At 41.2% G+C, this 144,179-nt stretch overlaps 1 protein-coding gene across 1 annotated transcript; it reads left to right on the top strand.

Annotated features, from left to right (window-relative positions):
* Nucleotides 1–50,974: 50,974 nt before the first annotated feature.
* On the top strand, nt 50,975–140,540 carry grin3a (glutamate receptor, ionotropic, N-methyl-D-aspartate 3A). Its single transcript, XM_061733188.1, has 12 exons — nt 50,975–51,004; nt 51,086–51,709; nt 59,053–59,242; nt 59,354–59,765; nt 100,320–100,986; nt 101,615–101,998; nt 103,325–103,470; nt 115,282–115,397; nt 118,403–118,554; nt 126,394–126,555; nt 126,848–126,918; nt 139,034–140,540. Exons 1-12 carry the CDS (start codon nt 50,975–50,977, stop codon nt 139,608–139,610), a joined length of 3,531 nt encoding a protein of 1,176 aa, XP_061589172.1. The 3' UTR covers nt 139,611–140,540.
* Nucleotides 140,541–144,179: the final 3,639 nt, after the last annotated feature.

Here is a 144,179-nt window from a genome sequence, read left to right as displayed (position 1 = left end):
AACGTGCACCCAGGTGTGTTATACATCAAAATGTGCGTCTCCACCCAGCGACTACACGCATTACTTTTCTCTTTCAAAAGTGTTACCGTGGCGACGCTAGACGCCAAAAAGCGCGCCCCCCTTCATCTGATTGGTCCATATTTGATGGTTCCCCAAAAGTCATCAAATTTTGCATGCAAGCCAGGCCTGGCAATAAATTGGATATTTCATGGTTTGCATTAATGGGCGTGGCAAAATGGCTCAACAGCGCCACCTGGAAAACTTTTCTCTGCCATAACTTTTGAATGGTATGACATAAAGAGTCGTGGGTGGTGTCATGGGACTCGGTATTGAGTCCTTGACCATAATTAGTGAAAATTAGCCCCACCCCTTCTTTTGATTGGTTGTCCCTATTTCCTGCTATAACTTTTGAATGGTTTGACATAGAGAGTCGTGGGTGGTGTCATCAAACTCTGTATGGAGTCCTTGACCTTCATTGGCTTGAATTAGCCCCGCCCCTTCTTCTGATTGGTTGTCCCTTTTTTCTGCTATAACTTTTGAATGGTTTGACATAGGAAGTCGTGGGTGGTGTCATGTCTGATATGCTTATGGGGGGCGGTGGCTGTGAGTGCGAGGGCCCGGTCATCGCTGCTTGCAGCTTTAATTATTATTATTATTTTTCTTCTGACAAAGTGATGGCCTTTTTGCCCCCCTTAACATGCCCAAAAAGTCACCAAATTTTGCACCCAAGTCAGGCCTGGCGAAAAATTTGATATTTAATGGTTTGCATTAATGGGCGTGGCAAAATGGCTCAACAGCGCCCCCTTGAAAACTTTGTGCCTCAAGCCCCACGATACGGTTTGACGTACATGCACGAAGATCGGTACACACCTGTATCATGGCGCAACTGAAAGAAAAGTCTCTTGGCGTCATGCCCGAAACCGAACAGGAAGTCGGCCATTTTGAATTAGTCGTGTCATTTTGGCGAAATTTATGCCATTCCTTCCAAAGTTAATTCAGCCCGAACCGTAACGTGCACCCAGGTGTGTTATACATCAAAATGTGCGTCTCCATCCTCCGACACCACGCATTACTTTTCTCTTTCAAAAGCGTTACCGTGGCGACGCTAGACGCCAAAAAGCGTGCCCACCCTTCATCTGATTGGTTCAGACAGAAAAAACTTTGCGCCTCAAGCCCCATAATACGCTTTGACGTACATGAACGAAAATCGGTACACACCTGTATCATGTCGCAACTTAAAGAAAAGTCTCTTGGCGCCATGGCCGAAACCGAACAGGAAGTCGGCCATTTTGAACATTCTGAATTAATCGCGTAATTTTGGAGCAATATGAGCCATTCCTTCGAGAGTTAATTCAGCCCGAACCGTATCGTGAACCCAGATGTGTTATACATCAAAATATGTGTCTCCATCCTGCGACTACACGCATTAGTTTTCTCTTTCGAAAGTGTTACCGTGGCGACGCTAGACGCCAACAAGCGCACCCCCCCATCATCTGATTGGTCCATATTTGATAGTTCCCCAAAAGGCACCAAATTTGGCATGCAAGTCAGGCCTGGCGATAAATTTGATATTTCATGGTTTGCATTAATGGGCGTGGCAAAATGGCTCAACAGCGCCCCCCTGAAAACTTTGTGCCTCAAGCCCCACAATACGGTTTGACGTACATGCACGAAAATCGCTACACACCTGTATCATGGCACAACTTAAAGAAAAGTCTCTTGGAGCCATGGCCGAAACCGAACAGGATGTCGGCCATTTCGAATAAATTGTGTCATTTTGGCGAAATTTATGCCATTCCTTCGGCAGTTAATTCAGCCCGAACCGTAACGTGCACCCAGGTGTGTTATACATCAAAATGTGCGTCTACATCCTGCGACACCGCGCATTACTTTTCTCTTTCAAAAGTGTTACCGTGGCGACGCTAGACGCCAAAAGGCGCGCCCCCCCTTCATGTGATTGGTCCATATTTGATAGTTCTCCAAAAGTCACCAAATTTTGCATGCAAGTCAGACTTGGCGATACATTTGATATTTTATGGTTTGCATTAATGGGCGTGGCCTAACGGCTCAACAGCGCCCCCTAGAATACTTTTATCTGCCATAACTTTTGAATGGTTTGACATAGGAAGTTGTGGGTGGTGTCATGGGACTCAGTAATGAGTCCTTAAGCTTCGTTGGCCTTAATTAGCCCCGCCCCTTCTTCTGATTGGTTGTCCCTTTTTTCTGCTATAACTTTTTAATGGTTTGACTCCCGCTTCCTGATTCAAACGTCTGCCGGCCCCGCCCCCCGACCAATCAGTGGCGAGTAGGGTGATGACGGCCCCGCCCCCCGACCAATCAGTGGCGAGTAGGGTGATGACGGCCCCGCCCCCCGACCAATCAGCTGTTGTAATGTGGTGACGTTAGAAATAGTCCCGTGCTCAGCCCGGTTAGAACCGCGGTGGAATGGTTACAGAAAAAGTAATAATAAAATAGTAGTGTTTTACTAATATTTATACCTTACAAATATTTAAAAAATTAGGAAAAAAAAGTTCCTGACATTATATCACTATCTTGGTCTCTCCTAACCCAGTAAGTCAAGGTGAGTTATCAGCTGAGAGATAGCTCAACCAGATCATTGCGATCTTTGGTGCCGGTGGTTGGGAGTTCGATCCTGTCAGGATGCTGAAATTTTTGTAAGCAAATTTTGTGTTTTTTTTACATCAGGATGTGCATCTCTTTCCTGCGACGACGCACATTACTTTTCTCTTTCAAAAGTGTTACCGTGGCGACGCTAGACGTGAAAAAGCGCTCGTCCCCTTCATCTGATTGGTCCATATTTGATAGTTCTCCAAAAGTCACCAAATTTTGCATGCAAGCCAGGCCTGGTGATACATTTGATATTTAATGGTTTGCATTAATGGGCGTGGCCTAACGGCTCAACAGCGCCCCCTAGAATACTTTTCTCTGCCATAACTTTTGAATGGTTTGACATAGGAAGTCGTGGGTGGTGTCATGGGACTCTGTAATGAGTCCTTGACCTTCATTGGCCTGAATTAGCCCCGCCCCTTCCTCTGATTGGTTGTTCCTTTTTTCTGCTATAACTTTTGAATGGGTTGACATAGAGAGTCGTGGGTGGTGTAATTTCTGATATGCTTATGGGGGGCGGTGGACGTGAGTGCGAGGGCCCGTTCATCGCTGCTTGCAGCTTTAATTTATTTTTGTTATTGCACTATTCTGCACTTTTTGTTTTAGTTTACAATTTCGTTTTTATACATTTTGTGGCACCAGTGCTGAAAAGCTTCGTTTGTAAAAAGAAATATATGTCCATGTTGGAGAGAATAGACAATAAAAGAACAATTGGGACAATTTTGTTTTAGTCCTCTTTTTTTTTTTTTTTTTTTTTTACTTGATTCATTACCAAAATGTATCTGATCAGGAAAAAGTATCGGAATTGTATCGGGAGCCAAAAAAAGTGATCGGATCGGGAAAAATCGGGATCGGCAGATACTCAACATCAAGTGATCGGGATTGGATCGGGAGCTAAAAAATCCTGATCGGGACAACCCTAATATATATATATACGTATATGTAACATGACAATCAGGTCATTCTAATTGTAAATTGTAAATTTAGAAACTATTACCACTTACAACTTTTGTAAAATGCGGATACCCATTATTCCTGGACATATGTAGCTCAGACATGTTGTCACTCAGAAAGTACAGAAAACATTTTGCTGTCCACTGAATGACTGGTGTTTGGTATTTAAGATGAAGGGTATTCTGGTTGCTTCTTTGTTGTTAATATAGTTAATTACACAGAATAATTTTCTTTTGTCTGGCTATAGTGATTCGTTTAGGCCACTTTCTCCATTTTATTATTCATCCTAGTAACTTTTCTTTTTGGTATTATTTCTGTGAACCTTTCTTTATCAGCTTATCTTCTGTATCTCTTTTCATTTCAACTGTCTACTTTTATCGCTCCATCTCTCTAGTCCTTCTCGTCATGAAAGAAGCAATATAAGGATATGTTTTAAATGCCAGTCCCTGTATCCATCCACTTTCTACTTCCCCCCCTCAATCTGTCCACCTGGGCTTTGATCTTCCTTTGCCATGTTGGAATGATGTAAGTATCTCTGGCTTCTTTCTATGGTCAGTTTTATTATAGTCAAATGGAATGCATTTTCAATCTAAAATAAGCTACATTACACCTAAAAGAAAGGAGAAGTGCTATTATATAAAAAAAAGTCAACACCTCAGATGATGTTCTTGACTAATCAAGCTCTATCAAAATGAAATAAATGCGCCAGAAGCATTAAACAGTGACAAAAGACCATGAACAGATCCTAGATCTATATCCACTGCACCCAGTCACAGAGCAAATGTCACTGTTGTGCTTCTGTTAGTTGTTTGCTCATGTGAGTTAATAAAAATCCATCCATCCATTTTCTATACCGGCTTTATTCTTTGCAGGGTCACAGTGGTCTGCTGGAGCCTATCCCAGCTCATCACAGGCGAGAGGCAAGGGTACACCCTGGACAGGTTACCAATCTATCGCAGGGCAACACAATCAAACCAGACATACTCACACTCACACCTACGGGCAATATAGAATCACCAATTAACCTACTATGCATGTTTTTGGACTGTGAGTGGAAGCTGTAGTACCCAGAGGGAACCCACGCAAGCATTGGGAGAACATGCAAACTCCACACAGAAAGATCCCCGCCGGGCCAGGGAGTCGAACCGGGAACCTTCTCGTGAGGCAAGGGTGCTAACCACCAAGCCACCGTGCTGCCGAGTTAATAAAAAGTTAAGGGAAAAACAAAGAGGTAATTTGATTTGGTTTAGTGACGTGTCAGGCATGCTTTAATTTGCAATACATACAATTGTGAGGACAACTGTGAGGACCATCAAGGTGTGGCCAGCGGGGACAGACTCAACACTCCAGGAAACGTTTCTACACACGGACTGGTGTATGTTTGCCTCTCAAGCCACCTGTGGCTCACAAATTGACATTGATTGCTAAGCTTCCTCTGTCTTAAACTACATTACCACCACCATTGACAGCGTCACTAAAGAGAAGCAGATAACCACATACCCCAACCAGAAGCCTTGGATGAACAAGGATGTGAGGCTCCTGCTGAAGGCCCGTAACATTGCCTTCAGATTGGGGGATGCACAGGCCTACAGCACATCCAGAGTAAACCTGAGAATGGGCATCGAAAAGGCCAAGCACTGTTACAAGCTGAAGATAGAGGGTCACTTTTCCAATACTGACCCCAGGCGCATCCCAAAATTTGATATTTCATGGTTTGCATTAAAGGCCGTGGCCACAATACGTTTTGACGTACATGCATGAAAATCGGTACACACCTGTATCATGTCGCAACTTAAAGAAAAGTCTCTTGCCGCCATGGCCGAAACCGAACAGGAAGTCGCCCATTTTGAATTAATCTTGTAATTTTGGCGCAATTTATGCCATTTCTTCAGCCGCTTCTTCGCCCGAAAATTTGGAGGCATGTGTGAAAAAATGTTTTAACCAAGAACAAAAAAAAATAGAATTAGAATAGAATTATTAGAATTAGCCCTGCTGTTCATCTGCCTGTTGGCAGGTTGCCTCAAAAATCAGCCAGTGGATTTCAAATTTTATTTGAGCTTTCCACCGAGTTGATAGGGCCTTGAGGTCTAGGAGAAGGCCTTCAAGGAAGAGTCTGTCCTGGTCGGGGCTGCTGATTGGCTCACTACCCTTTCTACAGCACCCATTAGCTGCCTCTCAAATAGAAAGAAGGTGCCATGATGGGCCCTTTTTGGTCCCCTAGACCTGTCCCTGGAGGTAGATTGTGTAGGTGAGGGGGTTTCATGCTGTGGCGGTACAACCTCCAGGAAGAGGGAGAATGTCTCCTCACTCTCCACCTCTGGTTCTGGCTCTGGCTCTGTGACCTGTCTGGTGGTGTCAGCATCCTCTCCTACAGCATCTCCTTGCCCCTTATAACTCCTCTCGCTTGGCACATCTCCATGGCCGGTGGACTGAAGCCTCCAATCAACTCCTACACCTCTGCTTTTCTTTTATCCTTTCCCTTCTGTAGGTGTCCCTCAGGCTTTTCCTACATTTATCAACTATACACAACAAACAGAAAAATCAATACCTTCCATCTGCATATATATAAGATTATGTGTCAAGCATAATTACAAGGTGGTTTATTCGATGTGTACATTGTTTAATAAGCTACCAGAATCTACACTTATTTTTTTTTTACATCAGCCTGGGACTTACCAGATATGCCAATCATCTCAGACACTTTCTCCCATGCTTCCAACTTCTTTTTGATGTCTTTATATATACATATAGAGACATCATCTAATTCTGAGAAACCAGACACCGCAATTATGAGTTTTTCCTCCATTTTTGTATTGTCTTTCTCCCGCTTTGGGCAAGGCTTCTTGCTTTGGGAATCCCGGTCAGTGATTGGACGCTGCTTTGACGTCGCCGCTGCTTATTTGCATAAAGTTGAGATTCTCTCAACTTAGAATTGACGCCTCCACCGCGGCACTCCCGACGCCTCCAACACCTCAGCCTCTCGCAGCGAGCTTTCATAGACAATGAATGGCAGCCAGACGCCTATGACACCCAAGGCGCTTTCGGTGTGAATGCATGGTTAGTGTCATTATCCATATGCCCTGTGAAGAGTTGTCATATCATTTTGTAGCATTTGTCTGAACGCAAGCCCTACACCCCTGACTTATTTTTGCTACTTCTGTCAGCTGTCACAGACTGAGGGACTCAGCAATTTAAACTATCCATAAAAACACACACACACACACACACACACACACACACACACACACACACACACACACACACACACACACACACACACACACACACACACACACACACACACACAATTCATACAATTCTTGTATTGATTAATTACTCTTAAAATGCATTCTTGACATGAACTATAAAAAACACTTTTCATAGTTTCACAGTTCACTTAAATGAAGTTCACTGCCCTCAGTACCAGCTGGCAGGCAAACTCTGCAATACATGTCAATAATAAAATGTACAAATTCATCTGTGCTTGTGCAATTCTATCCCAAACCACAGAATTTCCCCTTTAGAAATAACACACACTTTACATATATGTAATGAAGCCATTACATTGGTCTTCTATGTCTTATGATGTTTCATACATTTATGTTGTTTTTTCAGCATAATGAAAACTTTGTCTATGTCCAAAATACTTTTGGACTAACAATACGGCATTACATTTGCAATTTACACCAGTATTTTGTGAATTATGCATCTGAGCACAGATCTGTGTTAAAACGCTTACATTTTACAAAATGGAAAGATGTCAGTTACTTACCTAACGATTCAAAAATAAAGATGTTGTTGTGCCCAAGTTAATAAATGCGGCACAGATATTGGTTTTTCAGCCAAGAGAATTGCAAATAGCAATCAAGTACATAATTATGTTGCACGGTTTCATCTAAGTAACGTCCAGAATGCATGAGCAGCTGTTAGTTCTTATCCCCCTTGTCCCTCACACTATATAGAACACGCTAAAAAGTGGGCAAATGTTTAGTGAATTGATCAATGTCATCCTATTTTTTTTTTCTCTTGTGGACTGAAAACTAACAGCATGTAAGATTTATTATTTGGATTTGTATAGCTGCAAAAATGTCCCATCAGTATGATGTCTAAGATCTGGATCAGCTCCAACTTTGATCTGTACAGCATAGCTCCTGAGTAGTAGCAATATACTCCAAGTTAATGGACCCAGAAGACACAATTAAAAGTTCAACGCAGTTTTGAGTTTTCACAATGTCCTTCATACCCTGAAATCAAATTATGGCCCCATAATTGTGATAAAAGAATATCCTGTTGCAAAGTTCACTGCACACTGCCCTGCTTTCCACCGGCACAGGGGAATATATGTTAACTATCAGCATCACAGAGACCACAGAGCAGCTGCAGTGATTTAAGATATGTTTCTGAGCAGGTTGTGCTCGAGTACCAGATATCAAGATTACAAATAAACAAATGAGGAATATTTTCATTTTCCTACATGTGAGAATATTGATGGTGTTGTTTCTGCAGCATCAATGTCATAACGCATATTTTGGGTTTATTTCTGTGTTACTTTAAATGCTGAAAAAATAGATAACATAATTTGTATTGATAACTTTCTAAGGCAGGTAATTGGAAAAAAAGTTAATGTGAACTTAACATTTCACATCCCATTGTTAGTTGTGTACTGAGCACCATATTAACTCTATAAATATTCTTCTTCTTTAAGCTTTTACCTTCAGTGGATTATTTGTTTCCATTTTAGCCTGTCTTCTGCATCTTCCTCTGACACACCAACCAAGTCCTTTTTTCACCACATCTAGAAATCTCTTCTTTGGTGTGTCCGTTTGTCTCCTGTCCAGCAGCACCCTTCTTTCAGTCCATTCACTATCTCTCCTCTTTATGTGTCCAAACCGTCTCAGTCCAGAATCTCTTCTTTTATATCCAATATGTGTAATCCTAGTTATTCCTCTGATGTACTTGCTTTTAATCCTTAACATCGTCATCTTTGTTACCTCCAGCTCTTCTTCCTGTCTCTTGGTTAGTGCAGCTGTCCTCTTAGATATAGAGAAGGGCAGATCTCTCTAATGGTAAACCTTTCCCAAAGCTGTTTTCACCTCAACATTAGTGATTCCAAGAAGTTGCTCTACAGGCGCTGCACCTTCCAGCTCTCTCTTTCTCTCTCTGTCATTTTCTTCATTCATCAGCTTTCCAACCTGCTCTTGCCCTCATTATCCTCTTTTGAAAGCACTTCCAACTCTATCCCTAATCTTCCTAAGCTGATGTACATCCTTCCCATCTCAATAGTCATGTGTCAATTTCCACTAGATTTGTGTAAAACCTAAATATTGCAAAGACAAACCTGTAACGGTAATTCCAATAATTCAAAAAAGAAAAGCCAATTATCCCCAAAACCTTTGTTCGCTTACACAAGGTGGTTTTTCAGATGTGTATCCAATTTATCACAAACTGGATTTTTGTTTATTTTCACATTTCCAGCATCACTGTATGTGACGTAGCCTGTCAATCTAAAGTCCTCAAAATCTAATTTCCAGCTGTTTTTGGCCTCATTATTATGATGTAGTTGTGTTATAACACTGCTTAATCATTATGCATTGCTGGATTTCATAAGGGCTTTGCCTTTGAATAATTGATTGATCATCTGCTCCCTTCATCCTCTGTTGACTATTTTTGCAAAAGTGGTAGCAGCGGTTGTGATCATTTGTCAAAGACTATATATGTTCTTGTCCATTTTCTTCAAAGCTGAGATCTTTCAGTCTATCAGAACAAGATACACGGAGTTACTTTCATGCAGATGAAGACACTGTTCAATGTAGACACCGCCCCCCGTGGCGGTACTTTTGTTGCAAATTCAGTCTCGCTTTTGTTTTGCGAAAAAGTGTCATGAAAATCCACCTAATATCTCTGTCTTACCTGGCATTACCAATCCTTCTGTCCTTCCTCAGTGTTCAGTGTCTCATACAGCACATCACAAACTTCCTGTTTAGCCTTTTTCACCTCACTATTTGCTGTGTGTCACATTCACTCTTCTGAACTTCCTCGTTCCACCACTATGTCTCCTTCTGTCCAAATGGCACACCACGCCCCTCATCTGTCTCTTTTATAGGATTTGGTGTAGTTGGTTAGTCATCTGCCAGTTCTTTGCTACTACCCAGAGCCCTTCTCAAGTCTTCAAAGAAGTTCACGCAGCAGCTTTCTTTTTTCAACGTTTCAACATTTCATCTTCTGCTCTCCCTTTGCTCTTTTCATCCTGCTCTTTCTGCCATCTAACTATGTTGGCAAAACTCTTTTACCTGTCACCAGCTTGCAGTCTCTTTCTTTCAGATTGCATCCTCCATTTCCATCTCCTCTATTCCATTCATCACAACTCCCAACCAGATTATGAATAGGTAGATTATTGTCTCACTCCAAATCCAAAATTGAAATTTCTTGATAATACACTTTCTACTGAAATCGATTCCCACTTAATAAACACATAGCGTGACTGAGAACCATTTTTATGGGTTATTGCACTTTTATCTGAAAGTTGAATTGGACGTGTAGAATAAGTTGCAACCCACTGAAAGTGCAAAGTCATTAAAAGCATGCAATATTCCTGATGTAACAAAGTTCTCATTCCAAATGTCAAAGTATCTGTTGAAATGTAAAAAGGAGCTTAACCACGGATGTCTCTCCTCAGAAAACTAAGCAGCTGAGTATAATGAGATGACATTCACCTGGCTGACTGTCTCCCACGCAAACTTGCAGATGCATGTCTGTGCTCCTTATTAGGACTTAGCCTGATTAATTTCACTGTGCCTTTAGACCTCATGCTGCTAACATTAACCTTATATGATGGCCCTAAAAGCACTTTTTTCCCCCTCCCACATCAGTCTTCTGAACTTTTATAGAAACTTCAGCACCCCTCAAGACACGGTTGACAGAACTGTCTACTGCACTTGCAAGCTCCACTGTTAGCAATGACATCCCTCGTAACAAGTCAGCATCAGATCATCAAAGAGACACAAGCTGAAATGGACAGATTTTGTGCCCAGAGAGTCTGTGTGTATGTTTTTGTAAACTAACTTTTGCATGTCCTGCCTTAGGGGGCCTTGTGTAACTGATGCGTAGTTTAATCAATGCTTCCCCATTTTAACACTACAGAAATATAGAGGCTTTCTGATATCCTACTTCAGAGCAGTCTTGTATGTATGTGAAATAAGCAATCATGTTGTATTTAGTGTTTTGTTGGGTGAGTTCATTGTTTTTATTAATTAATGCCTTTTTTCTCCATCTTAAAAGACTTTCATAAAATGTGTTTTAGAGTATGTTTCACACTTGTTGACGATGCAACTTGTTTACCACAAAAGTATTTCAATGCAAAGAATGTGACATTTGTTTTCGGATATGTGATTTATTACTAATATAACCACATCCACTGTATATCAGTAACTATTTTGATGTGAATGTTAGTAGTCAAATAATCGCATCACTGCACTGTCTGGTTTAAAATTTGATCTCTCATTAGGTCATTAGGTGCAGAAAAATAGATCCAGATAAGTCATGGTTTGAACTTGTGTGATATTCTCTGCAGCTTTATAAATCTTTGAAAGACGGTGGGGCTCCCTTCTTCACCTGATGGCAGCACGATAACACAGATGCAAGGTGAATGGGTGAGCGAAGGGGAGACATTGACACACAAAAACAGAAATGGATGATGCACGGATAGTAACAGTAAAAAAATAACAAGAAACAAACAAAAAAAGTCAGACATGCAGCACGCATATCATGGAAAGGAAAGGCAAGAAAAAAGAGCGAGTGAACAGAAGAGGAGTGTTATCAGGCCGCTCCAGCCCCGGCAAAAATAATGTAGCAGTACAGCAGTAGGCAGAATGCTTGAAACGCCATTTGCACTGAATGAGAGGCCATAGCCAAAAACTGCTGGCTGGACAAGCATCCTGATGAGGAGCAATAAGCTCCACCTCTGTAGGTCGTTTTTTTTCTTTAACTCTCTCTCTCCCTAAAGGAATTAATTCCCAATAATATGCAGTCACAATTCTTGTTTCCTTTGTTTTTTTTTTACATGCCATTGTTTATCCATCATCTTTTCTCTTTCTCTTTGAATCCAAATAAAAGACAGTAAATAACAGAGACATGTTTACACAAAGTTTAAGACGTAATATACTATGAAGAGATTTATGTGAGAGTCCTGTTCAGTGCAGAAGAGAGGCACTAGATGGAAAAGTCCTAATATAATTTGTAATGAGATGACCCAAATGATACAAAAGTTTAAAGACTCACAGATCAAAGCTTTAATTACTTGAATTACTAAGATAATCAAAGAAAAAGACATCTGACTTCTGATGTATCTTCACAAACAGATTCAAGGGAATGTGTACATCCACAACAAAGAAGAGTTGGAGCTTAGAGAATTAGAGGCAATCAAAAAACTTCAATCTAGTGAATAGTGAAGATGGCTCAGCTAGTGCTCTCAAGCAAAAGGTAAATACTTTTGAAAAAAGCTGTTTTCTCTCAAATTGTACAATGGTGATGCAGCAAAATAAGTACTGTAGATAGATTAGTGACTTACTTGACTTACTTTAATTTAAGCCCTTTGCTCCTCTAGGATGCATAGGCCGTTGACAAACGTCCTCCATTTCACTCAGCTTTTAGCTGTTCTTTCGAGATCTCCCCAGTTTAGCGCACTCCCATTTATGCCTTGGAGCTTCTTCTCCAGCTGTTCCTGGGGCGACCTCATTTCCTCTTTCCTTGGGGGTTCCACTTCAAGGTTTGTCTGGTGATGTTTGTTGCCGGTTTTCTGAGGGTGTGGCCAATCCAACTGCACTTTCTCTTTTGGATTTGTAAGTCAATGGGATCTTGGCTTGTTCTTTTCCACACGTCCACATTGCTTACTTTGTCCCTCCACCAGATGTGGAGGATTCTCCTGAGGCGCGCTTCGCCGCGTACCCTACGGCGTATGCTCTGCGTCGATTTAACGCAGAGCCATAAATCAGGCTTTACAGCCAATCAACGTTGGCTCACAGCCCTGATGCGTTCAGGACAGTTGTAAAGTAAGAATTAGCCTACACTGGCCGCACAATGCACATTTTATCGTTATTAAAGCCTACAATTTACGATTATATATGAACGTATCACACAAAATGGGGCCCTATCATTGGGCCCTATGAGCTTGCGGGCCCCGTGGCGACCACTCCCTTGCCCCCCCTTCTGGCTCCGCTACAAGCTGTAATATATGTAATCTCCAAAATGTAGGCCTACCCACATATATATATATATATATATATTTACTGTATATACATATATATATGTATATATATATATATGTATATATATATGTATATATATATATATATGTATATATATACATATATATATATATATATATATATATATATATATATATATATATATATATATATATATATATATATATATATATATATATATATATATATATATATATATATATATACATATATATATATATGTATATATATATGTATATATATATATATGTATATATATATATATATATATATATATATATATATATATATATATATATATATATATATATATATATGTATATATATATATATATATGTATACATATATATATACATATATATATATGTATATATATATATATATATATATATATATATATATATATATATATATATATATATATATATGTATATATATATATATATATATATATATATATGTATATATATATATATATATATATATATATATATATATATATATATATATATATATATATATATATATATATATATATATATATATATATGGGCCGACAAACGGTGTGTGAATGTGTGTGGGTGAATGTCTACAGTTTAAGCTATTTTACCATATATATATATATATATATATATATATATATATATATATATATATATAAGAGGAAAGAGAAACATTCTGCGACTTGCATCTGTGCCTTATTTACCACCTTGAACTTCAAAACACTCTAAAACCAAATAAAACTGTGTGATCTGGGTGTTGGTATCTGTCATGCAGTGGAGCATCGCAGAGAGGATGATGAGTGGATCCAAACAGGTAGTAGTGGAGTGCCATGATTACTCAGAGAATCACCACACACTCCTTAACTGCACTAAACCTTCTCTCCTAATCTTTCACATTGAAGCATAATATAGGAGATAGACTATTTTTCAGCTAAAAACACATCACTCCCCCTGTCTGACAGAGAAGTACACTGTGTGAAGCAGTAACTCCTGACAGATAACGCTTTTCACATTGAAGAAACACTCTGACATAACTGATGTTATGTAGTATATACGATCTGAGAACCACCATTATTAATTTCTGTCATACAAAAAGTTGCCTTTAAGTCAGTCAATGTGATGATTTCCACACAAAGTAGACTATTTACTATTTTACTCGTGTATGTACATAACACAATAAATAATAACTGTATTAATAGCCTCACATATGGACTAACCATTTATTAGATGCACAATTCTTCATATTAATTAAACATGCCTGTCGATGTAATCTAAGCAGTTTACAAACACAGCAGTTTATTTTGCAGCATTTCAAACTTGATGATTTCTTTTGTTTGCAGCGGAGTAATGTTTACACAATGTACCGTACCTCTGAAGTGGAACGCTGAAACTCTCAACCTCTGAGTCAAAATTATTTTTGACTCGTAGGTTGAGACAAACAAAAGAGCTGTTGTGTTTACCTTCAAAGCTAGCTTTTTGGAAAACCACCCCTGAGTTGCATACTGCTAAATGTGACATTTCCTTTGATTTTCTTTCTTTCACCTTGGTCAGATATCGGAAACAGAGCTCCCAGTAACCAGTGACTGCATTATTATCGCAGTGGTGTTTTGAGGAAGTGGGACAGAGTGTGGCCATTCATAAAAACAAAGAAGCATATCTCAGAGATTACATTTCTTTTCACAGTGGTTGTTGTCCAAATCAAGCCCAGTGGGAGGTTGTTCAGCTGATAAATTTTGTGTTAGTATCCACTTTGTGCAGATGGAAAGAATTGGTGCATGTGAGGGCAGATGAATTAATCGCTAGGCTTTGATTATGCTCATGCCCGCATGTTGCCATTATCTGAACTCTACACAACCTCTGGACAGAAGGCCCACCCCAAAGCCTCTAAAGTAACTCCAAAAGAAGTCACAATGACACATCTTTGGAATTTAAATGCAATTGCAATAGTTTCTGAAAAATCATAAAAACAACTTGCTCTGGGTATGATGATGTTATTTTATTGCTATAATGGAATATGATTACACATGATTGTAAATAGGCGTGTTTCCACCATTGGAAATTTTGGGGAGAATTTTTGGGGCCTGGCTGTTTGCACATGTCTCCATACCAGGAATGACCCTCAAAAAGTGGCAATCAGGGACTTTTACGGGGCCAAAGATCTCCCTGTAGCAGGAGAGGTACTCAGGTCGGCTAACAGGGTCATCCTGGCAGAGGGTGCCTGCTGATCGGTAGGGATGGTTAATTGTTAACAATTTACCAATTCCGGTTCCGGTTTCATTATCCTATCGATTATCATCCAGTTATATGCAGTACAAATATAGTAGAAATTACTTTTGTTGTATTAACACTTTAATTTCAAGTATGCAACAATATGTTGCACTCAGCTTCAACTAAATCAACATAGATACGATCACAATCATCAACTTTTGGACTTTAACAGTTTTTATGCAGAAAATGTTTCAGATTGTTGGAGGTATTTCCCCCTTTGATGTGATCAAAGCTCTGAACCTGTTGCAATCAAGCACCAACCATCTCACTTCGCATCACTTGATACTCATGCAGGACTGCGGTTCTCTGCAGTTCCTCAACTGACCAATAGAGGGCGGCTGCAAAAGCCAGTCAATCTCCATTGACTCCCATGTTAAAATGCCCCACTTTGAAGCAGAAATAATCATATTTACAGTCTGGTTCACAAGCTAATGGGATTGTTATGTACCACGCCAGGAGTTTATATCATGCATTCAATTTATTTCTTACATGATTGTTTGGCAGCCAGCTCAGCCAATCGCTGGCCGTTCACCGATCACTTCCTTATCTGTAATCATCAAGCTACCACCCTTCGCAAAGAAATTATCCGTTTGTACAAACTCAGTGTCGGGTAAACAGGATGGTCATTTTTGATTTCACCGTCAAGTCAATGTATCAAACAGTGTATCCTGCTGTAAAAAGTCTGAGGGCAGATCTGCAGCTATTTCGTCGGGGTTTGGCTGGTCTTCACAAACCAATGGGTCACGTGATCGAATGCTTCGTCCATTGTTGTATACAGTCTATGGTTGCACCTGTCCCTAGTATTGTCCTTTATCGTGAAATATAACCAAACTTTGGTGTGTTTCTACCTCCACACCATGTTGGAAACATTCAGAGTAAAATTAGAAGCGTGTAGATGATAAAATTACGAAAATGTGCCAGACGTTGGCAAAACCGCTAATGGAATTGTTAGGCAGACGGGTTAACGATTCCATTTACCTTTCAGAGTTTTTTCCACACAGCTGCAAGGTTGCAATCACCTCATTGTTGGCAGTGTTCTCACTCCCGAATAGCTCCGGGAGAAGATATCCCACACCAGCATGAACATTTATGCTGTCAGTCATACTCGACCTTACATGTGGTTGGACTATACTTCACAAGAGACATGATAGGTTAGAAAGAGGAGCTGTCCCTCTACTGGAGCTGTTCGGGTTGTTTTTTTTTTCAGAGTGTGAGTTTCAGAGTTTCAAATCGAAAAGCAGCAAGAGAATGCGGTTTCTCCTCAGTTAAGTGTACACTGTAAAAACAAATTTCTAAGAAAATATAAAGATTCTTGTTTCAAGAAAATTAGGAAACTATTTGAGGCTAGTTCACTATGAATCCTTGTCAAGAAACATTTTCTTACCCCAGTGGAAAATATACATTTGCTTAATATAAGACAGCGTTGAATAGGTTTAGTAAATTAGGCTTATTTTTAGATATGCTGTTTTGCAGTGTAGTTTTTAAGGACTTCAATGTCTGTTACATTTCTTTGTACTGAAATTATTACCACTAACATGGAATTATTTGGGCCACTAAACGTGCCCCAAAAGTCACCAAATTTTGCACGCAAGCCAGGCCTGGCGAAAAATTTGATATTTAATGGTTTTGAATTAACCGTGTAATTTTGGCTCAATTTATGCCATTCCTTCGGCAGTTAATACGGCCCGTGCACTCAGGTGTGTTATACATCAACATGTGCGTCTCCATCCTGCGACAATGCGCATTACTTTTCTCAGTCAAAAGCGTTACAGTGGCGACGCTAGACGCCAAAAAGCGCGCCCACCCCTTCATCTGATTGGTCCAGACAGAAAAAACTTTGTGCCTCAAGCCCCACAATACAGTTTGACGTACATGCACGAAAATCGCTACACACCTGTATTATGTCGCACCTTAAAGAAAAGTCTCTTGGCGCAATGGCCGAAACCAAACAGGAAGTTGGCCATTTTGAACATTTTTAATTAATCGTGTCATTTTGGCGAAATTTATGCCATTTCTTCAGCCGCTTCAGAGCCTGAACCGTAACGTGCACCCAGGTGTGTTATACATCAAAATGTTCATCTCCATCCTGCAACGACGAGCATTACTTTTTTCTTTCAAATGCAAATTAGCCCCGCCTTCTTCTGATTGGTCGATATTTGATAGTTCCTATTTTCTGCCATAACCTTTGAGTGATTTGACATAAAGAGTCATGAATTTTGATAATAGAGGAGTCAATGCAAAGGGTCTGTGAATTTAGAAATCTAAACCAAAAACCAATTGACAGTACATTACAAATTAACACATTTCATTCAGCTCAGAGCTGAGAACAGAAGACAACTTCACAATTTGAAAAAAGGCCGGGCACAAATCAACATTTTTTCATTACTGCCTGAGCTTGCTGAGTGTTGTCTTTTATGTTGTGGATCAACAGGCTTTTAAAGCAAATGAGTAGCAGAGGGTATGTCACAGAGAAACTGGAGGAGGGACGATAGAGAGAAAAAGAAAGATGGAGATAAACTGGATGGATGGATGGAAGCTTATAGTGTGAAATCTTAGTGAGGGAGACCCCCCTGCTGAACCAGTAATCCCCTTGGCTCTGCAAAGTAGAAAATAGAGGAACGCTTAAGAAATGAACTAAATGCTGAGTCCAGTGTCCCTCTAAAATGTTATTGGATTATCAGGCTGATTTCACACGGGAGACAGAAAAGTTATTTATTTGCTATTTTTAGCCAACATGTAGTAAAATTGTATCCAGAAATAAAGTTTCATGTATTGTGCTAACGTACAGTTCAAATGCAGATCACATGCATACTTCATGACACTAAAAAACAAAAGGCATGTTGTCTCTTTCTCTCAGTAGGTTTCTTTTTGACAAAGTAGAGGATGATAATATTTACAGAGAAACCATAATACATATAAAACATAGGAAAATAAGAGAAAAAGAAAGAAAGATTCAGGATCAGACCCCACTCTGAACTAGGAAGTCAGAACAGAGATCTCGGTGTTTGAGCTACTGCAGTGTGTTTGCAGACATTACCTAATTGGGTAAGAGATTGCTAACACACAATTAAACATATTGACAGTCACAACAGAGAGGGCCAGCCAGTGTTGACAGAAGTGGGGAGCACTGCACCAGCTATGGGCAGTTTAAGAAAAATGACCTATACCTCAAACATTGCAGAATGAAAACCTTTTCCACTGAACAATCAAAATAACAATGATTGGCAAATGAGCAAAAGGAGAAGCACGAGAAAGGCGAGGAGGGGAGGCCCCATCAGCCACTGCTCATCAGGAGGAAGGAAGTGGAGAAGATGAGCAACTTTAAATATCAGGGAGGACCTCACTTGGACACTGAACACCACACAGCTGGTGAAGAAGGCTCAGCAGCCTGTACTTGTTGAGGAGGCTGAGGAAGATTGACATGTCGCCAAAGATCCTCAGCAACTACAGCTGCATTGTTGAATCCATCCTTACCTGCGGCGTCACTGTGTGGCACCAGGTGAGGATGGAACACAAATGCGTGCAGAGAGTGGGTAAGTCTGCATCTAAGATCACCAGGACTCCCCCACCCTCTCTGCAGAATCTACCAGTGAGTAAGAGTCCACAGGAGAGCTGCCTCCACCATCAAGGACTCCAACCACCCCCAAGACAGATTGTGCAGAAGTGCAGGACCACCAGACTTGGGAACTCCTTCTTTCCTTTTGCCATCAGCTGACTGGAGTTGGCAACAATAGACTGTACTACTGCTCCACCACACACCGACTTATTGTTAGTTGAACATTCAATAATTGCACATGTGTCATAAGTTTCTCCCCCTGATAGTACACTGCACAGTTATGTATGTAGCTGTACGTATATCTTACCTATTCATATTCTATATCATACATTTAATTTTATTCCCCCTTTTTAATTGGCATGCTGCACATATGGCAGTAAAAGCTTTGAATATGAATTTGAATATGATAACATTTAACTTTATTTTAACCTTTAATTAAAGATCATTGCTCTGCCATGACCAGTTGATAAGTGTTTGTAAATATTCTCCATTTTGTTCGGTATACCTAATAAAGTGGCCTGTGAGTGTACTTCTGCATCACTGCACTCAGTTAAAAACCTTCCTGGACAAAACAAGAAAAAAAAAAAAAAAACATTTTAATTCGATTGTGCACAAAAGAAAAACATAGAAATAGTTTTGTGAAAGGTTATGGATCTATATTTCGTGACCTTCTATCCACAGTTTGTTTCATAAATCGTTAAATCTTAGAGCTCAACAATAAACACTTTTGTGTCTCGAGAGACAAGCTTTTTTCATTATTTAGAAAATCTTACAGTAAATGTGACTAAAGTGTTCATTGTTTACCTGCATGTGTCAAAGTGAAAACTTGAGCTTCAATTGAACAGTATATAAACACTTTTTTTCAGTTTTTAGAGTATTTTCTTAATTCTTATATTTGACAAGTCGCTGAGAGCTTTAGATTAATAAATAATGTGGCATGACGTGCTAGATAGCTTCAAAAGAAGGAATAGGACATTAAATACATGTCGAGTACAATTCAAAAACATCAATAGTCATAATCTCTTCACCCCGTAAAACAAAGTGTTGTATTAAAAATCACTGGGAAACCATTCACTGTAGGATACTTTTATCTTTTTTTGTTTTTTATTCCTAAAATCATTTGGAAAAAACACTGAGTTGTGAATGCTAAAGCGATGAAAACGATTTGAAATAGAGCAAGAGACATGTCTCATAGAAGGAAAGGATAACAATAGGTAAATAAATATGTGCTTTATGATAAAGACCTCAGAAAAAAAAGTGTTTATGGCATGTAAGAGATTGCTGGTCCCGAGCCTTTGAAGTCAAAGTGCTGTTGAAGGCAAAGAGCTTCTTCCTGTAATCTGGTTGCTTGAATGAAGGGTTTAAAGTCTGGATTTTATGTGTACTCTGCCACTGCTATAAGAAAACTCTTCTAGGTGACTCTTTATGTGTGCTAAAAATATTGAAAAACATGACCTATATTTGATGACTGAGGCAATACTTAATACTTAATGTATATTTGAATGTTGATGTATGCAATCAAGTTGAATGCTTTTCTGTCTCCCCACTTCAGAGATATTTGACCATCTGTCAATATCACCGCTTTTTCTGCTCAAGTTAAACAGTTCACTCTTTTAATTTGAGTGCTCTTATCAAACTCGAAAAGACCATTACCTGTGCAGCTGTTCCTGATTTAATAAGAGCATAGAGAATTAATGATGCTTCAGCTGCTCGTAAATCTACTCTCATGTTTTAGGTACCTCGTGGTGAAAATTACGCTAATCTTCCCAGAAACTGTGATAATTTTTTTAACTGAATCCTGGCTCGTTGCCTAGCTGCTAATTTATTTTTTGATGTTTTGACCAAGGTGGTACATCTATTGGTCCAAAAAAAAAGTTAATCTCCATTGACACCCTTGTTAAACTGTCCAGTTTTACAGTAGAAATACGTATATTTACAGGTTTGGTCTCAAAAGATAGGTTGGGTGGGTGGAATCAGCTTCATAAAGCAGAGGCAGGTTTGTTCATAGGGGGAATTGGGCAACACATTAATGCATTAATTCATTCTCATAACCTGTTACAATGGGCATGGCTGATTTGACAGTTTAAGGTACCCCTGTGTGTGCTGCCCATATGCAAATATGAACTGATACAGTGTTAACTGAACTACTACTACTGGAGCAGACAGCCCTGGTTTTGTTGACCTTGAATTCATGGTTTAACCCAGTGCTTGTTAAACTTCCCCTGGAAACTCCCATGCAGCATTTTCAGATGCAAATACACATTTATAATCTTTTTTGTCACTGATGTAGCTTTTTTTAATCATTTTGGTCAGTGCCTGCGATAAATTGCATCATCTACGGCCACAATGAATAAATGACCATGCCCATAATTGTGCTAAAATGTGTTGCTTTATATAATTTTATCTGATGTGGTACCACCCATTTGTCATGGATGTGAAATCCTGGCTATAAACATGTTCAATTCTGCTATAAAGTTGGATGTTATAACATGAGGTCAGTGACAATTGATTTGCTTTTGGAGCCAGCCCCTGAAAGTCAGTGGATGAAATGTGAACTAAATTCACTTCCTGGTTTCATCAAATTTGCTGGCCGATGTAGTCCCTTGCTTCAAACCAGATCAGGGCGGATAGAGCCAGGGCAGCTGACAGTCCTGCCGGGGCCCGGCACAAAATAATCTAAGATGGGCCCCCCTGCGCACGGATCTCTCCTTCTCCCTCTTCCTCTCCTCTCCCTCTGCTCTTCAGGTTTTTATACAAGCTAATGGACGTTAACATTAGAGATAGCCAGTTAGGTTAAGTTACAAGGTTGGTAAACGTTGGCTGCACTGTTTCTTACTTTGCTCCACGCTGAATTTATTAATTCCAGCTTGACCGTCACCCCCTTTTTAAAATATTTGTGTAGAGAATCTATGAGGCCTCTATTTTCTTCTTCTCTTCTTCTCTTTTCTCTTCTTTTCTGAGCACCGGACTTGTGCTGACCGGACATTTTGACCATTCTAATGGTTGAATTAAATGATAACGTCAAATTTTGATCAGCGGCCAAACCATTTTTGTGTTGTGGGTTCTTGACCACAAGGACAATTAGGAAGAAAACAAATAACAAGCTTTTATGTAACTCAAATACTACATATTTTTTCACAAATAGGCATATTTTGAAACATTTTGAAAAATGATTCCATAATTTAATGAGAATAAAAAAAATAAATAAAAAAAAATCTTTTTTTTCTTTTTTTTTTCTTCAGTTCTGGGCCCCCCCCTACCCTGGGCCCGGGACAACTGACCCGTTTGTCCCCCCCTATCGGCGGCCGTGGATGTAGCTGTAAAGGGGGAAATAAAAGGATTTTGTGAAATATAAACAAAACAGTACCAAGTAATTTTAGCAGGTTATTTCGTTTGAAAAGATGTAAGACTGTGAGATTTGTTTACCATATGGGCCTTACAGACTGCACATTCTACTTCATTACGATAACTTTATAACATATTTAGAGGCCTCCCAAGGAGGTTTCACAGCTTAGATGTGGTTCATCATCCAAAACATCGTCAAAAAAATCAGTATCATGTTAAACTTCAAGTTACTTGCTCTTTAGATGGATAATGAGTAAACACAATGGAACACTGAGAATGCTAAAGGATAAGGCAGTCAGGCCAGTAAAGTCAAGTGATTGAGGAAAGTGTCTAACAACATGGAACATACTCCGTCAGTGCTGTTGCATATCTTTGTTTGTCTGATGCTTGCTCATGTTTACATTTATTTTGGTGAAAATGTTTTTGTTTTGCTTATGTTTATTGAAAGGCAGATGTGGCGTTTCTCTGCAATGATGAATAATGTGTACTGCTGGATACAGGAGAGATAAAGGAGGATAACATTTTGGAGCTGAATAAATACTACTTTCTGAAACCAATAAGGAGTGGTGTTTTGCAGATTCCCGATACAAGTATTTCTGTCTGTGACATTTGGTTTAATACTTATTGATCCTAACATGATAACCAAACCCTACAGCTATCATTTTTACAACAAACCATATGTCTCAAGCCATTTGCTGCAGTGATGTGGCCCTTACCGGTAGTGATGTGGTTGTACTCAGTATGAGTTTGCTCAGAGTAGCGCCGTGGAGAATTGATTATTAAAGTAAATATTAACAAACAGAGGGAGAGCTACGGAATCTGTTGCTCAGCTGGTGCCTATTTTTTAATGAGCATAAGGTTTTTCAGGGTGCTTCACTCCCTCACAGTCCAAATACAGTTTAAATTGTTTGTAACTGTCAGTGTGAGTAAGAGGATGTATGCTTATCTGTCTGTATACTTGTCACCATGATGGACTGGTAACTTGCCTCTGATATGCCCAGTTACAGCTGGTGCACCCTCAAGGGGGCATGAGGAGTGTGAATCCCCTGTAATTGGAGCTCTCCCTCTTTTTACGAAAGGGAAACCACAACCCCTGTCTGCCAGTCCAGAGAGACTTCCCCTGAAGAATACCTTAAACTCTTCTTTGTACCTGGAGCCAGGTGTGACCCATTTTTCTTGAAGGCTGTATGGGAGTTTTTCAACTATGGGTTTCACACCTCTAGCCGTGTCGAGATATGCAAGCCCCGGTGTTAACTTTGCAGACTCTAGCTCTTGCAGCAGATCTCCCAGCTCTCTCAATTGGCGAGGGTCTTTGTTTGAGATGCGCGGGAAATCTTCAAGCCGTTTCAGTAGGGCATGTTCGATCACCTCTGGGCAGCCGTAGCAGTCCTCTAGACTGCTAGACTGCTCTAGACTCATATGATCTGCACTGCTTTATCTGGACTTCTGACATGGACTGACCTGACTCGCTTGGTCTGGGTAGGTGACTCTGGACCAAGCCATCTGATGAGTAGGTCAAGTTCTTCTCTGTGTGTTGAGGTCCTGTGTGATGTTTTGGAAAGATGTTTTCCATGCACAATAGTTCTCCGGGTGATCGCCGAATTGCGTCAATCCTGAGCTCACCATCTCTTTCCTTATCAAGGACGTGGCGAAGTCTGGCATCGGAGGTGGCACACCAGTGTAGTGGTCCAACATAAGACCACAGCATGTATCCATAGTCATTTTCACTGGCCTGGCCTACGTAAAGAAGTAGCAGAATTTTGTAGGAGTTGCCCCTAGTGCCAACAAACATCGGCTAAGTTCCCCACCAGAGCTCCCCTCCAGCCCCTCCCAATAATTGGCACCCCATTTGAGCGCCTTGGAATGGACATTGTGGGCCCTGTGGAGAGGAGCAAATCAGGAAACAGATTTATGTTGGTCATAACCGATTATGCCACAAAATACCCTGAAGTATTTCCACTAAAGTCAATCAAATCTAAGCCTGTTGCATCGTGTCTTGTATAGTTATTTTCAAGGGTTGGGTTTCCCCAGGAGATACTGACCGACCAGGACACTAACTTCATGTCCAAATTGCTTAAGGATGTATACCAGCTGTTGGGAATCAGGGGTTTGAGGACAACACCCTATCACCTACAGACGGATGGACTCACAGAGAGGTTTAATCAGACTCTCAAGCAAATGCTTCGTAAGTTTGTTAATGACACAGGCTCTGACTGGGACCAGTGGCTTCCTTACCTCCTGTTTGCTTATAGAGAAGTTCCACAGGCCTCCACTGGCTTCTCACCCTTTGAACTGCTGTTTGGTCATGAGGTCAGGGGGCCTTTAACTCTTCTGAAGGAAATCTGGGAGAGAGACCAGGGGTGTAAGGAACCTGTTGATGTTGTCACCTATGTTCTTCAGATGAGAGAGAAGCTGGATAAAATGACGACACTTGCCCAGGAGAACATGGCAGCAGCACCGCATCAACAGAGGACTTGGTATGATCGAACCACTCGAGAGAGGGGCTTTAACCCTGGCCAGAAAGTGCTGGTGATGCTGCCTACAAAGGAGAGCAAGCTGTTGGCAAAATGGCAAGGGCCGTTTGAGGTAATTAAAAAACTAGGCTGTACAACCTATAAAATCTCTACTCCAGGTCAGAGTCGTGCCACTCGGACTCTCCATGTCAACCTGTTAAAGGAGTGGGTCCCTAGGTCTGGAGAGACAGCTAGTGTCCTGCTCATTAGAAATATGAAGGATGAGGAGGTGGAGGAGCAGTATCTGCCAGTGCCAATTCCTGCAGTCTCTGACCATGACCATTTAACTGAACCCCAGCAGTCACAGGTGAGAGCCCTTTGTAACCCTGATGTTTTTCAAGCCAACCCAATTGAGGTCTCAATTGAGAGGAAATGGTGTAACCCTATTGTGCTGGTACCTAAAAAGGATGGCACCATCAGGTTCTGCATGGATTTCAGATATCTGAATGCAATTTCTAAGTTTGACTCTTATCCAACACCCCGTATTGATGACCTCATAGACCGACTAGGCAAGGCCAAGTATCTCTCCACCATTGACCTCTCTAAAGGCTATTGTCAGGTTCCGCTGACACAGCAGTCTCGTGAGCTGACCGCCTTTCGGACTCCATGGGGACTCTTTCAGTTTACAGTCATGCCTTTTGGGTTGCATGGATCTCCAGCTACCTTCCAGAGGCTCATGGACAAAGTACTGTATGGCCTATCAGATTTTGCCTCTGCTTATTTGGATGATGTGGTGATTTACAGTAATTCCTGGGAGGAGCACTTGGAACATCTGAGCATTGTGTTTGAGTGTCTTTGCAAAGCAGGTCTCACCATCAACCCTGCCAAGTGTACACTGGCCAGAGCAGAGACTGAATACCTAGGCTATGTTATTGGAAATGGTGTCATCAAGTCCCAAGTTCAGAAGGTCCAGGCTATACAAACCTGCCCTGTGCCGCAGACACGGTCTCAGCTGAGGTCATTTATTGGCATGTCAGGTTGGTACCACAGGTTTGTACCTAACTATTCTGCTCGAGCTGCTTTGCTTACAGATATGATCAGCCCCAAGCACCCTAACCAACTGCTTTGGTCTAAGGAAGCAAAGAACGCCTTCATGGACATTCAGCAAGCACTAAGCAGCGACACAGTGCTGCACTGCCCTGACTTCGAAAAGCAGTTCATTTTACAAACAGACGCTTCGGACCGAGGGCTGGGTGCAGTACTCCTCCAGGGCCCGCCAGAGGACCGCCATCCAGTGGCTTTCATAAGTAGGAAGCTGTACCCAAGAGAAGGGCGGTACTCTACCGTAGAGAAGGAATGCCTGGCAGTTAAGTGGGCTCTGGATTCCCTCAAGTACTACCTCCTCGGGAGGGAGTTTGTCCTGGAGACGGACCATAAGGCACTGAAGTGGCTGCAGAGAATGAAGGATACCAACAGCAGAATAACCCGCTGGTACCTGGCCATGCAGCCCTATAAGTTTGAGGTCCATCACATCCCAGGCAAGATGAATGTTACTACTGATTACCTTTCCCGCTGTCCCAGTGAGAATCCAGAGGAGGGGGAGTTTGTGGAGGCCGCACCACAGACAAAATGGTGAGTCCTCCCCTGGCAAAAGGGGGCGACGCTGCTTGAGTTGGCCTTTTATCCTGGAGCAGGCAGGAAGTGGAAGAGGCCAACTGAGTGTGCCAGAGGGTGGAGTCTGCCGGCAATGATCCAGTTTAATTAATTATATTTGACTTTTTGTTTTGTTTTGGTTTTGTTAAATAACAATACGTTTAGTTGTAAATCATTTAGTTATTTCAATCTTTATTGTTATTGGTGTTAATTTAGGATATGGAGTTAATTGGTTATTCCTGCCCCCCTTTTGTGTCTTTGTAGGCTAGCCTGTCTGTATATAAACCTCCCTCTTGTGTCTAATGGCAGGTCAGTTATGTTGAGTTCATGCTAAGTTACTCTTTGTTTCAGTTGACCTCATTTTGATTTAAAGGATCCTATTTTTCATAAGTTGTTTTCCTATGTTTGTACTTTGGAGGTTTATTTTGTTGAGTTAAAGATATTTTGTAAAATAAACTCCAAGCCTTTTTACTTTACACACCTGGTGTTCTGACGTCTTGCTGCTTGGTCCCTGACATGCGCGCAAATTTTTCCTCCACAATGCACAGAGGTCATGAATGTTGTCATTCAGATTGTAAATAAAATAATGGCAAAAAGTTTAAATCACTGCCAGTTCCGTTCGTTACTGGATAAGATGGACAGCACATACTCTGATCTCCTGCTGCACAACAGAGTCCGGTGGCTGTCCAGAGGAAAGGTGCTGAAACGTTTTGCTGCATGTCTGGAAGAGGTGAAAACTTTCATGAGCAGTAAAGGGCTCACTTTTCCTGAGCTGGAACAGCCAGAGTGGCTGGAAAAGCTGCACTTCATGGTGGACATGACAGCGAACCTGAACACGCTGAACACAACTCTTCAGGGGAGAGGAAGCACAGCGTTACACATGCTGGAGGAGGTGTTAGCGTTTGATCGCAAACTGACTGTTTTAGCCAGAGATTTACAGAGAGGCACACTGTCTCACTTCCCCTCTTTAAGTGAGTTCAAACAAGCTCACAAGGTGATCAATTCAGAGTATTTGCAGTCTGCAATCACCACATTGCAAGCATTGTTTGGGAAATGATTCCGTGAGTTCAGAGAGGAAAAAACCACATTGTCCTTCCCCGTCACTCCCCTGAACATCGATCCATCCCTGCTAAATGTTACTGCATTTGCAGGTGTAAGTCAACCTGATCTGAAGCTGGAGCTGGCTACCATAGCTGACAAAGACATGTGGGTGTCCAAATTCAAACGCTTGACAGAGGGCCATGAAGATGACGTCAGAAGGCCACTTTTTGATCAGAATCACAAATGGAGTGATATTGAGAACCTTCCAAGACCGGACAAACTCGTGTTTGAAACATGGAATGCCATCCCCGACACCTACATGAACATGAAGACATATGCCTAGGCCCTTTGGAGTCCTGTCGATCTTCGGATCCACATATGTATGTGAGCAGCTATTCTCCACCATGAACTACATTAAAAACAAACACCGCTCACGCCTCACAGATGACAGCTTACAGTCCTGCGTAAAGATGAGTGTGACTTCGTACAGCCCCGATTTGCAGACGCTGTGTGCAGAGGTTCAGGAGCAGAAGTCCCATTAACCAGGTAAAATAAATATTTATGCAGATATGTATTATATTTATATTGCGTGTGAACAATATCCGTAATGAAGAACAATATGCGGGTTATATCATACAATGTGCGTGGTTTACGTGTGGGACATACTGCTGCAGATATATCAAGACGTTATGTTATTGATACATTGCTGAATGAGTGTGATATTCCGTGTCTCCAAGAGACCTGGCTTGCTAAACAGGATTTAGACAAGTTAAATACCTTACACAAGGATTTTCATGGTGCCGGAGAATCTACTACTGACCTCAATACGAAATTAGTTAAAGGTAGAATAGCTGGTGAAGTGGCCATTATTTGAAACCGTAAATATGACCCAATGGTGAAAGTGGTAAGATGAAATGTTGACTGGGCCATTGGGTTAGACATATATCTTAATGGTAAAAGGATTAGCATTTTAACTATACAGATGGTGAAAGTTCCATGCGACGCCACTCACGCATGATTCTCACGTGATCTCACTTGTGAATCACGTCTCTTGTTCAAGGGGGGAGGAGGGGGGGTCATCAGAGGCTGCAGTGTAGCCAAACAACCACCAAGGGGCATCTGTGAGCAGGAGCACACCGCTCAGTCCACAGCAGCAGGGATCCAAAACACTAGATTTAGATATTTAGTTGTTGCTGTTACTGTTATCAAGGGCGAAACTTTAGTTTCAGAGGTGGGGGGACACAAGTAGGAACAGCATATTTGTGCGTGTAGCTGTAGCGTGGATGTGCAGTGTGGCTTTGTAAGACTATGTGTGTGTGAATGCGAACAATCAAACAATTTTAATATGCATATACTTTTTTAGACAATTTTTTTTTTTTTTTTTTGGGGAAAATGCTGGGTCTGCATTCTTGGCCAGGCTTGATTTTTCATTTTCAAAACCTTGAAAAGAACAAACATAGGATTCCATTGACTCCTTGTTTATAATGGAGCCAAGGAAATTCACAGTAGGCTACCACTTCTCTTAAAATCTTAAGGTTTTGTTGCTGAGATGCTGTTCTACAATCACTTTTGGGCTAACATGGTTGGGTTCCTGCCTGCACTTCTTCACTTACACCTGTCTCCACATATTTCTCCTATGAAATATGAAAATAGATCATGTTCATTCCTTCCTTTCCTTATAAACAAACCAAAATCACCTAACCATACAACATATTAACCTACCTGCACTACAGTGCTGCTGCTTTCCCCTGCCTCTCTCTGAGTTTGAGCCTGTGGTGTAAGTCCAACATTACAGTTAGTGAACTAACAGCAGAGGGAAAATGTGCTTTCCATACTCTATACAACACACATAACCAGAGGTGGATAGTACTCAGTTACATTTGCTAGAGTAAGGTTTTGGATAAATTGGGCTTTTAAGAGTATTTTTAATGCAAAGTTCATTTTACTCTTACTTGAGTAATATTGTTCTAAAGTAACAATACCCTTAGCAAAAATGTATTTTAAACTGAGCTGCCGGCTCCTCTTCATTTCTGCGCCGCGTCCTGGCTGTCTGTCTGTGAAGGCTGATTTATGGTTCTGCGTTAATCGACGCAGAACCTACGTCGTAGGGTTACGGCGTACGCCGCGACGCGCACTGTACGGTGCGCATCGCCGCGTACCCTACGCCGTAGGCTCTGCGTCGATATAACGCAGAACCATAAATCAGCCTTGAGCCGCACTGAGGGGAGGAGGGAGGCGTAGCGGGGCTGCCGGGCCGTCAGTACCTTCGCACAGGGTGTCTTGATGATTCGCAATTACAGGCTGAGCCTACCGTTAGTTTTTAAACTGTAAAAAGTGTGGGGGACAAAAACATGATTTTGAAAAGTGGGGGGGACATGTCCCCCCTGTCCCCAGTGGAAATTGTGCCCATGACTGTTATATATGTTTTGTTTAATGTAGGACACATGTAAACAATATTGAAAAAAATAACCATTAATATGTGTGCAGACAAAAAACAAAAAAACAAAAAACAAAAAAAAGAACTGAATTCTTGCGAGCGAGACAAAACGAAGGCACTTAAGGTGCAGTACCAGAATACACCAGTAGGTGTCCTCCTTGGACAAGCTTAAACAATAAAGGGAACAAACAACGTAAATTAAAGGGGACCTATTATGGCATGTAATATCTATTTTAAACAGGCCTTGAATGTCTTAAAAACAAGCTTTTGATTGTTTTGTCTACATAAATCAGAAATTCAGCCTCTGGGCCATGTCTTTATCTTTACCGTTTCTAACCTCCTTCTCTATGAGGGATTCTGAGGGGCGGGGAGGCTATGATAATGATGCTCTGTGCTGATTGGCTGCCTGAATGACGTGTAGCAGGGGAGGGCACAAAGCCTCGCTCTGGGCAGAAGAGCAGCCGGCTGCGTACACTATTAAAGCGTTTCCCATGCGATGCAAGCGGGCGTCAGCGACAAAATCAATTCCATTGCTTTATTTTCTATTGGACTGTCCTAACTGGCCACGAGTTTAATTGTCAGTGTGGACAGAGAGCGTCCGATGTCGAGCGTGACGCGATAGTTGGACGCTCACATGCAGTTATGACACGGTGTAAACGACTCCCTGGGATGTTTAGTTCCCTGAAGAGGGGACCGGGTCACCTCGTCTTCACACTAATTCAGGAAGCTTTAATTGAATTCTAAACAGGTACACCAGTTTTTTACTCCGATTCCTCATCATTTCATTTCTTAGGTTACAAGACAAATGAATCATGTTAACTGTAAAGAAATCACAACACTGAATGTTCACAAATTGCAACTTTATTGTTAAAAGAAATAACATAACATTTGTACACATTATATACACCATATACACTACTTATATACACCATACACTGTTTATATACACCAAGTTGTATATAAATAACATTTATGCAATATTGCTGGCTCAAGGAAGGACCGTGCATGTCTCGTATGCAGTTGCCAGGTCCGTACTGTTGGTACTGATCCTTTTATGAGGGTAAGTGTCGATGCAAAACCTAATTTTTACTGTCCCTCGTTGTTAAAACAACCCGAGATAAAGTGGTTAGCACACACGATACATCGCTACGAAAAAATGGCGGAGTTCTTGTTCCGGCAGAGTTAGTTGTGGGCGTGGTTTCACGCATCGGAGGCCAACCTATGTAAATCGCTCCTGTCATGACGTCACGACAGGACCAGAATCTTATTGGCTCGTAGAAGTCACATGACACTGGTAGGCTCATCCGGGCGGCTGTACAGACACTGCAGAATTTGGTTCCTTTCCTCCTTCTCTGTGTTGGCAGGCTGAGGGGAGACCACTTTATATATGTTAAAGCAAGAGAAAACGTGTTTTTCATAATAGGTCCCCTTTAAGTCAGAACAATATTTAGGCTGTTTTTATATATATATACATATATATATATATATATACATATATATATATATATATATATATATATATATATATATATATATATATATATATATATATATACATATATATATATATATATATATATATATATATATATATGTAGCTTATATAACGTATGTAATGTATATATATTATATAAGTTCACTTTTAATTTAAACAGCATGCTGGGAGAATTTACTGTACTGAATAACTTTTTTCCTCACTTCAGTGCTCAGTTAAAAATGATGGATTGCTTGTTATGACAGATACTAAAATCCCTGGGTTCACTAGAGCAGACAGGCATTATTGTATCTTTCCTCACTAAATAGTTTTGTTTATACCAGTATTTTTTTTGTTTAAATAGTATATTAAATAATATATTTAAAGGGACATCTGATGGCCATTTTCAGCCAAGGTTACTTGTTTCTGGTATTTATACATTATACCACCACACAAATAGGCTTTGCTCATGTTCTATTTCTACGTATGTTTTTTAATTATTATTATTATAATTATTTATTCATTTTTAGCTTAGCATGAAGTCTAAAGTAACAATGAATTATTATAGCATTTACATGTAGATGCATTGCATGTCTGCATAAAACTCTCCTGCTTCTTCGGTATGTAATACTTTGGTGACGATTCTGTACATTTTTGAATATCCAATAAGAAACTGTCAAAATGCCCAGGACTGTCACTTAGGTAGGAGCACTGGGTGATATAATGGGAAAAAATCCGGGATAAAAAATATATATATATATATTAAAAAAAAAAGAAACTGTCAAAATGCATTGTTTTGAAAGTGTGATCAACACATTGATTGCTCCTAGGATGCTTTAACATCACATTGTATAACTTTAGAAAAATATGTCTGTGTCCTCATCTTAACAAATCGTAACTTGGCAAATGTCATCAAAATATTATCAAATTTGATTAAATAATCTGTTCAAATGATGCGCTGTATAATCTTTACTTCTCTTGAACCCACTTGTGTGATATTGCGACTCTTATAGCACATTTGCAAGCTTGACCTTTCCTTAAAATTATGTCATTAATCTTTGTCAACCTCATTGAACAGGAACATTTTTTTTGAAAATATGAAATAGGTTTGACTTAATTTTATCCAGTCGTGGCCTAAATCACCCAGAATACATTGCTATTATGGTCATCCCAATAACATCAGTTTCAATATGGGGTCGGTGGTAGTCGAGTGGCTACAGAGGTGGGCTTGGGTCTGGAGGACCCCGGAATGGCAACCAAGATGGACTACTTTGGGCCCCTGAGCTTAACCCTAATTGCTCCATGGTGTGTGTCTCAGATGTAAGTCGATTTGGATAAAAGCGTCTGCTAAATGACAGTAGCAGTAGTAGTAGTAGTAGTAGTAGTAGTAGTAGTAGTAGTAGTAGTAGTAGTAGTATAAAGTTACTACAACAAGGTTTTATTTACATGAAGAGCGTTGCCTTATTTGTATTGTATTGTCAGCTTATAGTGACATGTTTGTGATTAGCATGACGCTATGGCATGAAATTAGCACCACTGGGATGATGACCTTTGCTCTTTGTATATCGGCATTCTCTTGTCTCTGCAAGTGTCTTCTGCTCATGTGAAAATGCACATGAGCTGATGTAATCAGCATCATACTAAGATGAGTGAAAGATATTGATTAAGCATTGCAGATGTTTGCTGAGGCAATTACCTGACACAGTATGGATCTCACAACAAAGGCATTTTGAACAAGACGTGTTGAAGCTAAAGCTGAACACACACATGCATACACAAACATATGCACACACTGATGGGCAAAATTTCACTAAACCTAACAGATAAGTTAATTGACATGAGTTGCTTGAAATTTGAACTTGTACAGAAAAGATTGGCAAAAGGGCCTTGAAAAGACAAACTGACGGAGCAAAATTATTTTATTATCTTTTCATCAATGCCGTCCGGAGATGGTGCACACCAACAATTGATGCAATAAGAAGAAGTGACCAGGTGGAGTTTTTTTCCCCAACGTTTTTAATTAGTTAGAGGTAGTAAGAATCGTTTTTACTATAGCTATAACAGTAAGATATGAGCAAAAAACTATATAGTCCATGTACTGCACGCCCAGTAGGCCAACTAATCTCAAAATGTAGTACATTCTTGCAACATGCCATAATAAATGAGCTCATACAGCTTCAGGCACATCGGTTATTCACATTTGTAAATGTTGACTCTGATATTTAACTGGCGGTTTCAAGCTTTTTAAAGGTGTTTCAAGGCCTTTTCAAAAGTTAACCAGCATGTACCTAATCATTACAAAAACTGAACTCTTTTAAACATAAATGTAATATTTGTTTTTATCTCAGTTGGTTCATAATGTTAACTGTGCCACATGATGTTGTAGCATCCCTGATAAGTAACATCCTTTTTGACAAATTTGTTGTGTATCTTACTAATTTCCATTACCAAGTTTTGTTAGTTTAGATATTTACAGTACATTGTAAGATACAGAGTAAAATGAGTAACGTTGGAACACACCCACAAAATATACTGGATCAGAGCTTTGGATCAGATTGTCTGATAAAAATTATTTTAACATCTTGCTATTATGATGGATCAAATTGCATGAAAATCAAGTGGATAGCCACAGACTTGTTAATCTTTTTTCATGTTTAGTTTTTTTGGAATTGTGACAACAATTGTCAGGGTTGAAATTGGAAGGAAAGACCGTGTTTGACTCACGTTTCAAATCATCTTATGAAAAGAATATTTTCTTCTGGCTTATATGGTACCCAAGATAAGAGGCATGAAGTTAACCCTCATATTACAGACCAGTTGATTGTAAACTTGGTACATTCTTTCTCTACAGTATGTCAATATAAATGAGCCTGGTCCATGTAATTTGCAAAACTCCAGAGCAGAAGGCCAGGAAATGGGTAACAGTGCAATGACGTCCCTGGGTTTGTTTCTACTTTAAGAGATAATCTTTGACTCCATTCAGGCACCTCAACATCCCTATGTGCAGGAGATGGGAGAAGGGGAATCAATTGCTTGGCTCATTTTTTACTCACTCTAATCCACTATTTTGCCCCAGGAGCACTTTGGAGAATATTTTATCATCATTAAATCAGAGCCTTAAACACTTTAAAACAATCTTTTGACCTTAAACGTTTTTCTAGAGATGCCAACGTGATCAAAAGGGGAGACTGATTTAAAGAAAAAAGCTGGAATTCTGCTGTTTAAAATCATGTAAACACTTTCTATCTATCTATCTATCTATCTATCTATCTATCTATCTATCTATCTATCTATCTATCTATCACAAACCGGGCCAGTTAGTGAAAGAGGGAGTCCACACATGGAGTATCAAATTCCAAAATATAATTTTATTCGTAAATTATATCAATAAATCATTAAAGTAAAAATTAAATCAAAGTAAAAAAAAAGTATATGTAGGTTTAATTGTAGAGTGTCAGTCATGTATGCTGTGGGTGGGTAAGTGAAGTATGCTGGGTGCAAGCGTATGCAGGAGGAAAGAATATTTAGATCCCCATGGCAGGTGGAAACCCAGAACCAAGCCCAAGTCTGGGAGCAGCCAGAGAGAGCAAGCAGGGCTAGAGAGCCCCTAAATACACTGGCTCACACATACACACAGGTGAGGCCAATTGGGCTGACGACCTGCTCACAACTTCCATCCAGGAAAGCAGAATGGCCAATCAGTAGGGAGAGGGGCAGGCCATCTGTCTGTCTGTCTGTCTAACAACAACCATACTTACTACACTGTCCTCTGGGTGCCCAAAAGAAAACAGCTATATTGTTGGCTGCTGAGCAAGGACTTTTAAATCTGGTCTAAAGGTGGAGACTTTATTTCGATTAAATAAAACAGAAAACTGGAGTAGACAAGACAAAATAGGTTATTATCGACTTAAAAAAAATCTTCCATCTTAACTCCCCTTGATCCACTTCCAGCTGATGTCCAAACATTTTTTTTTTTTTTTTACAAATTATCCTGTCCAGTCTTATGCCGCGTTCCATTTGTCCTCGGAAGGGGGGATTTCCCAGTTCCCAGTTGGATTTTTCAACTGGAACGCCACTTGAAGTGGGATTTCCCACTGGGAAAGTGGGAGAGTCTTCACCACCCCCGAGTTCACATTCCAAGATGGCTGCCCCGGTTGTAAACAGTAGAAGAGAGCTCTGTAAAAATTCGTAGCACTTCATTCTAGTTTTGGTCACACTAAATCAGTCGTATACAAGTATTGTTCGGCATATATATGCTGCTATAGTGTAATTTACATTTTTCATGTGGTATATGCGAACTACAAACTCGTTTACCTACTTTGTAACTGGAACGCTGATAACTCGGCTGTGACGTCATTCCCAGTTCCGAGTTCCCACTTCCGAGGTAAATGGAACGCAGCATTAGCCCAGCAGGATAAAACTTATGCAACAGTTTATCCAAAATGTTGAAGTCATAGTAAAAATTCTGTTATTTTAGCCTCTTTAGTACAATTTTGTATAATAAGCACAATTAGGGCCCGAGCATTAACAGTGCGAACGCCCTATTGTATCTGTAGGAATTTTTCTCATCCTCGTTTTTCTTCCGCCCCCCTAAACGTGCCCCAAAAGTCACCAGATTTTGCATGCAAGCCAGGCCTGGCGAAAAATGTGATATTTAATGGTTTGCATTAATGGGCGTGGCCTAATGGCTCAACAGCCTCCCCTAGAAAACTTGCCTCAAGCCCCACAATACGGTTTGACGTACATGCACGAAAATCGGTACACACCTAAAGAAAAGGCAAGGCAAGTTTATCTATATAGCACAATTCAACACAAGGTAATTCAAAGTGCTTTACATTGACATTAATAGCGGCAAGACATAAATAGAAAAGTCTCTTGGCGCCATGGCGGAAACCGAACAGGAAGTCGGCCATTTTGAATTAATCATGTAATTTTGGCGCAATTTATGCCATTTCTTCGGCTGTTTCTTCGCCCGAACCGTAACGTGCAGCCAGGTGTGTTATACATCAAAATGTGCATCTCAATCCTGCGACGATGGGCATTACTTTTGTCAGTCAGAAGCGTTACCGTGGCGACGATAGACGCCAAAAAGCTGATTGGTGCATATTTGATAGTTCCTACTTTCCCGGCCATAACTTTTGAATGGTTTGACATAAAGACTCATGGGTGGTGTCATCGGACTCAGTTTTGAGTCCTTGACCATAATTAGTGCAAATTAGCCCCGCCCCCTCTTCTGATTGGTCGATATTTGATAGTTCCTATTTTCTGCCTTAACTTTTGAATGGTTTGACATAAAGAGTCATGGGTGGTGTCATCGGACTCGGTTTTGAGTCCTTGACCTTTATTGGTGAAAATTGCACGTGCAAGGGCCCATTCATCGCTGCTTGCACTTTGAATTATTCTTATCATGCTTGCAAAGCCAGTCTAAAAGTGGGTACAAAAAGTTTATAAGTATAAAACATACTGGTTTGAAAAAAAACGAACAAATATTTTTGTGTCCTACTTATTTTATCATGCATCGTTTTTAAATGTGTTGCAGGCCTGAATTCCAAAGATCAATGCATATTAAAAAAGTAAATGATGTTTAGGGGACAAAATATTAAATGTTAATTAAGTTCATACTTGAGGCAATGACTTATGGTCCAAATTTTATATTAATAAAATTGAATATTTTCTCTTAGATTATCTTTTTTTTTTTAAGATTTTGTGGCTCTAGTGACCTTTATTCAAAGTTTAGACAGGGAGGGGGTGGATAGAGAGAGGGAATTGGCTTGACATGCAGCAAGGGGCTGCAGGCCGGGACTCGAGCCAGCGATCGCTGCGGGAGAACTGTAGCCTCGATATATTGGCCGCCTGCTTTAACCACTGTGCCACCCAGCGGCCCCTCTTAGATTATCTTGTTTATTTATTAGTAAATCTTGCAAGCACACTCTGGTGAATGGATACAGGGAAAATCTGGTTCATTGAAAGTGCCATTTGCCTAATCTAAGCTGCTTAAAAATGCAAAATGAAAACACTTGAGTGAATTTTTGTTGCTTTTGTAAGAGAAGCCATATCTCTGTCACCAGAGATAAACCCTATGTCCAATTTTTAGAAACCACAGAATGTCATTGTTTCCTCTAAATACACATGCCTGAGTCCAATAAACAAGCCAGTTGAGGTTCACTTGATTCTGCCGTTTCTACATGGCAGTCGTGTTTAGACATCCTTTGTGGTTATGTGTAATGTGGAGGTGTTTGTGTTACTTCTATGTAATATTACTCTTACTTTAGGTTTTAGCCCTCTTACTTTGTATCCGTCTCATTCCAATGTAGCATGTTATCTTAATTCACATTTTTTGTTTTTTGACCCCAAGTAGGGCTATAGGATGGAGTTCTGTATTCCTCCTTCATGACTGCAAATAAAATCATGAAAATATACCTTTTCACCTATCAAAAGATGATTTCATTATTCTGATCACAGAAAATAGAAATGTTTTGCAATCTCCCATAAAATACAGAATAAGAGCTTTAAAAAAGTGTCATATATAAAAAAGCAAAATGCTATAAAAATGATGGAAGGGAAGGAAAAGTGGAGTCTACCCACACAATACCACCTCATCTGTCAAATATGGTCCTGCTATTTGGCAGGTACGTTTGCCAATGGAACTGGCACACTGTCATTTATTGATCATCTCAGTGCTTATAGAAGCAACAGGATGAATGCGGCAGTGTACACAAGTATTTAACCCAGTGCATCAAAACCCATTGCATAACATTTCATTGTTGAAATTTAAATTAAGCTGAAAGTTAAACCGCCTCCACTCTCGGTGCTGTGTGTGAAGATAACACAGTCACGGGGGCCACCTGGTACTGGAGCACTTTAAGTAGGTAGTACACATGTACTTGTCTTGTCTGTTGTATCAATGTTGTTGGTTTCATCTGAAACCATTTGATTTAGTAAAATAAGTGAAAATGTTATGTTTCCAGGAGTTTCTCAAGTTTCAGTTGAGCATAGGTAACAGATTTTCAAAACTGTTAACCATAAAGCCAAAAGCTGTTTATTTTTCCAAACAGTTTTCAGTTGTTATTAACTTTTATATGTTTGAGTATAAAAATGAAGTCAAGAAGTCAATGGGCATTGACATAATTTTGCATTGCAGTAAAGAGTGACAGGCTGGGACTTGAACCTGCGCTGGACTATACCCTCTACAAATGGTGTCCGCTCAACACACTGAGCTATCCAGGGCCTATTATATTTGGTATCTGAATCCGTAATCCTTGACTGTGTCTGCTGATATCTGTGTAGGATGAAATAGACTACATATCAGTTAAGCCATACAGAACAGTGTTTATACTTGCCAACCAAAAAGGGAATTTGATTAAAAAGAAAAGCAGACTAATGAAGGCATTGAATTATTTAAATAAAGCATTTTCTTTGAAATGAAGCTACCACACAAACCCAGGTAAAACAGTTATAAAGGAATCAGATACCAAGGGCAGACTGTTGTTTTATACCACAAAAAGATCTGTTGGAAAAACCTTAGTGTAGCAAGGCTAGTGCTACGGGGGTCACCCGACCGGACAGAGGACACAGGGTTTAGTGCAGAAACGCTTTGTTATTCCACCCAGACACACGTGCACCAGCAGAACCTTCAGCAGAGCCCTCTCCCAGCAGACCTCTTGCTGGTGTGCAGCTGCTGGTGTGGCTGATTGGCTGCTCCTCCACAGTCACACACCCCCCATCGCCCAACTCACCCGGCCTAGCCAACCCCCCCCCCCCCCCCCCCCCCCCCCCCGACCACCGAGAGGGCCGCTCTCGGGACTGGGCCCAGGGTGGCCTCGGGCCAGACGGCGTCCGCGGCCCTGGCCGGTGTGCGCCCAGGACCAACCCCTCCCCAACGCAGCCCTGCTCCAGCAGCTGGTCCGCCTCAGCGACCAAGGTCTCTGCCGCCGCCTCGGCGACCGACGCCTCCGCCTCGGCGACCGACGTCTCCGCCTCTGCCTCGGCGACCGACGTCTCCGCCTTGGCGACCGACGTCGGTCGCGGACATCTCCGCCTCCGTGACCGACGTCCCCGCCTCCGCCTCGTGGCCGACGTCCCCGCCTCCGCCTCGTGGCCGACGTCCCCGCCTCCGCCTCCGTGGCCGACGTCTCCACCTCCGCCTCGGCGACCTCCACCTCCGCCTCGGCGACCGACGTCTCCGCCTCTGCCTCGGCGACCGACGTCGGTCGCGGATGTCTCCGCCTCCGCGACCGACGTCGCCGCGACCTCGGCCTCCGCGACCTCCGCCGCCTCCGCGACCTCCGCGACAGACGCCTCCAGGACTGCCGTGACAAACCTGCGGCGTGGTGCCGGGGTGGGTCGCTGCGGGTCCCGCCGCCGCTGGGGCCGCCACAGGAGCCGTCGCTTGGCGGCCTGCAGCCTCTGCCTCGCGGCCTGCCGGCTGCTGCGCCACTAGCACCTCCAGTGCTGCGATCTGCTGCTCCCCCTGGCCCTGCAACAGGGCTGCCAGGTCCGCCAGCACCCGTGCCAGCGCCTCCAGGGTCCGCTCCCCGCATTCCTCCTCCATCCTGTCGGGCCCCACGTTGGGTGCCAGTGTAGCAAGGCTAGTGCTACAGGGGTCACCCGACAGGACAGAGGACACAGGGTTTAGTGCAGGAACTCTTTAATCTTCCACCCAGACACACGTGCACCAGCAGAACCTTCAGCAGAGCCCTCTCCCAGCAGACTTCTTGCTGGTGTGCAGCTGCTCTTTATGAAGACAGGCAGGCTGATTGGGCACAGGTGTGCCCAATCAGCTGAGTGGCTGCTCCTCCACCCTGCCACACTTACCTTCATGAACCAATCATTATCAATTGCACTTTACTACAGGTAATTTAACAAAAGATTGAAAGTGTTGGATCTACTTTTATACAAATATACGTTATTGCCTCAGCCTACTTTGACATACAAGTTAGCATTTCAGACTATGTGGATGATTCTGTGATGGTGTTATTGGTGAGTTATTGAGTATAAAAAACCCTGAAGAGTAATATTTTATGTTACACAGCAAGATTAAAGCCCTTATTTGCCAATGAAAATATTGCTGTTGGCCCTAATTTTACAAAAGATCACATAGGCAAACCTGAAGGCTGGTGGAAAAATGTATTCACAAATGAGTTGACTACAAAACTTTTCTGTTTGAATAAAAAGTGTCATGCTTGCAAGAAATAAAAACCCTCATTCCCGTATGAATACCGTAACTCATGGGGAAAATATGGTGGCAGCATTATCTTGCCATTTAATTAGTTGTGTGAGGGAAAATAATTTTATTTGTCAGGCTGTCCATGCAATGCAAGTTTATTTAGAAATATTTTATAACTGCAAACATCTTAAAATATAAAAATAATTATGCATGGACAAGCATGGGCTTTTGAGATTATACCCGTTTTCCACAACATGAAAATAAACCATTTCAATTTGATTTTTTTTCTTGAATAAAAACAATACCCAATGCACAAAAGGTGCAGTTTCTAGTAAGGGTTTGTTATTGTTCTTTAACCATCTGCCACTATAGTGTCCTGCTTATGATATGGTCACGTTCTTTTTCAAGAATATGATAATGTTTACAATTTTTGGCAACAGTTGTGACCTTTGAGCAGTAACTATGTTTCCTGAAGTTGAAAAATACTGTATGTTCCCTTGGAAGGTAGCAGGGGCAGAAAGGTTGTCTTTTACAAGGGGAGACAGCAAAGGATACAGAGAACAGTTTCCCCGCCACAAATTCAGAGGACATATGGGATAATGGTCTCTTTTTTGTTGCGTTTCTGTCTTGATCTGGACTGATGTTGTTAACTAGAAAATGACTTGCCAAGCAGGTCCTCAAGTGCTCTCTTCTTTTGGTCAGGTTCTTCCACTTCCAGCTCCACTCCTTGAACCCCCTCTGCTCTCCTTCATTGGTGGGATTGTCAGTTCCACCTGCTGTCTCTTTTCCCCTTTCCTCACTCTCCCCATGTATGGCCTTTAAATAGCAGCTGGTGTTAACCTTTAAAAGGATCATGAAACCAATCTACCTGTCAACACACATACACTTACACTGAAGTTTCTAAAACTCTTCATAAATATGTTCACATATCTTAGTTAACAGTTTAAAATGATATATTCCTGATTTTGTGACAATTCCTTAACTTCCTTCTGTATCCTCAGGAAGACCGCCTCATACTGACTATGTTCTAGCTCTGGTAGTGTCCGAAACCTTGGATAAATCGCAGTGCACTCCGGCAGATAGTTATAAAGATTCCTGTTGTATCTGCCTGATATATTTCTTAAGATTTTGGTTTTTGCATGTGCCACAATGGTGCAATCAAAATCCTTCAGGGTCATGCTTCTTTAAATCATGTTCTTCAGAGCGACAATGAGAGACACTGTGGGGCCCTTTCCTCCACACAAGACCCTGGTATTTGTTTTCAAACAATTCAGCAGCTTCACAAGGTCTTCAGCATCTCTGATATCACTGCTGTCAAGTGTCTGGGCTGGTGAGAGCTGCTGCTATGAGGGCTTGCTGCTCCAGGTAAAGAGCCAGCTTATCCAATAACCTGTACCATTGAGACCTGATGGCCATTATTAACTTACATTATGGTGGCTGCAGCTGCTTCTGCTTGGTCATAAACACCAGTGTTGCTGTGGAACTCTAAAGGAGAAAAAGTTACCATATCTCACCCTGCTGGGCAAACAGGTGACTTGGCCACACTGAGGCCAACTTGGGTTTCAAGGTTTATGGTCTGTGTGAAGCGTGTAATGTGTTGCTCCAGTACTGCCTCACGCATGGTCACCTTTATATTTCACACATTATCAGTCACAGCAGTCATGCCTTTTAAGCTCCCAATCAGTGACATGTGTCCATATAACCTCGGCGATGTTTGCCCCTGTGTAAGACTGGGAAAGAGGCCAAGTCTGAAGTACAATATTCTTCCTTTCCTAGCCACTGTTGACTATGTGTGCTGTAAATGTGATATAACTTATCATACCTCTTGAGGTCCAGCTGTCGGTTGTTATAGTGATGCAGCCTCCCTCTTCTAGAATCTCTACAACCTTTGCCTTAGTTTCTATATAATGGTTTGGGATCACTAACTGGGCAAAATGCACACACAAGGGGAATGTGTACTTGTGTTCAAGTGTTATTCAAGTGTATTAAGGAGTCACCAAAATCCATAATCCTCTAATATGGAAAATGGCCTTATAACTACTGCAATGAAAACACTGATATCTTTTGTCATTGCCATGGCATTTGACTGTAGGAAGCGGAGAGACATTGGCCAGTGTTGTTTAACTATCAACTGCTCAACAAAAGCATTTAGTTTAGGCAAAGAGCTGTGATTGTTCTATAAATGCCTTTACATACAGCTTGTCTTGGCCGCAGTGTAAGTCAATATTGTCTTGTAGTGCTTGCAAATTGTCCATATCTTGTCTGTAATTCTGTCATTTTTTTTTTAATTCCACTGGATACTCAAAATGCTGCTACATGTAGTATTTAAATGTGGTGGGGGCATTTCTTTGTCAAACAGACTCCAGTCATGTTGGCTGTTGTTGTAAAGGTTGCCATTCTTCTTCTTGTGGGATTCTGGCAGACTACATGTAGTAAGGGTGTATTGCACCTCCTAAAGACTGGTTTGAGATACAGTTTTTCACACGATGAGAACGATTGTTTCTTTTCAACAACGTGAGATCTTGTGGTACAAGGTCTTGTCATAGCCCTACTTGCCATCATTGAGGGAACAATTTCAAGTAAAAGCAGCACATTCTAAAATAAAACAGAATGACAAGAACAATGGTCTTAAACTCAAGGCTAAAGATGAATAAATACTACATTTAGTAAAATTACACTTAAACTCCTGTTCTTTACCCAGCAGAAAGGGAAGGACATGCAGTGAGCCGTTCATATGAGGAAATTCACAAAGTGGGCTAAATTTACTTGTGAGCTAAACAGTAGTTCGTACCTGGTACTAACATCCATCCTGAGTGACCAAATCACAAAGGGACACTTCTAAGTGGGTCTTTACATTTGGCATTAATATGTGTATAAGTCGTCACTTGGATATCAAGTGACGACTTGTGATCAGATTTTGCTGCCCCACCCTTCTAAATTAGCCAAACAACTTATTTCGGCTTTTCCCTTTGTAGGCGTCGCCACAGCAGATCATTCTTTACTGCATACTAATTTGGAATTGGTTTTGAATTAATCATGTAATTTTGGCACAATTTATGCCATTGTCATGTGTCATACTTTAACGAACTCCTCCTAGCAGGATCATCCGTTCGACATAAAACTCGCTCAGGAGACACAAAAGAAGTTAACGATGAAGTTATCAAAATCGTGAGTTTTCGTGAAATGGCGTGGCCGTGGCGCCGTGTCGAAACTTCAACGTTAAACAGGAAGTGATAGTAGTAGCTGATTGGTCGATATTTGATAGATCCTATTTTCTGCCATAACTTTTGAATGGTTTGACATAGAGAGTCGTGGGTGGTGTCATCAGACTCGGTTTTGAGTCCTTGACCATAATAGTTGCAAATTAGCCCCGCCCCTTCTTCTGATTGGTCAATATTTTATAGTCCCTAGTCTCTGCCATAACTTTTGAACGGGTTGTGATAAAGACCTGTGGGTGGTGTCATCGGTCTCGGTATTGAGTACTTGACCTTCATTGGCCTGTATTATCCCCGCCCCTTCTTCTGATTGGTCAATATTTTATAGTCCCTATTTTCTACTATAACTTTTGAATGGTTTGACATAGAGAGTCGTGGGTGGTGTCATCGGACTTGGTTTTGAGTACTTGACCTTTATTGGCATGAATTAGCCCCGCCCCTTCTTCTGATTCGTCAATATTTGATAGTCCCTATTTTCTGGCATAACTTTTGAATGGTATGACATACAGAGTCGTTGGTGGTGTCATCGGACTCGGTTTTGACTCGTTCACATTAATTTGTGCAAATTAACCCCACCCTTTCTTCTGATTGGTTGATACGTTATAGTTCCTATTTTCTGCAATAACTTTTGAATCTTTTGACATAAAGACTCGTGGGTGGGGTCATCAGACATGGTTTTGAGCCCTTGACCATAATTGGTGTGAATTAGCCCCGCCCCTTATTCTGATTGGTCGATATTTGATAGTCACTATTTTCTGCCATAACTTTTTAATGGTTTGACATAAAAAGTCGTGGGTGGTGTGATCGGACTTGGTTTTGAGTCCTTGACCATAATTGGTGCAAATTAACCCCGCCCCTTCTTGTGATTGGTCGATATTTGATAGTTCCTATTTTCTGCCATAATGTTTGATTGGTTTAACATAAAGAGTCGTGGGTCGTGTCATCGGCTGTTGCTTATTGTTTTACTTATTAATCTGCCAACACTGCTGTGCAAATGAGAACATAATTTTATGACATACATAAGGCCTCAGTTATGTAGGCAGCCCTTCAATGTGGCTCAGGGCATTTTGAAATGCTTATTGCATTACACTGTTAAAATAATGTGGTCACCCTTGAATGTGATTTGAGTGATCAGATCTCAATGTATTGTCAAATACATAGGTGCTTTTATACCTTTCCATCCCTCAAGATGGATTTTATTAACAGTTGTAAACAGGACCTTCATAGCAGTCGCTGCTGTTCATGAATACAGACATGTATTTACAAATCACAGGAATGTAATACAGGAATATAATATTTAGATTTAATGACAGAGTATAGCACATTTTTCTCAGTTCTTTAACTTCATCCCAATCAAGATTTATGTGAAAACGTGATATTCATTGAGGTCATATTATTCTGTATTGTGTATTTAGGTTGGTATGATCAGGTGTGCGTGCGTGCGTGCATGCGTGTGTGCGTGCATGCGTGCGTGCGTGCGTGTGTGTGTGTGTACATGCTTTATATTTTCATCAGTTCTGCTTCTAAAGGTAGAGCTGAACCATGCAGGAATTTACTCAGCAGGTGTCAGGGCTAGGGACTTCTGCACCTCCATCATACAGAAAGCAGATTTTGTAGGACAGTGACATGCAGGAAGTCAGTTGTGCAATACTGCCGACAGGCGATGAAGACAGACAGGTGGCAAGTCAGCAGGAAAGCATCCAACAGGAGCAGACACAAAAATATGGATGAATATTCAGCCTGACACGGGGTCAGTCAAATAAAATATATTGCGGTGCACTAACAAGGTCTGCGGAGAAACATGTGAAATCAGAGTGTCAGCTGAAAGGCATATAAGACAGGTACAAACAAAGACAGACACACAGGACGTTAGATAAATAAATGGAACGTACACTCACAGACTTATAGCCATGAGGAAAAAGTTTAAACAAAATGGAAAAAAGTTTGGAACTCAGGACTTACAGTACAACCAACTTTGTTTTTGGTCAGGGGACATAAAATATATACAAATATATAAAATATGAAATTGCATATAAAATAAATATCTCATGATTTCATACTTAGAGAATGGGATATCTGTTAAAGAGGTGTTGTCACTTGAATACAACCATAATTCTGCCAAAGGAAGCTGTCAGAATCGGCTCTGGATCAAACAACACTCAGGAGGATTTTTGAACATTCCTCTTGACAGAACTGCTGAAGCTCAGACACGTTTGTAAGATGTCTGGTGTGAATTTGACTCTTGGGGTCATTTCACAGAATCTCTATGGGGATTAAACTCTGGGCTTTGATTGGGCTACTCCAAAAGGGGGATTTTCTTTTTCTAAAGACATTCTGTGGTGGAATTATTTTGATGTTTAGGTCATTGTCCTGCTGTATCATCCAACTTCTACTAAGCTTCAGACAGGGGGCAGCCACCTTGACATTATCCTGCTGGATATTTTGGTAAATACAGGAATTTATTTCCTCCTCAAATATAACAAATTGTCCTATCCCTGAGGCAGTAAAGCAAGCCCAAATTACGTTGACTCTTCTAATGTTATATTGATGCTGGTAAAATGTGCCCTTTTTGTGTTATTACATCCAAAAATGCATGCTCTTTATCTTAACAAAAAAATATCTAAAAAAAAAACAAAAGTACAAAAATGTCCAAAAGAGAAGTCATTGGGGAACTAGGGTATAGTGTAAGTGGGAGTACCCACAGTGAATTCAAATGGCACAGGCAATCTTTAACATTTGTGTGATTGAAGTGCCTTCTTCAAGAGCCTGAATTAGAGCTAAAGCTTGGGCTATGAAGCCTTTTGACAGCCTTGCAGGACTATAGAATTGCTTTGCAATGATGACTTACACACATCGCAACTTCAATATTTATCTCTCAGTTCAAGCCATTTTTGATTTACTTTTCACTTTTTTCTACAAGTGAGAAGTTTCCAATTAAGCATATTTCGCCTGTATTTGTAATGCTCATGATTTTGTAAAGAGGCTGCAGCATTTTGAGCCGTTTCTATTTCGGTTGTCATCTGCTTGTTTCTTTTCCCTCATGTCTCAGGAAATTGTTTGGAAATTGTTGGGCTTTCTTCTATAATAGTGGGTCTTGACCTGACTGTACAATGTAAAATCCTCTGACATGACATCTGTTGTTTTCCAGAGAAAAATAAATACAATTAAAGCTGCAAGCAGCGATGAACGGGCCCTCTCATTCATGGCCACCGCCCCCCATAAGCATATAAGAAATGACACCACCCACGACTTCCTATAACAAACAATTCAAAAGTTATAGCAGAATATAGGGACAACCAATCAGAATAAGGGGCGGGCCTAATTCAGGCCAATGAAGGTCAAGGACTCAATACAGAGTCCGGTGAAACCACCCACGACTCTCTATGTCAAGCCATTCAAAAGTTATAGCAGAAAATAGGGACAACCAATCAGAAGAAGAGGCGGGGCTAATTTTCACCAATTATGGTCAAGGACTCAATACCGAGTCCAATGACACCACCCACGACTCTCTATGTCAAACCATTCAAAAGTTATGGCAGAGAAACGTTTTCTAGGGGACGCTGTTGAGCCATCTTGCCACGCCCATTAAGGCAAATCATGAAATATCAAATTTATCGCCAGGCCTGGCTTGCGTGCAAAATTTGGTGACTTTTGGGGAACTATCAAATATGGACCAATCAGATGAAGGGTGGGCACGCTTTTTGGCGTCTAGCGTCGCCACGGTAATGCTTTTGAAAGAGAAAAGTAATGCGTGTTGTCGCAGGATTCAAAATGGCCGACTTCCTGTTCGGTTTCGGCCATGGCGCCAAGAGACTTTTCTTTAAGTTGCGCCATGATACAGGGGTGTACCGATTTTTGTGCATGTACGTCAAACCGTATTGTGGGGCTTGAGCAGCCCCCGGGTCTCGCACTCAGAAGGCACGCCGATTTTTTCCAGTGGCCAGCCGCGGTACTGCAACAAAAAATCCCATGGGGCCCAGAAAGCTTTTTTCCCATAGACCGCAATAGTAAAAGAGAAGCCTCTAAAACTGTTCACAGGACACCTCCAGCTGTAATCACCGGCAATTACTAATCTTTGTATTCTATATTTTTAAGTCATGGACTTTATATCCGTCAAAAATGTTTTATAACGGCCAGAAAAGTCAAAGAAAAGTCTCTTTCTGGGCGTGACGTCAGCGCTGACGTCACAGCTGTGTCTGTGCATTCCATGGATGTATTATATTAATATATATTATGTAATTATATTATATTAATACATTAATGATATATGTAATACTATACATGTAATAATATACATGAATTAATATATTATATTAATACATATTATATTAATATTCGTGTCATTGCCCCGGGGCATGATGGGAGGCCCAGAGCATCATGGGAGGTGACTCAACTGCGCATGCTCTATGGGCCCGATAACGCTGAAGTAAACCCGGAAGTCATACTTTTTCAGCGTATGTGCTGAGTGAGCAAATTGCATTGAAATGAATGGGCGGCCATTTTCGATGTCCCATCCAGTTTTTATTAATAGAACCATGGGCTTGAGGCACAAAGTCTTCTAGGGGGCGCTGTTGAGCCATTTTGCCATGCCCATTAATGCAAACCATTAAATATCACATTTTCCGCCAGGCCTGGCTTGCGTGCAAAATTCGGTGACTTTTTGGGCACGTTTAGGGGGGCAAAAAGGCCCTCCTTTCGTCAGAAGAAAGAATAAAGAAAAAATTCCTACAGATACAATAGGGCCTTCGCACTGTAAGTGCTCGGGCCCTAATTAAAATTAACTAAACTGAATTCCCTTCTCTTGTCCTTCCCCATTCTGCTTACCTGAATTTTCTTTTTTTTATTTTTCCTTCAGGGATCCAACTGTTCTTCTCTTTCTTCCTGTTGACCATGATCACCACCTCCTGCTCATTCCCTGTCAAACCCCTCCCTTCCTGTTTTCTCTACTCCTTCCTTTCCCCATCCTTGAGGTTGGCCTATGTGGGATCAATAAAAGCCATTGATCTCCAAAAGCCTCTAATTCCAAACTGGACCATTAGCCAATCATTAATCAAGATCAGACCATTAACCAATCATTAATATGGGTCGCTGTCTAAACTAGTTAGTGCTGATCTGGTCAGTGGTGACCTCTGGCCTCAGCAAGACAAGCATGTAACTGTTCAACCCATCAACAGCTGTAAATGGTATCTGGGGACATCATAAAATGAAATTGTTTAAATATGGCCTTTTAGCTCTTCTCAGACTGATGGGCAGCAAAAATTGCTTCGGGAAGATCTTTTTCTTTCAGCTTTTTCCTTTGACCCACTACAGCAGATTATTTGGTTCCAAGTCACCCTGTCTACCACACCCATCTTCTCTTCAGTCTTTTTTTCTGTTTCTCCTGCCTGGCAGCTACATCCCCTGCATTCCTCTACCGGTGTATTTCTTCCTGTTTATGTGTCTAAACTATCTAATCTGGTCTAGCCTAGTTTATTTTGTCTCCAAGATGTCCAACCCTGGCTCTTCCTCTGATGCCTATCCATACTGATCTCTCCCAAAGAAACTCTGACTGCCTTCATCTTAGCCATTATCAGTACAGATATAGTTCATCTTCAGCATTATTTTAGTATGTACCTTAATGTTCTAAATGAACTAATTGAAGGATTTCAGATATTACAGAGGTGGACACGCTGGCTGATGAGCAATTTATCAAATGCACTTGATTAGCAGCACTTACACTGTCTCATGAGAACTCAGGTGGGGATCTAAATGCAGCTCACATAAAGTAAGCAGTGTAAACAAAAGTTAGTTTACATCAAACGCAGCGATAAATTAAGGTCAGGGGATTTAAAAACAGGTGGCCAACAGGAGTCCAAAAATCAGCAGTCCACTAAGGCAAAAATACAGGTGAACAAACTGAGGCTTAAGGACAAATTAAGACTAAGCAGATAGACTAACAAAGCACAGAGGGAGAGCAAAACCATATACACACAAATATGTAATTGAATAACAAGTAAGGAGTGAACAAAAAAGATTAGATAGAAAGGAAAACAAAACAAATGTAGAACCTGGACAAACTCCCAAAAGATGAAGTACAAATAATGACAAAGTAAACAACCCAAACCACACTAAAGCATTTTTTGTTTTAATTCCAAAGAAAGCTGTAAGAGGTAAACAGTTTTTCACAAACTCCTTCATATTTTTACTTTTCAACAAATGATATTCTGTAATATGGTGTATACTACTGTTCATCTAAGGTTGTATTTACCTTATTTTAACGTCATTTGAAAATCAAATACTTGTTATTATGTGCCTATATGTAAAACCTTGGAAATGAATGAAGCTTTTAATTTCGTTTTCATATAACTTTGGCTTTGTTGTTTTGTTTAAAGTGAATCCACTCATATATGCACGTTCAATAACTGCTTTTACATAACCCAAATATTTTAATACATTTGACATTTTAATTGTTAAGGATTAAAACAGGTTTAACATATTCTTACAACACATTTAATCTATAAAATAAATCTCTTTATGAAACCTCCTTTCGTATTTTTTTTTCTCATAAAAGGACAACCTGGACCTAATTGTTAATTTAAACTATTTAACAATGTAAAAATGAATTGTAAAGAAAAGGCAATGCATATTTTCTGGCATGCTATTTAGAGCCTGGTGCATTCTTGTTGATGCATTATAAAAATGGTTTCAACCAGTGTTTAAATGTTTTGTAATGCATTTGTCTACTTTCTTTCATAACGTATTATTGCACAACTCCCTCAGACTATAAATGGTAGTAAAGTGATGACGGGGTTAAATCTGCTTGGAGAGTGCGCCCAAGAGCCGCACTAATGCTGGAGGTCTCTCCAGAGTCAGTGTCAGTAGCCTACCGAGGTTGCCTCGAACCAGGCAGGCGTGCGTCCTCCAAAATCACTACTTGGTGTTATGAGAGGAGGAAAACTTTTCCTTTCTGTTTGTATTTTTATTTCCATGACTGTAAAGAACTATATGGTCTCTTGGCTCCTACATTGCGGATGATTGTAGGATGTTTTTCTTTCATTTCGACGTCACGTGTTTGCAGTGGTGGATTCCACCTGTTTTGCGATGTTTTGGATTAGAATTAACCTCTTTTCGGTATCTTCTCTGAGCTTTCTTACACACCGCACCTCATTTATCTATTCATTTTTTCTCCCACTAGGAATATGTGGAAATTCCACAGTTTGATTGCCCGAATTATTTTGTAATCAACTGGCTTGAAAATGGAAATCTTTTGAGATGAAAAACAGCACTTTTGGGGATCATCTTTTGCTTGTGCGCAGTCCGTGCCCGTTCTCACACAGAAACAGCCTGTTGTCTGTGTCCGAGGAGAAACGCACAACTTTCCCCCGAGCTGGAGCCGGAGAGGGAGCGGGGGCTGCAGCTGGTCTGAGTGGCACACTCGGGCCAAAGGCGGCGGGCCAGCAGGGGCACCATCGGAACGGCCCAGTCGCTCGGCTGCTGTATTGCTGGACAGGATAATTTCCGCGCTGTTGTGGAGCGGAGATGGTGAGGTCGTTGGTGGTGGTGATGATGGTGACGAATGGCCTGGCACCACTCTGTTTACTACTGTGCGCTTTCTTTTCCCTCCCACCATGCGCGCATTCGCACCCGCAGCCGTGCCAGGTGCTGAAGCGGATCGGGCACACGGTTCGGGTGGGTGCTCTGCACGTCCAACCCCGCTTGCTGTCCTCAGCTGCTGGCAGCGGCTCTGAAGACTGGGGTACTGAGGGAGCTTTTACTGAAGAGCAACTGCTGGAGTTTGAAAAGCAGGTCAAAACAAGTGCCAGTGCGTCTGGATATGGAAACCTCCGGTCTAGACTCACCGCCAGTACACAGCGGGGTGCAAATAGGAGTAAAAGCCAGGCGCGACAGCGAGAGGGGAACACCTCAAAAGAGGATCGTGTGTTTGCACCCCGGGAGTCGCTTCTGCTTGCGGTCGAGGCTCTTAACCGAGCTGGATTGCTACCTTTCAATTTATCCCTGGAGCTTGTCATGGCAGTCGGATCTGCGCTCGGAGAGCTCCCCGCGTTCTCATACTCTTCTGTGGGCATCCCAGAGGACGAGGACCCGCTGTCCTTCCTGGAGAGCGTGTGTCATACGGTGGTCGTGCAGGGGGTTTCGGCCATGGTTGCTTTCCCCCGAAACCGGGATGAGCTCGTTAAGTTGGAATTCGTTTCACTTGCGCTTCAAGTTCCAGTAGTCAGCGTTGTGCAGAGGGAGTTCTTGCGCCAAAGTGAGGTAAAACAATAAAAAAAAAGTTCCCTCCTACAATGATCTGAACTGTTATTGCGTTTTTAAAATGATGCGTCAGATGTTACTGTGAAAGACAACGCACATTATCCAGACCACCTTTCCATCAGAAGTCTGATTAAAACATACACTTCAATGTATACATTAGACATTTCATTTCAGCTGAATTAATATAGATTTGCTTAACCCAGTGGCTCACATGTTATTCCATGTTAGAGGAGACACTTCCCCTTCTGGCTGTTGGCATTTTTTCCGTATCCACCTTTTTTGACTAAAGGGTGTGTATTTGAAAAACAGTTTAATTGAAGATTTATTGCTTTTGCAACTACTGATTTCTTAGTCCTAACTCAACCACTCAAATGAACTAAACTGTTGACACAATGTGCTCTAATTTTCGTCGAACTGGATAAAAATACTGTAAGAAGCTGCAGGGGGAGAAGACCAACAAGCTTTGTCCATGGTGCTGAAATCTGCTGCTTTTTCAGGCTTCTGTGTAGACAATAGGCAAGAGTCTGTTTTTCTTCTTCTCCTTTAAGAGACAAGTGTAAACAATGATTGATGACAAAACACATGCTCCGCAGAAGGCAATATATGCAGAAACAAACGACTGTTTAAAACTGAGCATCCCATCTGCAAGAATTCAGCACCAGAGAGAGAGAAAGAGAGAAAGAGGGGAAGAGGGAGAGAGATATTGCATTACATTGGTTAGTCAGATCCCTTAATGACAGCCTGTAGTAGCTGTCACATTTTGACAGTCACTCCAATTCAGATTCATGCACTCACAAATTCTTAAGCTAGCACCAAGCTGTGGTGGCATCTTTAGTGCAGAAAAAATAAATGGCCCTTCTACCTGCACTTATTCATACTATCATTACATAATACTTAACATCAGAAAATATTTTCAAGTGTCATTGAAGATGCCTGTTAGGAAACATCAAGTAGTATTTGACAAAGCAGTACTGATCTAAAGTCAAATCACTTACTACATTCTGGAAAGGTGTTATATGTTCAAAAACAACCCACTCTTGCAGAACAGCTATTAGCTGGATAAATATCTTTTCATTTGGGCAATTCCAACGCTGAATAGACGTGAACACTGCATAGAAAACATTTTAAGTGTGACATTTTTCTTCTTTTAAATAGTTTTATTATCAATATGATGTGTTCCTTTTATATACAATGTACAGTACTCAGTTTATTGCAGTTAGAGATTTCACTCTGTTTTCCTGCCAAGTGAGTACTGGATACAATGAACACAACTCACTTGGCAGGAAACCAATCTCTAAATATAATAATGTCTGCAGCTTGGAGAAATATTATTGAAGTATTAAAAATGGCTTGAATGGGTAGAAAAGCTGAATATAGATATATTGGGTCTTTGTAGATATCATCACTCACATAATGGCACCAAATAAGCAATGGGCAGTGGTTCTGAAAGCAAACACTTTTAATTCTATTAATTAAAATGAAGCAATAAAATAAAATAATATTAATGATAATTGAAAAAAAACATATGGTCAGTACTGAGTACCCATAAGATGTAATAGCTTTTAGCATCAGTACCTTAGAGTAGTCATTTCCTGATTGACTCAATCAGTCTCACATGACGTTGGAGGAATTTTGGCTCATTCTTTGAGAATCATTGCCTCAGTTCCTTGAGATTTTGGGGCATTAACTGATGCATGACTCTCTTAAGGTACCACCTCAGCATTTCTGGGTTGAGGTCTGTAATTTTACTAGGTCATTACAAAACCTTGATTATTCTGTCTTTCAGTTGTTCTGATGTAGATTTGCTGGTGTGCTTTGGGTCATTGTCCTCCCATGACCTAATTTTGACCACTTGGACAGTGCATCAAGCATGCGTTTCACTGTTCATTGTTTTTTTGTTTTGTTTTTCCCAAACATAGTGCTGGGCATTAAGGCTAAACAACTGTACTGTAGTCTCATCTGTCAATAGGATGTCACAGAAGTCTTGTTGTTTATTCAGTTGCATCTTTGTGAACCGTAGTAAAGTTTTCATCTTCTTTTTAGACAGATGAGGGTTTTTTCTGGTAACTCTTCAGAACAAACCTTACTTTTTGAGTCTTCTCTGCTCTTGTTATTATGCTTTCATGGGCTTTAATATTTAATATCAGTGTGGCTTGTTTGGGTCTGAGATGTAGCTCTTTGGTTTTATTGTATAATTCTGACATTTTTCTAAAATGTTTTCTGTTTTTAGCCCTTTCCATATTGATCTCCACCATCAATTACTCCTCTAAGACAATTTCTAATGTTTTTCTTACTTGGTATTGTGTGCCCCAGAGCAGCAAAATACTTAAAATATCTAGTTTTATTTTATTTTTATTTATTTACCTACCTTCTGATTAGTTTATCAATGGTTCAAATAAGCAGGTCTCGTGTTTAACTCATACTCTCAAATGCTATGGAAGCAGTAAGACAATAGTATTGCCAGTATTTAGTATTAGAATTCATTTGTTTGTTTATTTATTTGGCTTTACTTTTGGTAATTAAAAGCACAATAAAAAAACACATTCTGCATTGTATTTGCTGAATACTAAGAACTATAACATCCATTAGGATCAGATTACTTTTACTATTTTGAACAGGAACAAAGATATTTAAAACTAAATTAAATGAATTAAAATTGCATATTTTTTTGTTAATATACAATATTTAACTGTATTTTGTTAATGTTTAAAATTTAGATCCTTACTGCCTTTGTGTTAATATCAGGAGTCTGGTCACTTTTATGAGCTCGACTTTTGCACCAAATGCATTAACTGGCATTTTTGTTTATGGTTCGTACCTTGAAGATCAATATATAATTATTTGAAAGTGTAAACACTCTAAATTCATTAATAGGATGGTTCACCTGCTGAAAGTGTCTTGTGTGTATTCATGAGTTTTTTCATGGAGAAATCTGGCTCTTGTGAACAAATAGACAGTCTTACAAATACAAATGATTTCAGTTATTAATTCACTATCAACCTCAACCCTAATTGGCATGTGTGCTATATATATATATATATATATATATATATATATATATATATATATATATATATATATATATATATATATATATATATATATATATAGCACACATGCCAATTAGTTGAGCAGAAGGGACATATGCCACCATACAGAGTTATAGTAGCATATAGGACACATTTCTCTGTAACGAGTCAGCAGATGGCTAAAATCAAAACTAGTTTCCCGAAGTGATAAAGTGCACATGCAAAGTTGACATAGAGTACAACTTATTGATGGGGGAGTAGATGGATAGATGGAAGGTCGAGCAGGCAGAAAATGGGCCGGATAAAAGACTGTCATATTCAGTGTGTAGCGCTCATAGGAGACATTCAGAGAAATGGCTTAGCTTGACTGAAAGTTTCCCCGGCAAATCCCAACCAGGAACTGGGAGCATTTTCCCAAAAACAGACTTTATCATGTATAAAAACCCTTTGAGTGCGATGAGAGGATCTCATTAGTGTTTATGTTCTGACTTGCTTTGACCTCTGCTCTTTTAATCCCACCAAAGTTTATTGCAATGGTTAGACAAAGTGCCAAATATGCATAATACAATGAATGGCAGGGATATCGTTGATAATGTGGTCTGCTCATAGTTTGTTTTGCGAGTGTCAAGAATGTGGGAATTATAGAGCAAAGGATAAAGTGTCCTCAGAGTAATGTGGGTTGGGAGTTGGGGTGAATGGTTTTTGATAGGAGTGCAAAGTTGAGAATTTAGCATATTAAAGAGCAGGATCTAAGAGGCATTTAGAAAAAGGAAACTGTCTAGCACTGACCAGCAGTCTGATGTAAAGACTGAAGTTAAAACCCATCCTTTAGCATAGAAATCTATGCTTGGAGCTTGAGATTTACAGCAGGATGGTATATCTCCGCTGATATCTAACATATCTAAATATATGTTGCTGTTTAATCCAGTTATGCACAGACAATGGGTTTTGAATGGGTTGCAGATCTCCCCATAAAAAAAAGAGCACACCGCATCTGTAGAGTACCGCATACTTATGTGATGCATGTATGTTGATTATTAACAAAAACACATGCATGAGATTCACAGAATAAAACAAAAAATATTTTGTTCAGTTGTGCAAACTCAGAACATTTTTCAACCAAACAACTAACAACTTCTATACAACTAAGTCAGTAAAGTGTAAATTTGATAATGAAAAAAAGGACTTGAACTTTCAAGAGTAAGAGTTCAGTATATGAAAAACAAAAGGCCAGTGGCAGGTAATCTTTTTCAGAAAGGAAGTGAATGCCATTGAAACATGAAACTTCTGTATTTATGATTTTGGATGGTTTACGGAGGAATCAACTTTAAACAATACCGTAAGCAACTTGCCATTATTTTTGTGCTTTCTATGCAATTAGTCCTCCAAGCAAACAGGGAAACAAAATAACGGCTCATGATTATGTGAGCATTGCCCCTTTTGACAGAAAAGGTGGTGCAAATGATTTCCTTTTGTTGAGTAATTAAGAGAAGGTTCCAGATTCATGCAGTTTACAGTGCAGATGTTTTATGGCTGAGAATGAATCCTCCATTCCTCCTTGGCAATGAGAGGAGGTGATGCCCTGTGGACTGCATTACAATTTTCTTCCCTGTTAAAGGGCTTCTAAACCTGATATAAAGAACAGGGTATTGCTTTTGTTAGAGGTTTTTTTGGAGCAGTAATCCATGACATGCAAAGAGAAGATGAATAATGTCTTTATATAATGCCTATTGGGTAGAGTGATTAAAATGATACATTTAATTAACCAATAGACTAATCTAATGGACTTTTAGTGTATAGTTTGTGTAAAAGTTTAACGCTGATTAAACCAAGTAGCTCTGGGCTTGTGTGGTAATACATGTGCAGCTGGGTGTGCATGCAAACAAACAATGGCATGACTTATAAATGGCAGGATAACGTACTGCAGATCAGGCAATGATGCAGCCCAATATGGTCTATTTAAAATGATCTAAATTGTTACAGAGAACACTATGTCCACTTTGGAAGAGACCCTGTCAATTCAGTGAGCCGCATGTTGCTGTTTGTATTATAATGGTCAGTTGTTGTTTTTTAACAGTTTTTAACAGCCACCTGTATCCATATCTGACCTTTTAGAAAGGTAACGTTTCTGATAGAAGTTGATTCATTACTCCACATTATTGAATAAAGTCCTTTACCCTATGTGAACAAGATACGTATTGAAACCAATCTCAAAGCTATTTATTGAAGCCAAACCTTACTAAAAAAAACACAATATGCTTTGATTGTAGGTAGGAGGTAAAGCAAAATATGATTACATTTGTCACTGTTAACGGGATATTATTTGATTGTGATATAAGTTTGACACTACTTTGACTTGTGTTTCACTGACTGAATATGCCTAATATACAGTATTTTTAGGTTTTCTCTTGTCAGCTTGATTTCATGTGTAAATGTGGATCCTAAAAATTAGGGCAATTTAGGGTAAGTGAAGAAGTTAAAACAAAAAAAACTCATTTGAAAAGGATTAATAGCTAAATGTTTTGATGACCCTTTGCAGGATCATCATAAGAGCAATGTTTGATCACTCAGAGCTTGTAACTGGGTTAAGGCTGGATGAGGAGCAGGGGTGTGAGATATTAGTTATGGATACTGCAAGGGCAATTTTGCAAACTGATGATGCAGAGCTTGATTGCTGTAACAAAAATTATGAAGTAACTGCTCATCCAGCCAAGACATCACCCTTGATGTGCATTAGCTTTTAACAAGACTGGTTCATGTGGTGAGCTCAACCTTAGAATCTGAGACTAAAGCAAATGATGGTGGTGGCAATGAAGGTTACTAGAAAACAGCAAACTTTAGTATCAATTATATTATTGTGATGGGCAGATATTTCCCATGGCAGGATGGACACACTGCGCCAATTGCTCCGTTGGTTAACTCAGCTGCGTTTAAACTCAGCAAAATGTCAAGTTTAACTTGCCAGATTGCAGTGTCAGAACAAGCATGGGATCAATTGATCTGAGTAATAACCCGAGTAATAACCCGAAAACATTTGTCAATAGATTCAGTTAAGAAACAAGCTTTGAATCTTCCTCCCTCACAACCAGCCAAACAGACCTGTAGTTTCCCCGTCACACCTCAACTGTCTCATCTGCCACCTCAGTCATGCATGTTGGTGCTGCTCCATTGTTGTTTTATCAGGAGATGCTGGGGGGCGGGGGGGGCTCTTCCTCCCCCTCTCTGCTGTCTGTCTCGAGCAGTCAGGTTAAGAGGCAGCTGGGGAGACTGAACCAGAACAAGGCAGCAGTTCCAGATGATGTCAGCCTCTGTCCCAAAGGCCTGTGCAGACCACTTATATGACGATTTTGCAGCACCCTGTCAACCTTAAGCCTTAGCCATGTCTCAGTGCCCTGGACAATATCCTACTGTGTTCCAGTTCTAAAAGAATCCCATCCATTTCCACTTAACGGACCGTATGGACCTGGTCTGCTAACATCACACATCATGTATGTTCAAATACATTCGGTGATTGTTTTCATTGAATTAAGGCATTGTGGTCTGTGCTTGGACAAGTAACAAAAAAACCCAGCTGAAACGTATCAGTGCAGTCAAGCTATAAATGGAAGTAGAAATAACAGACTTCCTTTATACCTGTCCGTTTATAAATTCATCACTTGATACATTTTTGAATTCTTTAAACAAAAATCAAAGGTGTCAATTTTACCTTGTTTAAAGTATGTCTAACTTTTATTGGAACAAATCACAGTACTTCCACAGGTTTTCTTGAAAAAAGAAAAGTTTACACGTATCTCTTATGATGTGAATAATGATATTCATGAGAGAAGGAAAGAGGAGGTTGAAATCTATTATATCCACTAGACTGTGTTTTTTTCCTCTGAGAACAAATTGAATTCTAAGATGGAAAGTAATTTTCCTATTTCTGATCCGCTTTCTCTCTATTTCTTCTTTTCCTTTCTACCTTCCTTCTGCTCTGGTCCTCTTCTATGTTTTACCCTCCTGGTCCTGCACCTCATTAATGCTTCTCCTGCTTCTGTCCTCTTCCTTATCATTGCAACCATCTTTACGCCGCTCTGTTACTCTGTCTCACAATATTCTTCAATCCAAATCCCCTCCTCCCATCCCCTGCCTTGTATTAAAAACAACTGAATCTCACGAACATTTTGTCTTACTTATCGTCACTTCATCATCACTCATACTTACATATCTATGCACATGTATTCATGTATTAAACTTTCGTTGTTTCCCGCATAACCTTTCTATTTTTGTCTCCTCCATTCTACTTTTACAACCAACCTCCAATATTCCTCACAGAATCCTCTTCATTTCCAAATGGCAATGCGAAAAGTGGAGGCTCCACCTTCCCAACTCCTCTACAATCTGCTGATGATGAATGGCTGGTGGGACATCAGCATCCTGCTATGCCAGGAGTGGAACATTAGCGACTTCCTCTTGCTCATCAAGAACAACACCCGCTTCCACCTCGGTACCCTTGTCAACCTGACAACTCTTTCCACACCCTCCTCTTCATTATCATCCTCTGCAGGGGCGTCAAGTATTCCAACCAGAGCAGAAGGGTTACCCTTAACTTATTTTTCTTCTGCTGCCTCAACTTCTTCATCTCCCTCTTCCAAATCAGACTTGCAACAAGCTCTCATGCGGAAACTGGAGGACCTGAGGGAACCCTCATCAGTAAGAGGGGTGGTGACATTTGGCTGTGACATACGTGAGGTCCGGCGTTTGTGGGCACTGGCCACTCGGATGACTCTCCCAGAGTTCCATTGGGTCTTGGGGGATAGCCAGAATGTGGCCGAACTGAGGACAGAAGGGTTACCTCTGGGCCTTCTGGCCCATGGGGTCATGGGATCACCGTCTCTGGATCACTATGTTCAGGACTCACTGGAACTGTTAGCACGCGCAGTAGGAAGTGCTGCCCAGAAGAATCCTGCCATGGCACTCATACCTGGAACTACCAATTGTATGGATGCGCAGCAGATGAATGGCAGCTCAGGGGAATACTTGGCAAGGTAAGACATGCAATAACCTCTTACTTTGGGATTGTGTCAGTTTATAATACAATTGTGCTGTCCCAACACTATAACAGGCTTCTAATAGCAACATGTCATGTTTCTGTGTAGATTTGAAACAAACAAAAGCATAAACACCAGCCTGCAGCCATTTTAATACTTTTCTTCTTCTATATAAATAAGTTTTTAAGGTGGCAGTAACAATGCACACAGAAGACATGTAGGCAGATGTAGGCCAGAGTAGCAATGTGTTTTTGGTTTTTCAGTAAAAACTTGCTCATCCAGTGTGTTAATGAGCAATGCTGCAGCTATCTTGGTCGTGGCTTTTGGATTCTGCTTCATGAATCGTCACATAAAACCCATCCTCGCAACACTACAATTGGTATGTTTGTACTATTAGAATTGGCTGTGAATGGAAGGACTATCAGCTCCAGGGAAGATTTTTCTAGTGACATTGATATATTTAAAGAAGTAATTACGCATGTTTTACCCTGCTTTATGACAAGTTATGCATACTTTGAGAACCGCCCCTCTGTTATCTCCTGCCAGCTGACACTGCTCAATATTTCCTATCACACCTTTTTTATATAGTCTCAACAACTGCAGACAGTTGGTAATATTATAAAGAATTGTATTTAGCAGCAAGCTACAACGCAATTGCAGCTGAGCCGCTCTCTTCCAAAGGAAAAAAAAGGAATGAGGGGTTTGCAATCACATAATGCTTCCTCATAAATAGAGTTCTTTGCTACTAAAATTGACCACACAATTCCTGAATCAGCAGAACAAGCATCTCATGAAAATTACAACTTAATGAGATAGAGTGGATTACAGAGACATTTCTTTTTCTTTGTTATTCATATTTTAAGGTGATGAATATTTTGTAAAAATGGCAGGATAAAGACCAGCTACTGAACAGCAGCTTTCATCCTGTCAATGACCCTGCAAGGGAAAAGGATTTACCTGCTGATTTAGCTGCCAATGTGAGAAACTGCATCTGATCTGAGCTGATGCACACGCAGGGGATTTAGAAAAGTCAGCTGTATGCCTGGCTCAGGAGAATATGTGTGCCGAAGAGCAGCATATGATTTATTTGAAACAGTTGTGAAGGCTAGAGGCAAGATTATATGTATAGATGTTCCCAGAAAAGATAAAGAACTATGTATTTCTCCCACAACTGTTGCATCTATGGCTACAGGGTAAAATGATGCTGATTATTATTATTTTTTCCTTCTTTCTTTTTTTTTTTTTATTATGTATGTATGGGTTGTTGAAATTGAAAATAAATTGAGTCACGGTGATGATCACCCTACCATTAGGTTTTGTTCTGCGTGGCGGTGTAGTCCAACATTCTTATTTCTAATTTCCTAGTCACATGTAAATACTCCTGCCTCTGACTGTGAAGACAGGGCTGTGTATTGGTTAAATTCACAGACTGACTCCAGTCATTGTCATTTGTATCACAATGTATGATTCATGTGAATTTAAAATGTGCCACCAGCTGTGGAGAGGCTTTTTCTCCTCCACAATCCTAAGTGAACCCTGAAGACGGTTATTAATTAAGAGTCAAAATAATGAATGTTTCTTTTTTGCTGCCTCCATTCTTTTCCTCTATTCTCTTTTCATGTTTTTTAATGTGATAATCCAGTGGGAAACAGCCCATAGATCACTAACTAATGCTAATTCATATCTGCAAAAGGATTGACAGCTCAGGAAGAGTGAATCATATGAATAAACTAAGGTTGTTTAAGTTAGACTCAATTTTGCCTCAAGACAATTTGATATTCAAAGGTGCACAGATAGTTTGTTGCCACTCTATAATAATGTTTATACAAGTTTTAGAAAAGGTCCACTTATGAATCTTGTATATTAACTCTTGTGTTTTTGCACATAAGAGAAAAAAATGGGCAATTTGTAAAAAAAAAAATAAACAAAAACCAAAAAACCTGAACATCATCAATATTTTAATTGTCCTCTACAGTTTCAACTAAAGACATGGACACGGTAGGTCAAAGTTTCTGTTTTTGTGATCTACAACTCGAATAATGAATGTTTTGTGTTCAAAAAGACATAAAGTAAAAAATATATATATTTCTGAGATGTTTTATGCATTCATTCAAGATGCTCTGATATCTGTTCCCAGAATGTGCTAGTATTCAATAGAATTTATTCAATCAATACTTCCACCATTGAAGTATTGAATGTTCTTCTGCTATACAAGACCTCAGAAAATGTGTCTTTTCTCTGGTGACTATTCCAAAGAAGTCACATTTGTAGAGCCCTATTGAATCCGCGATCAGGGAATCGCGGACTGAATTGCGGAATTGGAGATTAAAAATGTAATTCACTTTAATTGCACAATATAACTGAACTGAACGGCAATTTGCATAAAAGTTGTTGGTTTTTTTCCTGGAATAAAAGGAACTTTTCTTTTGAGAAAATGCTCCAAGACGGGTCACTAAAAGCCGGGGACAATGCGCGCTTCTCTGCCCCCTCCCGGCCCTGCTTCCTTCATTAACAAAACAAACATGTCGAAGCGAACGTCTGAGAAACCAGCGCATAAGCTATACAGAACCAGCGGGTTACTCCCAGGTACAGAGCAGAGCAGCTTCCCACGACTACTATGGGTCTGGTGAGTCAATGTTCTGCACGTTTTGCCAGACACTAAAGGATACTGTACATGCAAGGATCACCTACAGGGTGAAAAGCATAAATGTAAAAACACAAAGAGGCTGAAGATCATGTACTTCAACGGTGATGTCTGTAATAGGTGGAACACCTGGTACGTCATATCTGATAACAGAAGTTAAACAAGCTAAAATTATTTGTTTACTGCATGAGCTGTTGAAATTCTTTATTTTTTTGCACTTTACATGGATATTGAAAGCCTATTTGAGTTATTTATTTTTTAGTTATTTACAAATAACTTTTTGAATTTTTTTTTACGTCAAAAAAAGGAATGTTTTGTTGGACACGAGAATACCTAGTGCCATGTTTTTGCCTTTAGAAAGATTTATCATGACACATGGTGATGGAGGACCGAATGAGGCAACTGTCTAATTAAGGCCCGAGCACTTACAGTGCGAAGGCCCTATTGTATCTGTAGGAATTTTTTTTTCTTTCTTTCTTTTTTCTTTCTTTATTTTTCCGATGAAAGGAGGAGCCAAAAACTTGATATTTAATGGTTTGCATTAATGGGCGTGGCCTAATGGCTCAACAGCGCCCCCTAGAAAACTTTGTGCCTCAAGCCCCACAATACGGTTTGACGTACATGCACGAAAATCGGTACACACCTGTATCGTGTCGCAATTTAAAGAAAAGTCTCTTGGCACCATGGCCGAAACCCAACAGGAAGTCGGCCATTTTGACTTAATCATGTCATTTTGGCGAAATTTATGCCATTCCTTCGGGAGTTAATGCGGCCCGAGCCGTAACGTGCACCCAGGTGTGTTATACATCAAAATGTGCGTCTCCATCCTGCGACGACGCGCATTACTTTTCTCAGTCAAAAGCGTTACCGTGGCGACAATAGACGCTAAAAAGCGCGCCCCCCCTTTATCTGGTTGGTCCATATTTGATAGTTCCTACTTTCTGCCATAACTTTTGAATGCTGTGACATAAAGACTCGTGGGTGGTATCATCCGGTAAATGTCCAGGCCTGAAGAATCTACATGCAAGTCATACAAGCGCTTCCACTGCAGCACGCCTGAACGTACACAAGGGTGTGAGGGCCCGTTCATCGCTGCTTGCAGCTTTAATTGTTATTTGGCTCTCATTTACTGTTTGGTTGGAGATTTTTCAAATTAAAATCTGCAATCGAGTCACTATGATGATTATTTGCCATTAAAAACTTTTGACGGACGGATCGGTGCAGTGTCCGCAGTTATGCGGTCGATGTACCGGACCGTCGTGGTGAAGAAGGAGCTGAGTCGAAAGGCGAAGCTCTCGATTTACCGGTCAATCTACGCCCCTACCCTCACCTATGGTCATGAACTTTGGGTAGTGACCGAAAGGACAAGATCGCGGATACAAGCGGCCGAGATGAGTTTCCTCCGCAGGGTGGCTGGACGCTCCCTTAGAGATAGGGTGAGGAGTTCGGTCACCCGGGAGGAGCTCGGAGTCGAGCCGCTGCTCCTTCACATTGAGAGGAGTCAGCTGAGGTGGCTTGGGCATCTATAGCGGATGCCTCCTGGACGCCTCCCTAGGGAGGTGTTCCAGGCATGTCCCACCGGGAGGAGACCCCGGGGAAGACCCAGGACACGCTGGAGAGACTATGTCTGTCGGCTGGCCTGGGAACGCCTCGGACTCCCCCCGGAAGAGCTGGAGGAAGTGTCTGGGGTACTGTGGTTTTCAGAAATGTAAAGATATTTTCTTGGTTAAATTCTGACCTTTTGGTGGGAACAAGGAACGGTTGTTTATTTTTGCCTTAGAGTCTTCTGCTACTTGCTTGATTTGGGGATGTTTTAAGAAGTGGAAGTTTCCTCCACATTGCCCAGAGCTTAAGGATTTAATCTAAGATTTATGTAAAAGTGAAGTATGGCATCATTAAAAGGTCTCTTGCTGGACTACTTAAGCACTTGCATTACATTGTTGAAATGAAAGTTGCTTAGTCAGTTGGGATCTTGGCAGCTCACAAGTGCACCACCAGCTGTTTTGCTTCAGACTAATATTTTACATTAATTTATGGATTTTTATTACTACTTATTGTCAAGTGAACCCAGAGACGATTTATGGCAGAAGGCGCCCAGGTTGGAAGCTCTTGTCTCAACCATTCACAACCACTTGATTTTCATTGTTACAGTAAACCCATTTGAATTAATTTCAGATTTTTCAGATACAGTGCAGTTGGATGGTGAAAGAGTTAACCTAGAGGGATGAGTTGTTATCATAAGTATTGAAGCCAAAAAGAAAGTGATAGATTAACAACACAGAGACTGCGGCTGTCACCCGCCTGGACATTTAAACCCTGTGGGAGTTCTGTCGCCTGATTATTATGGACTTATGGTTGCAGCAGGGATGCTGGCCAAGCATCACCCAGTCACAACAGGGAAAGCCTGATGACATATAGCAGTGTTTGTCATCAGACAGCTGAGGATTTGTAGAGGATTTTGCCATCACTTAGAAGTTAAACTAGCTCCAGCAGTGTGCATATATGACCAAATATAAAGGGGCTTAGATATGTTTAGATTTGTGAAAAATCAAGTCTCATTAAGTACAGTTTAAAGTGAATTAAAAAAATATGTACAGTATATACGTATATAATCACACATGATCTAGTTAACGGTGAGTATATTATGATATGTGGAGTGCACAAATATATGAATACATGTTGAAAGTTAGACGTTTACTTCTATGATCATGGGCGTGTGACATGAAGAGATGAGTTTTAGACTGATTGTGCTGACCAGGAACTATTTGCTGTATTCTTCCTTTAAATTATGTTGCTGAAGCTGTTCTTGAGGTTGTCAAGCGTTACCACCCTGGATGAGGTGGTAGCGCTTGACAACTTCAACCTCCTCCTTATTCAGGCTATTGCCATCCTTTGCTTTGATCTGTGCACCCCAGCACACCTCTGCAAAGATGACGATGATGAAGATTGTATCAACAACAGATTGATAAAATGTCTGGAGTATCTTGTTGCATATGTCGAATGACTTGAGCTTTATCAGGAAGTAAAGCACAAGTTCTTTTTATAGACATTGTCTGTGTTGGTAGACCACACAAGCTTATTTTTCAGTAGAACCCTTGGTACTCACTGGATGAGATGCTTTCCAAATCCACCAACGAAGAATGGGGAGGGCAAAGGTGGTTCGTAAGGTTCACTCTCCAACTATGGCCATGTCATCAGAGAATTTCTGCAGATGACCCAACTCAGTGGGATACTTAAAATGAGCAGTGGTGGTGGTGAGTAAGAATAAAGAAATCACACCCAGGGAGATGTGCTACGTGTCAGGTAGTCATCAGTTCATATGACCAGTGGAGTATCCACCTGCACTTTGTAAAGTTTTGCCCTTTGCAATCTGGGCAGGTTGGTATAGAAGGCTCTTGAGAAGTCAAAGCACACAACGTGCTGTGTTGAGGGAGGGCTGTGCCTTCCGCAGCAGATTTGTTATTGCACCCTCCGCATCCACACAGCTTTGCAAACAACAAAAAATGTAGTCTAATTACCAGTCTAGAAGAAATATTTCCAGTTCTGTTTCTTTTTCATTCCTTTATTTACTAAAATGAAAACAGAAAAATCTAGAAAAAGGAGCTAACTACTCGACTTATGCTTTTGTGTGCTGTGTTTTGTTGAAAGGTTACAGTGTCACCAATGCTTCGCAGGATTCCCTTCCAAATGGTGATTTCAGCTTATTCCTTGGTCTCTTATTTCATGGTATTTGGCATGCTACATAGCTGAGATGGCTCAGTGTGGCTCACTGTGCGCCTCTGATGCATCTTTGAGTTGTTCACTGAAAATCACCAACTGCTCACTGATTTGCTTCCGACCATTCTGCAAGCTCAGTGACAGGCAAATCGGGTTCAAAATCATGTTGTGTGAAAGTGGCCTGAATTTTCTACCCAAGACAGTGATATAAGCATGAGTGACATGCGCAGATAGAGGATGCAGTCCTCCAGCTTTACTTCCTCTTCTTCAACCGAATGGATGCAAGTTGATTAAATGCTACAATGATTTATATCACATCTAGTGGGACTAGATGTGTAATAAAAAAGCTGGTTCCACCTTTAAGCCAGTTTCAATTTTATTTTATTCTTTCTGCCCTTTGTCTGCATATATATTATTGGTTAATACCAAGTTTGGCATAACCTAAAACCCACATACAGTGTGGCAAAAAAGTATTTAGTCAGACACCTGTTATGCAAGTTCTCCCACTGAACAAGACAAAAGAGGTCTGCAATTTTCGTCATAGGTACACTTTAACTATAAGAGACAAAATGAAAAAAGAAATCCAGAAAATCAAATTGTCTGATTTTTAAAGAATGTATTTGCAAATAGTGCAATAGTGGAAAATAAATATTTGGTCAATAACAAAAGTTCATCTCAATACTTTGTTTTATACCCTTTGTGGGCAATGACAGAGCTCAAACGTTTTCTGTAAGTCTTTTTAAGGTTTTCACACACTGTTGCTGGTATTTTGGTCCGTTCCTCCATGCAGATCTCCTCTAGAGCAGTGATGTTTTGGGCTGTCGCAGGGAAACACAGACTTTCAACTCCCTCCAAAGATGTTCTATGGGGTTGAGATCTGGAGACTGGCTAGGCCATTCCAGGACCTAGAAATGTTTCTTACAAAGCCACTGCTTCGTTGCCTGGGCGGAGTGTTTGGGATCATTGTCATGCTGAAAGACCCAGCCATGTTTTAATGCCCTGCTGATGGAAGGAGGTTTTCAGTTAAAATCTCAGGATACATGGCCCCATTCATTCTTTCCCTTACACGGATCAGTCGTCCTGGTCCCTTTGCAGAAAAACATCCCCAAAGCATGATGTTTCCACCCCCATGCTTCACAGTAAGTTTGGTTTTCTTTAGATGCAACGCAGATTTCTTTCTCCTCCAAACACGACAAGTTGTGTTTCCACCAAAAAGTTCTATTTTGGTTTCATTTGACCATATAACATTCTCCCTATCCTCTTCTGCATCATCCAAATGCTCTGTAGCAAACTTCAGACGGGCCTGGACATGTACTGGCTTAAGCAGGGGGACACATCTGGCACTGCAGGATCTGAGTCCCTGGTGGCGTAGTGTGTTACTGATGGTACTTTGTTACTTTGGTCCCAGCTCTCTCTAGGTCATTCACTAGGTCCCCGTGTGGTTCTGGGATTTTTACTCACCGTTCTTGTGGTCATTTTTACCCCACAGGGTGAGATAGTGGAGCCTCAGATCGAGGGAGATTATCAGTGTCTTGTATGTCTTCCATTTTCTAATAATTGCTCTCACAGTTGATTTCTTCACACCAAGCTGCTTACCTATTGCAGATTCAGTCTTCCCAGTCTGGTGCAGGTCTACAATTTTGTTTCTCACGTCCTTTGACAGTTCTTTGGTCTTGTCCATAGTGGAGTTTGGAGTGTGACTGTTTGAGGTTGTGGACAGGTGTCTTTTATACTGATAACCAGTTAAAACAGATGCCATTAATACAGTTAACAAGTGGAGGACAGAGGAGCCTCTTAAAGAAGAAGTTACAGGTCTGTGAAAGCCAGAAATCTTCCTTGTTTGTAGGTGACCAAATACTTGATTTCCTGCATTCTTTCCCCCCATTCTGTCTCTCATAGTTGAACTAGTTGTATTAAGGGTACCTATGATGAAAATGACAGGCCAGAACTTGCACAATTGGTGGCTGACTAAATACTTTTTTGCCCCACTGTATATGTGCATTTTAATCTTGTAGCAGAGGATTTTGTGTGTGTGTGTGTGTGTGTGTGTGTGTGTGTGTGTGTGTGTGTGTGTGTGTGTGTGTGTGTGTGTGTGTGTGTCTGTGTCTGTGTGTGTGTGTGTGTGTGTATGTGTGTGTGTCAGAGTGTGTTAACTTCACCAGACCTCTTGACAGTATAAGATATTTTATTTATCCCTAGAGAAAAGAAAAATATGTTTTCCAAAGAGGACTAAGATCACCAACGGTGGAACATGAGAGAGCAGGAAAGAAAAAAAACAAGACAATGAGGGGTGCAGTTTGATGACTGTGTTCCTATTTTCTGCCATAACTTTTGAATGGTTTGACATAAAGACTCGTGGGTGGGGTCATCGGACTCAGTATTGAGTACTTGACGTTCATTGGCCTTAATTAGCCCCGCCCCTTCTTCTGATTGGTCGATATGTGATACTTCTGATTTTCTGCCATAACTTTTGAATGGTTGACATAAAGACTCGTGGGTGGTGTCATCTGACTCGGTTTTGAGTCCTTGAACATAATTGGTGCAAATTAGCCCCGCCCCTTTTCCTGATTGGTCAATATTTGATAGTTCCTACTTTCTGCCATAACTTTTGAATGGTTTGATATAGAGAGTCGTGGGTGGTGTCATCCGCTTAATGTCCAGGCCTGAAGATATCTATGTGCAAGTCATACAAGCTTCCACTGCAGCACGCCTGAACGTGCACAAGGGTGCGAGGGCCCGTTAATCGCTGCTTGCAGCTTTAATTATTCATTAAAACTTTTACTTTGTGAGTGATTTTATGGTATCCTTTGCTATCTGTGCCCTTTTTTATCGTAATTCATGTCTATTTTATTATCTTACTTTATTTTCTTTGGCTGCATTTAGATTTTCTTTTCATAAAAGCTGTTATATAAATAAACTTTGCTTGCCGAACAAATGGGGGGGGGGTTACCTTTCATGCTAGGAAGTAATAGTGCAAACTGAAAAAAAAATTAAGAAAAACGTACATTTTGAGCACAGATTATGAATATTTGTCCATTTTAAAATGGGGTTAACCAGTCACAGCTGGATACCTTCCTTGGATCTAAAGTTGATTTATTCATTATTACTTTTATTCCTGTCCCTCTTTCTATTTGCCTTCCTCAACTATGAGGCAAGAAAGATCAAGAAGGGATCAGGATGTGGATAAACTCGTCATCCTGACAGTGACATCTCAGATCTTTTTCTTCTTTCTGTTCCGCTGGGTTCCATTTGCGCAGCACTTTAAGAACTGTGCCTTTTGTCATTCATTCATTTAGTCCTGTGGGAAAATTCTTTAAAAGCACATCACTCAGTATTATTGGAGGAAATCATCCAAAAGGGACACTGGACTATTCTGCACATATTTCATACAGAGATGTTATGCTTGTACAATAAGCTTTTGTTGTGTGTATGTGCAAATACTTTCTGGAATTTTCTTAAATTCTTCTGATATTATTATTATTATTATATTTTTTAAAGAAAAAACACATGTAGTCCAGTAAGTGTGTTGGTATTGGTTTGCTTACAAGACGTTATGGTTAAGAACTAATGAGGAGAAGTCGACACAGGCAGCTTGTACAGTTAACCAGGTTTGTTGTTAATCTGCTCTTCTTCTGATCTTGAGTGGCATTTGGAAGAGTTATGTTGGTTGCGACCGGCCAGGCTGCATGAGCAGGACACCAAATAGCACGACCCAAGTTTTCAGAAGGTTGGAGAGTGAAGCTGGAGGGGGAGCAGGGAGGAGGGACTTGGCTGGAGGCATGGCTGGCAAAGTAAAGCTGGACGAGGCCGGTGCTCGATAAAGCGCATGGAGACAGTGACCTGGAGCTTATACATAGAGAGATATTTTCAGAAGATTCTGGCAGTAGAAACTTTTGTTTCCTTTCATAGAAGCACATAGACAAACTGACAGGCATGTGATGAGTAAAAGAGTGAAAGCAGGGCTTGATTAGTTAATGTGTCTAAGGTAAGCAGGTGGAGAGGAGGGGCCGGGCCACCACGCCTGAAATGGTACACAATTTCCACACACAAACACACAAAAACAATGAGATTGTAAACAAACAAGAAACATGAACAAGGGAAACGCAGATGAAAAACAAAAGGAACAAAGGGAAGGCCTAACCATGACAAATATGTTTCATAACAGGATGCAAGGCTTTGAAAATGACCCCATTCTTGTTTCCTCATCAAGCTTTTTACTTGTGTTGTGTTACTCAACACATTCAAGCCTTAGAACAATGACAGGCATTGATTTAACGCTGCATATTTATTGTACATTTAGAATTTGTGTAATTTTACAGCTGCTTGTGAGCTGGGGGGACAAATACATCTTGAATACATTTGAAGTTGATTCATTGCATGGATCCACTCTAAAGGATCTTATGCACTTGCTGTCTCTACTACTGATGTTGGGCCAGTGTACTGTTACCAGCTTATCTTGGGGTGAGAGTTTAACCCTGTTTTTAATGTTTACGTTGCAGAAAAAGTCCCTCCTAAAAGGCCTCCTAAAGCCAATTTCTTGGTCTTTGACACCCGTGGTTTAACATGTTACTGAACTGCTGTGGCCTCAAAAGTATGACATCACCCACTGGGACTCTCATTTACACTGTTTTCTTAAACGACGATACAGGAAAGTATTAGCAGAATTTTAAGTAATTTCTGAACAAAATCATGCGTCTACCTTCGTATTTAGCCTGCCATTTCTGGCTTCCTTTTAGCCTCCATTGTACATCTCTTTCCCAAATTTTTATCTCCATATCTCAATTTGTGCAATACAAAATTTCCATCCATCCATCCATTATACCCATGTATATTCAGATTTAGGGTCATGTGTATCTGCTGGAGCTTATCCTACCTCTATTTGGACAAAAGTCAGAGGTCACCAGGTCAGGCCACCAGTCCATCATACAGCCACATACAGACAGACAAACTTAGACACTGTTATGCACAATTTAGAATTAACAATCAGCTTAAAAGACGTGTTTTTGGACTGTGGGAGGAAAACCAGGGTAAGCCACCATGATGCCCAACTTTAAATTGACAGAATAATAATAGAAACACATACAATCCAGGATAGAAATCTCTGGCAGTGATTGCTCAGAGAAATACACTGCCAGCTCCAATGGCTCAATCAGTTCCAGCAGCAGTGTTAAAAGCTTCAAGAGGACCTCCTGGCTGAAGAAAACAAAGCTCATAAAGGCTGTTGGGAAGCCCTTTTATGTTTTGTCAGTCAGTGTGATTTAAAGTCCCCCTTAATGTGTCAGTAATGATAATTCAAACGCAATCCAGACTAAGGACTTGATCAGATGGTTAAGATAGCATCATCACATCTGCTCCCTTTCAAACACTTAATGAATAATGAAAGGATTCAGAAGCTGTTTTTCCTTTTTTCAACTAGTAAATAAATGTTGGTGGATGTGAAACCAGTTTTATATGAAAAACAATACATTTCATGTAAGCGGTACCTGCTTGGAGAGCAAATAAAAATAAAAATGATAACATGAATCTGGTTTTTAGATACAGTACTTAAAGTGCAAATTAGCTAAAAGCCACACATGTTTTAACTCCTTTAAAATATTAATCTTCAACAAACTTGTCTTACTAAAACGGTATGATAAATAGCATCTTTCTTACATTGTAATATGATTTTTTTATTAAAAGTTTGTGTACATTTATTTACTTCTAATGTTAGTTGTACACTTCAGACAAAATGAAAGTAAAACGTGCGTCTTATTGTTCATCTTTATATGCAACTGTGTTTAATATTTAACTTCATTCATATGAAACGAAAAAGATGAGTTGCTACACAGTAACCCAACGCTATCTTAGATAACAAGTGTCTCTCTGGGTTTTTTTGAGTTTTGGTTGAGCAGTACAAAACCACTAAAGGTAATTTGTACTCTGCAGCATCCAAGACTCCTACACTGTAAACCCGGATTTGGTTTCTGCTTAAACTTTTGAGCAATCATTAATTATTATTTCATGTTTTGTAAAAAAAAACGTTGTCATGACTAAATCAAATTAGTTGTTTGTATTATTTAGCTGAAAGATGCAATGATCATGTTAAGTAAGGGATAATGCCCGACGAGGTGTATATTATCAAAAATATATGGACGACGTGGGGGCGTGAAACGGTTTGCCTCCGCGAAGTCCATATATTTCTGATAAATTACACCTCGAAAGCCATTATACCGCTTATACCACGGTCACTTACCAAAAACCATAAATATTGAATCAGTTATTCATGCTTTAATGTGTTTTCAGTTGAAATCATTAGTTTTATAACAAGCCACAGCGGAGCAGCTGAGCGGACTATTTTATCTCTCGTCCGCAGCCGTTGGAACCTGGTAGTTTTTAATAGTAACACTTGAGGGTTTGACTAATACCTGGAACAATCACTACCGTCCCATAACGTCCTTATGCAAAGGACACAGTGTTGACTTCTCCAGTAACTCGGACGGACCAGAGATACGACTTAGCAACGGGAGATCAGTAACAAACAGTAAATATATTTGTTTCAAAGAATCAAAGTCCACAGATAGTTTCCTAAATCGTTTTATTAAAGGGGACCTATTATGAAAAACACGTTCAAGCCTAAGGGTGTCCATCGGTGCACGTGGCACCAGGACACCCTAGGCCGGAGGTCAATGATCGACTTTGTTGTCGTTTCATCTGACCTTCGGCCACATGTCTTGGACACTCGGGTGAAGAGAGGGGCAGAGCTGTCAACTGATCACCACCTGGTGGAGAGTTGGATGCGCTGGCGGAGGAGGAGGTTGGACAGACCGGGCAGACCCAAACGGATTGTGAGGGTCTGTTGGGAACGTCTGGCTGAGCCCTCTGTCAGGGGCATCTTCAACTCCCACTTCCGGGAGAGCTTCTCTCAGATCCCGGGGGAGGCGGGGGACATCGAGTCCGAGTGGACCATGTTCTCTGCCTCCATTGTCGACGCGGCAGGAAAGTCTACGCCAGGGTACTGGAGAGGAGATTACGGCCGATAGTTGAACCTGGGATTCAGGAGGAACAATGCGGTTTTCGTCCCGGTCGCAGAACACTGGACCAGCTCTATACCCTCCGCAGGGTGCTCGAGGGTTCATGGGAGTTTGCCCAACCAGTCTACATGTGCTTTGTGGATCTGGACAAGGCATTTGACCGTGTCCTTCGTGCCATTCAGTGGGGGGTGCTCGGTGAGTATGGAATCCGGGGCCCTCTATTAAGGGCTGTCCGGTCTCTGTATAATCGGAGCAGGAGTCTGGTTCGCATTGCCGGCAGTAAGTCAGACTTGTTCCCGGTGCATGTTGGACTCCGGCAGGGCTGCCCTTTGTCACCGGTCCTGTTCATAATTTTTATGGGCAGGATTTCTAGGCGCAGCCAGGGGCCGGAGGGGATCCGGTTTGGGAACCACGGGATTTCGTCTCTGCTTTTTGCGGATGGCGTTGTCCTGTTGGCTTCATCGGACCGGGACCTTCAGCATCTGCTGGGGCGGTTTGCGGCCGAGTGCGACGCGGCAGGGACGAGAATCAGCACCTCCAAGACCGAGGCCATGGTTCTCCACCGGGAAAGGGTGGCGTGCCTTCTCCGGGTGGGTGGAGAAGTCCTGCCTCAGGTGGAGGAGTTCAAGTATCTCGGGGTCTTGTTCACGAGTGAGGGAACGATGGAGCGGGAGATTGACAGACGGATCGGTGCAGCGTCCGCAGTTATGCGGTCGATGTACTGGACCATCGTGGTGAAGAGGGAGCTGAGCCGAAAGGCGAAGCTCTCGATTTACCGGTCAATCTACGCACCTACCCTCACCTATGGTCATGAACTTTGGGTAGTGACCGAAAGGACAAGATCGCGGATACAAGCGGCCGAGATGAGTTTCCTCCGCAGGGTGGCTGGACGCTCCCTTAGAGATAGGGTGAGGAGTTCGGTCACCCGGGAGGAGCTTGTAGTTGAGCAGCTGCGTCGCTGCGGCCAATTAGGACAGTCCAATAGAAAATAAAGCAATGGAATTGATTTTGTTGCTGACACTTGCTCGCATCACATGCAGTTAGGACACGGTGTAACTCCGCCAGACGGAGCTTCCGCCATTTTTTCGTAGCGGTGTATCGCATCATTCAGGCAGCCAATCAGCACAGAGCCTCATTATCATAGCCGCCCCGCCCACTCAGAATCCCGCATAGAGAATGTGGTTAGAGACTGGGATGATAAAGACATGGTTTAAAGGCTGAATTTCTAATTTATTTAGCAAAAACAATCAAAAGCTTGTTTTTAAGACATTCAAGGCCTGTTTAAAATAGGGATTAGATGCCATAATAGGTCCCCTTTAAGCTACAAATATTATGAATCATTCAAATAAATAAACATTTCATTAAGCTACAAATATTATCAATCATTCAAATAAATAAACGAAACAAGACGGTCGGCTATCCCAAAGTAGAAACTATTTAAAATTAAATGCTACATTTCCATTAATTGTGAAATTGGAAAGAGATACTGGCATGTCCATCATCGTTGCATTTGATGGACGAATATTTAAAGTTTGTGGGTCCCGATCCTCGCCACTGCTTCCCGGAGCATTGTACTGTCCTGTACTGATGGAGCCCAGTCAGCCTGCAGGCTGCTCTCACAGCGATGACCCGTCACCAACATGATCTAGCGAGTTTCCAGTTTACAAAATCACTCATGTCGCCGTCCTGCGTCCTCCGTTCTTCTCTGAATTTACTTTGCCGTGGTTACTTCCTGGCAGTTGATCCAGCGCAATGATATTAAAATTATCAGGCAATTTGACCAAACTTGTTTTCTAGGTGTAGGTTATAACTTATAACCTCCACCTGCCAGCCAATCAGAATCGAGTATTCACACACATCGTGGTATAAGCAGAGATAACTGGGTATGTTTAGTTCTGTAAGGGAGGGGAGGGGCTAGTTCAAAATTCTGCCTGGCAACGTGACGTGAGGCAGTTTGAAGTCACCAGCTCGTTAAGTCCTCGTGTGGAGTTCGGGTTGCTTGTCCTCGCTGCTGCATCCAGACTTTGAAGAAGTGGAGTTTTTGAAAACAACGTGTTACAAGTGGCATGGTAAGTGTGTAAAATAAATACTTGTAGTTATCTTTATGGGGAATTTGAGTACCAGCAAGACCAGTCCGTCTACAGCATGTCAACAAAATGCTTAAGTTAGCTTAGCGTTCACTTGTCGATGCAGTTCATTTTTATTCCTTCATCTTTCGGCTCACTGTTTATAACTTGGCATGTGCCTGGTGTTAACATGTGCTTGTGGGTAACGTTAGCTAATGTCTTTTCGTTCAAACTAGCGTTTTTTAAGGTTTGCGCATAAGTAATTTGTGGTATTTATAGCAGCAATTTAGTGACCTTTTCAAAGGACCTGGGGCCTCATTTATAAAAGAGTGCGTAGGATTCATACTAAAAGTGCACGTGAGCCCAAAAGCCGAAAATGGCGTGCGGACAAAAAAATCCGGATTTATAAAACCCTTGTGCACGCACACTTGCACGCAATGTTCGCTTTATAAATCACAGTCCAGCTGGAAGGTTGCGCATGTGAATTTGCCTCATATCCCACCCTCTACATGCCCACTGTCTACCATAAATGGGCAATGCAAAGTAGTTCATGACTGTATTTGCATATAAATGAGCCTGCTGAGCATGTGCAGCGCCTGCCTGCAGCCTGTTTCTGCTGTGCGTCAGGATGAATGAGACGTGTCGAGCCAGGCAACCATGCCACTAAATTTCACGGAGACCGAGATCGAGACTTTGTGGATGAGGTGGAGGCCAGGAAAACAACATTAATATGGTGGTCACAGTAGTGACATCACTAACAAAAATAAAGAGAGTGAGTGGCAGCATGTCGTTGCTGCGCTGTAAACGCCGTGAGTGCCACAGACAGATGGTGCAGAAAAAAAAGTGGTGTGATTTGAAGGTGGAGGCCAAGAGGTACGGAGCCCCTAAAGGGACATGGATTTTTTTAATATATATAATGAAATGCGCGCGTGAAACCTTTAAGGCTGAATTATGGTTCTGCGTCAAATCGACCGCCACCGTGACGCCGCCATGAACCCTTCGGACTTCTCCGTCACTCTATTTCGCAGCGGTGCAGTACCCCCCTCGACCGCTAGGTCGTGATCTTTTCCTGAATGGTTTATCCGACTTTTCCGGTCACAGTGAATCAAAGAGATAAGGACAACTATTGTGCAAAAAACCAAAACAAAAGAAAACCACACATACATGAAGAAAAGAGCGCTGAAAGTTCACGACTGCTTCAAACCGGAAACCGGAAATGCGTTTCTACCAAGCGAACCAATCACAGCCCTTTCGTCTGCGTTTGGTCTGCGTCGCCTCGACGCGTTTACAAATTTTGGGAGGTACGCGTCAGTGACGGCGCGTGGTACGCTTCGACGCGTACCCTACGGCGTAGGCACGGCGTCGTTTTGACGCAGAACCATAACTCAGCCTTTATACCAACGCAGAGCCTACGGCCTAGGTGCGCGTCGCTGCGTACCCTATGGCGCAGGCTCTGCGTCATTTTAACGCGGAACCATAATTTAGGCTTTACGCGCACGCGTAAAGGTTTCACGCGCCTCATTATATATATTAAAAAAATCTGTGTCCCTTTAGGGGCTCCGTAGAGTGGCCCGGCACACATTTGTTATGTCCTCAGTCACTCTCCAGTTGGATGCGGTGGGTGACGAGGAGGTTCCCGGCACGGAGTGTCCTGCACTGCGGCTGCAGCAGCAGCAGCACCAGAGCGAACCAAGCGCTGACGCTGTGCTTCAAACACAGAGGGACAGGATCAGCGCTATTATAAGTCTGATATGTGATGACATTAAAAGTATGACATGAATCTGGCTTCATTTCACCACCTCAGTTAGTTTTTTTTTAGATCCCAACCTTTGCATAGAAGGTGGCGTGCACATCTTTCAAGCCGTGTTTTGTGTGCAAGCAAGCTTTATAAATGAGGCCCCTGGTCATTAGTTGGACATTAGCAAAGCTTGATAGACTTTTTGAAGTGGAGTAAATGTTACTGCTTCCGAGTTGTTGAGCTAAATGTTTTTTTTATGCTCTATTTCTACAGATTCTTGTGCTGTGAAGATGCACTGGAAGTGTAAGTATTGTGAGTTTATATGTGAGAAAAAGGGGTTACCTTAAATTAATTAAAACATTACAGGTTAAAACATGGACACTACAGTAGAACTGTTCCATTTCCTTGCTTACACCAAAAATGTGTGTGTGCATATTTAATTCTGTTAATGCACTTAAGGTCCACTTAGCTAAGATTCACCAGATGTCAGGGAGGTTTAGTTGAGGACCCAGATCAACAAAAGGATTTATTCCACAACTGGTAAAAACAAAAGCACTGCTTGGCAGGATCTAAACTCACCAAAAACAGGAATCCAAAAAACCAGGGGAAACATGGAGGGAACAAACAGTACGGACCGACAGGCAACAAAGGACACACACGGCCAAAGTTCCGGGGGCCGTCCTCGGGACTGAGCAGACCAGCGAGAGAGTTCCGGAGGACGCCGACGGGGCCGGGCCAACCGGAGAGTCATTTTGGGGGCCCAACCCCGGAACCAGACTCGGGGCCAGGCACACCGGCCAGAGGGCCGTTCTCTGGGCTGGGCAGATCCATCCAGGATTGCTTCAGGAACAGAGATGGGCGGCGGGACCGCCTCAGGAACAGGGGCAGACAGGATGCGGGGTGCCGGAACAGGGGCAGACAGGATGCGGGGAGCCGGAACAGGGGCAGACAGGATGCGGGGAGCCGGAACAGGGAAAGACAGGATGCGGGGAGCCGGAACAGGGGCAGACAGGATGCGGGGAGCCGGAACAGGGGCAGACAGGATGCGGGGAGCCGGAACAGGAGCAGACAGGATGCGGGGAGCCGGAACAGGAGCAGACAGGATGCGGGGAGCCGGAACAGGAGCAGACAGGATGCAGGGAGCCGGAACAGGAGCAGACAGGATGCGGGGAGCCGGAACAGGAGCAGACAGGATGCGGGGAGCCGGAACAAGAGCAGACAGGATGCGGGGAGCCGGAACAAGAGCAGACAGGATGCGGGGAGCAGACAGGATGCGGGGAGCCGAAACAGGAGCAGACAGGATGCGGGGAGCCGACGTCGGGGGGCAGAGGATCCTCGGAGCTGCCTGAGTGGGGACCCTGGTCCGTGGCGCTGGCTGCGGGGGTACCCGGGTCCATGCACTCTCTCCTGCTGGGTCCATGCTGGTCGATCCGTTCTGTCAGGGAGGTTTAGTTGAGGACCCAGATGCAAGGAGAGAGAGGGAGGCTGGAGGCAGGAGTTCTCAAAAACAAAAGGATTTATTCCACAACTGGTAAAAACAAAAGCACTGCTTGGCAGGATCTAAACTCACCAAAAATAGGAATCCAAAAAACCAGGGGAAACATGGAGGGAACAAACAGTACGGACCGACAGGCAACAAAGGAATGACAAGACCAGATATACACAGGGGATAACGAGACACAGGTGCAGACACAATCAGGGCAAATGGGAAACAGGAGGGACAGAACTGAAACTCAAACTGGGGGGGAAGTGTCAAACCCTGACACCAGAAAATCCAGGATGCACAACTGAGTGAAGCTGCCCAAGTAACTTTTCACTGTCAGTCATGTAATTTTTCTGCATCCTGCACAGAAGCAGTTTTCCTAACACGCCTGCGCTAAATAATGTCTCTAGATATCCATTTGTTGTCTTTTCTTTAAGGATAACTTTGGTAGTTTTGAATCTGGGCCTTTTTTCCTGTAGTTCAATTGATGCTAGTTCTTTTTTTCCGTTCTCTGTATTTTTCAGGTGTGCATGGAGTTCAACAGCATTGTGGGCAAAAACCTCAAGCAGGAATTCTATGAAAACATCGATCGGCACAGTCCTCGTCTCATAGAGATATTTCAATCCAAGGGAGGGAACGATGGGCAGTTGTTGACACAAGAGACCGGGGTTGGTCCATAACCTATTATGTATTTCCATTGTTTTTCACAGCTTTCGTGATGACAACATATCACAGTGCTACTGTATTAGTTGTCCAATATAATCAAGGTAGTGCCTGGCTTGCTTATCATGAATCATGATAAGATCATGGATTTCTTTTCATTCCAACTATATAACTTGTGTTGTCATTTCTCTCCCCGAAAGACTACAGAGCAAACTGATATTAGGACACTGGTGCTCAGAGGACTTCCTATTATTCTTGGTGACAACCCTACAAACTTCCATAAAGCAGGCTTTGTAATTAAGCTTTTACATTCTCATAATTTTCACCATTATTTGACATTTTCTGTCTCTGATAATAGTTTATACAATTAGATTAGATATGCACTTATAACAAGAACAATGTGTCCATCCAGTTAGTTTCTGTGTGATTTGGTGACTTTTCCCCTCATCTCCCAGCACCCAAATACAATCAGTCTAGAAAGGTGTTCTTTTGTGGAGCTCAAACCTTTAAACATTTACACATGGAACCTTAATAACTGCTCTTTCCAAGCTCTTTTGTATATCTGTTTGTTTAATCTACTCCATCCATCATAACCAATTCACTCCTTCCCTTGTATGTCTGACACTTCCATCACTAGGCTATATTGACTACGATTGAATTGTTTTAAAAATGAGAAATGTAATGATAGTTCTCTTATGTTGATATTGTTTATTAAGGACTCTGATGATGATGACTCATTCTGTGACCTTGACATTGGGATCCTCCTTGTTGAGCAAGAAGGTGCTGAGCTGTCATCTTCCCTGCATCTCAGTCCAGCCTCGTTGAAGATCATCTTTGAGGGAGAAGTTGTGATTAACAACATTCAAGATCTGCCAAAAGCAATGTGCATTCTGTTTGGACTTACATACGCACTGCATCTCAACTACCCCAAGGCTATGACGCTCACATTCCAGTTCATCCAACAGGTACTGCTCTCATTGGGCCACACTGAACTCAAGCCCAAGCTACAAACACAAAAAAAATCAGCTCAAAATGTAAAGAAATGTGAAGTCTATTGTGAGAAGCTAAGGCTGTTTTTTTTTTTTTTTTTTAGTGCACCCTCTTTTTTTGATTGTTTAGGCAGTATTGAATGTTCACTATAACTTTGTGCCTCTGTATTATTGCATATTGTCAGTTGGTTTGATACACTGCGGTTAACACAGTTCATCTGTCTTTTTCAAGTCATGTTGAAGTTTTAGAGGCTGGTGCAGTTTTAATACATGGCTGTATGTGTCCAGTCATCCTGAAGGATATTGCAGGTATTGTTAAATGTTGTGCTTTCATATTCCTTCAGAAGCATATTGCATTTACTTGAGAGAAAAAAAAGCTCAGTTTTTCCAAATTATCAAGGTATTTATCTCAGAATTTCCAAGATATGTTTTCAAGATTCAAGAAAAAAAATTGTTCTGTTTTACTAAATTAATGAGATAATTATCTTGGAAATTCCATGATATTTAGTTTATTAATTCAGAAAAACAGAGTTTTTTTTTTTCTCTCAAGTGAATGCAATATGTATCCATATGTACATTCTCCAGTAAAGTTGACGTTTTAGAAGCTTCTATCCAGTTTTATTGCAGGACTGTATGTGTCCAGTTGTTTACAAGGATATAGCAGATACTAAGATCTGCATGTTCACATTCCTTCTCCAAACAAGGTCGAATTGATACCAAGCAGTATTAATGGCTACTACTACTCTCTTCTTCAATCAAGATTCTTGTTGCAGTATGTTTTTAATGTTAAGCATCACTTGCTTGTTTTTAAAATAAAATATATTGCAACATTTAAATGTATTGTTTAATTTCTTAATTTCCATACCATTTATTTGAAATAATTTATTTTATACAATCTTAAAAATCTAAATAATATAATACAATTAGAAAATACATGACTTGTAATAACAAATTATGTTAAGTAGCAATAACAGGGTCATATTAGCTTTCTTTTCATATATGTTTAACTTAGCATTGTCATTTCATACAACGTAGACTTAATTTATGTGCACTAATGATTTTGAGTAAAGACTACTTAATATGCCTACTGCATAAAATTAAAGTTCTATGTTAATACAACTTTACCTCTTTAGTTTCTGCTTGTGTAAAAACGTGAAGTGGCTTAAGGCAACGGGTTTCCACGCAATTTTCTAGTAAAGTCAACTAGTTTGGGTTAAGAGTGTACACTTGGGGATTGGTTTAGTAGAAAGGTTACTGCAGGTCATGTGAACTTGCACGTGTCAGAAATCCTCATATATACTCTTTACTGCTCATATTACCTCATAAAGAGGAGGGCAAAGTTTAAAAGGCTCATATTGTTAGTTACAGATGCTGTACCAGGTTATTGATGGGGAAAACTCATTTAGAGGACACATTCAGTCAGAGGTAAAGTGATATAGTGTTTTTTATTCACCACTATTAATTCCTCACTCACAGATTTCACTCAACAGATTAGCTGTATATGCCAACAAAACCTTTCTGCAAATTAGTTTATCAAAGATTAGGGTGTGATATGTGAGTGCACTACCTGAAAAAAATCTGAACATTGCAGTGATTCCAAATAATGTAAAACAACAAAAAGTCTAAAAAGTCTGTGTTTTGATTGATCCTGACTTTAACCACACTTTTCATCATCATTGATCCTATCAGACTAATTCCCCCAGGTTTCATTAGTACTCCCGTTCCTGTTAAATCTTTGATTCTGGCAAAGTTTTATACTTGGCTTTCTTTTGTTCATTGGTTTTATCACATTTTTTAAACTGTTTGGTTAATCACAGAGTCTCTGCTTCATTTCTAATTTTGCTTTGTATTATATCTCCCGCTGGTTTAATCTGTACCTTTTTGTACAGTTCTTGGTGTGTGTTGACTCTTGTCTCCTTCTGTGGTTTTTTAGTCTGTCAGTTTGTCTGTTTGGCCGGTCTGCCGTGTTCCTGCATGTTTGTTCCCAGCCTCATTATCCCCCACAATTGTAATTGTTATTTCTTTTGATTCCCTGTCTTAGATAACTGCACTGCCTTTTTTATCTTGAGCAAGTTTAACTAAAGTCCAAGTTGTTTTCAAATCCTCGATGCCTGTATTTGGATACTCCTCTAGATTTATAGATATTGTTACTTCAGCACCTGCCACATGTCTAATGTGGCTTATTTTGTGTAGTTTCAGGTCAGTGTCCTCAAGCTGGGTCCGTAAAACAAAAAATAAATAAGAGCCGAGGAATTCTGTCTCCTAGCAGAGTGCATCCTGAGTCTGTTTGATCCCCCAGTACATTTTAAGTGAGACACTCACTTAAATCACTAGATCAGCACCACTATGCAACATAATAAAGTGTCAGGACTTGTTTTTTTCTATATGAAATTAAGAAAAAACACAAAGCCTTCAGTTTGTGTCTACTTCTTTATAAGAGAATAATGATGTGTTACATAGCGTTAAAAGATACGTGGAGCTGGAGGAAAACCCTAGAGTAGTTTTTTTTTAATGAAATGTTGAGAGAAAATCATTTGAGCATGGTGAAATATTGTTGGGACAAAAAATAAATTAAAATCAAATCAGAAGCGGTTAAGGACTGCAAATGTTTAACCGGCGAGTGTGCAATGAAAATTATTCAGCCCCCAAGGAAACAGACACCATGAAGGCAGGTGGGAGTCTGAAGATGGTCCAGAGGAAGCAGAGGACCTGTCTTATCCTGTCACACAATGATACCCCCCCAAGTAAGGGGGGAAGGGGTTTGTTTTAACTTTCCCATCCACCTTTCATGTTTTCTGTTTGCCATCTTTCTGTTGACAGACACTAACGTTAGTCTGCTTTGTAGGTTTTTCTATGTCTGATAAATTATCATCTTAGCGCCACTTGTTGTTAATTGGTAAGACTTAAAATTTTGGTTATTGAACAGGGCTTAAGGCCGTAGACCAGACGGCCGTTCTGGACTTTTCCAGACTCCACAGATTACCAGTCCGCCCCTGCTGTCACATCACTTTGAATAATACAGAATCCTTCAAATCAATTATGATTCTGAAAAAGAGGGATTGTCAGGGGAGGGTTGGGTCTGTTTTGGTAATTTTAATCCTACATCACTTTACTCTGTGTGTGTGTGTGTGCATTCGAGAGAATGTTAAGAATTTAGATGTTTGTTGAGTTTACACTCCTCCAAGACAAGGCAAGGCAAGTTCATTTGTGTACCAATTTGAAGTGCTTTACATAAAAATATAATATATAAATATATTTTGAATGCATTCAAAAGTAAAAGAAGTTTCGGTATTTTGCCGTTTCATTTTTTTCTCCTGTTTTGTGTAAAATGTATCAAAACCTTTTTTTTAGGGTTTATTTTTCATTGATTTTAGAAATTAAATTGTATTGTAATATAATTGAACACATGATCAACAGATTAGATTAGATTCAACTTTATTGTCATTGCACATGTCAAAAGTACAGGGCAACGAAATGCAGTTAGCATCTAACCAGAAGTGCTTATGCATTGATAAGGTGCAGGTCAGATATGAACGAATGATAATATATATTATGAAACTTCTTTGTCACATGTCAGACATCAAAAATATGCTTAAAATTATGAGAATATCTTGATTGGTGATGGTGATAGTTGGGGCTTTCATTAGCATTTTTTTCCCCATAACTCATGCAAACGTTCAGATTTATGTTTATATATTATTACTGTCATTACTCTTTTAAATGACTGGAATGCTGTGGTGTTAATTGGTAATACTTCAGACTTAAGTCAAACATTTTTATATGGACACAGGAAATCAGCGCTTCAAGTAGTTCTCCAGTCGCTTAAATGGATGCTGCCTGTTGAATTATTTTGAGTCAGGCAGCGATATCCTTTTAGGTGTTTGTTTTCATGTTCGTTTCGGTCAGTGGCTGCCGTTGTTTGTACAGCTCACTGTCAGTTTGTCTTTGCCACACACAGCAACCACAAATACAAGGGACACGCAGAATCAATTATTTTAAATTTGGTCTTTTTTGATACTCACGTATTTTCAGTGAATTAGCCTTTACTCCATGAAAGTGAAACAGCAGTAGTTGAATTATGAGGTAATTTTCAATTCCATAAAACCTTCAGAAAGCCACCTTTTACTTTTATGTTATTTATGAAAAACAAAAAACAATAAAGCAGTTTGTATGCAGGTGACTTGGATGAGGTATGATCTGCCATATTCTCACTCTGACTGCAGCTGATTATTTTGCCTCATACCTGCATCTATTACATGCATCGAGTTATGGCAAACATTAGTGTTGGGTACCGAAATTCGGATCCAAGTAGGAACTGAATCAAAAACAGCTGGTACCGGGTACCCATAAAAAATATTTACTTTTGGTTCTGCTTATCGGTTCTTGGACACATTTGTAACCTGATACGCATTCATGCTGATTTCAACACACTGGAGGAAAAAAAAAAAGACCGGAAAAACAAGAGGAAGAAGCTGTGGCTAACTACGCTAACTATGCAGGATGGATCGTGGGATCATGTCATAAGATAATTAGCTGCAAGACAGGTTGCACGTCAAATTTGACGAAGCATTTACGAGTGCATGGCATCGACCTTAAAGACTGTACCGTGTTTGATGTACTGCAGTCATCAACAACACCCGACACAACCAGTGCTACTGCTAATGTTGCTACAAGCAGATTTGGCACCGTGCCAGCAGCCCGAAAAGAGACACCTTTCACGTTGGCGAAAAAGAGGCTGACAAAAGAGAAAACTGAGTGTCACCGTGCAGTAACGAAGTTCGTAGTTAAAAGACTACATCCTTTCTCAGTCGTTGAGTCTTCGTCATTCAGGTAAGTTAAATAATGTTAGTTGTAATGTTAACGTAGCCTATTTCCATCATAAATCCTATGGCAAAAATACCCTATTTCGTATTGTGTGTGTGTTTTTCTCTGCAAACGTCAATGACATATCAACTATAAAACGAATGACTTTGTTAAGAATTAAATCAAAACGAATCTATAAAATAGAATAAACACAATACAGGCATTCTCATTCATTTAAAATATTTTCAACTCTTACAATTGTGTATTTCTGCCACTGCCAGACTGTATTACTGATTTCCTAACAACAAAACAACGTGATTTAGTTTGGAAATGGATGAGTTTTAAGTTTGTAAAATACAATAAAAGATTTTATGCTAGAAAACTTGTATAGTAAAAGTTACTGTTATGTTCATCTTTCTTTGCAGGGAGATGACCAGGGCCGTGAATGCCAACTACACACCTCCCTCCAGAGATGAAATGGCAAATAATTTTAAGACTTTAACACAAACTTTTTTTTTTAATGATTTAGTTTTTTGGTTGCAAACGGCTGATGTGCACTGAATACATTAAAGATGCATTTTACCCTCAGTGCTGCTTGGACATGATACATGTGCAGGATGTGCACCACGGGATGCACTTTAATTTTTATTTATTCACAGTTTATTTCTCAGGGATGTTTATTATGATTGTAAGCAGCTGTTATTTACTGAATGCACTTTTTTTCTTGATGTTTGCTGTTTTGCAGTGAATGCAATGCAGTTTAGTATTTTACCACTAATGCTGCTCAGCTGCTCAGAGGTTTTTAATTTTGTTTACCATTTTCCTGAAAGGTAAAGAAATAAAGTTAATTTTGTTAAATAAACATTTGACCTTCTATTTTTTACTATTTCGGAATTGAAATAAGGAATCGTTAGGAACTGGAATCGATAAGCAGGACCGGAATTGGAATCGGATTCATAAAAATCCTAACGATACCCATCCCTAGCAACCATACTCCAAAAATAAAAATGACTTTCAGCCAGTGTTGTAGTTGAGCCACCAAATTTTGTCTTAAAAATTACAGGTTCAACTCATACCAGAGTCCAAGTCCCGGACTTTAGTACCACAAGCTTGCTTCCAGCCCAAAACTGAATGTAATACACAACGGCAGGAATGTAGAGGTCGTCCTCAATATTGATTAAAACATAAGCGGGGATACTCTGTATACATTTTTAAACACTACAATACATGACTCTGGAAGAGCAACCCTTTGTGAATAGTTTATTATTACACTTTGTGTTAAAGATTAGATTGGCAAAATTTCCGGTGAATAGTAAGTGCACCAACCATCGGCAGTAGCAAAACCACAGATGTTGACCCTCTTATGTTTTAATGTTGTTTATATGTGTGCTTGTACGTATTCGTGTTCTTGTGAAACGTCATGTTCCACGGCCGAAGTATGGTTCCAATTGTCTTTTCTTTCAAAGGTCTTTTTATTAACGAAAAGTCAAGAATAAAACATTAACTTTACAGGAAGATTTTTTCTTTTTTTTTCCCCTTTATCCGTCCCCACCCAGACCACAACACAGCATTATGATATAAGAATCAAGCATAGCGAAGTTACAGACAATTGAATGAGTTAGAAAATAAATAAATAATTAACTATATTTAAATAAACAAGTACATAAAAAAAAAAAAAAAAAGGGGGTAAAAAAAAAAAAAAAAAAAGGGGGAGAGGGGGGGGGGGGTCGAAGCTACTCCAAGACTACCGTTGTTGGTTTCTCAAAAAATGCCAAGAAGGGGCGCCACAATCTGTAAAATTTATTCTCTGAACCTTGGATAGTGTATCTAATCTTCTCCAGATTCATGCACAGCATTATTTCTTTGAGCCAGTGTGAGACAGAAGGAGGTGTAGACTCCTTCCATTTAAGTGTGATACCTCGTCGAGCCAATAAGGAAGCAAAAGCCAGAACCCTGAGTTTAGCTTTGGGCAAATCCAAGTCTGGAGCAATTCCAAAAATGGCAGTCAGAGGATTTGGCTCAATTTGGTGACAAATGGTCTCAGACATTATTTGGAAAACTGAGGTCCAAAAGTTACCTAAAGAGGGACACGACCAATACATATGATAAAGTGAAGCAGGTTCATTTTTACATTTGTCACAAGTGGGATCAACTTCAGGATACATTCGAGCCAGTTTAGTTTTTGATATATGGGTGCGATGCACTACTTTGAATTGCAAAAGTGCATGTCGGGAACATAAGGACGAAGAGTGAATCCGATCAAGTACTGAGTCCCATATATCATCAGTAAAAGTGTAATTCAGGTCTTGTTCCCAAGTCGTTTTTATAACCGCCATTGAGGAGCAGTGTAGTTTGGAAATAAGGTTATATAGGTTAGATATGGTACCTTTAGCTGTGGGGTTGACAGAGAGAAAAATATCAAGAGGATTGACTTGAGGCTTCAGAGGGAACTGAGGTGTAACACCCTGTATGTAATTCCTAACTTGTAAAAATCTAAAGAAATGGGTTTTGGCAATACCAAAGTCTTCTGTCAGTTGAGAAAAACAAGTAAAATGATTACCAGAATAAAGGTCTTCGAAGCATCTCAAACCTTTCTTGTGCCAGATTTTAAATGTGCTATCAACCATAGAAGGAACGAATAAATGGTTGGCTGCAATTGGACTTCGAATTGAGAATAACTGCAGTCCAAAACTTCTCCTAAATTGGGCCCAAATTAGCAAGGATTGTCTAACCACTGGATTACCCTTCGGGATACTTGAAGCAAGTGGAAGTGCAGCGCCCAAAAGAGCAGGCAAGGAAACAGGGTTACTTGCGCACATCTCCATTGACACCCAAGCAGGGCGAGAGGGTTCAAGATGGAAATGCATCCAGTACATCAAGCATTGAATATTCGCTGCCCAGTAATAGTACTGGAAATTAGGCAGAGCCATTCCCCCCACCTGCTTAGGTCTCTGGAGAAACGCCTTCCGCAACCGTGGGCGTTTACCATTCCAAATATAGGACGTTAATAAAGAGTCAAGGGCCGTAAAAAAAGATTTTGGGACGAGAATCGGGAGACACTGAAATAGATACAAAAACTTTGGAAGCAACGTCATTTTAATTGAATTTATCCTTCCAATCATAGACAAAGACAAAGGAGACCATTTAGATAAAGTGTTTTCCGCCTGATTTAATAGAGTGAGAAAATTTGATTTAAATAAATCTTTAAGGTCTCTAGTTACACATATCCCAAGATAGTTGAAGTGATCTTTCACCACCTTCAATGGGAAATCTGCAAAATTAAGTTTGAGGGCTCTCTTATTAATAGGGAATAGTTCGCTTTTATTTAAATTGAGTTTATAACCTGAAAACTGACTAAAAATCTCCAACACAGAGAGGGCCTCTTGCAGAGAAGAGGCAGGCTTTGAGACAAACAAAAGTAAGTCGTCTGCATACAACGAGACCTTGTGCTCGACTCCTGCCCTCCATATCCCTTGTATCTTCCTGTTGCCACGCAAGGCGATCGCAAGAGGCTCGATAGCAAGCGCGAAAAGGAGAGGGCTTAGTGGGCACCCCTGTCGGGTTCCACGATGTAAATTAAAAAATTCTGAGGAGTGGCTATTGGTCAAAACAGAAGCAGAAGGACACGAGTACAGTATTTTAATCCAAGAAGAGAAGGCCGGACCGAAACCAAATTTCCCAAGTGTCGTGAATAAGTAATTCCACTCAACTCTATCAAACGCCTTCTCGGCATCCATAGAGGCGAGGCACTCTGGGTCTGTATGATTTGTGGAATATAAAATGTTGAACAGTCGACGGATATTGTAGAATGAGTGGCGTCCTTTCATAAATCCGGTCTGATCAGGGGATATCACAGAAGGAAGAATATCTTCCAATCTGTGGGCCAAGACCTTGGCCAGGATCTTTACATCTGTGTTAAGTAGTGATATTGGCCTATACGAGGCACATTCCAGTGGGTCTTTACCTTTTTTCAGCAACAGTGAAATGCAAGCTTGGTTAAACGAAGGAGGAAGAGCACCTGAGTCAAAGGTGTCAGAGAGCACCAAACATAGAAAAGGGGACAATTCAACAGAAAATTTTTTGAAAAAATCCGAAGGAAGCCCATCAGGTCCGGGTGATTTACCCGACTGCATAGATGAAATTGCAGCTGAAATTTCATCCTGAGTAATGGGGGCATCAAGATTATTCTTCTGATCTTGAGAAAGAGATGGTAAATCAAGGCTATTAAAAAAGTTTTCCATGACATTTAAATCTGTTGTGCAATCCGAAGTGTATAAATTGGAGTAAAAGGTTCTAAACTTGTCGTTGATCAGTTTCTGGTCGGAAGTTACACCTCCCTTATCTGTCCGTACACCAGCAATAAGTTGCTTCGCTCTCAACCCACGCAGTTGATTGGCCAGGAGTTTGCCTGTTTTTTCACCATGTTCATAAAAGTAGCTTTTAGTCCTAAGTAACTGTCTTTCGACTAAGTGAGAAGTAAGAAGATTAAATTCCGTCTGAAGTCTCAAGCGTTCCTTGTACAATTCAGGAGAGGGTGAATTTGAATACTGTCTATCTATATTTAAAATCTGGTTAGCTATGTCAGTCTGTTTCTGCCTTGAACACCTCTTTCTATATGCTGCAAATGATATGATTTCTCCTCTTAAATAGGCTTTCATTGCCTCCCACACAGTTTTATTGGACACATCTGGTGTTTTGTTAATGTTTAAAAATGTTTTAATATGTGTAGAAATGTGTGTGTGAAAGCTCTCGTCCATAAGCAACAGCGGATCTAATATCCAGTGTCTCCTTGTATACTCGGCCTCAGGAAAAGCCAGTACAAGAACCAAGGGAGCGTGATCGGAAATAATGATAGCTTCATAGCTACATGATTTGAGATTCGAGATTAAGTTATTGTCTAAGAAGAAATAGTCAATTCGAGTATATGTGCGGTGAACATGGGAAAAAAAAGAGTATTCTCTTCCTGTGGGGTATAAGAACCGCCAGGGGTCCGAGAGGCTAAAATCATCGAGGAATGACTTGACATAACTGGCAGACTTGCTAAGAGTGGTAGGTTTAGGGGACGAGCGATCTAACACCGGATCCAGGTAACAGTTAAAATCCCCTCCGAGAATCAGTGAATGAGAATGTAAATCAGGAAGTTGAGAGAAAAACCTGTTGAAAAACTGTACATCATCAACATTAGGCGCATAGACATTAGCCAAAATCACCGACTTATTGTGAAGTTTACCTGAAACAATAATATAACGACCGAATTTGTCTGCTATAATGTTGGAGGGCTCAAAAGGAATGTCACCTCCAATGAGGATAGCCACTCCTCTAGCCTTACCCTTGAAATTTGAGTGAAAAAACTGTCCTGCCCAGCGTTTACTTAATCGACAGTGATCAGAGTCATGCAGGTGAGTTTCCTGGAGAAAGGCTACCCCAGCCCTGAGCTGCTTCAGATGCATGAGGACTTTGTTTCTTTTCACTGGGTGGTTTAACCCCTTAACGTTCCAGCTAATAAAATTGAGATGACCCTTCATCTAAATCACTCGCAGAGAGAATAAAGTGAGTAGCTCCAAGAAAGAAAAAAAGGGGAAAAGGAGAGAAAAAAAGGGGAAAGAGAAAAAAAAAAAAAAAAAAAAAAAAAAGGGGGGCGGGGGGGGGGTAAAACAAAAAAAAAGATAAAACACACATCAATTTGTCAGCTGACAGTCCCATCCCATCCCAAACCCCAGACCCACATAATGTGTTGAATAGCAAATTCAGCACAACACCCTCTGAACTTATCATATACATCCCAACAAAATGACTTCCTATCTAAACTCCCTACAGTCTTAACAGTTCACCCTATAACAAAAGGATAATAAAAATTGGACAACTAACCTTAAATGCACCACAAACTACAGTCTGAGCAATGACTGTCAATCACAGGTTAACATGACTTCTCTACCACGATATTGCCTACTGCCCCTTAAACTTAAATAGCCTCAACAAACTAGGCTGTACAAGATGCGTAAAAAATAAAAGCACCTCAGGCTGTTAAGAAGTTCAATTTTGTCCTAGCTCGCGATTTTCAAAATAAAACATGAAAAAATCAAATGAAAATTGATTCAGCCAGCAACAGCAACAGACGGGCAGAAAAAAAAGAAAAAAAAACGTAGATCAGTCCAAAGCCAAAAGGAGACAAACCAAGTAATTGTCCAGTCATTTACTCACAAATATAAGATTGTTCACGTCAGCAGGTCTAACCTCACGGGCCCCAGTGAGTATTCACGGCGGGGCGGGCGCGCTCTCCTCCAGCCCATGGATGAACTTTGTAGCTTCCGTGACGGACGTTAACCACCTCTTCTCGCCGCTCGGGAGCGTGATGCGCAGCTTCGCTGGAAAGAGTAAGGATGGCCGGAGACCCCTTTTATAAAGTTCAGCCATAACGTCCTTGTAAACAGCCCGCTGCTTCAGGACATCCGCGCTGTAGTCCTCGTAGAATCGGAGCTTATGACCGTGGTATTCCAACTCGCCTCGTTTGCGCGCCTCTCTCATAACCAAGTCCTTCATCTGGAACCGGTGGAAGCGGATGATAACGGGACGCGGTCTGTCCCGAGGGCCAGGTTTGGGAGCGAGGCTGCGGTGGGCTCTGTCCAGCTCCGGGGGTGAAGGGAGGACTTGGTCGCCCAGGACATCCAGGAGGAGCTGGGAGAAAAAGGCGGTGGGGCGCGCACCCTCAGCTGACTCCGGTAAGCCGACAATGCAGATGTTCTGTCTTCTGCTGCGTCCCTCTAAGTCCGAGAGTTTAGATCTCAGCTCCTTGTTGTCCACCTGCAACACGGAGCATGTAGCCTCGAGCTGCTGCAAACGCGTGCTGACATCCTCCGCGTTAGACTCCAGATCAGTTATGCGCCGACCATGACCTGAAACTTCAACTTGAATCTTGTCCAGCTTAGAGTCCAAACTGGCAAACGATGACCTGAAGTCGGCGGCCAAAGACGCTCTGTGCTCCTCGAGCAGCTCCGAAATGCCGGCCATGCTGCTAGTCGCAGAACCTTCGCCTGACGAGTCTTTTTTTGGTTGTCTCCCCGATTTTGACATTTTTCCTGCAGTAGTAGTAGTGCCAAAAGTGGTTGCAGTTAGTCAGTCGACGTTAAAACGAATAGATAAGGGTTTGAAATGTTGGATAAAAAGTTTTTAGCAGGAGCTCGAAATGTGCGCTCCTACTCCATGCGCTGCGCCGGAAGTCTCTCTCTGGTTCCAATTGTCAAGAATGCATCAAGCATCACAATCAGCAATCACATATCGACCAATAAAAAGAAGGTGCGGGGCTAATTTACACTAATGAAGGTGAAGGAGTCAAAACCGAGTCCGATGACACCACCCACGACTCTTTATGTCAAACCACTCAAAGGTATGGCAGAAAGTAGGAACTATCAAATATGGACCAATCAGATGAAGGGGGGGCGCGCTTTTTGGCATCTATCATCGCCACGGTAACGCTTTTGACTGAGAAAAGTACTGCCCATCGTCACAGGATCGAGACGCACATTTTGATGTATAACACACCTGGGTGCACGTTATGGTTCGGGGAAGAAACGGCCGAAGAAACGCATAAATTGCGTCAAAATTACACGATTAATTCAAAATGACCGACTTCCTGTTCGGTTTCGGCCATGGCGCCAAGAGACTTTTCTTTAAGTTGCGACATGATACAGGTGTGTACCGATTTTCGTGCATCAAACCGTTTTGTGGGGCTTGAAGCACAAACGTTTCTAGGGGGCGCTGTTAAGCCATTAGGCCACGCCCATTAATGCAAACAATTAAATATCCAATTTTTCGCCAGGCCTGGCTTGCGTGCAAAATTTGGTGACCTTTGGGGCTCGTTTAGGGGGGAAAAAAGGCCCTAATTTCGTCGGAAAAATAAAAATAACGAGAAAAAAAAACAGAAAAAAAAGATTGGGGTTAAGCTGCTGTGACGTACTCGATTGCGCAACTCCTTTGTTCGTGTCGGCGCTGATCAGAAATCAGCTGGAGCCGCGAGCGGCTGAGAGTAAAACAGCCCGTCTACATCCCTTTTTTAATTCTCTCGTCAGCTACCAGGTTTATGAACATCTGCACCTCAGAATTGGATCACCAAACAGACATTTGAGCTGTATAATAAAATCGCTGCGAGCCGCCAGTCGCTCTCGCGCTGACTCCCGCTGACTCCCGCTTCCTGATTCAAACGTCTGACGGCCCCGCCCCCGACCAATCAGTGACGTGTATTGTGGTGACGTAAGATATAGTGCCGGCTCAGCCCGGTTAGAACCTCGACAGATTGGTTACAGAAAAAGTATCTGCTTGGCACGGCTCTACCCGTCTCGGCCCGTAGTGGCATGGCGGGTAGAAGCGCGCTGAGTAGATACTAGTGGAAAAGGGCCAATAGACATCCTTTGTTGTAAATTGTCCTGTCCATGGTCTTCATTCTTAGTAGCTGCCAGCCGAGCTCTCCTCCATAATGCCTCCATGATCCTTCAAACTGAGTGCTGTGACCTCTGGCTACTGCAGCAAAGACACTGAATATTCACAAGTACTTCACCTCATTACAAAAGAAAAAAATACATAACCTTTGAACATGTGTAGCCTATGTACTGTATTAATACACTTTAACAGATGGCAGCATGAAAGTATCACCCAGGAAAACAAACTTCTGTTTATCATTTATCTATTTATTCATTTTCTCACCACAAAGAGGAAAACAATTCCTCTTGATACTAACTTTTAAGAAGATGAATTCACATCAAACGAGATGTGCCAGTTTGATGATCTATAAAGATCGGAAGTGCTGTTTGATAAATGTTTGGTCTAAGTCATGTGTTCCCTGAACCACCACTTTCTGTCTGCTTCAAGCAGGACTGGTTGAAGAAGGAGAAATACTTTTGGCGGATACTTTAGCTGCTAAAACAGCACCTGCATATTTCTGTTTTCTCTTTAACAACAAAATGTTTGAAAGCTTTCTTTAATTAGAAATACTGCTATGTTGAAAGGTTTGCAAGTAAAACTGAATAAAACTCAACATGCATCTTGCTTATCTTGTTAGGATAGTGTTGCTATTCTCATTGCAGTTTTATGGCATAACCTGCATGATACTCAAAATATTTTTCAGCTGAGGCAAGAACACAGGACATGCATGATGCCAAGTTACTGTTGCTGCATAAAGATGTGATTCACCCAGGAGTCAATCTTCAGCTAAAAATACCATCAACTCTCCTCTGCTTTAAAAATTGTTTTCTCATTTTATGAAGTGGAAATGAATCATGTCACTTCATATGAAAAATAAAGCTTTGTTTTTATGTTCAGCGTAGGAGGTAACAGCTCCAGATGTTGAGGAAGGCAAGATCTTATTTGACAGTCAGTGACCCAGCAAAGATCAGATATCAGCACAAGTACCCGTCCTCAGACTAGTCATCAGTATGCTGGACATTGTTCTGACATTGAACTTCCACTAGAGCTGTTTCTATTAATTTATCATCAGAACCAAACTTTTGTGAAAGGAAACTTTATTGTTCTTTCTGGGTGCTTAGTTTATACACGGATAACTTTACTTACAGTTTTTCACAATTGTTTAAACACATTTCCTGATAGACTACCTCACTTTCGCAAAACTCTAAACACAAATTACAAAACTCACACACAAAATGCAAAATCCTACACTTCTCTTGCAAAAGCACATTCTACCCTCAAAACAGTGTTAACTCTTCACTAAATTGTATTTCCTTCTCTAATGCCAAACACATACATCATTTGAGTAGACATTTCTAAGCACCCACTGAACACTGATGTGCAGAATGGAAGACACTATAGTATGAAAACACTATATGAATGTCCCAGTAGAATCAAGCATTTGTATGTTCAGTGTTACACCTTCAGCTGTTGGATGTAATATATCACCATATAGTATTCTTATGTATAGGCTACTATAATAGAAAACACACAATTCTTTACTGTAACAACAAATAATATCTTACAGTATTTGGACTCAAAATGTGCAGTCCACTGGACATCACAGCAAGCTGTGGATCAAAACTTGACAGAAAATAGAAACCGAACAAAAGTTTTAGGCTGCATCCTGCCTTTCATCCCTGGCTGGCCACAGGACCTCATTCACGTCGCAGGCGATGTTCTCCCTGGCCAAGCAGCGGGGGAACATGCGTCCTCCATGACCTGCAGCAGTGGGATCCGTGTCTGAGGATTTCTCTACCTTCCATCTCCAGGCAGAGAAAAACTCCTCAATTGGGTTAAGGAAGGGAGAGTATGGAGGGAGATATAGGACATCAACTTCTGGATGGACCCTGAACCACTCACGGACCAGAGCAGCCCGGTGGAAACTGACATTGTCCCAGATAACAACGACCCTGACCACCTCTGTGTCCTCCATCTGGTCTGGCTGGACAATGATATTGTAGAGCTGGGCCAGGAATGCTAGAAGAAGTGTGGTCTTGTAGGGGCCAAGGGTGGCATGGTGATGGAGGACGCCGTGGTGATTGATGGCAGCACACATTATGTTCCCTCCACGTTGGCCAGGGACCTCTGTGATGGCACGCTGGCCGATGATATTCCTCCCTTGGCGCCTTCTTTTTACAAGGTTGAACCCGCTTCATCAATGAATATGAATTCAATGGCAAATTGCTGATTGCATATTGCACAACAGCCTTTGGAGTTTAGAAATTTGATTGACTGTGTGTTCTGAGTGAACAGCAAGAGAGGGAATTCAGGAAGAGTGTGCAGGATATTGGGAATTGTGTGTAGTGTTGTGAGAAATGTGTGGTATGGAATGGGAATGTGAGTCTAGAGCAGTAAATGTGCTTGGAGTTCAGCAGGATTGGTTTAGCCACCTGAAACATGAGTTTCAGGATGTGCATATTGTGTCTGATGTTCCAATAAATGTGTTTAAACAATTGTGAAAAACTGTAATAAAATGTTTTAGTGTAAACAGTGTGTGGACTTTTGTGTCACAAACTCCGTACTATGATTGCATGTTCTCCCTAGGGTTGTGGCTTTTTCCCCACGTACTCAAAAATCCCTAATTGTAAGACATTTTGATCATTCTAAAGTGGCCATAGAAGTGAATCGGCATGATTGTTTGTCTCCATCTGGCCCTATGATGGACTAGGAAACCTGGGTATGCTCGGGCCATCTTCTTGTCTGTGTCCAGCACACCAATCCAAATTATTTAATACTGCTTTCAGACGCAAGCCCTGTTTGTTTTCCAGTTTTCAACCCACTGGAAGAAAAAAATATTCAGATAATTAAAAATCAAATAACGCTAGCCACCATTCAGACTATTTTCTGTTAAATGGGATACTTCAGACTTTTTACAGCTTTTCTTCATTTTCAAATGGCCAACTGTTCCTGTCCTCTGTTTCATGCACTTCTGACTTTCATATCCACACTGTTCACAATAGCTCAAACTAGGGATGCCCTGATACCGATACTGGTATCGGTATCGGGGCTGATACTGCTCTCATATACTCGTACTCATACTCGCAAAAATTCTCCGATACCATGCACCGATACTTCATTGTTGTTGTAGTTACTGGTCAGCGCCACTAGGGGGAGATGTTGAGCTGCCCCGCGGCTCCTCGGATGAGTGTGCAGCTGTTCCATGTTTCAGTAAATTCTATCTTCCTTAAAACACTCCACTTAACTCACAGTACAACATACACAACCCATTATTAAATTATTACATTATTACGTTGTTACGTAACGACGGGAGTGATGCGTGAAACCACACCCACAACTAACTCCGCCGGCCGGAGTTTCCGCCATTTTTTCGTAGCGGTGTATCGCGTCATTCGCGTCATTCGCGTCATCGCGTCAGGCAGCCAATCAGCACAGTGCCTCATTATTATAGCCTCCCCGCCCACTCAGAATCCCTCATAGATAATGAGGTTAGAGAATGGGAAGATAAAGACATGGCTCAGAGGCTGAATTTCTAATTAATTTAGCAAAAACAATCAAAAGCTTGTTTTTAAGACATTCAAGGCCTGTTTAAAATAGGTATTAGATGCCATAATAGGTCCCCTTTAACATGGAAACAACACATTGAATACATTAAAGGGAACATTTCACAATCACTCGCAATCCTGTATAAATCCAGAAATGTACTGTTCCAAGGCCTTGCATTTGATCTACTACTCATTGATTGTTCCCTATTTATCTTACTGTGTGGAATTGTGGGGATCCACCTTTAAAACCACCTTAAACTCAATAATAAAACTGCAAAAACGAGCCATACGTATCATCAATAAGGCTGATTACTACGCTCACACAGAGCCACTTTTTCAAAATTCTCATGTTATTAAATTATATGATCAGTTGTTTTTCTGTTGTTTCTTTGCCTTTTGTTGTTTCTTTGCTTTTCTATTGTCTCTTTGGTTTTCTGGAGGTTGGTAGCCAAAAAAAGAAAATTGGTAATATAGGATAGGCTTTTATAAGCAGTTTGCTTCTGCCTATGCCTTTTCAGTCATAGTTCAACACATGATTATTGGTTTTGTGTGAAATGTCAATGCTGTGCACAATGTTTTTTGGTGTAATTAATTAATTAATTAATTAATTCATTCATTCATTCATTCATTCATTCATTCATTCATTCATTCATTCATTCATTCATTCATTCATTCATATGTTTACATGACAATACAAAAAAAAAAGACTAAACTCATTGAATAATCGTGATGAATAATTATGATCACAATATGGATCAAGATAATTGTGATTATCATTTTGGCCATAATGGTGGACCCCTACTGTACAGTGTCATTAATCTTCCAAGAAACATTGTCCTCATCATTTGTTGCCACGTCAGCTTCCTCCCATCTCTTTTTTCCAATGTTGTCACGTTTCTCAATAAGCACACGGATTAGATCCAGCAATTGTTCAGCTTGTATGTCATTATTTACATTGATTACATTAAGTCGGAAGCAAATACTGTGCTTTTCATTTCATTTAAAGGTAAATTTAAAGGTAAAGTACTTGGAATTTGAAATTTGCACGAAAGAGATGAATTTTCAAAATATAAAACCAAGATAAGCAGTCACAGTGAGATAGACCTGCATGAGTGTACAAAGCTGGCAGACAGGCTCACTACAGACCAAAGATGCAATGGCTTTCCTCGTATCTCGTCCAAGTCACAAGATGAAAAGGTAAAAGGACATGGACCTTGCCAACAGAAATATGGCAACCCTGGCATCACTCTTTAGTCTCTTTTGTTTCTTAACTGTCACTGTCAGGGAAAAAACCACTCCATTGTAACACATATGGACACATTTGTTGTTAATTTTGCATTAAATGACAGCTTTTGGGCTGTCATTTAACTTATCTTTGTTATTATGTCATTTATTTATTGTTGGTGTGTATGTAGTGTCTGTTGTCGCCTGAGATGAGAAATGTACTGTCAGTGAAGACAAATCTCCCTATGGGACAGACAAATCAAACAAATAATGGTCTGTGAAATGCAATGGATATAAGGTTGTTGTTTTTTTCTCGCAACAAAAGCTTTAACTGAAGCTGTCTACGATATAGAATAATTTTCTTCTCAGCCACTGGCCATGTTTGCGAGACCAGTGCAACTACAGTATCTGGCATAAGCAGTAACATTTAATGGCAGCTCTGCTACCTGTGACTGTGTGTGGCCCCTGGCTGGTGATTGACTGATTACATGCCCAGTATATACTCTGCTTCTTACCCCATTACAACTAGGATAGGATGGGATTGGCTCCATTACACGGAACGGGATTATTTGGGCATTTCAAATAGGATGGATGAACTTGATGATGTGAAAGAAGCCTTTTACAGTTTTTGATGATATTAGTTAAGTAACTTAATAGATTACTTGCCTTTACTTGTTCAGTGAATTTAGTATGTTGTCAAAATAATGAAAAAACAAAACAACAGATGTAAATCATTGGGAACACACAAAAGTAAGTTGCTTCTATTGCGTGCGATCAGAAAATGACACTCCACAGGTAGCTTAACATCTTCAAGCTAAAGTGAAGACACTGACCTTCAAAGAGAGTAAAGGAGTTGTCAGCTAGCCTTAAAACCTGTTAAATATGCATGGGAGTTGATGTGTTACTGGAAAGTAAATGTTCTTTCTTATGGAGAAAAGTGTCACCATGAAGAAACTTTGTAAAAGGTTGCATCAGCGTTATCCTTACCTCCTGGGGGCATGCCACAGAGGTGTATCATCAACCTACACAAATCGGATGCCTCAATTCATTCTTGAACCCAAATATATTTATTCCAATGGAAAAGTGTGTATCTTATTCCTGTGTGTTTAGGCTAAAGTGCATGTTCCTTTTTTGCTATCTGATGCTCGCAGGAAGATAGAAGCATGGCTCAGTGAGGGAGATGGCTTGATCACTGAACCATGGTCTGTCTTACACTCTCAGATCACACACACCCACACCTTCACGCACACACACAAATCCATTGAGCTGCTAAGGCTGTCATGAAAATACAACTCTCTGGTATTGATTTCAGACTATTTAAGTGGAATTTCTTAATAAACTAAGACTGGAACATAACCACACTCTACAACAATTACTAGATAAAGACATTTGAAGTGTTCATATGAAGTTGATAGTTACTTAAAAAGCATACTATGAGAAAGCTTGCTGTACTGAGCAGAATGAATCTCAAAATCTCTGTGTAACACAACCCTGTGTATTTGGTTGGGGCTGGCCAGGGCTTAAAACACATCATTTAGTGAGTTGTTTAGATTTACAAGGCCACTTTTACTCTATATGACTTTCTCCATTGACATATTGCTGTTCAGACTGCATGACTGGTGGTCTTGTGATTGCAGTCTTGAAGTCATGGTGTCGTGGTGTGACAGATCAGTCACTTGGGGTCACAGACAATAACATTTCGTAACAACTTGTCACTTAACTGATCTCCAAATCACATTGTGTTATCAAAACACACTAAGGGAATGGGGCGAAATTAGCAACAAAACAAGGGTAGTTGCTTTGAAAATGGAAAGAGAGAAATATTAGTGACACAAGTTGTTTATAAAAGGCTTTGTTCAGAACATAAGTGAAATGATGAAAGACATAGAAGCTTGATAAAGGTATGGATTAGCACATAATATCAGCAGAGATTCTCTAATCAACTGAAGGAGTTGAAGGTGAAAATCTTGAATGTTGATTTAACTTCCCAGTGGCCCTACCCCCACTATTTAAGGTTTCTTTCCTTCATCGTAATTTCAACATCTGTCCAATTGCCGAAGAAACATTTACGCCCAAGAATTACCCTATTAATATATGTGTCAATTCATGCTGTAAAGACAAAATATACTCTTTCTTCCTTTTACTCTTCTTAAATCACATTTTCTTATCCTAAATTCCCACCACTCTCCTCCCTTCTATTCCCCCCTTTCTCCTGACACATTTCTTTTTGTGTTTCCCCTCATGTTACCATCAGATTTCTGGCCAACACATCATTTGAGGGCCAGGATGGTTTTATATCCAGAGACAGTCACAGTCAAAACATCATCTCCGAGGCCCATCACTACATCTGGTCTCTCCAGCTGGACCCCCTAGGCCAGCCAACCTGGACTCGCTTGGGACGCTGGCGCAGAGGGAGAGTTGTGATGGACCAGGGAGCCTGGCCAATTCATACACGGTCAGGCGGCGGTGATTGGCGTCGATCCCCACGTTTTCACATGCGTGTGGTGACATTGGTGGAGCACCCATTTGTATTTACACGTGAGGTGGATGGAGATGGATTGTGTCCTGCAGGGCAGCTGTGCCTGGATCCACTCACAAATGAATCCTCAGTTTTGGAAGGACTTTTCCAGAACCTTGGAGGGCCCAACAGATCTGTTCCCACAGACCTGAAGAAATGTTGCTATGGCTACTGCGTTGACCTGTTGGGGAAGCTGGCAGAGGATATGGGCTTTAGCTTTGACCTCTATATTGTTGGCGATGGGAAGTATGGGGGATTCAAGAATGGTCGGTGGACAGGATTGGTAGGTGATCTGCTAAGTGGGGCTGCTAACCTGGCTGTGACATCTTTTAGTATAAATTCAGCCCGGAGCCAAGTCATTGACTTCACCTCGCCCTTTTTCTCCACCAGCCTGGGAATTCTGGTCAGTAATAACTTCTCGATCTAACTCCTTTTTCTTCTGTTCAATTCTTCTTTTCTCTGCTTTGTACTCTTCATTTCTGTTACTCTTTGGTCCACCTCATGTTGCTTTATGTCATTGACCTCACATCAACTTTCTCTGCTTTGTATGCTTGTGGTCACTATCAATATGGCAGAGTTTTATTACTGCAAGTCCAACGTTATTGGATTCTAATGCAATTCCCCATGTGTGACTCGACTGGTTGGTATACAGCTTTGTGGGGTGACCCTATTACTACAATTACTTTGGCCTGTCTCACCAGCTGACAGACATAGTGATCGTGGTAATCACTCAACTCTCCTCATCCTAGAATGCCACTGCAGAGGTTGATGTTCTACCTTACTTATGCTCAGCATCTTTTATGTTATCTATTTTCTCTCTCTTTCTATTTTTTCCCAATTTCACTGTATATCGTTTAAGAACAACAGCGTAACAACACATTTCCAGAATATTTGCATGTTGTGTTATTACATCCCTCATCACTTTCTTGTTACTTCTTATAACAATATTTTATCTAATAAGGATAGTCATTTCTTCACTATGTCAAATCAGTTGTAAAGGTTTTCCCAATGCTGTGCCCCTAACTGCCCAGGTTCGTACTCGTGACACAGCCGCACCCATTGGCGCCTTCATGTGGCCCCTTCACTGGTCTATGTGGCTCGGCATTTTTGTCTCCCTCCATGTTACTGCTGTCTTCCTCACATTGTACGAATGGCACAGCCCATTTGGGATGACGCCCCGCGGACGCAACCGGGACAGAGTGTTTTCTTTCTCCTCAGCACTCAACGTGTGCTATGCTATTCTCTTTGGGAGAACAGTAGCCATCAAGCCCCCAAAGTGCTGGACTGGTCGTCTGCTGATGAACCTTTGGGCCATCTTCTGTCTGTTCTGTCTGTCCACCTACACTGCAAATCTAGCTGCTGTCATGGTCGGGGAGAAAACCTATGAGCAACTGTCAGGGATACATGACCCAAAGGTACGAAAGGCAGAAAGAAAATCAATACAGTTAAAAAGTGTGGGTTTGAAAGTATCATTTTTAGTCTTGAACATGTGCTTGTTTAGTCAAACAAGTATTTTTTGAAAGCTTTGACTTTTTAATTTCTGTAACAAAATGTGAAAATGGGACACATTCTGTGTATTTTTGCATACATTTCTCATTACTTCATTAATAGACTCTGTTATGTAAAAGTAAATTGGGTAAAGTAACTTCCTATCCAAAGGAAATAAACGCTTATTTGAAAGAATGTGAGAATACTGAGAACCAGTGTGGTTGAGTAAAAAAAGGGGAATACACAAATAATCACAAAGAACAAAAGAAAATGAGAAACTGTGAACTCCTTAAAAAGCCTTCCAGTGCACCTGCAGCGTCATTGTGACCTTTAGTGCACTGCAAGCGTTAAAATACTAATATTGAGCTTTCATCAGTAATGTTATTGAAAAAGCTGTGTTTCAACAGTTAAATACCTTCTTAATTCTGACCAACCGCTTTGACATCTTCCAATCCGGTTTTTGTGCTCACTGATAACATCCAGATAAATACAGACTGGGGAAGAACCACAGTCCTGGCATCAGCACAGCATTTTACACTGTTGACCATAGTATATTGCTAGAGTGAATGGAAAATTGGGACGGACTTTCTGGCACAGTACTTGACTGGTTTGAGTCTTACTTAAAGGACAGGAACTATTTTGTGTCAATAGGTAATTTTACATCGGAATCAACAAAAACTACATGTGGGGTTCCCCAAGGTTCTATCCAAGGACCCCTCCTATTTAACATCTACATGCTTCCACGAGCTCAATTAATAACAAACAACAATATAATTTACCATAACTACGCAGATGACACACAGCTTTACATTACAATGTCACCTGCAGACAATGAGCCCATACAAATGTTGAAAAATCAATGAGTGGATGTGCCATAATTGTCTTCAGTTGAACACAAACAAAACTGAAGTAGTTGCTTTTGGACCAAAAGAAGGGTGTTTAAGAGTCAGAAGACAGCTTCAGCTATTACAGCTAGAAACCAACGGTAATGCCCGAAATCTGGGTGTAGCCATGGAGTCAGAGCTGAACTTTCAGAGACACATTAAAACAATTTCAAAGTCAACCTTCTATCACCCAGTTAATTTAGTTAATTTTAGTCTGCCATTGAACTGTAACCTTTTTTCCCCTATTCACTTTTCATGTATTTATTATGTAAAGCACGTTGAATTGCCATGTTGCTGAAATGTGTAGCCTTGCCTTATATATACATATTCTAAAAAGTGAAATTGTGGTTTATGTTTCTTTCATGGCAGCTGCATCATCCCTCACAGGGATTCCGCTTTGCTACAGTGAGAGAAAGCAGTGCAGAGGACTATCTCAAGAAGAGTTTCCCTGAGATGCACGACTATATGAGAAGATACAACGTCCCGGCAACACCAGATGGAATACATCAGCTCAAGTAAGATGATATTACACATTCAGACCACATACCAGTTAACAGACAGACATGCTATTGCATGCCCTTTAGTCACCTGATAGTTAGTTTTTTCCTGATCCAAGTTCTTTTATTTTAAACATGATTAATGTATTGTGTCCAACAAAACATGACAAACAAAAAAATGAGAACATTTCATCCCCACTGCTGTGACTCCGGATCACAAGCCTGCCTGTTTGCATTCAGATCCCACCCACATCCTTCCTCTGCCACTCCAGCCATCCTAAGCCACTTCAACATTCATCTGACATTGAACTGTCATCCCTGTGGAGCAAAGCAGTATAGTGAAAAAAGGACTAGGCAAGGACAAAATTTGAAATAATTAAATATGTATTTGTTTATTTACATTTCAGTACAGGGATTTCAGTTCAGTTCCCTGTCAGTTCGGGGGATCTGGCTGGGGGGAATGAGGGGAGAGAATTTAGCTTCCTGACTGCCTGGTGTGTGAAGCTATTTTTGAGTCTGGTGGTGCGGCAACGGAGGCTCCTGTACCTTCTACCTGAGGGTAGGAGGCTGAACAGACTGTGTGCGGGGTGGCTGGTGTCGCTCGCAATGGAGATGGCTTTCCGGGTGAGGCGGGTGGTGTAAATGTCATTCACGGAAGGGAGTGGGGCACCTATGATCTTCCCAGCTGTGTTCACATGCCTGGAACACCTCTCTAGGGAGGTGTCCAGGAGGCATCCGGTACAGATGTCCAGGCCACCTCAGCTGACTCCTCTCGTGTGAAGGACCAGCAACTCCAAGCTCCTCCCGAGTGACTGAGCTTCTCACCCTATCTCTAAGGGAGCGTCCAGCAACCCTTCAGAGGAAACTCATCTTGGCCACTTGTATTTGCGATCTTGTCCTTTTGGTCATACCCAAAGTTCATGACCATAGATGAGGCTGTGAGCGTAGATTGACCGGTAAATCTAAAGCTTCGCCCTTCGACTCAGCTCTTTTTTCACCACGGCGCTGCACCAATCTCGTCTGTCAATCTCACGCTCCATCTTTCCCTCACTTTTGAGCAAGACCCGAGATATTTAAACTCCTCTACTTGAGGCATGACCTCTCCACCTACCCTGAGGGGGCATGTCACCTTTTTCTGGTGGACATCCATGACCTTGGATTTGGAGGTGCTGATTCTCATTCCAGCACAATATTTTTACTGAAGCTGCTAAATACCAAGTACAGTAAGTACTGAAAGAAAACTGTAGTCTTCAGTGTATTGCAACTTGGCAACACAATAGTAACTGTTTCTCCAAAGCAGCCCTCTGTGTTGAGGTTTACCCCTCCAGGGACCACATATTAACTATCAGTAATGTAATACTCTTATTGATCAAATGCAGGGGAGTAAATAGTTTTACAAGGCTGCACAACTGTTTGTACATGACAAAGGTGTCATTCTGTTAAAGCAGTTCAATGTTAAAATATTAGTTTAATTTCAAGGAATATTTGCTTATTTTTAAGTGTAGAGTAGATGCTGTAGTGTTTTGTCCATACTCTAGTCAAAAAACAACCAAAGGATCTTTTTAAATCCTGTCCCCGTTGTATACTGACAGTTGCATGTTGCTCACGGCACTATGTCACATGTTAGCTAAAATGAATTCAGCTTGCAGAGCTATAGTGGACATCATGGCAAAGGTGATTAAGATACTCACAAAACTTCTTTCTGTTTTTTTAGACCTGACATACCGAAATCTATGGATATAAACAACTAATATTAGGTGGAGGGAAAAAAGAAAAATATGTAATGAAAGCAAAGTCAGAGTACATACAAGGATAACTGTTTTTTTATTTTCTTTTTTTTAAATGTCCTGTTGTGAGGTTGTAAGGAATGCAGACTTGTGAAATGGTGATTTAGGGTGATGGACAATTTCAACAAGAGTAAGTGTTGCTAACTGGAAATAAGGAGCTAGTGCAAATCAAACTGTTGTGAGTTGTCAGCATTCACCAAGAGGTTAAGGGTACAGTACATCTCATGTCTGAAAAACATTAGAGGTAGCATGACTAGAACCTTTCTACAGCAGAACTTTTATAGCCCAACAGGAAATGTGCATATGTATTAATAATGGCTGCGTTTCACAGACTCTTCTACATGCTTATGTTTTTGTCAAGGTTTGTCAGTGTGACTTAAAGGCACTCAGCTATTGTGAATGACATTCATCACAGCCATCCTCTTCCTGTTGTGACAAGTCAGCAGGAATAGGAAAATTATGAATTCTTGAATAACAAAGCATATAACCATGTCTGCACAAACTTAGCTACTGTATATGTTCATTTAATTCAATTCAGCTTTATTTATATAGCACCAAATCATGACAAATGTCATCTCAAGGCACCTCAAAAATATAGTTTAGTCCAATTAATACAAAACCATGTATGTGTTTATTCAAACATTTTTAATCTTTAACATATCTCTAACGGACTGATCTACTTTTGTTCTGACAGTGACTGTTATTTATCAACGCTGATTAAATGCCAATTATTATTGTTGCAGTAATGCCCAGGGACAGTTGGGATAGGCTCCAGCAAACTCCTCTGGCCCTGAATAGGAAGCCAGCATAAAATAAAATTGATTGATGAATGGATGTTTAAAATGAAAGAAAGCATTGAGTTTTGTTCTTCTCTTGGATTATTTCTCTGGCAAAAACATTGCTCTGTACTTGCTCTAACTTCTCCAGCAAAGACGAAAATGTGTATTGTCCACCAATCACTTGCTCAACAAATGAAAAGATATAAACTAAACCATATTGAGCATTATTATTTCTCTTATTGTCTTTTATTTGTGTTATTAGGGCCCGAGCACTTACAGTGCGAAGGCCCTATTGTATCTGTAGGAGATGTTTTCGTTTTTATATTTTTCCTCGTTTTTATTTTTCTTCCGATGAAATGAGGGCCTTTTTGCCCACCTAAAGTTGCCCCAAAAGTCACCAAATTTTGCACGCAAGCCAGGCCTGGCAAAAATTTGATAGGAGCATCAGGCAAGAATAAGAAATGAGACTCATTAGCGCCACGACGACCGTCGGGGTTACTGCAGCCAACAGCGAAGCCGGCACGGGAGAACGCGCATGCAGCGTCATTTGACGTCACATCCGCAGGACAGCGCAGGAAATTCGGGCCCGGAATTGCAGCACATTTTGCAACACACAGCCTGTTCAAGGCAACGGAGAGATACGCTAAAGGGCTCATTCTTTTTGGTTTGGAACGCTTCATCTGACATTATTACTAGAAAACGTATACCCATTTTTTTCATAAATCCTGCCTCAATCCTGCCTCATGCTCCTTTAATTTTTATTTTTATTTAACCTTTATTTATCCAGGAATAATCCCATTGAGATTAAAATCTCTTAATGGTTTGCATTAATGGGTGTGGCCTAATGGCTCAACAGCGCCCCCTAGAAAACTTCCTGCCTCAAGCCTCACAATCAGCCCCCGGGTCTCGCACTCAGAAGGCACGCCGATTTTTTCCAGTGGCCAGCCGCGGTACTGCAACAAAAAATCCCATGGGGCGTCACGGCTGACGTCACAGCCGTGTCCGTGCATTCCACGGATGTATTATATTAATATATAATATGTAATTAATTATATTAATACATTAATAATATATGTAATACTATACATGTAATAATATACATTAATTAATATATTATATTAATACATATTATATTAATATTCGCGTCATTGCCCCGGGGCATGATGGGAGGCCCAGAGCATCATGGGTGGTGACTCAACTGCGCATGCTCTATGGTCCGATAACGCAGAAGTAAACCTGGAAGTCAGAAATCTTTTCGGCGTATGCGCTGGCTGAGCAAAATGCATTGAAATGAATGGGCGGCCATTTTTGATGTCCCATCCAGTTCTATAATACATCCATGCTCACAATACGGTTTGACGTACATGCACGAAAATCGGTACACACCTGTATCATGTCGCAACTTAAAGAAAAGTTTCCTGGCGCCATGGCCGAAACCGAACAGGAAGTCGGCCATTTTGACTTAATCGTGTAATTTTGACGCAATTTATGCCATTCCTTCGGCAGTTACTGTTAATAAAAAAAACGTAACGTGCACCCAGGTGTGTTATACATCAAAATGTGCGTCTCCATCCTGCGACAACGCGTATTACTTTTCTCAGTCAAAAGTGTTACCGTGGCAACGATAGACGCCAAAAAGCGCGCCCCCCCTTCATCTGATTGGTCCATATTTTATAGCTCCTGCTTTCTACCAGAACTTTTGAATGGTTTGATATAGAGAGTCGTGGCTGGTGTCATCCGCTAAATGTCCAGGCCTGAAGAATCTACATGCAAGTCACACAAGCGCTTCCACTGCAGCACGCCTGAACGTGCACAAGGGTGTGAGGGCCCGTTCATCGCTGCTTACAGCTTTAATTTTGGTTTGTTTTCATCAGTTCAAGTAAAATATGCCATTGAGTTTGGTTTATTCATTCTTCTTTGCATGTGCTATTATGGTAGTGGGTAGAATAAAGTATAAGATGACTGGTAGTATAAAGGAGAGGAAGAGCAAAAGTAGAGTCAAAGATAAAGAGGTGAAAGTTAACACAGGAAAGCTGCTCTGCGAACGTCTTGGAATAGAGCCAGGCTCTGGGCTGTAGTGAAGAAGTGAAGAGCTGCCAGTTAACTACAGAACTACTATACGACTACAACAAGTGTTTTGGGAAGGAAGGTCCTTGGTGTCATCTTTGCAGTGGACAGAAAGTGAGAAGACTTGGTGGTGAAATCAGGAGGTTCAGGAGCGTATCAGTATGAAAATATGAGCAAAGGAGAAGTATGATAACAAAAGAGATGAAGAAAGTATGTAGGAGTACAAAGAGATATGACAACGCAAAAAGTGAAGTTGCTGACGGAAAGCCAGTGGCAAAAATAATCCATATTGATAATGGATATATTTGATACCTTGCTGAATTTGTAATTTTGCTCACTTCCCAAAAGATTAACACTCTTCTTTATGGTAATTAGTAATAATGGTAATATGGTAAGTATTATGTGCAAGTGAAAGGAAATCAGATGGAAGGGTCTGAATGCAGACTCGTAGAGGTGAAGAAAGAGCTTAGATACTTTGGTACAACTGTTCAGAGCGATGAGAAATGTGGAAAAGAGGTAAGGGAGATAGTGTCTAAACTTTTCCCTGATAGAAGGGTAGCAGAGAGAGTAAAGGGAAATGTTTATAGGTCAGAAGTGAGACCAGCCCTTATGTATATCTTGGAGACAGCAGCCATGACCAAGAGATATGAGGCAGAATTGGAGGTGACAGAGATGATTATATGTTGGACTGAAGAAGATGGATTGCATAAAGAACAAGCACATTAAAGGTACGGACAGATTTTTTTCATTCTTGGAGACCAGTTTAGAGAAGCTAATAGTTTAGATAGTTCGGGCACATAAAGAGGAGTGACATTGAATACACTGGAGCAAAGGATGCTGGATATGAAGTTGCCAGACATGTGCAAATGGATAAGACCAAAGAAGTGATGTGGTGAATGAAGATATGCAGATGGTTAGAGTGACAGAGGAAGATGCATAAGACTGGGTAAGATGGAACTGAATCATCTACTGTGATAACCACCTAAGGGAAAAGCCAAAAGAAAAATACTTTCCTTTGTGTGAGGATTTCCAATTGTATTACTATATGCAACAAGCTTTGATGAATATGATAATGAAGCAAAAGTCAACTTTTCAAACCAGCTTTGGGGTGTCATAATTACCGTGTTTTTATTACAGTGCCGAAATCTCGTATCTATCCATACTGATAATGGATATTTTTTAAACCTTTGTACATAGCTTAATCAATGAAGAATATAAGATAGTTGAAATTTACTTAATTTAGGGAGCCATTGGCAATTTTATTTGGAATAACTGAATTTAGCCTGCCTTCTGTTGTATAACTCAGTCATTATTAGCAATTAACTAGTGAAGAGTGCTGCTTTCACTGAAAGACATATATTAAATTCTACTCTTGGTTGACAGATAAAACAAATTTTTAGGGAGCTGTCATCATCTTGAACCATTTCTTCTGTTCCGGAAGGCCAGTGTTAGTTGAAGTGGTTCACATTAAACAAGGTCACACCTCACACATTTCTTGTGATTTATTTCACCTGAATGCAATCGTGTAACTTTTATGTAATATAAAACAAAGATAAGAGATACAAATGATTGAGTGTGTTGTTTTGTAAATAGTCATGTGATCTTAAAAGGCATTCAAGGCTAAGGCTGCAACCTCTTTAAAACTGTAAAAACAAAAAAGGCAATTGGAAAAAAGCTGGAGTTCAAGCACTCAAGTCTTTGTAGTATTTGTATCCCGTAGGCTAAAGTTTTGAATTTATTAGTAAAAGTCTCAATTAGACTTCCTTGCATCTGTTTTACAAGAAAGACAGTAGTCAGTTCGGTGGCAAATGGCCAACAAAATTAGAAAAAACAGACTAGGCCCATTAGAGAAATATGGGTTCAAATATGGCAGAAAGTCGGAAGAAAAAAATAATTTACATTCCATTTTCAGTAATTATGGTAAACTTCATATCAAAAATTTCTACAAAAACACTTACAAGAAAAAGTCATCTTGTTTCATGTGTTATTCATTGCTTTCAGTTTCATTTTTTTTAAAGTCTATACTGTTATTACTACATTCCGTTTTGGTGCTTTATCATTTATTCCACCGTGGATTCTCTCTGAAGCTTGATGCAATCTGTTTTCTATAGCCCCAGCTTCCTCCTACCCATGAAATGAAAACAGTGGAAGCATAAAAAGTTTGCATCTGAGATCAAAACAGTGTGACTGAAAACAAACTTTTCTTATCACTCATTCTCACTATTTACCCTGGTGAGGGCAATGGAAAGAAGCAGGGAAAATAAGAATTGGGTTATCAGTCTAGGAGTGATGATGGCAACTTGAAGGTTAAATTTTCATGTCAAATTCAGCCTTGTTTGAAAAAAAAAAAGAATATTTTCTGTTGATTGTTTGCTGAGAAACTGTAAATGACAAGGGAATGTGGCAGACCCACATGCAGCACAACAGTACGGAGTTTTTAGTAAAAGTCTTTATTTAAGTCAACCTCACAGCTGGCAATAGAGCAGAGTTCAGTCCTCAGGATCGTGGTAAGGCAGGGTCGGCAACAGGTGATCAGTCCGGGGGAAAATGCTGGAAAATCAGGCATGACACAAGAACAATCTGGCAGTTACTGGCTGGGAGTGAAGTAGAAACCCACAGCTGATTGCAGATGTGGAGCAGGTGTGGAAGGCGGGAGAAACCATAGTGACATGAGGAAGTGGCGCTGGCAGGTAAGTGAGGCAGGGAGCTGGAGTGGATGTGACAGAACCCCACCCCGCCTCAAGGGACATCTCCTGACGTCCCAAACACGTCACAGAAGGAGGGAGGCGAAGGTTCTGGAGGAGTCTCCTCAATACTCCTCAGACTCGGCCGGGTCCATGGCCTGAGACGGGTGGGATAGTTTCCTCCGCGGACTCCTGATGAAAGGTCATCCATCTCATCAGGACCGGCTGTGGGCGTGGGAGCGTAGGTATTGGGATGGGGCCTCCTGGCCACTGAGAGGGTTCTGGAGGGCTGGTCCGGGTGTTGCCAGTGGAAGTTGGTGATGAGCCGACAATAAAACCGGTGGGATCTCGCCTCCGGACCATAACCCTCCCAGTCGACCAGTTACTGGATGCCCCTCCCACAGGGGCAAATGATATGGCGAACGGATTAGACGAGACCGCCATCGAAGAAGCAGGGAGGCGGGGGAGCAGGGGTGGGGGGGACCAGGGGGCTTTCTATCACAGGCTTGATTTTAGAAACGTGGAATATAGGGTGGACCCGCATGGACCAGAGAAGCTTCAGGCGGACTGCAGCAGGGTTGATGATTTTGATGATGTCGAACGAAACAATGAAAGTAGGAGCCAGTTTTTTGGAGTCACGCCAAATAGGAAGGTACTGGGTCGATAACCAGACCTTCTCCCCCACCCGGTAATTGGGTGCGGCGGAGCGGCGGCGGTTGGCTGAGGCGGAGTACTGGTCCACAGAGCGCTGTAGGGCAGCCCTGGCCCGGGTCCAGGTGCGCCGACATTGGGGGCCACCTCCATTTCCTGGTTCTTCCACTCCTTCTGGCCATTGGACTGGAGATGGAACCCGGAGGTCAGGCTGGCTGTGGCCCCAACATGGGTGCAGAACTCCCTCCGAAAAGACAAAGGAGAACTGCGGTCCCCGGCTGGGACCACGTCCACAGGGAGGTCATGGAGCCGGAACAAGTGTTGGAGTACCAACTCAGCAGTCTCTTTGGCCGAAGGCAGCTTAGACAAGGGGATGGAATGTGCCATCTTGCTGAACTGGTCTACCACTGTGAGAATGGTGGTGTGCCCTTGAGATGATGGTAGAGCGATTACAAAGTCCAGGGATATGTGAGACCAGGGGCGATGAGGAACTGGAAGCGGGTGCAGGAGTCCAGCCGGAGCCTGGTTTGCTTTCACAAACTTCTGGACATCCTGGTCCAGGGATTTGACCAGAACCGGCGCTAGAGAAATTCTTTGGTTCTCTGGATCCCTGGGTGGCAGGTGAGACGAGAACTGTGGCCCCACCGGAGCACCTCGGACCAGAGTTGTGCCGGAACAAAGAGTTGGTCAGGTGGACAGGCGCTGGGACCTGGCTGCTCCTCCAGTGCTGCCCGGACCCTCTCCTCAACTCCCCAGGTGATGGCAGTGGCCAGGCGAGCGGAGGGAAGGATGGTGTTCACCTCTCTAGAACCCTCCTTCTCCCCCTTAAAGAATTGATGAGGGGTTGCTGCTACCTGGTCAGTAGGAGAGGGCAAAGTTGAATCGGGTGAGGAAGAGGGACCACCGGGCCTGCCTGGAATTCAGTCTTTTGGCCGCCTTGATGTATTCCAGATTTTTGTGGTCGGTCCACACCAGGAACGGCTGTTTGGCCCCCTCCAGCCAGTGGCGCCACTCCTCCCTTCACCGCCAGGAGCTCTCGGTTGCCAATGTCATAGTTACTCTCAGGGGGATTCAGTCGCCGGGAGAAGAAGGAGCAGGGATGGAGCTTTTGATCATCGGTGGCCCCCTGAGACAGGATGGCCCCTATGCCGACATACGGAGGCGTCCACCTCCACAACGAATTGTCTCTCTGGGTAGGGCATGCGCAGGGTGGGGGCAGAGGTGAAGCAGCTGTTCATGGTCTGGAAGGCGGCGTCGGCTGCGGGTGACCAGCGGAGGGGGACCTTAGGAGAGGTGAGAGCTGTGAGAGGGGGCTGCCACCGTGCTGTACCCTCGGATGAAGCAGCGATAGAAGTTGGCGAACCCCAGGAATCGTTGCAGCAGCTTACGTGACTCCAGTACCAGCCGTGTGGTTACTGAGGATACCTTGGTAGGGTCCATGCAAAGTTCCCCCCAACCAATGATGTAACCCAGGAAGGACACCAAGGGGGCATGGAACTCACACTTCTCTGCTTTGACGAAGAGTGAGTTCTGCAAGAGTCTTTGAAGGACCGCCTGGATATGGTGGACGTGGTGGGTGTGTTGAAGGCTGCCTTCGTCTCATACCCCTCTTGGATGCGGACCAGGTGGTAAGTGTTGCAAAGGTCCAGCTTAGTGAAAACAGTGGTCCCCTCCAGGAATTCGAACTCTGAAGACATGAGGGGGAGCGGGTACCAGTTCTTCATGGAGATGTCATTGAGACCACGGCTTCAAAGTCTTGTCCTTCTTCTGGACAAAGAAGAACCCCGCCCCAGCTGAGGACGAGGAGGGATGGATGATGACGGCGCACAGAGAGTCATTGAGATAGTCCTCCATCGCCTTTCTCTCTGGTGCCTGAGATGGAGTAGAGGCGGAACCCCGGGGAGGACTGATACCATGGAGGATGTCAATGGCGGAGTTGTACGGCCGGTATGGAAGCAGGGATGTGGCCTTGGACTTGGTAAAGACCTCCTTGAAGTCATGGTACTCAGCAGGCACGTCCACCAGGTCAGCGGCTGAAGTGGAGCAAGACGGAGGCTGGGGAATGAAATGTCCCTCTCCCCCATGGTACAAACACAGGTTCAGCCTGCAACTGCGCTGGTGCTCCATGGTCGACAGGGTGGTTCAACTGACTTGCATGGGTTCCAAGTCCTGCACCAGGGGTCCTGGTCGGAGAGGTGACGCCTCGTGTGGCCTGCAGCAGCGGAGTTGGAGAGGTCCAGCCCCTCCTCGTCACCTCTCCTCCCGCCGGGGCAGGATGCGTTGGTCGACTTTCCGTGTCAACTCTACGAGTTCATCCAGGGAGGTGGGGAGGTCGGTGGACACCAGTTCATCCTTCACGTATTCCTCCAGGCCCCGCAGGTAGGTGTCACACTGAGCCTCAGTGTTCCTTCTGCTCTGGCGGTCTCTGTTGCGAAGGTCTATGGCGTGGTCAGCCACCGTACAATCTCCCTGGTGGAGGTTCAGGAGACCGCTGGCTTCATCTGGGCCCAGACCTGGAGGCCCGCCTTCCGGAACTTGGCAGCAAAGGACTGGAAGGAACTGCAGGCAGTGGTCTGGCATTCCCATTGTGCCCTTCCCCACAGACAGGTCCTCCCAGTGAGGTGATTGATGGCAAAGGCCACCCGGGCTTCCTCAGAGACAAAGGCTGCAGAGCGAAGAGGATGGAGCAGTTGGTCAGGAAGGGGGAACAGCTCTCTGGATCTTTACCGTCGCATTCCGGAGCTCCTACCCAAGGTTCGGGGACAGGACCTGGAGGGCCTGGTGGAGGTACAGCTGTGGGAGGTGCAGCTGGAGGTGCAGCTGGAGAACTCTGGAATGCTGTCTGGGAGATCAGCAGGGCGTGCTGGTGGACCTGGCCGACCAGGGCGGATAGCGTCTGCTCCTGAGCAGCGGTGGCCTGTTGATTGGCGGCCGTGGCCTGGCGCACCTCCACCATGGTGGATGTGAGAAGCCCCTCAACCTGCATCACGGCGCCCTCGACTCTCCAAGCGCTGCTGTGATGAACCGGTATGTGCTGTATCCATCTTGTGGCCAGATTGTACTGACAAGGGAATGTGGCGGACCCAGTGTTTAGTAAAGGTCTTTATTAAAAACAACCTCACAGCAGGCAATAGAGCAGAGTTCAGTCCTCAGGATTGTGGTAAGGCAGGGTCGGCAACAGGTCATCAGTCCGGGAAAAAACACTAGAAAGTCAGGAAGTGACTGGAGTGGAGTGCTTAAGTAGAAGCCCAGGGCTGATTGCAGATGCGGAGCAGGCGGGAGAAACCATAGTGACATGAGGAGGCGGAGCTGGCAGGTGAGTGAGGCAGGTAAGGAGCTGGAGTGGATGTGACAGTAAATAAGTATCACTATGTTTATGTGCTTTAGTGTTCTGTAATCTAGAGATTACAGTGTTTAAAGACATTCCAGACCAAAGCTTTGCTGCTAGGTAGCAATGTCTACGCAAAATGCATACATAACACTTCACATTCGAATTTGATTAAGTTTCATGCATTATTAACTTCTACTTATCCGGGTTCGGTTCATGGTGGCAGCAGTCTAATCAGAGAAGCCAAGACATCCCTCTCCTTAACCATTTCCTTTAGCCCTACTGGGGAAATACAAAGGTGTCCCCAAGCCAGCAGAGTAATACAGAGCCAGAGCACTCTCTCCGGTGTTCCCTGCATCTGCCCCAGGTCCTCTTTCCAGTTGGACATGCCCAAAACACCCCCTCTGTGAGGTGTGAAGGAGACATCCTGGATATATTTGTTGCTCTCCTACGCTGATGAAGTAAAAAGAGTCTTTTTCTACATTCTCATCTGCAGTTAACGTATAATCTATCATCACACTTTACCTTTGCAGGGCTGATCCCCAGAAACTGGATGCTTTCATCATGGACAAAGCCCTGTTGGACTATGAGGTCTCCATAGATGCGGACTGTAAAACTCTAACAGTTGGAAAACCCTTTGCAATAGAAGGTAACATATAAACCCTTTGTTAAAATGACTAATCACTTGCTGATTTACCCTTAACATATACCCATGCAATTTTAAAACATTTTAACTCTATGGAATACATAACAATGTTCTGTAAGATCTTAAATGTGTCAAGTTGGTAAATAAAGAATTGGTTTTATTGTAGTTGGCTGACTTGTTTGGCACCTCATATTGCTACCCTGATGTTGCAGCTGCACAGTCATGGAATGATGGATACTAATTCCCTTGGCAATGTTTCTTCTGCTTAGCCCAGTTTCAAGTAGATGAAAGGCTCTGTTCTTCACTGGGCAGAAATAAGTGAATGATTTAATTGTTTCACCCCGTTATTGTTGCAGAACATCTCATTTTTAAGAATGGTCAAATCTGAGGAGTGAGCACTGGTGAAAAAACTGAAAAACTACAATTTAATTTCTAAGTGAACTATTAAAAATATTCATATTAAAAAGTGTGACCCAGTTTTTATTTTAATGTGACTAGTAACTGTGGTTTGAATTGTGGATTAGTTTAAAATGTCCTCAGTCAATATAACCCAACATGAGATTTAGGACAATTTGGAAAATGCAAATAGAGGGAATGAGAATAAGCTTAAACCAGACACTTGTAGGGATGGGAATCAAGAACCAGTTCACAATAACCGGTTAACAAAAAACCCAGTGATTCCCTTTTCGATTCCAGTGGAAACAAATGACGTCATCACGCATGTTGTGTATGCAACATGCATAAGCTAGCAGTCAATAGTAAACATGGTGCCCAAGCGATACAAACACTGTCTGGTTACACAAGTCTGGTTACATTGTAGTAAAAGAGACAACAACGGGGCAACTTACAATATTTAGCAAATTAATATTTCATCAATGGGAAGAAATACTACCAAAATTCTAAAAAATGTATCAGTAATTATCAACCCAGCAGCAGCAACATTAGCATGTCCTTGGCTAATAATAATTCCAGGTAACTAATTAACTAACAAACATATATGTATATATATATATATATATATATATATATATATATATATATATATATATATATATATATATGAACTCATATCCCGCCCTCTACACGCCCACCTTTTACCATAAATGGGCAATGCAAAGTAGTATTTGCATAGGAATGAGCCTGCTGAACATGCGCAGTGGCTTCATGCAGCCTGTTTGTGCGTCAGGATGAATGAACGTGTCGAGCAACCGTGCCACTGAATTTGACGGAGATGAGAACGAGATCTTATGGATGAGGTGGAGGACAGGAAAACCACATTATTTTGGTGGTCACAGTAAAAGTAGAAAAAGTATATAAATAGTATAAAATAAAGTGAGTGAGTGGCAGCATGGCGTTGCTGCGCTAAACGCCGTGAGTGCCCCGGCGCAACAGGGGGGACATGTCCCCCCGTCTTTTCAAAATCATGTTTTTGTCCCCCCCACTTTTTACAGTTTAAAAACTAGCGGTAGGCTCAGCCTGTAATTGCAAATCATCAAGACACTCTGCGAAGACGATGCGAGAACGGCCCGGCAGCCCCGCAGCCCCGCTCCCCTCTCCCCTCAGGGCTGCTCAAGGCTGATTTATGGTTCCGCGTCACACCAACGCAGAGCCTACGGCGTAGGTGCGCGTCGCAGCGTACCCTACGGCGTAGGCTCTGCGTTGTTTTAACGCAGAACCATAATTTAAGTTTACACCCGCACGTAAAGGTTTCACGTGCGCGTAAAACTCATTATATATATAAAAAAATCTGTGTCCCTTTAGGGGCTCCATAGTTAGGCCCCTAAAAGTGCCAAACGCCCTCATTTGTTCTGTCATCAGTCACTCTACGGTTGGAAGCGGTGGGTGAAGAGGAGGTTCCCGGCGTGTCCTGGCACTGCGGCTACAGCAGCAGCAGAGTCCTGACTGATGCTGAGCTTCACACACAGAGGGACACGATCAACGCTATTATATTATAAGTCTGGTATATGTTGTGATATGTGATGACATTATTAAGAGTATGACATGAATCTGGCTTCATTTCACCACCTCACAGCCTCCGTCGCCAGTTCCCCAACATAGCAGTGCACCTTATGAGAAAAAAAAGATAAAATCTTTATTTACTACCTAAATATTCTTGTCTGCCAAAAAGCATTAGCAAATTAAAATCTTCATTTATTTTTCTTATTTTTTTGTGTGTATTTTACAGTCTATGGGAAATGTACTCTATTTTACAGCTGCATCCCTTCTTGTTTCCCCCAAACAACAGGATGGGCTGAGGGTCACATTTCCTGAAATGTTCATGTGTTAATCTTGTGTTGAAAAAAAATAAATAAATAGTGGCGTTAAACCGAATTTACACGTTAACGCATTATTCTTTAGTAATGCTGCTGTTTTTTTGTTTTTGGGTTGTTTTGTTTTTCATATTTAGAATTGCAGATCAAAGCCAATATAGCATTCAAAAACATATGTTTTTGTTTTTGATTATGATTTTTATGATTTATTTATGTATGACCATAGACTAACTGACCATGGGTACCTGAGAGCAGCCTAAATTTAACAATATCAATCACTCAACATTTGGACAGTAGTTAATCTTTTGGCTTTCAAAAGCTTACATTTTTTTACTGTCTACCGTTAATCTCTGGTCCATTTAGCAAGTCTCTTCCTCCCATTGTGAAAATGTTCCCGTGGCAGTTGCTTTCATTACAGGCCACCATAGTCCCTGATTCCACTGCTGTTGTTAATTACTTAATGCACCCTTAAGCCTTTGGGATGTAATACAAATCAATCAGTGTAGGTAGGGTACTTTTGTAATTGGCTATTGCAGAATTTGTCACACTTTTCTGGCAAGCTTAGACATCCGGAAATTGTTAAGTACCTGCTTTGTTTTAGTAAAATAAACTTCTTTCTTCCTGCAGCTATTATTTGTGAGAGAAGGTGAAATAGAAATGAAAAAAAAAAAAAAATACTGTTCTTGTTATTTTAGAAAAATAACTGCTAAGGAATCTCCATTTTGCTTGTACTGGCAGGATATGGAATTGGCCTCCCTCAGAATTCTCCACTAACCTCCAACTTCTCAGCGCTCGTTAGTCAGTACAAGTCAGATGGCTTCATGGACATGCTGCATGACAAATGGTACAAGGTTGTGCCCTGTGGGAAGCGAAGTTTTGCTGTGACTGAGGTGAGTGTGGTGATGTCAAGGGGATGGAATTCATTGCATTGCTGCTGCTGCTGCTGCTAATACCAGATGAATAATAGCAATTAAATATAATGCTCATTTGATAAGACAACCATAAAATAACTTTTTTAAATCATACATTTTAAAGACATACGTTTTATTTATAGATTCCCTCGTTAAAACATATAATCTGGCTTGTAGTTACACCAATTTTCTGCCCTTACCCTCCGAATGCTTTCCATGCTCTCGGCATCGTCAATGTACTGTAATTGCACCTTTCTAATTTACTCTTGGCCTCTGACCCTCCAGCTGCTCAACAAGCTGTGTCCCTATGACTGCAGTCCCAAGCAATCTAGAGCTGTGGTCTTCTCTACTCCGATATTATCAAGCAATTAGCTCTCTTGGCAGCCTGCTCATCTAAAGCCCTCTGAAAAAAGTCCCTGACTGGTAAAAGCAGCAGCATAACTCACCCCCGTCTTCTTTAGCAGTTTAACTATTATTACTCATGACTGTATCTATTCAATAGGCACCTAAGGAATGGTCTATGCTTATAAGTTACTTTATCACCTAGATGGCTAATAGTGAGTTTAGCAGCTACCATGACGCCATGTTTTGAAAGCCTATGAAAAGAAAGAGGGAAGTAGGGAAACATCATATCCTAGGTTGATGTCACACCCAGCTTGGAAAATAAAAGTGGATGCCTCAGGGAACAGTGTTGTTGCATAAAAAAAAGAATAACAATAATATTCCTGCTTCATGCCATTAGACTGCATTAATGACTGTTTCACTTTATAAGGCAGCAGGCTAATTTTGGCAGCTTTAAATTACAGTATGTACTGTGTCATTTTGTGCATGACAAAAGTCATAAAAATATGTCTACACAGAGGTTCTTCCCTATAACCATATACACCTTTTGCAATGGCCTGAAAATATACATTGTTGTGAATAAAATACATAAAAACCAAGTTTACCTATTTACATAGGGTGAGCCATCTTAAATTTTCATCTTGAAACAATCTGGGACTTCACGATTCTGTCTGAGATATTTGCCGTGACCTCCCAATTTCCAGGTGGCATTCCAGAAACTGAACATACTAGGAACTTGCTTTTCATTTGGAAAATGTTTTTTTGGAAAGCACCAGGAGTCTCATATCAGTAGCAGAAGTGGTACATTGTAATGCCATGGACTCCGTATCGCCAAATTGAGCCATTTTCATGTGTAGGTCAGCCAAATGTTCTGTAGATGTTATCTGCAGCAGGAGACATTTAAATTTATCGGCATCATACCTCAGTCAGCACGAAGTTAGAGCAAAGTAAACTGCCTGGCCAATATTTTTACTCTCTGTGTGGGTCATTATAAACAGTGGTTTCACACAGGTGATCCTGCAGACACCACATTATGATACACTAACAGATGCCAGATGATGCAGAATCGTGCAAACATATCATGCATTTACAGGTATCGCCAGATTAAGATCTGCTCAAACCCTCTGTGTTTGCATAGACTGCTCAACAACATCAGCAGGAAAGTCAATGGATATAAGCAATACAATTTACTGACAAGCCTTGCTCAATTTAGTCTGTCTCAGCATTTTTTATGTAGTTATTTATTTATTTCGTTTTCATGCATTTTATTAGCAAGACTGGAGATTCTGAAAAAAATCTGATTGATTGGCTGCAGAGAGGCAGCCAAAGTCTCTGGCAATCAGCCAGCCCTCTGTCACCTTCAAGAAACTGATCCCTTTTAAGCATTAAAATCAAAACCAATGAATGGCATATTATCCAATTATCTAGCATTAAGTGGACCAAACTTACGATTACAAAGATCAAATTGTGATAAAGGGAATGAAGAGTATGACTGTGATGTGCTTTATTGAAGTTGATATGGTTTTGGGGTGGAGCCACCCTGTTAATTGTAAAATATAATTTTAATAAATAACTTCCACAATAGGCTACAATAAGTGTGTTGCCAAAAAGTTGCTTCACGATCAAATCATATCAAATCAAAACAGACTTTATTCATACAGCACTTTTCGTACAATGAAATGCAGCAAAATGTGCTCAACAACAGTAAAGAAAAATCAGTCCCACACGCCCACCCACCCCCTTCCAAACCAAACCTAATCCCTATCAATCATAAAACACAATCAAAGATTAAAATAAATGAGCCGCTCCGTGGCGCAGTGGGTTAAGCAGCGTCTCATATACTGAGGCTACAGTCCTTTGCTGCATGTCATTCCCATTCTCTCTCTACCCCTTCTTGTTTGTACACTTTGAATAAAGGGCCACTAGAGCCCAAAAAAATCTTAAAAAAGAAAAAAAGATTAAAATAAATAATAACATGGAAAACATTTCTGGGCACAAAAGAACCAGTGAGGGAACATTATCACACTATCACAGGGACCTGTCTGCATGAAGAGGTTGCTGCTACACCCAGAGGCCAGACTGCATGGTAGGGACCCACAACCCTTCCCCACGGGATAGACTTCCAAAAACCACCTCTGTAGGATGGATATACTGTATGAACCCCACCACAACCAGGGATGAGCAGACCTCGGGCCATTGGTCCATCGACCGGAGTCAACAGCCCTCCCAATGTGGAGGACTCCCACTGAGGAAATATTGAAGTTGAAAAGTAAAACGTATAAAAAGTATAAAATATATTTATAAACATAATAATACATTGTAATAGAAATATAGATAAGATATCAACAATAAGCAACAGTAAAATGTGTTTTAAAAAAATAGGTTTAACAGAAAATCTATGAAAAGTGTAAAACATTAAAACAAAGAGGGATATTAGTTCAAAGCTAGATTAAAAAGGTAGGTCTTGAGCCTGCTTTTAAAGACATTAACGTTCTCTGCAGCCCTCAGGTTCTCCTGAAGGCTGTTCCACAAACGTGGAACATAGTATTGGAAAGCAGCCTCACCATGGGTTCTTGTATTAATGATGGAAATTTAAAAAATGGCGGTGCAGGAAGACCTCAGGGCCCACAAGGGTTCGTAAGGTACAAGCAAATCAGCAAGATAAGAAGGCACAAGATGATTAAGACCTAAAAACCATAAGAAGTACTTTAAAATTCACCCTGAAAGACACAAGGAACCAATGCAGTGATTTTAAAACTGGTAATGTGAGCCTGCTCTCTGGTCATCGTCATCACACGGGAAGCCGAGTTCTGAAGAAGCTGAACATGTGAAATGTTTTTTCGGGGGGGGGGACCAGAAAGCAGGGCATTACAGTGATTTGTGTTTACATATACATTTTTTTTTTCGTTTTTCTCGTTTTTATTTTTATTTTTCCGACGAAAGGAGGGCCTTTTTGCCCCCCTAAACGTGCCCCAAAAGTCACCAAATTTTGCACGCAAGCCAGGACTGGCGAAAAATTTGATATTTAATGGTTTGCATTAATGGGCGTGGCAAAATGGCTCAACAGCGCCCCCTAGAAAACTTTGTGCCTCAAGCCCCACAATACGGTTTGACGTACATGCACGAAAATCGCTACACACCTGTATCATGTCGCAACTTAAAGAAAAGTCTCTTGGCGCCATAGCCGAAACCGAACAGGAAGTCGGCCATTTTGAATTAATCATGTAATTTTGGCGCAATTTATGCCACTTCTTCGGCCGTTAATACGGCCCGAACCGTAACGCGCACCCAGGTGTGTTAACCATCAAAATGTGCGTCTCGATCCTGCGACGACACGCATTACTTTTCTCACTCAAAAGTGTTACCAAAAGTGCTATCGTTACCGTTACCTAACGATAGACGCCAAAAAGCGCGCCCCCCCTTCATCTGAATGGTCCATATTTGATAGTTCCTACTTTCTGCCATAACTTTTGAATGGTTTGACGTAAAGACTCGTGGGTGGTGTCACCGGACTCGGTTTTGAGTCCTTGACCTTCATTGGCATGAATTAGCCCCGCCCCTTCTTCTGATTGGTCAATATTTGATAGTCCCTATTTTCTGCTATAACCTTTGAATGGTTTGACATAAAGAGTCATGGGTGGTGTCATCTGACTCGGTTTTAAGTCTTTGACCTTTATTGGTGAAAATTGCTCGCGCGAGGGGCCCGTTCATCGCTGCTTGTGTTTTCATTTAAGTTTATTACATTATTGTGGCAGATCAAAACATTGATCTTTAACAACAAAAAGTGGCATTATAAAGTTTTTTTTTTTTTTAACAGACTTGAACAGATGCAGTCCTAGCCATTTATATCCACTTGGCAAGAACATTCGCTAGCCTCTCTGTCGCAGACATGCACATGCGCGTGGTGCTCTCCTCCCGTCTAGTTTGGGGAAGAGCGTTGCTGTGGCTTGATAAACCGCTAACATCATTGCTGCTAATGTTAGCTGTGGCCCCACTCGTGACCGGGTGCTTTGCGTTTATGTGGTAGGATAAACTTGAGCTGCTTTGTTGGTGAGCAAAGTCCTCTCCACAAGGAACACATATCACTCTACCTTTATAAATGGTGCTGTCGGGGCGTTTTAGAATTGTAAATTCCCCATTCACTGGACCGATGACTTTCCCATGCTTCTCCATTTTCACTTCTTTTCTCTGCTACTGACCGTTTCTCCCCATACCTGTCCAGTTACAACGGGAGTCTACCGGCGTAGCTAAACACGCCCAAACAGTGACAGCCAATCTATGTCCACTTTAAGGTGTGACTGACCGTTGTTATCCACCCCATACAACTCAAGCACAAGAAGCCCAACACACAAACACAGATTTCAAAATCTCAAACTTTCAACTCGCAAACAGAAAAATTATAGTTAGAGATCAAACGATTAAATAAACGTAACTTCGCAAAATATACCTGTAATTAATTAATCGCAATTAACGCCCTAATTTGACACCCCTAGCAAAAACACTTACCCCTACCTTTAATGTGATGGTATCTCAAATATTTAAGGACTGTCTGGGACTACTAGAAGTATATTTCTTTTTTCTGTAATGAATTGTCCCAAAGGTTGAAACCTATTCATGGACAGTCAAATTTCACAGTTCCAGTGCCTTAATTGTTCAACACTGGATCCCACTTTGTAACATTGCAACTTCATTGCCAATTTTTAAATCTGCACTGATGAATATAATCCATCATGTATTCTTTTCCAACATGACTTTACAATACAATCACTGCAGCTGCTCCTGTATCACTAATTGTTCCAAACACGAATATATGAGAACGAATATATGTCAAGAGAAACTACAACAAGTGGGGAATTTACCCGCAGTCTTGATATATGATGTTCATTACATCCAGAATTAATACAGTAACCTGAGAGGAAGCATTTTGTATGTCTGCAGAGTCAATATAATGGTTTGTACTTAAGTGGCTTTTTAACAGTGGTATTTATTTTGACTGTTTTGTCTCTTTTTTGTAATGCCTTTAAATGTTAACTCTGTTTTGACTGAAAACTTGGTTAAAAGAAATCAGTACCAATTGATTATTTTAGAGAAATCAGTGATGTTATATGGAGCCATATTTGAAGAAAAATGTTTTATCATTTTTCTACTAATAATTGGATGCTATTTTTCTGGACCACAGAACAAAAAGAAAAGCTGTGTATCAGTGGCGTTGGCAAACAATAGTCACACCTCTGTGATGGCAACTTTAATGCAGAAAAGTAAAATTGGACATCAGTGCAGCATACGTTTCCTTCAAGAGTCAAGCTTTCAGGGACATTTAAACAGTTTTGAGCAAGACAATAAAAAATGACTTTCTGCACATATTTCCCCCATACGTGGGATATTTCCCCCATAGCATGTATACATACTGTATACATGCTCATGTATGGACACACCTTAAAAGGTTGTTGCAGAAAGAATAGCGATGGGATTTTCTTTCAATATTTGTGATTTCAGAGTTGAGTTTTTAGCCCAGTTTGCTGGAAGTCTATACACTGGCTAACTTTTATTTGAAGTGTTAACTTATCAGACCAGAAGGTTTTCATGAGGATGCTGTAGGAAGGTTGGAGAAACAGGGCCTCTACTGGAATTAATGAACATCTTGGAAAAGTTATTTTCGCATTTTTATTTTTGTCTATTTTCTTTTTGCTCATGGTTTCACCTGCTTTGTCATCCAGTGTTTTTAAAGGTGACTAAACCTCATTATATGAAAATATTGGGTGGGTATGTGTTATGAGTTGCGCAGGAGAGACGCAGGAGGCAGGAGTTCAAAAAAATGTGATTTATTGACAATAATTAACCAAAGCAGGGTTAACAAAAAAAAAAAAAAAGAGCAAGAATCCAAAACCATGACAGGACACAAGTTGCGTGGAAACAGGACGGACCAGCACGGAACAAGGGAAGGACAAGACCAGATATACACAGAAGGATTAACAAGACACAGGTGCAGATGATCAGGGCAGATGGGAACAAGGGAAGTCAAAACAGAACTGAAACACAAAGGCACGGGTTTCAAAATAAAACAGGAACAGACCAAACCGTGACAGTATGCGCTGACATCAGGGGCGGAGTGTATGAGGCTGGAGCAGAACAGAATGTCCATGTTTACATCTGCCCAACATAATACCCAGTGTGCCAAAGCTTGTCATCTGGGAAAAGCTGGCTGTATGACAGGCAATGGGAAGAACACAGACCAGCAGAGGATGTGAGATGCTCTGCGAAAAGTCACGCATTTGTGAGTTTCGTAAGGAAATATGCAGTCCCAGCTTTCTTGTTGTTTGACTGAGAACTGTCTACCACTTCATGGTAAAATTATCTAAATCGCAGTGTTGGCTTTTGCTATATAAAAACACTGAAAAATATGTCCAAAAGTAGTTTTTAAAAAGTTTTTGATTTGGTTTCTAAATTTCAAAGGTACTTGGGGGATCTTTTCAAGGTCAGAGTTAATTTCTCAATACCAAGTACGCTACATTTGGACTTCTGTAATTGATAGTTGTGCCTGGCAAGTGTGACTGGAAAAAAATAATTTTGAAAAAAACGGGAGGGTGCAGTTCAGTGTTTAAACTATGAGAAGGATGCAGGTAGCAGGACTACACACATTCAAGACTGTCAGAGGATTTTGTTTCTTTTTTTTAAGCTCCATCTCAGTAAATAAACCAAATTTGCCTAAATTTACCATCTATCTATCTATCTATCTATCTATCTATCTATCTATCTATCTATCTATCTATCTATCTATCTATCTATCTATCTATCTATCTATCTATCTTCACTACTGGACATCAGCAGCGAATTCAGTGAATATGACTCACAGGCTCAATTCAGTCCCGTTCAGCATTTTTTTATTCTGTTATTTATTTCACTTTTCATGCATTGTTTTATCAATATGGGCTTCAGAACAATCTGATGGGTTGTTTTTTCCAAAAATGCCAGAGGAAGTGGTTAAGCTTCATCTTGGTAAATCAGCCACAAATAAGATTGATGGAAACATCTTAAAACTGCATTCGCAACTGTAGTATTTTGAAATTGTAATTTAAAATCAGAAGCTTTTTCCTCTGTCATTACTTCTGCTCATTGATGGGAAAGTTGGGTACTTTTCTAGTCTACACAAGTATCCTCTGGATGCATCCTCGAAGGAAGAACCCATCCGGGAATCTTAACAATACCTGGCTGGATGCAGACTTTGCACTGGGACCATACTTTGGCTGTGACTGATGACGGAAGTACTTGTCCAACTTTCCTATACTTCAGTGAATTGATGTTGCAGGAGAGAGACATGTATATCATTAGTGAGGTGTTTTTAATTCTATAGCTGATCTGTATAGTCTTTTTCTCTTGTTTTTTTCTGTCTGTACTTCCACTGTTTATCTTCTATGTCTGTCACTCACTCTCTCTCTCACTCTCTCTCTCTCTCTTTCTCTCTCTCTCTCTCTCCAGACCCTCCAGATGGGTATAAAGCATTTCTCGGGTCTGTTTGTAATGCTGTGTGTGGGCGTGGCCTTATCTCTTCTGACCACACTAGCAGAACACATCCTTCACAAGCTGGTGATCCCAAGGGTTACGGAGCCGCGCTCCAAGTACTGGCTGCACACTAGTCAGGTAGTGACATATAACACACTGATACACACAAATAAACATCGCAACATACTGAAAGTCATTTGAAGCCTTTACTGTCAACAGGAGAACTTTTCTGAAACTAGCAGTGCCCCCAGCATTTGTTTAAATGGCAGCAATTAATTTCCAATTGTAATAAAAACCTACACATTTAATTATATCTTGCCCAGTAGACGATGACTGGGTAAATTCTGTTGTTGCTGTTGCTCTTTCTAATGCACCTAGGTTCTTCAAATTCCCCAAATACAGCAGAGCTGATATTTTGTTTGTTCTCCAGAGATTACACCGAGCCCTCAACTCAGGCTTTACCGATGACAAGCTACCAACTGTTGCCAAGCCCGAAAAGAGGTAATGTTCTTGCATCCTTGTTGCTCGGTGTGGTTTAAGTTCAATGAAATAAACACAGCAGACAGGTACATCAATGGGATATATTCACACTTCACTGTATCCCTTTCATACATTTTATTTGAGGAAAATTCCTTTCCTAAGTGGCGGAACTGCATGTAAAGTGAGCACAGGTGTGGTATAATTATTTCTTTATCCTTCAGAACATTTGTTAAACTCCTGTCAGACAGCTATAAAATATAATTAAAGCTGCAAGCAGTGATGAACCGGCCTTCGCACCCTTGTGCACGTTCAGGCGTGCTGCAGTGGAAGCGCTTGTATGACTTGCATGTAGATTCTTCAGGCCTGGACATTTAGCGGATGACACCACGCACGACTGACTCTCTATATCAAACCATTCAAAAGTTATTGCAGAAAATCAGAACTATAATATATCGACCAATCAGAAGAAGGGGCTGGGCTAATTTGCACCAATTAAGGTGAAGGAGTCAAAACCGAGTCCGATGACACCACCCACGACTCTGTATGTAATACCATTCAAAAGTTATGGCAGAAAATAGGATCTATCAAATATCGACCAATCAGAAAAAGGGGTGGGGCAAATTCATGCCAATGAAGGTCAAGTACTTAAAACCGAGTTAGAGACACCACCCACGACTCTTTATGTCAAACCATTCAACAGTTATCGCAGAGAATAGGGACTATCAAATATCGACCAATCAGAAGAAGGGGCAGGGCTAATTCATGCCGATGAAGGTCAAGTGCTCAATACCGAGTCAGATGACACCACCCACGACTCTTTATTCAACTATTCAAAAGTTATGGCAGAAAGTAGGAACTATCAAACCAGATGAAGCGGGGGCGCGCTTTTTGGCATCTATCGTCGCCACGGTAACGCTTTTGACTGAGAAAAGTAATGCGCGTCGTCGCAGGATCGAGACGCACATTTTGATGTATAACACACCTGGGTGCACGTTACTGATCGGGCTGTATTAATTGCCAAAGGAATGGCATAAATTGCGCCAAAATTACACGATTAATTCAAAATGGCTGACTTCCTGTTTGGTTTCGGCCATGGCGCCAAAAGACTTTTCTTTAAGTTGCGACATGATACAGGTGTGTACTGATTTTCGTGCATGTCCGTCAAACCGTATTGTGGGGCTTGAGGCACGAAGTGTGGGCGCTGTTGGGCCATTAGGCCACGCCCATTAATGCAAACCATTAAATATCACATTTTTCGCCAGGCCTGGCTTGCGTGCAAAATTTGGTGACTTTTGGGGCACGTTTAGGGGGGCAAAAAGGCCCTCATTTCAATTCAATTCAATTCAATTCAATTTTATTTATATAGCGTCTAATACAACAGATGTTATCTCTAGACGCTTTCCAGAGATCCAGAACATGAACATAAACATAAACATAAACATAAAAATTAAACATAAACCCCCGAGCAATTATTATATAAACAATGGCAGGTAAAAACTCCCATAGTGGGAGAAAAGCCTTAAGCCAAACAGTGGCAAGGAAAAACTCCCCTTTAGGAGGGAAGAAACCTTGAGCAGGACCAGGCTCATAAGGGGGGACCCTCCTGCCGAAGGCCAAACTGGGGGAGTCAGGGACGTCAGCAGCACACAGCAGGCAGGTGGAAGCAGCAGCGGGATGACCAGAGGTGGGGGGGGGGGGGGTGCAGGCAGGCGGAAGCAGCAACAGCAGACATCCACGTAGGCAGGTGGAAACAGCAACGGGATGACCGGGGATGGGCGGGAACACAGGCCAGAACGCAGCTCCCGAGGCTCCAGCCTGCAAACATGCACAAAAGAGAAAAAAGGGGGGCCGGCACAAGAAACTACAGGAACGATGGACAAAAATGATAGCTATGAGATATTTATAATAAATAAAAATGGTAATGGAGATTTCGTCGGAAGAAGGGAAAAAAAAAATCCTACAGATACAATAGGGACTTCGCACTGTAAGTGCTCGGGCCCTAATTAAAGGAGCATGGGGCTCCTTTTAAGAAATGAGACTCGATAGTGCCACCCTTCGCCACGACGGCCGTCGGGGGTACTGCAGCCAACAGCGAAGCCGGCACGGGAGAACGGGGAGAACGCACATGACGTCACATCCGCAGGACAGCGCGGGAAATTCGGGCCCAGAATTGCAGCACATTTTTCAGCACACAGCCTGTTCAAGGCAACGGAGAGATACACAAGAGGGCTCATTCGTTTTGGTTTAGGAACGCTTCATCTGTATTATATATTATATATGACATTATTACTAGAAAACTTAAAACGTATACGATTTTCTTTTCATAAATCCTGCCTCAATCCTGCCTCATGCTCCTTTAAAGTTGACAGCTATAGATGCACTGTTTATGCTGTGTAACAGGGGAAACCACAGCAGCCTTTCATTACAGTTTTTCACAATTGTTTAAACACATTTCCTGATAGACTACCTCACTTACGCAAAACTCTAAACACAAATTACAAAACTCACACATAAAATGCAAAATCCTACACTTCTCTTGCAAAAGCACACTCTACCCTCAAAACAGTGTTAACTCTTCACTAAATGGTATTTCCTTCTCAAATGCCAAACACATACATCATTTGAGTAGACATTTCTAAGCACCCACTGAACACTGATGTGCAGAATGGAAGACACTATAGTATGAATGGAAAACACTTTATGAATGCTCAGTAGAATCATGCATTTGTATGTTCAGTGTTACACCTTCAGCTGTTGGATGTAATGTATCACCATATAGTATTCATATGTATAGGCTACTCAAATAGAAAATACACAATTCTTTACTGTAACAACAAATAATATTTTACAGTATTTGGACTCAAAATGTGCAGTCCACTGGACATCACAGCAAGCTGTGGATGAAAACTTGACAGAAAATAGAAACAGAACAAAAGTATAAGGCTGCATCCTGCCTTTCATCCCTGGCTGGCCACAGGACCTCATCCACGTCGCAGGAGATGTTCTCCCTGGCCAAGCAGCGGGGGAAGAATCTCCTACAATGCCGCATGAAGCCTTGACAGGCCTCAGCAGTGACATCGCCACATGCGTCCTCCATGGCCTGCAGCAGTGGGATCCGTGTCTGAGGATTTCTCTCGTATACCTTCCATCTCCAGGCAGAGAAAAACTCCTCAATTGGGTTGAGGAAGGGAGAGTATGGAGGGAGATATAGGACATCAACTTCTGGATGGACCCTGAACCACTCACGGACCAGAGCAGTCCGGTGGAAACTGACATTGTCCCAGATAACAACCAACCTGACCACCTCTGTGTCCTCCATCTGGTCTGGCTGGACAATGATATGTAGAGCTGGTCCAGGAATGCTAGAAGAAGTGCAGTGTTGGAGGGGCCAAGGGTGGCATGGTGATGGAGGACGCCGTGGCAGCACACACTGTTATGTTCCCTCCACGTTGGCCAGGGACCTCTGTGATGGCACGCTGGCCGATGATATTCCTCCCTTGGCGCCTTCTTTTTACAAGGTTGAACCCCGCTTCATTTTTTATTTATCCTTTATCTATTCAGGAAAGTCCCATTGAGATACAATAACTCTTCTGCCAGGGAGTCCTGGTCAAACTTCATCAATGAATATGAATTCAATGGCAAATTGCTGATTGCATATTGCACAACAGCCTTTGGAGTTTAGAAATGTGATTGACTGTGTGTTCTGTGTGAACAGCAAGAGAGGGAATTCAGGAAGAGTGTTCAGGATATTGGGAATTGTGTGTAGTGTTGTGAGAAATGTGTGGTATGGAATGGGAATTTGAGTCTAGAGCAGTAAATGTGCTTGGAGTTCAGCAGGATTGGTTTAGCCACCTGAAACATGAGTTTCAGGTTGTGCACATTGTGTCTGATGTTCCAATAAATGTGTTTAAACAATTGTGAAAAACTGTAAGAGAAGTTTTCCCCAACTACTTCAGATCTTTAAATATAAATACCAAACAGAATACAGTCCAAGGATATTGCTCGCTTGTGGGTCAGATGGGGACTATGTAATCTAATATTCATTCACACCAAAAATGCATGTGGGCAGCCCCAGCGAAAAGTCAATTTTACAAACTTAAATGGCCTATTGGCTATACTATCAGCTTGAAAATATGTGACATCCATTAACATTCAAGTGACAGTTCAGGGCGCCAATTTTAATCAGAAACTAAATAGAAAGGTCAGTCTGTTGGAAGGCAATCATCTGTGAGGGAAATTGATGAAATGATCTCATGCTGACGTCACAGTACATAGCTGGGAACAAAGAGAAATGGGCATTTATTCATGAGACCTTTTTGGGGGGGGTGGGCAACATTAGTGTCCTTTAAAAGTTTGCTTGGTGGTGCATTTTCCAGATTAGTTAAACAAACCCTTACAGAAAGTCAGATGACACTACAGTATGTCACATTTAGCCACTGATAATGAAGACATGTCTTTTTTTGCTTTTTTTTGTAAACCTAAAGCATTTGCGGAGACCAGCAAATTAATTCATGATACATGAAAACTCAGCCGCACATTATTTTACATAAACTCCTAGTTAGCACAGCAGACTCCAGGGACTCAGGTGGAGCACTCAAAGTGGGGATTAAGTACTCGTAATGATTATGGAGACAAGTCTATGTGACGTCTTTGGTAATGAGGATAGACGGCTACTCTTGCATAATTATACTTATTCAATCAAGCTCCTCTGCAACGTGTCTACATGCCACCCAGAAGTCAGAAATTATTATGTCGTGAATATGAGCATCTTACAAAGACTTGGCGTTCTGTGTCAAATGTCTGCTTTGCAAGCACTGCACTGAAATTTGATGATCTTCCCGTTTAATGGGTAAGGTTTTATGCAGTAAAGGCTTCAGCTCTGGCTCCTTTACAGGTTCAGAGTGAGCCTGAGAATCAGTATCAGCTCTGCCACTAAAGCTCAGTACCGTAGGCATGTGGGAAATTGAATTGGCTTTAATTACCACTCAGGATTGAGCCATAACATTTTATCTCCTAATTAAGTTAACAAGAATGTAAACAAGTCCAGAGAGAATGTGCAGCCATGTAAGTAATACCCTAAAATGTCCTCAGACAGCCAGTTAAAATCATGTGATTTAGTGTCAAGCTAGAAAAAGCTCACATCTGAGCTAAAATCTAATTGTGAGCCCTTCTGTTGGGTTTATATTTCGTTTGTTTAAAGCATAGCATGTGACACTAGAGGAAAGCAAGTGTACCAAATTATCATAAAAAAATCTAGTCGAAGTCCAAACATTGTGCAAAAAGTAAAAAGCAATAAGTGGACGGGAGGAATCCAAATGAGGGAAGCAAATTCAAAAACACAAATCATCTCAATTCCCTTTACAGAGAAAATAACAAGTTCAGTTTAGTTCAGTTTAATCCAGTTACAATCCAATTAAATCAATGACATTAAAACCGTTTTTTATTATTAATTTTATTTCAATTCATTTAAGTTCATTATTATTGTGTTATAATGCCATTCCATGTGAAACAGTAATACATAGCATAGGAACGCATACAGTACATACAATATATACTAAGAGTTAATTCCAGGGATAGTTGCTATGTGGCAGAATAATAACTAAATAAAAAACACGAGGAAACAATCCAACACTTCAGGGTTCCCAGGCACAATAGCAGATAAACACACAACTAAATACACCGAGGTGTTGTAAGGGGCCACTGGGGATGGATTGAAACAATGAATTACAGATGTGGATACAAGAAAAAGAAAAGTCAACCAAGACACATGAATTGTTGAATATAAAACAAAAATAAGTCATCATAGAAGCAAGATATTGCAACCACACACAAATTTGTCGTTAGCTTCCATTAAAGAAAGAAAAAACTACAATGATTACTGAAATAACTTGAAACTGGCCCTATAAAATACATTTTTACCTTAGAAAAGACTGAAAATAATTTGATCATAGTGACATGTTAAATTATACTGTGTTCTTTGATTAACATAATGGATGTCTTCAGTCCTTACACATGTGTACTCACCACACTGAAAATGGACCAGAGAAAGCTAAGGAGAGACTTGAGAGACTCTGAGGAGATCAGAAATAAAAATTTAGACAAGTGTGTTAAATGTAAAGGTTATAAGACCAATTTTCAAGCAGCATCAGTGCCAAAACACATAATCTGCAGTTGAAGAAGTCTCCTTGAGAGTTACAGAAATCACTTGATTGCAGTGATTGTGCAACAAAACATTAAGTTGACGGTTTGCTTTCCTTAATAAAAAGGTACCAAAAAAGGGGTGCACGGTGGCAGATAGTCCTTCATCACTACTACAAGAAAGTAGATGTTGTGTAGGACAAAATCCAAGAGGTTGGAAGGCATAAGTAGTGAACAAATGTTCTCTCATCTTAACAAAAGTGTTTCACCACAGGTTATCGAACAAAGAAACAATAAATCAGCTTTACAGAGCCGCACAAAAGTAACAGAACCACAACAAGGTGGAAAAAAAACAGGCAAACGGCCAGGGAGAGAGAGAAAAGACAAAATAATAGCCATCCCTCAATATGCATATTTATGTGTACTTCATCAGTTGCAGTTCCCATTTAAAGTCTGCATCTAGTCAAGTATATCCGAAATCCCCAGATGTATTCTTTTACCGGCTATTTTATCAAGGATGCATCCTGCGGAGACTTGACACGGTAGAGTGTCCCAGAATGCATTTTGTATCAACAAACAGAACTAATGTCAGAGGAGGAAAGAGTAAAAGAGATGGTAATAACTGTGTATAAATAGTGTAGTACTAATTGTCTAATGGAATTTAGCTTTAGGGATTTTCTAATCCCAGACAATAGTTCTCCTAACTTCAGATTTGTGGTTAGGTTATCAAGAGAGAGGCTTTTTGAAAATGTCTTTATCTTTTCTTTTTCTTGCGTCCACCAAACTTTATAATATGACTTAAATACAAAAGCATAAAACCCATATCATATCAATGAATTGTTGCAAACACTTTTGCTGGAGGACTTCATGGTCCATTAGGAAGTATTACAAATGTTCAGTGTTTATTTATGTTCACTTAAACTCCAGAGGTTTTTGAATACATCAAGTACACTGTTATTCACGGTAGTCAAGAGGTTATCTGATAACTTCCTGAAGGACATTCAAGCAGGGCACACTTTGTGGTTGGATGGCCTCCCGTTTCATCGTGCTGCATCAAGGGTCTGTCAGCTCATGGTGATATCTGTACCGACAGATGGGTCGGGAAATAGCCTTTAATGGCAAAATGTTGCTAGCCTCTTTACAGGGGTGTAGTTTGGAAAACTGCTGCAGTTACAGTAAATGGGAATAAAGAGTGAGCTGCCTCTCTTCATGGGCTGCAATGCTTAACAGGAGATAGGGACCAAAATGTGCATCTACAACAGGGTGAAAGGGCACGCAGAAAACCACCACATGCTGTATAGAAATGAAAATACAAGTAAAGGATTTGGCATAACTTAATGAGGTGAACTGCTGACCCTGGAAATTTTACGAAGGATTTTTGCGGTATCTCTGGAAATGACATGAAGGGATCTGGAAGCTGTAATTATCCAAATGACAAGGATCTTGTTTCCCTGTGACAAGGAAAAAGAGTGCCTGCTCCAAGTAAAACTAAATTATTACTATGTAAATTAAGAAAGCAAAATATATGCCCTGCACTTTTATTACAGATTCCTGTTATTTTATATGCAGCATGCAAAACAAAGCAATATTTGATTTTGAGGAAAATATGGAGAATTAGACTGATGTCAGTGAGATGGGCGGAGTTACGCGAGTTCAAACAAGTGTATCTCATCTTTCTGGTCCACATAATGTTTCAGACTACACAATAGATTCAGTAGCTGAATACTGCGTAGAAAAAGAAGAAGTGGTGATGTAAAGGACATTAACATTTAAAAAAAAGAATTCAGCATCTGCCAAACAAATATCCAACTTTACGTTTCTCTTTTTGACCTTAATGCCATTGTTTATGAAAGTCTTTGCATCATGGCAATATGTATCAAAAAGAAAGAAAGAAAAAATAAAAATTAAATCACTAATTACTTTTGGTGCCACATAGGACTGAATCAAGGAAGTGTGGCGTTAGAGGTTCAGACATTTTAGTTTGAGCAGAAAGACTAGAGGCTCTGGTGTGTGGATAAAATGAGTCATGTACGACTATTTGTTTCAAACATTTCCTAAAAGCCACAAAGTGGTTTTGATTTGAGTTATTAAAAAATCAAAACTAACAGCAGAAAGCTGCTGGAAAGAATGAAGTCAAAAGCCAAGTGCAGATAAAACATAAACATAAAGCACCTCCTGAACTTTTAGTCATGATTTAGAGCCAGACTTTTATCCACAGTTACATCTCAGTTGAAAGCGCCTCATTTCAGCTCAGAGACAGAGGTAGTTAAAGCAACAGTGTATTAAAATATCCGCTTCAGTTCTGAAAGAATATTCATTAACTTTAAGGAAGCATCATCTGGCTCTCACAGATCCCCGTCCCTACTAACGGTAAAAAACATATTCCCATCCCGGTTGTCTCTTGCAAATACTGAAGTGTAATCAATGGGACCATGTATGGAGGTAGATTTGTTTCTTAATTATTCAATCAAAAAAAAGATTGCTTCAAAAAGAAAAAAAATATTTAAATAAATAAAAAAAACTTTTTCAATTAAAGAAAAAAAGTGATTGAATGCAAAAAAATATTTGAGACCCAAACAATTGCATTTGAACACATTTTTTTTATTGAAAATTTTTTTTTTTTTTTTTTTTTTTATGAAAGTGAAAAAAGTTTTGAAGTCTTTTTTTTTTTTTGATTGAATCATTTTGACACAAACACCCCACAGTGTTCTGGATGCTTCCCCATTGGTCAGCCCATAGGGTCAGACATGTTTGAGTGTCAGCCCCCCGACTTTGTCCAAAATGGTCTCGTTTGTTTGTGCTGCATTAGTGCTGGTTTGTGAAAAAAAAAAAAAAAAGAACCGGGCATCAGGCAAAGTCGCAGGCAGGCAGGCAGGCAGGCAGGCAGGCAGGCAGGCACAGACAGAATGAGTGGCGCTGGAAAGCTAGGAAGGAATCTAGACAATCTGGCAAAGTGGAAGGTGGAAATGGGCCGGTAAATAAGGGGAACTGATGAAGATGGAAACCAGGTGTGGAGCTGGGCCAGGGAAGCACAGGTGAAGGGAAGGAGAGGATGTCTGACTGATGAGGGTGGCAGGATCTGGAGAGACAGGGAAGTGAGTTATCAAGTAAAAAACCTATCCTACACTGGGAAACCGTGACAGGAACACATCCAGAGGTAAGACCCAGGTTTACAAGAAAAAAGATAAAATACCCTACTGAGCTGAAAACTCTAAGCAAATGAGATGGTATGCTGTCAGATGGACAATTAGCAGGATGTAAGTGTTCCACAACTTTAGTGAGAATAGAAAACTGGTGAAAGACAACTGAGCTTGCTGTAGAAACTGAGGGGTCCTGAGCAGGCTGAACCAGTGGCGATCTAAGAGCAGAAATTTTGTTTACAAAAAACTGAAAAATCCTCTCACAATGCAGAAGAAGGCTTGACAGAAACAGCATCACAGGGATTTACTGAGTCAAATACATTAATAAAAACCTGAGGTTTATGAGCACTTTTGGAAATATTCAGCTTTAGCTGCTTTAACAGCCTGCTGATAAATTGTGAGATATTCCCGCAGCAGATCCCAAGATATTCGGAGGTTGTCCTTTTTCGACTTTCTCTCCGCCTGTCTACATGCGCGTCTGAGCGCACGAGTGGACTCATTCAGCCAGGGCTTAGTCGGTGGCTTAGCGCTCTTTACAGTCATTGGTGCAATGAAGTCTAAAACCTTAGTAAAGAGCATTGTCATTCAGTCATCCACATTGAGGTCAACAAAGTCATCCAAAGAATAAGAGTCTTTCCAAGCAGCAGAAAACTGTAAAGGAGTAGATGAGTTAAAAACACAGAGACTGCCAACAGGCATGGAGTCCGTGGTAGAGGGTGTAGGCAATGAGGAAGAAAATAAAAAGGGTAGGTGGTCGGATAAGGATGTGTCGCAGATTTCAGTTTCAGTTCAGTGTACATTCAATCCATATGACAGTACAAGATCCAAAACGTGACCATTTTCGTGTGTTGGCTCTGAAACAGACGGCATAAGATTAAACAAATCAATGAGATTCAAAAAGTCCAGTGTTTAATTTAGAACTTAATTCCACAAAAAAACATACATTCTTTAGTTGATACCATTAATGTTGTGTTTGTTTTCTAATTTTACAGAAAACAAAAATTCCCATACAGTTTATTTCCATCTCAATACATGCTAATTTCTATGTGTTGTCATCCTCAAAGCTTTCTCAACTGCTATGTGTGGCTCATTTGGTGCCACAGTCCCACAAAAACTCCAACAGGACATTATATTGTGATTAAGGTGTACATGTCTATAATTTACTTCAACTATACTGTATCACTATGATCAGAACATACTACTGGTACATATAAGATGACAGCATGCTCTTTTTCTTTCTGTTAAATGCTGTGGTACTTTTTCCCCCCAGATTTATTTCGTGAATTGACAAAAGACCAGTTTAGACATGTGTAGGTTTGAAATTATGTCTTGCTGCACCTGTGCTTCTTTTCTTTTATCTCTGCCTTAGTGGTCTTCAGCAGCAGTTCAAGAACGGGAGCCTTTGATGAATCGTTCATTACAGTTCTAGATATAATCCATGGTGGCATGTCGGTTTATAAAAATCTTTTTGCCCAGAAGAAAAAAGAGCAAAAACAACGACCCATAACTATTTTCTTCTCTCGAAAAAACACTCCTGCACCCCGGGGGTTAGGAGAAAAAGACGCTACAGAGCCGGGATGCAGCGGCTCAGAAGAGCACTGGAATACGTGTGAGGTGGTGCTGATCTCCGCAATTTGAAGCCTTTCCTTCTAAAATAATTCTATAAAAACAGGTTCTTTTTGGAACATAACCCCGGGAAAAACCAGGGATTACTGTAATTCCACGTTGCGAAACTCGCCTTCTTTTGGCTCGCCATGACCGTCATGTTTTTGAATGCATACACACTACGTTTCCTCTGGTCTCCGTGTGTGGGGAAAAACAGCTTCACTGTAGCCAGAAATAACAGAGTAACGCACCGTTTGGTAGAGGTAATTGCGTGGCTGAATTTAAAAAGTAATGCGTTAGAGTATTAGTTACCGCAGAACTAACGGCGTTACTCTAACGCGTTACTCTAACGCGTTACTAAATAACGTTAGTCCCAACACTGGTCTCCACACCTGCTGTGTCTCCAAACATCCGCAAATACAACGTTGATAGTGAAAACGGTCAAGCAGCTAAATAAACTTCTGTTTTACTAGTCAGGAGGATACAATGTGGTCCTATATGCTGAATGATCGTTAAGTTAATTTCTCCTTTCGTCCATCTTTCACATTTAATAAAAACAATGCATTTCCTCACTATTCTCTTACCAAGACCACTTCTTATTTAGTTCCAGTCTTGTTTTCATCATGAAAAAGGGTCATTGAATTATATTTATCATCTTAATTTTTCATTATAACGCACAGGCAGCAGGGAATTAGTGCGTTAGGTAGCAGGGCTGCGTGTGAAAATGCGCTGATAGTGATCGGTGATCGATTTGCCTGGCATTGATTGATTTGGTTTCAGAACCGGACAGCTCCTCCAAAGAGCTTCTGAAAGAGCGAAACTAAAGAACGGTGTTAAGAAGTCATCTGGGAAACACCCGTATCTTAGGGTTCTCTCTTAGTTGAAACCTTCTTTGAACCTCTCTTAAATCCTTAAGAGAGGTTGGATCTGGGAAACCCGGCCATTGTCATCCAAGAATCTTAAAGTCATCCGCTAAAAGCCAACGTCCAAAACTTCATGAGTTTTTATGTTATTTTTACTACCTTGCTGAAGATCCTGTTCTGTTTATTGACATTTATGAATCAATATGTAACAGCAGTCAGCAGTTCATTGTTTCAGCAAACCCTAGTTAGATAGTAATAAATCACTTGAGCCTTTAGTTCTACACAGATTTCCGATCAGAAAAGATGCAGTCAGAGTTAATAATGTTCTCACAATTTGGCATTTAGAATTCCTACTCAACATTTTACTTTGTTTACATGGTTTATTTCCAGGTGCAATGAGGGAAACAACCAATCATCTTCTTGGAATCCTGCAGAATCCTCCCACTGCAACAGACGAAGGTTCCTTCCGCAAGACATACAGAACGACCTGGAATGTCCATCTTCCCTGGATCTTCCACCTCCACCACCCCCCTCGCCCCTCCCTCATCCCCATTCTCTTCCACAGCTGGAAAAACAACTGCCCCTAGTGACCAACTCTAATGGTCGATCTGACCTTTTAGGACGGGGTTTAGGTCAAGCCCTGGGGCAAAGTCAGGGAGGGACTGGACAGGGTATGATACAGTGTCGGGGTTTAGGAGGGGACGACTGTGGTTCTGGCTTGGGTGTGGGCCAGAACCCTCTGGTTCAGGAACTTGCAGAACTGGAAGGTCAAATCCTTGCAATGAAGCAGCAGTTGCAGACAGCCATGCGGAGAAAAAGAGAGCTTGAACAGTGTCAATTAGAAAACCAGCAAGCTAACCAGACTCCACCCAGTCAACCCACAATACAACCGTCCAGCCAGTTTGTTCAGTATGCCCAGTCCCACAAACAGACCAACCAACACACGAACAAACTCCCAGACTTCTGAAGTTTGCATCTTCTGTTTTGACCAGAGAAACCTTGTTTAATCCAGGACTAGCTTCCACAACCTCTAGTCTCTGGATAAGGATCTTTGCCTGAGCTCTGCAAATGTAACACTTGCGGATTTTTGTTAGCAAGATCTTCCATTTAGGCTCAGGAGTTCCCCTGAATGCTGGGATGTAAAGTTCACCAGGGATTACATCCAGCTCTACGAGTCCAACTGGGACATTTTTCATCGTTGGAAGGCAAGATTTGATCAAGAAGCGCTGTAGATGTGTGAACTAGGGATCTTGAGCCAAATTTGATTTCAGATTATCATTAGCTTGTTGTGTCATGGAGAACTGAAAATTCTCCTTGTTCTCTCAACCTCCATTTCACTCATTTCAGATCCATTCAGGATTTTATTCCCCCTTTCCTTCCTTTAAAAGTTACTACTGTACTTCCTTTTTCCCTTTTCATGCCTTCCATCTACAGTAAGCCTCGTTTCTCCAATGGTAAAGATTTGCTTGGCTTGATGATAAGCTTAATCTTGGGTATGACGACTTTGTTTTTAAGCTTGATGGACTAATTGTTGAGAATGTAAATTGGCCTCTGGTTGAACCCAGTCAGATAAGTCTGTTTGTCATGGTGTCTTGCTGAAACCTTGTGTCTCTCAGACATACGGCTGCTGGTAATTGCTTGGTATTACCACTGATTACCTAATGTTTCTGGCGTTTGGCACTGCATTTACTTTGGCTATAGCCATTTTCTCTCCTGTCTTTAGAGTATTGATGGGCCTGTTGTTAAAAGGTGTTAAAGAAAAAAAAAAAACACAAAAAAAACTGTAAAGCTTTCACAAGACACCTTTGTGATAAAGAACAGGTTGACATCTTGCACACAATGCTTACATAGGAATCACTGTATGATGTTGTTCTGTACTCCACTGATGCACTCCCAGCTTTTTAAAGGTCATGTTTTAACTTGTCAGAGTTTGACTTACAGTCTGCATGTATTTCATTGTGGGTTTGATGATTCCTGTAGTAATACATGAACTAGTCATAAACTGGTGCTTTTGTAAACAGAGACCGGGGGAACTGCTGTTTTTTGCTGCGATCCCACTGCTGAAGCGTGCACAGACCTTTCATCTGACTCTGACATGTTACTTCATGTGAACATTTTACAAGTGAACCCACCAAAAACTGTTCTCTGATCAGTTTCTTTGCATCTTTTCTGGTTTGGACATGTTCTGTTATTAAAAATGTACCTCTCTTCTTTGCATTTTATTTTGTTATCTCTCAAAGGTATCCAGGCTCACAGATCTCACAGGTCTGTAAGACTTCCAGAGCAAATGTGAAGCTGTCATTAAGAACATTTTACTTACGAACACAATACATGATATCAACAGGATTTAAAGGCCGTCAGATCACCGACTGCTACCACCAGTAGAGATGCAGCCGACATCCAGGACACAAACGTTGTGTCCTGGATGTTCAAAATGTTTTCAGTTGTCATTTTCTCTTTCAGACCAGCCATTTAGAGTCACCTACATTAACTTATTTCCACACATCTTATCCGCTTCCATTATAGAACACCCTGCAGCTATATAAATGACTAAACCACTCAGAGCTTTGCTCCCTCCCCTGGAACAATATTTGGCTGGAACAGTCATAAAGGAGACAGCAATTTGAACAGGGAGTCATGGTCAGAACAGCCGATGATGACTTTTTTTTGAACACATGGTCAAATACCTACACACCCACACACACACATGGAGCTCCTATCTATTTAGTCAGTGTGTCTGCAGGGTAAGCGCAGGCTGAAATGAATACCTGACGGAGCAAAAGAGAGAGTGCATTGGCTGAGCCGTCAGCTTTCTTTGTCTCTCTCTACATGTATGCCTCGCTAAGCGGGTGCACAAACATCACTGGAGTCTGTGCAGAAGTAATAGGATGAATCAACAGAAGATTTCAATAAGAACTTGGTTTTAGCATATCCATGCACATTCTAATCACTTGTGGAGGTCGCACGTGTGCCTGGACAGGAGAACGGTATGAGCAGAAATGGCTGCCACGCAGATTATAAGACTTTGCATAAAAGAAGAATAAAGTTACAAGAGCTCCAGAGTCAGACATAATGATTGACTTTGGGGGCTTTTCTGGACAACTACTCATTTAATTTTTTTCTCCGTATATATACAAAGAAACAACAAGAAAGCTTTGTGCCCGGGTTAAGACAGCAATAACGTTCTCAGTCAAATGCATTCATTTATTTTATTCAAACTCAACCATAAGATTTGTTTTCAGAAGCAAGCTCAATTATTATATAAACAAATTCAAAACAGCTTCTCTTAAAGGGATTGTGACATGAAAAACAAATTTTTCTTGATTTTTTGTGTTTTGTTGGGTGTCTTGACATCAATTACACCCAAAAAACAACGAACTTTTAACATTCAGTGTATTGTGTGCTTTCTGGGATTTTCCGCATAACTATGCAAAAACGGCGCACCTGGTTTGGTGGCGGGCCGTGACGTCAGGGCCCGCTAAATCACCGCTCCCTCCACCCAGCTCCCTGCCTCCTCTCCTCTTCAGCGCACCATAAAGGATGATTTATGGTTCCGCGTTACACCGACGCAGAGCCTACGGCGTAGGGTTACGCGGCGACGCGCAACGTACGCTGAACCCTACGGCGTAGGCTCTGCGTCGATTCAACGCGGAACCATAAATCAGGCTTAACACGGAGCTGTTTAGAGCCTCTTCTGTTCTAATCACCGGAGGAAAACTGCTAAGAAGACCCGCGGCCACTGACTGGACTTAAGATAGGGGGACACTGTTGCTTGCATGCCTTTATTTTTATGATTGTTTGCTGTGGACTGTCTGCTTCGCCCTGCTGATTTTCCGTGCATGCTTCGCCTGTCGCTCCCGGCTTAACTCTCCGACGCCGCTGTTAGAAGTCCGTGACCAGAGGACTCGACTTCCAGTCGAGTCCTCTGGTCACGGACTTCTTCCCCGGGCTGTAGTCGCCCTGTCTGGGCTGTGTTTGTGGTTCGGTGTGTGCGCGTGTGTGTGGAGACGCCGGCAGAGGTGTGTAGCGGTTGGTTGGAGGAGGTTTGGAGGAGGAGCGGGGCAATGATTGACAGGAAAGGGGGAAAAGGAAGCGTTTTTCACGGCGCAAAAAAACACTGTCATAAAAAGCCAGGAATGGAGTACTAGAGTTAAGTTTATCTGGTTACACTCTTTTAGACACATTTGAGGGATGTTGGCCAAGACTTTTAATAGTGTTAAAAGCATGTTAAAAATGATGTCACAATACCTTTAATATAATGAGTTCCCATTACCACTAGAATTACGCAAAACTTATATATTCCTTATATATTTCTTATATATGCCTTCGTCTTATATTAACCATTTTTGCAACAGTGGTCCTGGCAGTTGCAATAATTTGTCCAAAACTAAAGATATTTCCGTCCATCTTCTTCGAAGTGGTTATCTTCCTCCTTTTCATTTGGAATTGAAATCTCGCAGGACCATATTCTAGGAGAAGTCTCTTATAAAAGAAGTCTTGCAGGAATTCTGCTCATTCGAAAAACACTGTCCAATAGAAAAACTGCATTTTCAAAATCATTCCATGTTTTGTGAAAAAGTGTAATGGAAATCTTTTTTTCTTCCCCTATTTCAGCTTTTTTGGGTACTGTCCACGGCACCCATTAACAATGAAACAGTTCAAGTACCATCATTATGCACTTTGATTTTCTAAACATCTCTTCCACTTCATTTCAAGTGGAAGCACGATGCAACCTTTAAAACCTACAAATCTTACTACCAGAACAGTTGGATAAGTTCAAAATGTAATTTTTAAAAAAAGATCAACAACGTTTGCTAATAAAAAAAATAACGGCGGTTGAGAAGAGTCTGCAGAATATATGGACAAAGAGAGTTTACTTGATTTTGAGATTTTGGTTTCTAGCTGCCAAACATGAGAACAAAGACAGCAAGTTTTTATAAGTGGAAGGTGCAAAAGCAAGCATCTTTCATAGTTTTGGGGTTTATAATGTCCATAGAAGGTGATTCACATAGCCCATGAGTGGCATTTCTACTAACAGTCTTATATTAGAATTTTAAAAAGACAAACACGAACATCAAACCTTTTCTGGGAGACTTGGTATTTCAGCAGAACAATGCTGGACCTAATTCTGAATTACTTACAACAGCGGCGGTTAAAGAAACAGAGTGCGCTTGACTGGTCTGCCTGCAGTCCAGACCTGCCTCTTAGTAAGGATGTGCATTGCATCATGGAGGGAAGACCCCAAACAACCTAAACGAAGAGTCGAAAAGCAGAAATCTTCTATTCAGTGAGAATTTAGAAGGATGCAAATAATATTTTTTGGAGCCGAGGGAAGAGAGAATTTAGACCAAGTGGTTAGTGAGGTATTGAAAATAACTCCCTCTGTAACTCTCAAGGGACCAAATGATTGAACTTTTTTGTAGAAGTTTTCTAGAGATGTACTTAATTGCAATTAAAAAAAAAAAATCTATACTTAATGTGCATCCACACTACTCTGCTAGACTCATGCTAATATCTGTAACCTGCCCATGATCCC

This window comes from Cololabis saira, chromosome 11 (assembly GCF_033807715.1).
Source record: "Cololabis saira isolate AMF1-May2022 chromosome 11, fColSai1.1, whole genome shotgun sequence".
NCBI classification, from domain to species: Eukaryota; Metazoa; Chordata; class Actinopteri; order Beloniformes; family Belonidae; genus Cololabis; species Cololabis saira.
The sequence above is the reverse complement of the archived record's forward strand: the minus strand, read 5'-3'. Positions and strand labels throughout refer to the sequence as shown.

Excerpts from the sequence above, each read along its gene's own strand:
- grin3a (XM_061733188.1), top strand. The coding sequence starts at position 50,975 with ATGGTGAGGTCGTTGGTGGTGGTGATGATG. Across the intron at positions 100,987-101,614 it reads CCACCAGCCTGGGAATTCTG|GTTCGTACTCGTGACACAGC; the intron begins GTCAGTAATAAC and ends CTAACTGCCCAG. Across the intron at positions 101,999-103,324 it reads CAGGGATACATGACCCAAAG|CTGCATCATCCCTCACAGGG; the intron begins GTACGAAAGGCA and ends CTTTCATGGCAG.